This window comes from Anguilla rostrata, chromosome 15 (assembly GCF_018555375.3).
Source record: "Anguilla rostrata isolate EN2019 chromosome 15, ASM1855537v3, whole genome shotgun sequence".
NCBI classification, from domain to species: Eukaryota; Metazoa; Chordata; class Actinopteri; order Anguilliformes; family Anguillidae; genus Anguilla; species Anguilla rostrata.
This window is the reverse complement of record NC_057947.1, coordinates 17,663,404-17,803,875: the sequence shown is the minus strand read 5'-3', so window position 1 is coordinate 17,803,875 and position 140,472 is coordinate 17,663,404. Positions and strand designations below refer to the sequence as shown.

General features: G+C 41.2%; 18 protein-coding genes across 32 annotated transcripts in view; 9 read left to right on the top strand and 9 right to left on the bottom strand.

Moving 5' to 3' along the window:
- Window positions 1–28,044, top strand: part of LOC135241391 (B-cell CLL/lymphoma 9 protein-like) — a 58,645-nt gene extending 30,601 nt beyond the window's left edge. For 5 of the 11 annotated variants that reach the window (XM_064311722.1, XM_064311719.1, XM_064311724.1 and 2 more), the window contains 10 exons: window positions 4,273–4,460; window positions 11,232–11,312; window positions 15,072–15,322; window positions 15,600–15,988; window positions 17,094–17,201; window positions 17,670–17,838; window positions 20,909–21,008; window positions 21,885–23,979; window positions 25,792–26,067; window positions 26,525–28,044. In XM_064311722.1, the coding sequence (XP_064167792.1) occupies window positions 15,102–15,322; window positions 15,600–15,988; window positions 17,094–17,201; window positions 17,670–17,838; window positions 20,909–21,008; window positions 21,885–23,979; window positions 25,792–26,067; window positions 26,525–27,531 (4,365 nt within the window). In that variant the 5' untranslated portion in view covers window positions 4,273–4,460; window positions 11,232–11,312; window positions 15,072–15,101 and the 3' untranslated portion in view covers window positions 27,532–28,044. The other 6 variants (XM_064311720.1, XM_064311721.1, XM_064311728.1 and 3 more) reach the window with 6 other exon arrangements.
- Window positions 28,045–31,378: 3,334 nt separating this feature from the next.
- gja5a (gap junction protein, alpha 5a) lies at window positions 31,379–43,062 on the bottom strand. Of its 2 annotated transcripts, none has more exons than XM_064311730.1 (2): window positions 42,732–43,062; window positions 31,379–34,706 (listed from the first exon to the last, which is right to left on the bottom strand). In XM_064311730.1, exon 2 carries the CDS (start codon window positions 34,673–34,675, stop codon window positions 33,584–33,586), a length of 1,092 nt encoding a protein of 363 aa, XP_064167800.1. In that variant the 5' UTR covers window positions 34,676–34,706; window positions 42,732–43,062; the 3' UTR covers window positions 31,379–33,583. The 2 variants fall into 2 exon arrangements, with proteins under 2 accessions (XP_064167800.1, XP_064167799.1); XM_064311729.1 differs by lacking the exon at window positions 42,732–43,062 and adding an exon at window positions 37,864–38,022.
- A 15,905-nt stretch (window positions 43,063–58,967) lies between these two features.
- Window positions 58,968–63,169, top strand: LOC135241047 (gap junction alpha-8 protein-like). The gene has a single exon (XM_064311156.1). It carries the CDS (start codon window positions 59,022–59,024, stop codon window positions 60,189–60,191), a length of 1,170 nt encoding a protein of 389 aa, XP_064167226.1. The 5' UTR covers window positions 58,968–59,021; the 3' UTR covers window positions 60,192–63,169.
- Window positions 63,170–66,361: 3,192 nt separating this feature from the next.
- On the bottom strand, window positions 66,362–69,105 carry LOC135241048 (axonemal dynein light intermediate polypeptide 1-like). Its single transcript, XM_064311157.1, has 6 exons — window positions 69,047–69,105; window positions 68,129–68,293; window positions 67,862–68,031; window positions 67,528–67,706; window positions 67,042–67,206; window positions 66,362–66,802 (listed from the first exon to the last, which is right to left on the bottom strand). Exons 1-6 carry the CDS (start codon window positions 69,103–69,105, stop codon window positions 66,770–66,772), a joined length of 771 nt encoding a protein of 256 aa, XP_064167227.1. The 3' UTR covers window positions 66,362–66,769.
- A 999-nt stretch (window positions 69,106–70,104) lies between these two features.
- Window positions 70,105–76,550, bottom strand: LOC135240790 (MOB-like protein phocein). 3 transcript variants are annotated; one of them, XM_064310714.1, is made up of 9 exons: window positions 76,392–76,550; window positions 75,279–75,434; window positions 72,635–72,697; window positions 72,343–72,443; window positions 71,959–71,995; window positions 71,704–71,796; window positions 71,537–71,616; window positions 71,231–71,342; window positions 70,105–70,697 (listed from the first exon to the last, which is right to left on the bottom strand). In XM_064310714.1, the coding sequence occupies exons 1-9, from the start codon at window positions 76,392–76,394 to the stop codon at window positions 70,566–70,568; spliced, it is 777 nt and encodes a 258-aa protein (XP_064166784.1). In that variant the 5' UTR covers window positions 76,395–76,550; the 3' UTR covers window positions 70,105–70,565. The 3 variants fall into 3 exon arrangements, with proteins under 3 accessions (XP_064166784.1, XP_064166782.1, XP_064166783.1); XM_064310712.1 differs by lacking the exons at window positions 75,279–75,434; window positions 76,392–76,550 and adding an exon at window positions 73,578–73,736; XM_064310713.1 differs by lacking the exons at window positions 70,105–70,697; window positions 71,231–71,342; window positions 71,537–71,616; ... (2 more) ...; window positions 72,343–72,443; window positions 72,635–72,697 and adding exons at window positions 74,596–74,772; window positions 75,095–75,184.
- A 1,971-nt stretch (window positions 76,551–78,521) lies between these two features.
- LOC135240942 (gamma-crystallin M2-like) lies at window positions 78,522–80,583 on the top strand. The gene is made up of 3 exons (XM_064311015.1): window positions 78,522–78,675; window positions 79,261–79,503; window positions 80,232–80,583. Exons 1-3 carry the CDS (start codon window positions 78,667–78,669, stop codon window positions 80,505–80,507), a joined length of 528 nt encoding a protein of 175 aa, XP_064167085.1. The 5' UTR covers window positions 78,522–78,666; the 3' UTR covers window positions 80,508–80,583.
- A 2,636-nt stretch (window positions 80,584–83,219) lies between these two features.
- LOC135240943 (gamma-crystallin M2-like) lies at window positions 83,220–84,421 on the top strand. The gene is made up of 3 exons (XM_064311016.1): window positions 83,220–83,313; window positions 83,682–83,924; window positions 84,074–84,421. The coding sequence occupies exons 1-3, from the start codon at window positions 83,305–83,307 to the stop codon at window positions 84,347–84,349; spliced, it is 528 nt and encodes a 175-aa protein (XP_064167086.1). The 5' UTR covers window positions 83,220–83,304; the 3' UTR covers window positions 84,350–84,421.
- A 3,128-nt stretch (window positions 84,422–87,549) lies between these two features.
- On the top strand, window positions 87,550–88,905 carry LOC135240411 (gamma-crystallin M2-like). Its single transcript, XM_064309831.1, has 3 exons — window positions 87,550–87,621; window positions 87,775–88,017; window positions 88,452–88,905. The coding sequence occupies exons 1-3, from the start codon at window positions 87,613–87,615 to the stop codon at window positions 88,722–88,724; spliced, it is 525 nt and encodes a 174-aa protein (XP_064165901.1). The 5' UTR covers window positions 87,550–87,612; the 3' UTR covers window positions 88,725–88,905.
- Window positions 88,906–93,786: 4,881 nt separating this feature from the next.
- LOC135240412 (gamma-crystallin M2-like) lies at window positions 93,787–95,159 on the top strand. Its single transcript, XM_064309832.1, has 3 exons — window positions 93,787–93,839; window positions 94,065–94,307; window positions 94,735–95,159. The coding sequence occupies exons 1-3, from the start codon at window positions 93,831–93,833 to the stop codon at window positions 95,005–95,007; spliced, it is 525 nt and encodes a 174-aa protein (XP_064165902.1). The 5' UTR covers window positions 93,787–93,830; the 3' UTR covers window positions 95,008–95,159.
- Window positions 95,160–100,361: 5,202 nt separating this feature from the next.
- LOC135241286 (gamma-crystallin M2-like) lies at window positions 100,362–102,487 on the top strand. The gene is made up of 3 exons (XM_064311543.1): window positions 100,362–100,370; window positions 100,587–100,829; window positions 102,159–102,487. The coding sequence occupies exons 1-3, from the start codon at window positions 100,362–100,364 to the stop codon at window positions 102,429–102,431; spliced, it is 525 nt and encodes a 174-aa protein (XP_064167613.1). The 3' UTR covers window positions 102,432–102,487.
- A 2,357-nt stretch (window positions 102,488–104,844) lies between these two features.
- On the top strand, window positions 104,845–106,288 carry LOC135240409 (gamma-crystallin M3-like). Its single transcript, XM_064309829.1, has 3 exons — window positions 104,845–104,951; window positions 105,492–105,731; window positions 105,978–106,288. Exons 1-3 carry the CDS (start codon window positions 104,943–104,945, stop codon window positions 106,251–106,253), a joined length of 525 nt encoding a protein of 174 aa, XP_064165899.1. The 5' UTR covers window positions 104,845–104,942; the 3' UTR covers window positions 106,254–106,288.
- A 2,421-nt stretch (window positions 106,289–108,709) lies between these two features.
- Window positions 108,710–109,591, bottom strand: LOC135240407 (gamma-crystallin M2-like). The gene is made up of 3 exons (XM_064309826.1): window positions 109,492–109,591; window positions 109,132–109,374; window positions 108,710–109,031 (listed from the first exon to the last, which is right to left on the bottom strand). Exons 1-3 carry the CDS (start codon window positions 109,498–109,500, stop codon window positions 108,756–108,758), a joined length of 528 nt encoding a protein of 175 aa, XP_064165896.1. The 5' UTR covers window positions 109,501–109,591; the 3' UTR covers window positions 108,710–108,755.
- A 708-nt stretch (window positions 109,592–110,299) lies between these two features.
- On the bottom strand, window positions 110,300–111,288 carry LOC135240406 (gamma-crystallin M3-like). Its single transcript, XM_064309825.1, has 3 exons — window positions 111,187–111,288; window positions 110,848–111,087; window positions 110,300–110,624 (listed from the first exon to the last, which is right to left on the bottom strand). The coding sequence occupies exons 1-3, from the start codon at window positions 111,199–111,201 to the stop codon at window positions 110,349–110,351; spliced, it is 531 nt and encodes a 176-aa protein (XP_064165895.1). The 5' UTR covers window positions 111,202–111,288; the 3' UTR covers window positions 110,300–110,348.
- Window positions 111,289–114,477: 3,189 nt separating this feature from the next.
- Window positions 114,478–115,616, bottom strand: LOC135240402 (gamma-crystallin M3-like). Of its 2 annotated transcripts, none has more exons than XM_064309822.1 (3): window positions 115,537–115,616; window positions 115,052–115,291; window positions 114,478–114,823 (listed from the first exon to the last, which is right to left on the bottom strand). In XM_064309822.1, the coding sequence occupies exons 1-3, from the start codon at window positions 115,549–115,551 to the stop codon at window positions 114,545–114,547; spliced, it is 534 nt and encodes a 177-aa protein (XP_064165892.1). In that variant the 5' UTR covers window positions 115,552–115,616; the 3' UTR covers window positions 114,478–114,544. The 2 variants fall into 2 exon arrangements, with proteins under 2 accessions (XP_064165892.1, XP_064165893.1); XM_064309823.1 differs by having other exon boundaries at window positions 114,478–114,820.
- Window positions 115,617–123,002: 7,386 nt separating this feature from the next.
- On the bottom strand, window positions 123,003–124,151 carry LOC135240408 (gamma-crystallin M3-like). Its single transcript, XM_064309828.1, has 3 exons — window positions 124,047–124,151; window positions 123,627–123,866; window positions 123,003–123,356 (listed from the first exon to the last, which is right to left on the bottom strand). Exons 1-3 carry the CDS (start codon window positions 124,053–124,055, stop codon window positions 123,081–123,083), a joined length of 525 nt encoding a protein of 174 aa, XP_064165898.1. The 5' UTR covers window positions 124,056–124,151; the 3' UTR covers window positions 123,003–123,080.
- A 3,417-nt stretch (window positions 124,152–127,568) lies between these two features.
- Window positions 127,569–128,838, bottom strand: LOC135240410 (gamma-crystallin M3-like). The gene is made up of 3 exons (XM_064309830.1): window positions 128,732–128,838; window positions 128,069–128,308; window positions 127,569–127,906 (listed from the first exon to the last, which is right to left on the bottom strand). The coding sequence occupies exons 1-3, from the start codon at window positions 128,738–128,740 to the stop codon at window positions 127,631–127,633; spliced, it is 525 nt and encodes a 174-aa protein (XP_064165900.1). The 5' UTR covers window positions 128,741–128,838; the 3' UTR covers window positions 127,569–127,630.
- A 4,189-nt stretch (window positions 128,839–133,027) lies between these two features.
- On the top strand, window positions 133,028–134,068 carry LOC135240405 (gamma-crystallin M3-like). Its single transcript, XM_064309824.1, has 3 exons — window positions 133,028–133,114; window positions 133,351–133,590; window positions 133,731–134,068. Exons 1-3 carry the CDS (start codon window positions 133,100–133,102, stop codon window positions 134,004–134,006), a joined length of 531 nt encoding a protein of 176 aa, XP_064165894.1. The 5' UTR covers window positions 133,028–133,099; the 3' UTR covers window positions 134,007–134,068.
- Window positions 134,069–135,807: 1,739 nt separating this feature from the next.
- LOC135240401 (gamma-crystallin M3-like) lies at window positions 135,808–137,650 on the bottom strand. The gene is made up of 3 exons (XM_064309821.1): window positions 137,515–137,650; window positions 136,698–136,937; window positions 135,808–136,144 (listed from the first exon to the last, which is right to left on the bottom strand). The coding sequence occupies exons 1-3, from the start codon at window positions 137,581–137,583 to the stop codon at window positions 135,869–135,871; spliced, it is 585 nt and encodes a 194-aa protein (XP_064165891.1). The 5' UTR covers window positions 137,584–137,650; the 3' UTR covers window positions 135,808–135,868.
- Between the last annotated feature and the right edge of the window lie 2,822 nt (window positions 137,651–140,472).

Sequence of the window (140,472 nt, the reverse complement as noted above, 5' to 3'; positions counted from 1 at the left end):
AACTCCGAGGCACATTGCATGATTCTTCCTTCATGAAAGCGCGATCGTTCCTCCCTCTTCACAACTACCTAGTACCTACCCCCTACTTACCCTAGCAGCGAAGTAGCTGCTGTACTTCGTTAAGGAACAAGGGAAAGCTTCTCTGACGGATATTTGAAGAATTCAGTGGTAGTCTACCCCGGTGTACTGATTTTCTGTTGTACCAAAAGCAGGGGAGAAAGGATATAGGGCACTGTTTTTTGAAAGTACTCTGTCCCGTGGAAATACTGCTGTCTTGGTTAATGTAAATGACATCAATGAAACTAGAAAAAAAGCACTGCTTTTCATGGACAGAGAACGTATGTGTCAAATTGGTAATTCGTTTCTACATTTAAATTAAGATGACTGAGAAACTGCACACAAATCACAGTAGGCCTATGTGAAATTAAGCATAGCACTGTCAATCCTTCACCAGGAGATACATGATATTAGCCTACCGTACCAAGCAAAAGTGGCATATGAGGTACGTGTTTACCTACAATTAAATGCTGGAGAATTGAACACAGGCTTTTAAAATGTACAGCTTGCAGACCTACACGATTTTGCCGTTGTGTTCTGCCACAGTGAATCGGCATCGCTTTCGTTCCCCAATTCTTTTGAGTTTTTGTCAATGCTGTTTAATCTTTGGCTGAGCTTACTGCTGAAACGCTCCCCTCCCCCCAAGCTTTGGCGAAACAGGAACAACTTCTCTGAAAGAACGGGAAAAAAAGTTGCACACGTTTGAAACGTCTTGGAGATTTTTTTGGCCGTTTGGTGTAGGCTAACCTATCCTGGTAAAGCGCAGAGATTTTATTGTGGATTGCCACTGGTGAAAATTATAGTAAATGATCCGTATCATACTGCCCTTCTTGTGTTTATTTTACTGCAGGTTTTATTATCCTCAAGATTATAATTGTGCGAAAGGTGTCGTTTGCGGAATAAGCACATCTTTCTAAAAAAAAGATAGGATGGAATTTGTGATGCTAAGATTGCTCATCTGCACCTAAGATCTTTTTGTGGCAATGGAAAATATTCCACGCGCAATGCGGAGTTTATTTATTTGGCACAAATGGGTAAGTTTTGTCTATAGAGTACATCCACTTTCTGCTATCCCTGACGCTTACTGGCCGGCAGTAAACACGCTTGGCCTTGCTGCCTGGGACGGCAGCCATTTATTCTTAAAATTACACTGTTTAGAATATTTCACGATGTGGCTATTTGAATCCGTACGCTGTACCAAAAAATCTTAGTCTTCAACATGATATCTAAAACAGATGTAAGTCTTTGAAGGGGAAATGTTGATTGCTTGAGCCATGTTTCCAGTGACTCCCGACTACCAAATGTTTGTAAGGATATGCAAGGGAAAGCCATTATCTTTGCGCATAAGGCAGCAGTTTTACATTCGTGTTTATAAATTAGGCTAATTCATTTATTTTTATTTATTTACTTTATCAGAATCAACATTTGCATTGAATGCTCCGTGTCTTTTGTTTCTTCCTTGTTTTTAAACATTGTTGTGTTTGTACACGTGAGTGGAAGCAATGCAACACACTTCTACTGAATCGGAAACTTTTGTTGAGGGGGATTGTTTTGTTTTGTTGTAGCTTTTCAGTTTCACTAACCATTGAATTGTTCTGGCAGTTTTTCTCTGAGCACCACAGTTATATGAAGCTGATGGAACAATTAATGGTCGTATTCTGTTACAGTATGTGCAACTTAAAGTTGGTGAAGTTCGATTTTGGCTAGTTATTAAAGCAAAGCAAGAATAAACAGCGAAGGCGAAAAGAGAATTGTAAAGGGTTAACATGTTGCAATACTGTTCGTCTTGAGTGCAAATAGGCTATAGTAGGACATTTGCTGTTTAAAAAAAAAAAAAAAAGTCATGTCGAGGTGAAGACGTCGTGGTCATAGAGTTTCACCGTTTAATTAATTTGATATACGAACGTATTGCCCACTGTAGCCATACACTATTGTTTGTTGTTTTAACCGTCTGCGTTGAACTTGTCTAACAAGGCATTTGGAAATGAGTTAATTTACAAAGCAAGTCTTTGAGTCTTCATGCATTTGCCTCAATTGTTTACTTTAGGGGAAAACCCGTCGAAGAAACAAAAACCAATATAATCATAGTTTAAGGTCAGTTTCTAAACGAGTAGCCTATATACTAACAGAAAGCCATTTTGTCACCCTTTTTTACTGAAAGTACAATTTCCTTTGGAAACGACTCCTGCAAATAATTGTTAAAATTTAAAAATCCCACATCCTTGTTCGATAACCACCTTAGCCAACCCTAAAAACGAATTAGATCTAATTATGTTGGGGAACCAGCATATCTTACAAATGTAGGCTCTATTTGGTGACTATTTGATTAGCTGTGTGATTAATCTTGACATTATGGTTTGAGAGGAGGGTGTTCTTTAGATGTTGAACCAGTAGCGACATTTGCAGGTAATGGTTAAACTTCTGCCACCCTGGTCTTGCAGATCCGTTCCTCTTTGAAACCAGGATCTCTGCTTGGAGCTCCTGCTGAGCTCTTCTGTATAATAGGAGGACCATGAAGCTGGAAACCAGAGCACGCTGGCTGTTTTCAGTCATCATTATTATGGATTTGAAGCAGTCTTTCAGAACCTGGAATTTAAACAAAAATAATTACCCCATTTTTCTCCCAGTTTGGAGTGCTCAATCATGTTTATCATCAGTTCCTTCTGCTACAATGCCCACTTGCTGGAAGAGCACAGAGTAGCATGTGCGCTAATCTGGAGCATGTGATGTAAGATGCTGCTTCTTACGGTACGACAGTTCGCAAGGCTTGCACAGACATAAGCTGTAGGAAGACACTCAGGCACAGCTGAACAGGTGGGCCTCTAGGTGCCTTGACTGACCAGCGGGCTCTGCTGAGATACTGCCATTCTGGTTGAGTTCAGCCCTCCCGTACCTGGGTAAGGCTCGTGCCAGCTGTCTGTCACCCTGTAGGGCTGCTTTCCACAGTCGACACTGATATGGTCCAGAGTTGGTGCCAGACCATGGAGCCTATCCATGCACGAGAACAGTGCCTTAATGAGCTGAGCCACCCAGCAACTCCACAACCTGGAAACTTGGCTGTGAAATGTACTATTGCATTTGGGTGTATGTATTGGACCTGTTGATCTCCTGGTGCATAATGAGGCGGTGGAAGGTTCAGATGGAAATGCAGTTATGGTCGCTCCAATTAGTATGACACAATTGTGGTCACTCCCTTCAGTCGTGCACAGTTATGGTTGCGCCCTTCAGTAATGCAGTAGTAATGTTGAATCCCTTCTGAAATACGGTTATAGCTACTGTAGACCTGTCTTCTAATGCATAGACTTGCTGATCTGCCAGAGTGGTCTTCTCCAATAAGTGTCACTGCATGATTCTGATTGCTGTCTGATCTGTATGACAGATTTTTTATTTATTAGATAAGTCTCTCAGCATAGAGGCTGCATTCAGCCAAATCAGACCTGAACCTGGGTCAAATGTCTGTCACTCGGTCTGTTTAAAAACATCTCACTGGCCTGTATTCGCAGCTCATCTGACTTTCTGCTTGTTGTAGAGGGGTTTATTGGTGTCTTTTAGGCCCCATTTACATTTATGTGGCATTTTATTAATTTCTTGACAAAACCAATGCTTATTGCTCTGGGTGATTATGATCTAAATGCAAGAAATTGGTTAACTAATTTGAATTACATGTCTAAGTTGTTTGGTTCAGGTATTGAATCTGAATTTGAACACTCTAGCGTGTGTTGTTTTCTCTCATTAGATTTACTGACAGTAACATCCCAGAATAATGAATGGCCATGTGTAACTGTGTACAGTTAACTTGTAGTTGGAACTGTGCATAATTGGCTGTAGTGTTAATGTGTAGTTGGAGCAGTGTGTAACTGGATGTAGAGTTAGTGTGTAATTGGAGTAGTGCGTAACTGGCTGCAGTGTTAGTGTGTAGTTGGAGCAGTACATAATTGGCTGTAGAGTTAGTGTGTAGTTGGAGCAGTGCGTAACTGGCTGTAGTGTTAGTGTGTAGGTTGTTTTTATTATTCTTTTTGCATAGTCAAACAATTTCATAAACTGTTGTTTGTGATTGAGCTGTATGTTTTAATTTGATTAAGTGAACTAAATAAAAATACACACTGAGCCTATGAGAAGATGCTATGAAGCTCTTCCTTCACTAGGCCTGGGATGGTTCTGCTGGTATTACATATTCTTCTGCCTTAATCCCCATGTATTACCCTCTCTCTCCAGGTTTGCAATTGGCTGGCGTGAACTGCTGCTGAGGACAAGCTGTGTGATTGGATACTCTGGACCAGAACACAGCCTTCCTTTGTCTGCTGGGGGGGTGAGAGGTCGTGAGGTTATAGCCCAGGGGGCCGGTGGGCTTGCTCTCCTGATGAGGTACAGCCTAGGTCTGTGAGACCTGGGGGCTGCTCAAGGTAAGGACTGACAGGCACATATGCACACGTATGCGAGTTTAGGCCCAATATGTGCAGTTAATCCTCTGTAACCACAATTTCTGCTTCATAAGTACTTGGATAACCAACCTTCAGTAAAGTTTCATGAAAAACATTTGTCTGTATGAAGCTGTATTCACCGCAGAGAGTATTCACCATTGTAGAATGGCTTATCGCAGGGGTCAGAACCCAGTCCCGAAGGGCTACCGTGTCTGTTGTTTTTTTAATTTATTTTTTTAAGAACTAGTGGTGAAAGTTTTTTTTATTGGCTAAGGAATTACTCGAAATGTTCACAATGTGCACTAGGTGTCAATTGGCTGCTCAATTGATTGAAAGGAAATTCATATAAAAAAATCAGGCCAGGGAGTTTGTTCCAGTGGCTGTTTTAACAGATTTCAGGCAAGACTGTGGAATTATGAGGCACCTGTTGTGTTGTGGCGATGTTCTGCCTCATGTTTAGCCAAGGATTATGTTCAGCCAAAATCTCTTCAGTAAATATCCAACACTATGAATGGGAAATGTGTAAAGCGTAAGAAAAATTACTTGTACAAAGAAAATGAGAGTGGGAGGTGACTGTTTATGTCCTGTATTTGATCCATGAAGGAAAGAGGACACTGAAGGGGCATAATTCATGTTGATGCAGAGCTGAGAGTTTTATTTTTACTCTGTGAAGTTAAAATGTTTTACTCTGCCTCAGATTTCAGTTTATTTAACCTCATGTTCAAATTGTGGTCCACTATTCAGAAATCCCACAAAAGGTAGCAAAGTCTAAGGGCGGCTGGCTGTGTTGTTTCGATGGAGCTGAAGCATATAGACACACATTTATAAGTGGTTTTGTGCCGTGACATTGCAGCTAATGTGGAGTTAGTGGTGTTTGAATTAGGACAGTCATCCTAGCCTGGATTTAGATTTTGGGTGTTACTGGGAAACATCTGAGATTCTGCAAGCGTACTACATCCCAAACATTAGTTTGAGTCATTGTCATGACAGTGGGAGCTCTTTATACAGTAGTTGTCACCTTCGATGCAACACGTTGTCAACTGAAAGAAGGTGATTGAATTATGAAAAGGAAGGTGGAATACAGACCAGCTAATGAGACAGAATTATTGTAATATTGGTACCAAATAGGTCACCAAGTCACGTGCTGGACCTGAAGAAGGCATTCGTAGAAATGATTCATTTGTTTGGTAACTTTATTTGTCTTTAATGCTTTCGTGATTGTGAGTATCTATGGAATGCATCAGTTGCATGAAAGTGCCGGCCTTCAAGTTTATTTGACTTGGGTTTCATAAAGAACATCATTATTATAGTATTAAATTAAATAGTTTTTTTACTAGGAAATTCATTGTAATCGTGCAGCTGTTTTCAGTGTGTATGCATGTGCATCTAATTTAGTTTTTAAGGGAATTGAACATGATTAAACATGATTTGTAAAGTGCAGTTGTGTCAACTCCTGTATGAGTGGGTGAAGAAGAGATGGTCTGTAACCTTTGCAAAGGGTTTAGAGGTTGATTTTTCATCAATGAGCTGCAGAGATGAAATGTTGTTCTTAATTGGTTAACCCTTTTTAAATAGAATGGAAATTGATTATTAGTTTATGAAATACAACATGTCTTACTCTTGTGATAAACAACCTGATAAGTCCAAAAACATATTGGTACCTTAAAATAGTGTTTGTCAATTTGTGCTTGTGGAATGTGTATTTCAGTGTGTGTCCGTGTGTGCTTGCATGTGCAGTATGTGTTGTGTGAGCATAGCCTTAAAGTACAAATGTGCTCTCTGTTTGTGGTGTGCACTGTGTGTGTGCATTTGTGTCAGAAAACTGGGCAGAAGGACAGGTGGTGTTTGATGCACCCACCCCTTCCTCTGCATTTATATGTAATGTGGAGCACAACCTGAGCAGATGGAGAGAGGGGTGGAGCCTGGGCAGAGAGAATGATTTGGGACCAAGGCAGGCAGACTGAGTAGTAAGGCAGGACCATGACAGGCAGGTTGACCAAAGGGGTGGATTCAGGGCAGACGGACAGGAAGAGAGGGGAGGAGCTCATAGCGTTTTATCACTAGCCATATTCCGCTGTGGACCATTCAGCATGGCAGTTTACATTTTCATTGAATTCCTGAAGGTGTGCTTGATGCTGCTTTTATTCCTGCTTCAGAGGTCCACTGCTACACTCTGACGCTCTTACATGCCATCTGTTACTGCAGCGAGTACTGCTTTCAAGATATCAGGGTTAGTATGTATGTATGGCACTTGTTCAAGCTGGCCTTGAAACCGATGGATATGATAATTGTGTCTCTGCATCATTTTATGAACATACTCCATGTCCTTGTCTCATCATTGTAGCTCACAAGGTCATATAGCTATTTAAGTTAACATATTTTATTTACTATCCCTATACTGAGGGACTGTGGTCAGTGCTGCTCAGAGAACCTTGTTGGTAGACTCATCATCTTCCGGAGTATATATAAACCAAAGTAATGTCGGTGTGTATGCAATAGCGAAACAAACAACTATTATATTTTCTCTGGATAATTGCCAAGTAAACAATGGACATAGCATCAATGGTTCTCTTAGTTGGCATGTTTTTTGGATTTTGTTCGCTGGACCTTCGCCATGATAAGGATTCTGTGATGCATGCCATCTGTGGATTTCCAATATGCATAGAATCTCAGGACCCCCCCCCCCCCCCAAGCCTGTCTTCTGGTTGAGGTCACTGTTTTGACCATGAGTGGCAAACGGTTGTTTTCTGGTAAATATCAGCTCATTGATTGACTAGCTTGCCATGTGGTAATGATGTATAGCTTGTCATGTGGTAATGATGTATTATCTCAAAAGTTGCTTACTGTAGTTTTCCACTGTATTTTAATGTAGATGAAAGAGAAAAGTGCTGAGTTGAAACCCGTTGGGTGGTGGAGTCGTCTCGGGAGTGCCTATTTCATCATTCTCGCAGAATCTGTATGCATACCTCAGCTGCATAGTCTCAGACCTCATTAAAGATTGGCTTTGGAGTTCATATTTTCACACGATTGCCAGTCAAGTTAAAGGAATGAGTCTTATCGGTATCCCCTTGCCCGCTGAATGGGCTCTGACAGCAGGCTGGAGTGAACCTTGTGGTAGGAAAAGTGATGGCAACATGAACGAACCCAAGACAGTTTCCAGACTTTTCCAGTTTTGGGTTTGTATTTCTCCTTTTCTGTTCCATGGATTCTGATGGTACTGAAGTCCCATTTGTTCAAAGTTTGAATTGATGCCAGTCAGAAATGACTGCCTGAAGTGACATACTGCTAGACCTCAGGAGTCGCGGAGGCTTTTGTTGAATATAGGCAGTTATTGGCTCCGACTCCATAGTAAAGGTCGTAGGCGTATGCAGTGTGCTTCATAAATCTACAGCCTGACCGACGAAACTGCCTTCTGATTCTGGAATATCTTGCGTCAATAAATTATTTTGTTTGAGTCATTGTGGTCATCGCTGGTCACTGGATGTCAGCGGGTCTTTGCCTTCTTTGGTCTTTGGGTTTTGTACCTGTCTCTTATCCAGGGACTTTGAGATGAAATTAAAAATTATTTAAATGTCAAAATTAATTTAAATGTAAATAGTTTGAAAATTGAACTTGTTGATCTCTCTGAACTTACGTATGTCTAACTCACAGAAGCTTTTTTTTGTTAGATGATGGTTAGGGTTAGGCCTGCTTTACTCCGTAGATATCAGTCTTATTTGAATTTAGACAGAGATTCAAATTTTCTCCTGCCCCGAGTGGCCAAATGACTCTTGCATGCCTCAGGTTTTAGTGAAATTTTCCTTTTTGTAGTAGAAATCCACTCAACACTCAAGTAACAAGGACTCAAGAGCCAGGCCTAATTGTGTAACAAGCTGTGAAAGAGTGCAGGTGTACACTTGCTATTTTCATACAGTACATCCTGGAGGACAGGACTGTAGAGAGAAGAGGGCAGTAATGACCGGTTTTAAATGGCTCTGTGTTATTGACCCAGTTCCCCTTGCAGTGGTACGATGTGGCCTGATTGTGCGACGCACAGATGAGAGCTGTGTGCCTCTGTCACAGTAGCTGTGCCCCAGAGTAATGAAGCTTTTCACTCAGACTAATTCTACATTGACCGTCTTCAGATGGAGGTTGTTAAAATGCAGGTAACTGCAGCATGAAGTGACGAGGGGTCTCCTTCAGAGGGTTACTTGCCTTGGGGAAACCTGTGGATACATTAAGACCATTTATCCTCCATTCCACTCTGCAAGGTGGCAGAAAGTGGCCATTTGGCCGTGTTGGGGGCAGTGTTTGCTGCAGGCCTGCTGTAGAGAACCCCACTAGCAGTTTTCCGGAATGGCCTCAGCCGTTAAGGTGGGTGGAATTGAGTGCTCGGTTAGTACGTCTGATTGGAGCGCGTACCAAGTAAAATGGCAGTTTCTGCAAATTGTTGTGACAGAACATGTTGATTAATTGAGTAGATTTTCCTGTGCGTGAAGTGTGCTCATGCATAGGCAAATGCCTGTGTGGCTCAGCTCAGGGTTTTGGTGTATGTTTGCTCTACCAGGTTGAGGCAGTAATGTGTTCAGTCTGATTTCACAATCATTAAACATTTGTGCAGAAAAATTAAATGCTTCTTCCTGTCGTGTACAGCAGTAGGTGAACATGTGTAGTGTGTTCTCTTACCTGTAATGAAGAGTTTTTCTGTATTTAGAAAATGTGTGACCATGTACCTCATATAGAAATAGAGATTTAGCCGTATGTTCAGGCTCTCACCTGTCCCTGCCTGATCGCCACTCCTCATCTGGGCCCAGTTACTGTCCCTCTCTTTTTGTCTGTTTTTTAGCCATTTTTCCTCCTCCTTCTCCTTCGAATGGGCCCTGGCTACATGTTTCTGAGGTGCTGAAACCCAGTGGCAGAGTAATGCGACTTCCTGCTTGTACCAGATTCTGCGTGTTTGAGGGCCACGGCCATGCCAAATGTGAACGTGTGCAGTGAGGGCGAGGGATGGGGGGGTTGGGCCTCGGGTTATTAATTGTGTGGTGAGTGAAGTACTCGCCTCGTTGACGTTTTGAGTTGTGTTTGAAGGTGCAGTTAATTGGTAAGTGTAGTTTGGACTGTAGCTGTGACTGCAGAATGACCAGGCTTAACACCACCCAGCTGATGGTCGATCAGGTCAGATGAGTGACAGGTTCCTTTTCTGTACGAGGGGAAACCTGACTTGCAGGAATATGCAGTGTTCACTTAAACAGAGTTGTCCAGGCTGCAGTTAAACCACAGGCAGATTAGTTCAGTGGAAACCAAATTACTGTAGCAACAGGGAAAATGCAACAGTGGTCCAGCAGAGCAGACCTGTTTCCATAGGAATAGAGGTTTGGGACTGGTTGTGATCTGCTGTAACACAGAGCGAACCGGTCCAGGTCCAGCTGACTCCAGCTCCAGTCTCTCTGTTTGGGGCTGGGATCCCTGGAGTCGGCAAGCGGCAGAGAAATGGATCCTAATACAGATGTGATATTATTCAGATGATCCACTGGAAAGAGAGAAAAACAGTAGGGAAGGAAGAGAAGAGCCCGTCAGAGGTGGGGAGCTATAAGATGGAGAAATTCTTTTCTTATTTGTAACTATTTTGAGCCAAAGCTGAAGTGCGTAAACCCCAGTTTACGTCTGGACCAGCTGTGGTGAAGAAGAAGCCTAAATCCAGAATGAAAATGCTTATCGTGGCACACTTCCACGTGGCACACTTATGCTTCAGGCCAGACCTATGGCTCAAAACACTAACTGCCACGTGGTTAAATAAAATATCACTTTGGAGAATGAGTGTGCAAGTTTTCATTCTGTATTTATTGATGTGGAATTTTCTCACAACGTGCACTACGACCTTCTCAAGAATGTATGTATTTCCTCACAGTGGGGAATCACTGAGCAACCACACCACTGACATCAGGTGACAAAATGAAATATAGCAGCATTACAATTGAGGGCTCTATGCAAAATAAACTCCCAACACACACTGGTAACTAGATGTGAAGTGCTGTAGATTGAGAGATGACCCACAATTCACATGATCTTCTGGGCAGTAATAGGTGTTCAAGTCTGACCGTAGACAAGTAGATCATCTCCCCAGGTGAAAGGTGAGTCTATGCTGAGTATTTAGGAAGGGGAGCCTTCCCTCCCCTCAGAGCAGCATGTCTGGTTGTGTGTATCAGTCCCAGCATGCTTTCTGACAGTGCCACTATGTACAGTGGCTGTGCTGACCCCATGTCACTGAGGTTAGGGCTGTATGGAGCACTAAGCGCTAACACTGAGTTTAGGGCTGTTTGGAGCGCTAAGTGCCAACTGAATTCGGTGAATGTGTAAAATTCAGATTTTGAAACGTCCTGCGTTGCAATTAGTGGGCTAGCACGACCACGAAGCAGGAACCCCAAATGCCCCCAGACCAGCCATAGTAGAGCCAGTAGGTCCTCAGAAATGTGAAAATGTCCTTCATTGCACAAAAATGTATATTTTTAAAAGCACACTATTACTAAGGGGAGAGCTAGTCAAAAATACAAATGTCAAGTTTTTGGATTTGCATAAAATATGTACATGGAATATGCAGCATTGCAACCTGTGTCCCATGCAAATTGTTCCTGAATCTCTTCCTCTAGGAGATACTGCAGGCTGGCCTTACTGCCAGCTGCAGATTTCTACTGGCATAAGGGGTGGTGACTGATGTGGGCTGGAGTAAGAGGAGATGTGAGTCTGTTTGTGATGTGTTTCTCTGTTCCCCGCCAGGTTTCGGAGTTTCATTCGTCCGTCCCGTTACAGTGCAGAGACAGGGATGGCGACAGCTATATCGTGACACAGAGGGACATGGTAAGTGCTGAAAGGAACTGGCTGCAAATAGTCCCATGTCAGCCCATTGTGAGAGTAACTTTGAGTCCTGTGGAGTGTTTCAGTATATTTCTCAGACCCCTTTGGTATGAATATAGCCTAAGTCTCAACCCCTGGAGTCCCAACCACGAACCTGCCCAGGCTTCTGTGTTCACTTCAGAAATACAGCAGCAACAGCTTAAAAAACCAGGCCTTCTGTTGGTGAGAGCAGTAAACAATGGGGATGGTTTTTGACAATGCAGAACAGTTGAAACATTCAGGGTAAATATTTGAAATGACTGACATTCAGGAGGAGAAGGAGCTCATGTTAAAGTATGTTGAAAGTATTCAGTAGGAATCGTTAGGGGAAAAAGCAAGGGCCCAACATCAGAGATTATTTTCATGATTTTGTGTTCCTGCATGCTCATGCGATGTTTACAATATGGTGCGGTCCTAAGCTGTGGGACCATTGGTTTTCACATTTGTTTGCATTTATTTTGTAAGACAGAAATATGAATTGTGATCATTTGAGAATGGCCTAGAATAGGTGGAGTTCCAGTGTCGGAGAGTGGGAGGTGGTGGTGGCTGGTCCTAAGTAGTTCTGAGTTTAAAGGGGGCTGGAGAATTGTCCGTAAGGTAGCGGAGGTTTCTGGGTAAGATAGAGCCAGTGACTAGAGAATTGTGGGTAAGGCATAAACATTTAGAATGAACAATACAAGTGGCTTTGTTTGCTTGCATTTTTTGCATTAATTTTTTTTGTTATTTCAGCAAGATAAATACATATTTAGGGCTGACTGAATTATATTGATGGAGAAACAAAAATTATTTTTGGTCCAGAGATGAAGTACACTATGAAGTAAATGATCATAAAACAACAAACAACTTTAGGGGTGTGATATTGATTATGAAGTTAATAAAAACCTGTCCATTTTATATGGAGTTTTCTGTGCTGTACTTGAGTGAGGTCATTTTGAGGTGTGCCTGAGTAATGTAAACATATATATTTTTAAATATTTCATATTACTGACTCATAAGGATAGCTGCTGGGAATGTGTCCTTGTGGTAGGGGCGGCTATAGTGTGCACGAGTGGCTCAGGTCTCCTGTTATGGCCTTACAGTAAAACTAAACTCTGTATAGAGTAGCACTTTCTTCCCTCCTCCCTTCTATCGCTAACATTTGCCTGGTCCGACAGGTTTACAGGTGAAATATGACTATAAATAAATCTGCTGTTTGTACTCAATATTTGCCATTGCATTGGAGCTGGTGTTTGAGTACCTTTTAGAGTGTCGCCTGTCACCTGTACTGTGAAGATCTGTGATGCTTTTTCTGTAGGTGCAGCATCTCTTGTTGGGTGGTGAGTTCAGTTGCGCATCTTTGTTTTAATTCTGTGGGATTTGTCTGTGTGTTTGTGAGGGTGTGAGAATTCGTAACACTTCATCCGCATGGGGCTTTGCCCTGTCGAACGATCTTAGAATACAGGGAAGATTATCTTTTCTTTACTGTATATTCAAAAGGCATTTAGTTTGGACTTCTTGCCAATGCTCTTGTCTGGATGTAGGGTTAGCATTAGCATATTGGTCTGTGCTGTATGTAGTATTAGCCTGAGGGTGGTGGTCTGTGTTGGGGGCTAGCATTAGGATAATGTGGTCGGGGTTAGCTTTAATACAGGCTCATTTTCAAATGGGAACCCCACCCTCGGCTAGTTTCTGATTACTTTCAGAACTGTAGGATCATTCTTTGGCACTTGTGTTCGCTCACGGTTTGGGCAGTGACTGTCAATTGCTGTCAATGTAGCCACTTAGCTTGGTTCTCACAAAAGCTATTCATAAGTTTGATTTACCAAATGGTGGCCCATGGTTTGCTGTTTGAAATCTAATTTGCAATGAAATTGGTCAAAAGTGGATTTGGTAATCTGTCCTTTGTTATCAGTCACAGAAGATCAAGTGAAGTGTTTGAATGCAAAAGGACAATACGACAGTCATTGCAAAGATATTGATTGGAAAATTGGAGCAGTACCACATCATGGACCGTTGTGGCAAATGAGCAACAATTTGAGCTCTTTTATTTTTTTACACAGTGGTCTAATATTTAGAATAACCGTTTCAGTTTTCTGAACTTACTGCTTTTGTAATAGGCCTAAACCTTAAATCAATGTTGCTGCAATTTTACTGAAACATTATCCATGTCATATTTCCTTTAGTGAACATACCAGCTATTTTCTTGCATGAAGTTGTGGCTGTTTTCAGGTATAGATTGTGTTGTTGGGTTCCTGTGTATGAAATGGCATTGTATGATACCTCTATTTCTACAATCTGCATGACATTTTGGCTTAATAAATGTTACATTAGTGCAGCTCAGCCCCCAATTGATTTGTTTTCTCAGTGGCAATGTTCTAAGTCAGACTACTGGTGTACCTGCTCTGAATTTACTGCCCCCCAATTGTGATTCATCGTATTACATTGTTGACAAGCAATCAGCTTTGCTTCTCCCTGCAGTTCAGGAGTTTGTGCTTCAAACACATTGTCACAGGGTTTATATCCATTAGAACGTAGAAAAGTCTGGTCAGTGAGGCTGGTGTTAGAGGCTTATGCTCTGTGCTTGGGGTTAGTTGTGTATAGTGTGTGTGTGTCTGTGTGTGAGAGACAGGTTGTTACACTGACTCATTCCCTGGCATCCACATTCAGACACAGCTGCCATTACCATGGTAACTATCCTTATGCGTTGTTGTCAGCGAGGCTGGATGGTGAGATAAAATGTCAAATTTCTTTATCTCTCACTCTCTCGCATCCTGGATGAAGGTCATATCACAGCTAAAACTTATTAGTGGCTTGTTCAGGGGTAATTAATTTTAAATGAATAGTACCTGTTCACACTCTTTCTCACTCCTCTATACCTGTTGAGAAGCTCAAACAGAGCATTGTCTTAATTTATGAGCTTAAGCAGTTTCATTTTTCTGGATCTTATTCTGGCTACATCCATGCCAGGCGTTGTGCCTATGGGGAAATGCGGTTGCTAGGTAGTTTGCTACTAATTTATAGCTAGCTAGCTAGCAGCCTGTTTGCGTCTTGCTGTAGTAACCTAATTAGCTACTGATCAAGCTTTTAAAAAAATATTTTTGCCAAAATATTTAGTTTGTAGCACAATGGCTTTGAGATACTATCACTTCCTACAGCTGATTTTTCTCTCTGACAATTCCCATCTGGAAAATACTGCTTTTCTGAACACCGTAGTCCCCTTCACGGTCGCTTGACTTTTTCATGTTATCCTGATCACATCCCTGATACATACATTTTGTCCTATTTTATAAAGGGCCTATTTACATTACCTAGCCAAGCTGCGTGCTGTGTTCAATTCAAACAATTCTGTGCTGTTCTTTTACCACAAAAGGAAGTAGCTAAACCATTCAAGTACACCACTTTATTTGGAGCAAAATAATCAACAGCTGTTTCACAAACATTCTGGAATGAACTTTTTATGTCATACCCTGCGATCAGCCAGTCAGACAGTTTGATTGTCCTTGAGTCTTGGCCGGTGTCAAGAAATTCACTTGCGATCCATTCTCTGTCGTGTGCTAGTTAGCTGGACAGCTAAAGTGCTTTGCTAGTTCACAAACACCCCAGTTAGTTTGAGATGACGTAGCACACTCACGATCAATGAAGTACAATCCAAGCCAATGACCTAGCAAACTGTCCCATGTACTGAGACTGCTGTGTGTGTCATGGTTTATTTGCGTTGGGTGAAGATTGTCCTTGTGTTTGCAGTGTGCCCGCGGGCTGTGAGCTCTGGGGAGAATGCTGGAGGTGCAGGAGGAGAGAGCAGCAGTGGCAGCACACTTCACCAGGAAAGAGCGCACGAAGAGTGAGGACGCGCCGGCCGACCGGAGCTCCCGCACCAGGGCCCCGCCCACAGCCCCGCCCAGCCACCTGACTCCACCCTCTGCCTCCTTGGGATCTCCCTCAATGCATTCCAGCAATCCCAAAGTGAGAAACTCACCGTCGGAAAACTCTCAGAGGTTAGTCTTTTACTGCCGGACATAATGCAGCCAATCAAACCCTGCATTTCAAAGTGTGAGACAAAAAAAAATGTGATGCCAAGCATGTTGGTTGTGAAGACCTCTGTACTTTTGTGTGTGTCAGTGTAAAGGTGCATGTGTGATTTTTGTATTCATACTTGTGTTTGGTAACTTCTGCTGTTGACAGGAGGATTTTGAGTGTACATGGGCTATGTTCATTTTTAGGGTCTTTCAATAAAGTGCCTTCTCATATTATTTTCTCTTTCCACTCTGACAGCAGCCCAAAATCCAAGCAGGAGGCTATGGTGCGGTCACCCCCTGTGATGTCCCCTTCCAGTGCTGCCCAGATGGACTCTAAACTGCCCAATCAGGGGAAGCAAGGGGGCTCTGGTAGCCAATCACAGCCTTCGCCTTGCGACTCCAAGACGCTGAGTGGTAGCCATGCCCCCAAAGGACCTCAAGCCACAGCAGGCAACCTGGCTCTAAAAAATGGGCAAGGCCTTAATTCAGCCAGTGGGGCTAAAGGCCTGAATTCAGCAACTGGGACTAAAGGCCTTAATTCAGGCAGTGGTGCTAAAGGCAAAGTCAAGAGAGAAAGGAGTACTTCTGTGGAATCCTTTGAGCCAAGGGACACAGGGACGCCTTGCAATGAGCCTGACCAGAAAGGTGAGTCACCATTCCAGAGAGTACATGCTGTAGGCCTCTGTCTACAAGCCTTCGGACTCACACTGACATTTTCATACATGCCAACCCAAACTGGCATAGCGATTATTGCAAAGGAATACAATTGCAAAGGAATGCGCGAGTGTTCCACAGCGCTAGCTTTGTGCGGAGCTCCAGAGCCATTGCTGTTTGTCACAGGGCCACATTGTCATAAGGAACTCACAGTCTTTCAGTTGGTGATTGCTGGTGTTGGTGATTACGGTTGTGGCACTAAGGTATAGTCATTTTGTGCACCGGAGGACATTATCCCATAAATTCATTTGATTGAACAAAAATTGATTCAGCTTGGTAGTGGAAGAGCCAATCATGCAGTCATTTGATGAAAATGTTTGCTCTCAGCAGAGCACAGTGCAAGTTATAGAGGATTGACGGTTAAAAGGGTGGTTGCACTCTGGGCCTGTTTGTTCCAGTGCCGGCTGTGAGTGTATTTTCTCTTGTAACTAAGGAGATGCTCAGAGGCAGCCTCCATGCATCCATATGGGGATTGCCATTGAGTTTCCAGGGAAACAGTGAAACACTACTTCTGTGCTTCCCAACCTTTTTCCTTCTGCGGCACACTCCAAATTTTACAGAATGCCATGGCACACCACTCTCAAGAACATAAAAAATAAGCACCCTGCAGCCCCCTACCCCTCGACATGCATGCTCAAACTGTGCATAAGACAGTTGGAAAGTTAAACGTTTAAACCTCCCTCTAAGGTTTTCCAAATGCTGAGAGATAAGGCCAGACAGTGAGCTGTTTGGGTGTGTACTTGACATGGGAAGTATTTTTTGAGTGTCGCCTGTCAGAGGAAACCTTGTAATTTGTCAGTAATTTGTCAGAGTTTTCTTTTAGTCTGAAATGAAATACTGAATAAAATACTCCTCGGCCATAAATGTGAAAAATCTGTGGGTGAAGCGCAGAGCTACTACATATATAGGAAGCAAAATGCAAAGATTGCACCCTGGTGTCACCCTGGTGTCGCTAATAGGCACCTGCTAACGAACGGGCCCTGCTGTTCATGGATGGGCCCCGGCTCTGTGTGACCCTTGTGTCTTTCTCTCCCAGACTCCTCCAGAGTGAAGCGGATGTGTGTTGCCGAGCGACGGCAGCCCTACAGCGGGGCGGACTGGTGCTCAGGAGGCGAGAGTGAGGAGGATGACCCGCATTTTTTCAGTAAGTGGGGAGGACACTGCTGGACACTACTGATGCCTTTTAGTTTCAGCTTCATTAGGTTTTTATTTAATTGACTGCTTTCTTGTTGGTTTTGGGTTATTTGTGGAAACTGGGAAGATTCCCCCCCCCCCCACCCCCCATAAAATATGCACAAATGTCAAACTCCAGTTAGATTGAAGTAGTAGCTGTTAGTTAAAGTGTATAACAGCCCTGGGGTACACTGCAGCAATGCTCTGGGGTATAGCAGTGCTCTCAGCGTTACTATTTTGTCTGAAAAATGAAAAATACTTCAACTGCTCCCTTTTCTGCTTGTATTGTCTATATTTTATCTGTATATTTAACAAAGCCTTCTGTGTGATATGTAATACAGTGGTGATCTGATTGTAGCATATGTGATGTAATTGTGCTATCTTTCTCCTCTCGTTGACTGTAACACTGTGTAATTGTACTTTTCCTCTCCTCGCTCAGACTGTAACTCCACCGATGTGAAGCCCCAGGGTTCTGGCTCTCTTCCTCCTTCCAGTGCTGGAATCAGCCGGTCTTCCACACCGTCCCACAATGCCGTTTCTGAACCCGCCACTAATCAGAGGCCTCCCTCAAAAATTGTTTACGTCTTCACCACAGAGATGGCCAACAAGTAGGGATGCTGATTATTCCTTTCTGTCTGTGTTCATGCCTGCTTGTTCCAGTGGTGGAGGAAGTGAATATGTTCTAGATTAGAATGAGTAGGAGTCACCAAGCTTGACCCTGGAGGCCACAGGGCCTGCTGGGTTTTTTCTTCCCATCATTCACCGCCAATCTGCTTAGAATCAAGAAACCAGCAGAATTGATTTAACTGTGTGATTATATTCTTTAATTGGTCCTGTGGACCAAGTTTTGGGATCTCGCTCTTAGTTTTTTTTTTTAAAAAAAAAAAAAAAAAAAAGGAGTTATAATTTTGTATCTTTAAAAAAATGTTTTTGCATGTTTCTTCCTGTATGCTATATGAGCTTTGAAAGTTTCTTATTCGTACTGTTGGAAGGTGGAAGCTTTTTACTGTGCATGTCATACACAGGATAGGTCTATGTCATACACTGTAGGAACACATCATTCATAATATCCATCCTTTTTGGACAGATCCATTTTTTTCACTTTTACTCTCTGAGTTTGGTGGTTTGGCTTATTGTCCCTAGGAATGCAAACAGCAGTTTTTTGCCAGGTATATATGGACTTATTTAAGTATTAATTTACAACATATGTTCAGTACAAGACCTTGAACAGCCCCAGGTAATTATTTAATCACAGTTAAAGAGAAAGGCCTGTTAAATGCTCATTCTTTTTTGAAGGGCCCTTTGAACATGGAAGATGTGTTAAAAGGAAACAAAATGCTTGACCTGCTGAGGTCTAGCATTTCAAATACACACATTTGAAACATATTTTTCCTGTTCGCCTTCTTTAACATCACAATTCATTGGCAAGTGCTTAGTGGATATTTAACTGAAATGTAAAGGAAATGTTTTTCCCCACCTTTGAAACTGCTTACAGATGTGAATTTAGTTTCAAGTTACGTTTCCTGGGGGGCGGAGTTTGGGAGGGGTGGGGGGTGGGTCACCCCAACCAAACCCTCATTCCAGCAGGACCCAATATCTTGAGGGATGCGTATGTCCAGCCCATGAGGCATAGTCTCTGCTAATTGGGTGGGAGTATGCTGCAGTACCTTGCCCTTTCTCCTCCTGCCCAGTTGGTGGCTTGCATTTGGGTGCGCAAGAGAGAACTGTCTGGTTTGTGATTCGGAGTGGCTGGGGCAACAGGCATTTCGACAGAGATAATTTGACGTGGACTCGTGGTGTGACGTTTAAGTGATTTTGTATTTCCAGCTGCTCTGTGTGCGTAATGGGAGTGAGCCCCCTGCTTTCTGAAAGCACTCGGGGACATTAATCCATCAGCCCGCTGATTGTTCTGGCAGGTTGGCAGGTGCAGCAGTTGAGCTCCTCTCTCCTGTTGGCCTGCTTTTATATCACAATAAACAGGCTCATTGCCATGGAGCAGTACCCAGTAAACTGCTCTCTGATTGGCAGTCTGACACGTCATCCGCACATCTTCTCCACACTACGTCTCCACCAAGATCACACAGTGTTCTTCCCGTTTCCTTGAGGGAATTTTCCCTTGGCACCGTCACCCTTGGCTTGTTCATGTTCATGGGGGCTGGGGCCCGTGCCTGAAGCATCTTTAAAGTGGTTTGAGGCACTGCTATTTGTTAAAATCTATACCGATATAGCCTAACTGAATTAAATTTAATTCAATTGCCTTTTAAATGGTAGATAAACTGCACAAATGTGATGTAATATTGAACAACTTACTTTCCTTTAAATTAATATTTCTTAGAATTATATATTTAGCTTTGTTCATGAGGTATATTTCTCATAGTTCTATATCAGTTGTACTGTTCTAAATACTTAACTGTCATGTTTAGTACAGTTGGTTTCGAAGAAGCCCGGTCAGTCAATTGCTCAGTCAACAGAATTATTGCAGTTAAGTTATTTGTTATTAAAAGTTGAAGTTGTAAAGATTATGGTTTCCCTTTTATAATTCAAAGTTGGTGTTATGTGCTTGAGTTGGGTAAATCTGACAAAGGTCCTGCTTTCAGTTTATTGGAGCGATAAATTAATCTCAAGTTACATCAAGACTGGTATCAAACCTGATCAAGTCTAACATGGCTTAACATTCATGAACATGGGCTTTCCTGAAACATCTTAAAATGAAAGATCTTGGCTCATTAATGTTTAGCAGTGCAGTAAGTGTATAAATGCCCCAAACAGAATGTGAAAACCAATGCTGAACACACAAAATTTAGAAAACTGCTTAATATCTGCCCGTATCTAGAAGAATTGTGACTTTTAGAATTTTATCTGCTAAAATGTTAAGCTGAGGTGTGAGGTAATATGCAAGGAAAGATTTTTAGCAACACATGCATCATATTTGCAAGAGCAATTTAAAGTGCTAAACTAGGGCAAAATTATTGTTGAAGCAATAATTCATCCAGATTTTCATAAAATGTGAAGAAGGGAGAGATGACAAAGAATACATTTTCAATTTGTATTATATTTTTTGTAATAAAAGCCAAGAAGTGGTGCAATATTTGACTTTTAATACATTATTCTGCTTGATGCTGTTTGTTTTGAGATGGATTTACATGTGCCCTTCCTGTGCTGAAAAAACATAAAATCAAACAACGTGGTACATAAAGTTTCACAACCTACTCTGGAGCAGATTAAGTCAAACTGACAGCTAAAATGTGGAGCAGCTGTTTGTGAGCTGTACATGAATCTACGTGGTGGCCAAGGATTTCTTCCAGTGTGCATGCAGCACTACCTTCATACTGTGAAGCTAGCCGTACCAAGCCAGGTCTGTGCTGGCATTAATGATACTGTAAATGATAAAAATGTAACTTGCGTTCAGTGCAGTGAGTGCATAATGCAGCTCTCCTCACTAGTCAACATCAAAGTGAGATGCCGCAAGGAATGCATTAAAACCTGTGCTTGGTTGTTTATGTGCAGCATTTAGCATCTAAGAGCTTCACGCCAACCCTGCCTCTGCGTTACCGTGGTTTTTGTCTGGGTGCAGGGCGAGCAGTGGTCTTTTTTTAAACTGTAAGGTCTGCCATTTACCCTGTAGTACAATCTCCTGCTTACTGTCATGCCAGTGTCTGATTGGTCATGTCTCCCCAGGGCAGCAGACGCGGTCCTCACTGGCCATGCCGACACCATCATCGCCTTCCATATGAAGAACATCTCCCACAGCAAGGCGGACAAACACCACCTCCCACTGGTGAGGCCGGCCTCGCTCCGAACCACACACACGTGCATGCAGAAACATGCACGTACCCAGATGCATGCACAAACACATAGTGATGTACACACAAACAACTAAACATGTGCATGCAAAAACTCATATAGGCAGACAAAAGCTCAGGCACATATGTGTATACGCACATGCATAGATAGACATAGGTAGCATGTGCACACATAAACACACATGTAGACAGATGCACGCATGCACAGTTGCATCTGCGCACATAAATGCACTTGGGAAAAGGCACAGAAACTCACATGCACACCCGCATAGACGGGCACATGTGCTCTCACATACTTACACACCACACGTACACAAAAACACACCGACACAGAGAAGCCAAGATGCATGTTTTATGTTGCCTATCTTGCCAGATGCTGTGTGATCAATGATCAGCATTTTTTTTTTTTGTAAAGCCGAGTCCATAAACATGTACTTGCGTGCCTTTATTAAATGATTGCTGTTTAACACAGCGCTCTAGGCTAACACTCCCACCATGCAGTTTTTTTTATTAATGGACCCCAAAATTAATGAGGACAATTAATGTACTCTACAGTCAAACCCACCAGATGCTGAGCACAGTGAATGCTGTAAGCAGCAGTTCTGTGTTAATTTCATTATGTAGTCCACTATTTGAGTTACTTTAAAAAGTTGCTCTGTACATTCCTATTTTGTGCTGATTTCTGTATTTGTTTAGCAAATAACCAGTTTTCTTTTTTCCTGTTTTAATTGTGTATAATACCTGTACAAATGTTATATTGCCTGTCACTTGTGATATGACGTTTTTACTCGTGTGTCCTGGTTGAGCTGCTAAGATGAATGCCCCTCTCTTCTGTTTCTTTGGCAAATCAGGTCGGACCACTGCGAGATGAACCAAAGCCGCTGCAGCAGGCAGCCACGCCCCCTCAGCAGAACCACCTGCTGGGCCCCAAAGCCCTGCCCCTTGGGCCCGCCCAACCTCAGCCTCCCTCTCAGGGGGCCAAGCTGGCCCTGGCACAGGACGGCCCCACCTCTGACAGCCCCCGGAACACCCCGCCCGAGGACACGCCCAGCGTGCCGGGACCCCATCCTGGCTTCCCCTCCCTGGAGGGTGGCTTGCCCAAGGGGGCAGACCCCAGGATGACTGCGCAGCACCACCAGCAGCTGGCCAATGAGATCATCTCCAGCATGGGGGACAACTCAGAGGGGCTGTCCCAGGAGCAGCTGGAGCACCGGGAGCGCTCCCTGCAGACGCTGCGGGACATCCAGCGCATGCTCTTCCCTGACGACAAGGACGCAGCCCCACCCCTGGCCCCACCCCCCAACCCTGGCATGATGGAGGGCCCCAAGAAGCCTGACCAGGGGCCCCTGCAGGCCATGATGGCCCAGTCCCAGAGCCTGGGCAAGCCGGGCCCCGGCTCCCGGCCAGAAGGGCCCCCCTTCGGCCCCCCTGGCCCCAGGGACATGCCCTTCTCCCCGGACGAGCTGGGGTCCCTGCCGCCTGGGCCGGGGGTGGAGCCCGGAGATCACATGAGCCCTGAGCAAATAGCCTGGCTGAAGCTGCAGCAGGAGTTCTACGAGGAGAAGAAGAGGAAGCAGGAGCAGCTTCAGCACCGGCCCCTGCCTGACATGATGCTGCACCAGCACGGGCCCCGGGGCCTCATGCGTGGCCCCCCTCCCCCTTACCAAATGAACCCTGGCGAGGTCTGGGGCCCTGGGGGACCCGAACCCTTTCCCGAGCAGATGAACATGGGCCCCCGGGGCATGCACCCTCCTCATCACATGCAGAGGATGCCAGGGTTCCCCATGATGAACCCCGACATGGACGCAGGCCCCAACCCCATGTCCCGGCCAGGCTTGCCCTGGCCAGATGACATGCCCAAGATGGGTGACGGGCGGGGTTTTCCCCCAGGGCAGGTATTTGGAGGCCCTGGGGGGCGGGGGGAAAGGTTCCTGAATCCGCAGGCTGTGCAGGAAGCCATGTTCCAGCAGGGAATGGGCGAGAAACAGCCTATGGGCATCCCTCCTGGCATGGCCATGGAGATGAACAGGATGATGGGAAACCAAAGAGGTGTGGACCCGCGCATGGTGGCGGGGGATGGCCCCATCAGCCCCTCCCGCATGGAGCTTGTGAAGGGGCTGGTGCGGGACTTGGGGCCCGAGTTTGTCATGGGCCCTGGGAACATGAAGGACATGCACCTTGGCATCAACGTGGGGCCCGGCCAGCCCATGATGGGCAGCAAGCTGCGGGAACGGCCCATGAGTCCCGAGGAGATGATAAAGATGAGGCAGGGAGGGGGGCCCCTGCCTGCAAACATGGGACCCCAGCAGAAGATGCTGCAGGGGCCCCCATTCCCTGACCAGCCCCAGCCAGGGGACTTCAACATGGGGCCAAACAGACAGTTCCAGGGCATTCTGCATGGGCCCCTGGGGCCAGGGAACATGAGGGGCCCCCGGGGCGAGCAGCCCTTCGGTCCCGAGCAAAGAACTAACATGGGGGGCAGTGGCCGGCTGAGCCACCTGCAGCCTCTGCCTCCCAACCAGCCCCCAGGCAACCCCGGCCTCAGTGCGGGGCCCCCCCCGGCCCAGCGCGGCCCGGGGCGCAAGCCCTCGGACCTGAGCGGGCAGGCTGGTCCTGTGAACCCGCTCAAGTCCCCCTCGCTGCGCCAGTCACCCATGCTGGGGTCCCCTGGAAACCTCAAGTCCCCTCAGACACCGTCCCAGCTGGCAGGCATGCTCACCGGGCCCCCTGTCCCCCCCGCTCCTCCGGCCGCCTCCATCAAGTCGCCACCCATGATGGGCTCAGCCGGCGCCTCCCCCGTCCACCTGAAATCTCCCTCTCTCCCTGCCCCTTCCCCTGGCTGGTCCTCTTCTCCCAAACCGCCCATGCAGAGCCCTGGCATCCCTCAGAACAGCAAGCCCCCCCACAGCATGACCTCGCCCAACATGATGGCCAACATGGAGCAAGGTACCAGCCGTCATCCACCCAGCCTGTCCCCCATGGTTACATGGTTAACTTAATTACCTTATCTTTCCTCAGAGTCTAAGCTAATCTTTAACATGCTTGTCATTGACTAATCACTTGAAAATCTCAAGGTGGGGTTAGCTCATCACAGATTCGCCAACAGTTTGAGGTATGTGGGTGTTTTGAGCTTTTCCTGGATGAAAAAGGGTTCTATTAACCAGAGGAACAGGGTGGATGCTTTTGAGGAGCTACGTTACCAGCTCACCTGGATATTTTATACTTTATATTGAATGTAAGCACAGAGCTTCCTTATGCCATGGTGGATCAGTTTGTAGCTAATTCAGTCCGTTTTCATTCAGGACTTTTATTTAAAATACTGGGAATTGTGTCAATATTAGTATTTCAGATGGAGGTGCTGTTGGAAGAGAAAATGTAACAAACACACTAACAAAGAGAAACTATTTGATAAATGTATGGATGTTGGATGGTGCAGACACACATTAGCAGTGCCCCCATTTGTATGCTATCACAGCGCAGTCTGAGCTCCCTCCTCGTTCCCTTTTTTCTCATTTATTGATTGTTTTTCATGCACATTTTTCCATCCTTGAGAGATGGTACATCAAGCTATTCTTTATCCATATAAATGTGTCCATACAAATCTTTTCTGGTTGGGTTCGGCTCTGATTTTGCTGTAGTAGGGCAATGGCGCCTCCATGTGATTATATAGTCATTTCATCATCTAAAGGCAACCCCACGAAATACATGTGTATAAGGAATATGGATGAAGACTGTCATACTGAATACTCCTGCAGCTGTATGCTTCCATGCAGTGCCCTTTATAAACATGATCAAAACATTTTTTCCCCAAACTGTCACAGATATTCACACTCAGTTTCAGTACTTCAGTACCAAGGTTTGTGGATATTACGGAGGATTTTTGAGCATTCCTCCAGAAAGAAAAAGATTCTCCTGCCCTCTTCAATTCAAACCACAAATATTTCTTTAGTTTTGGGTTTGGAGATTGCGATGGCCTTTGCAAAAGCAATTTTGTGGCTAGCTAACAGTATGTGGTTGCTTTTGAGGTATGCTAGGGGTCATTGTGTTTTTGAATGATTTGCAGTTTGAGCTTCCTGACAGGAAACCAGGTTTTTGGCAAAAAAGTCTTGGTACTTGCTGGAGTTCATGATTCCATTGACTTAAACAAGAGGCCCTGAACAGATAGAACATTGGAAAAACTCCACCGTAATTCATTGTAGGTATGATGCTCTTTGCAAATGAAGTTCGTGGCTCCTGTTTACAATGGCACCGCTAGAGTGCATGGCTAAAAAGCTACATTTTGGTTTCCTCTGACCGTAATTCCTGGTACAAATCTACGTTCTGTGAGGTTGACTTTGAAAGAGCTACAGATTTATAAGAAAAAAGCAATGTACATGAGCCAGAAGTTGCAGGCTGTTAGAGCAGCGGAACTTTTAACTACCAGGTTTGTATCTTCAGTAATGTTTACTCTTTCCTTGAAGGCCAGAAAACTTTCCAGTGGATTGTGTAGCACTTCCTGATTTTCAGTCATTTAAGCTGTAGATTTACTAAGCAGACAAGAAACTCTACACTGTTTAGTCCCTCGGCTCTAATAGGGCTTCATGGAAGGCTGTAGTGTTCCTGTTTGTTATGCTAGACCTGTTCGATAAAATGTTGAGGTTCTAGTAATTATATTTGAAGATGCCTCATTATCCACTGGGCTCTCCAGGTTTCTGAATGTGTGAAGTTCCAGTAAATTGGATGCCTCAGTTGAGTAAACTTTCTCCTCCCTCTCTCCAGGTGGTAATGGGCCTCCTCCAGCTCCCCCTTCTAACTCCTCTAGCCAGCCTGGCTCCATCAATCTTCCAGGAAGTCTTCCATCTGGCAGCCCATACAACCTCCCACCTGAGCCCACGCTATCCCAGAACCCCCTCTCCATCATGATGTCCCGTATGTCCAAGTTTGCCATGCCCAGCTCCACGCCCCTCTACCATGATGCCATCAAGACTGTAGCCAGTTCTGACGATGACTCTCCACCCGCTCGCTCCCCGAACCTTCCAAATAACAGCATGCCTGGTAGGAAGGGCGCATGTGCAAACACACATACACACGCACACAGACTTCCCCATAAATAATTGCATGCCTGGTGCGAATACGAACACTCAAACTTATGTACATTTATACTATGAAGCAAACGCACACAGATGTGAACAAGGTGTGCGGATTCCTTAGCCAATCAGTGACTTAAATGAAACATCAAGAACACCTCAAAAACAAGCAGACACTGCGGCCCTGTTTGACACCAGTGCTTTAGAACTACATACCAGCTCACTACAAATTTACTTTATATTAAACAGAATATTTGCATTCTAAGTGCACTGCAACATGATTATTTGGTATTTTGGCATCTCTCTCTGTGGAACAAAAGCTTGCTGTTTTTGCTAATGGTAGCAGGACTGAAATTAAAAAGCTCCCTGGTGTTCCTTCCTGGGTGTGCTCTATAAATTTTCCTGTCTTTTTCTGCCCCCTGCAGGTATGGGAGGGAATCACCACCCTGGACACCCCCGCATGACAGGGCCGAACCCAGCCCTCAGCCCCATGGGCATGAACAGCATGGGACAGCCTCTGTCCCACGCCATGCCCGTCCAGCTGCCCTCGCCCAACCCCATGGGGTCCCCCATGATGCCCCACGGCATGATGATACCCCCTGGTTCCCAGGACCCCGGAATGGCCGGCCACCAGATGATGCCCCAGGGGCGCATGGGGTTCCCCCAGAGGCAGCAGGGCTTCCCTCATGGGCAATCGCCCCCCCAGCAGGTCCCCTTCCCCCACAATGGCCCAGGGCCCCAAGGGGGGTTCCCCCATGGCATGGGGTACCCCGGGGAGGGGGTTCCGATGGGCCGGCTGGGCAGCGGAGAGCCGGGCGGGCCTGAACCGTTCAGCAACATGCCCGCTGTGTTCAGCGACAGCGACCTGCACGAGGTGATCCGGCCCGGAGCCTCGGGCATTCCCGAGTTCGACCTGTCCCGCATCATCCCGTCCGAAAAGCCCAGCCAGACCCTGTCCTACTTCCCCCGGGGAGAAGCCTCTGGAGGCAAGCCCCCGCATCCCTCTGGGCCCCCGGGCTTCCTCCAGATGCAGGGCATGATGGGAGAGGGCAACCCCAGGATGGGGCTCCCCATGCCGGGCCCCGGGCACATGGGCCCCCAGGACATGCCCATGGGTAACCAGGGGCCACACGGCATGCGACCGCAGGGCTTCATGCCCCAGGGCATGATGGGACCTCAGCACCGGATGTTGTCGCCGGGGCAACACGGCATGATGGGCGGGCCCGGGATGATGCAGAGCAAGGAGAGGGGCCCGCTGTACAGCCACCCGGGGCCCCTGGGCTCGCCCAACATGATGATGTCGCTGCACGGGATGGGCGGCCCCCAGCAGACTATGATGATGCCGCCCCAGATGAGGCCCCGTGGTTTGGCGGGGGATGTGGGCATGGGCTTCAACCCTGGATCCGCAAACCCAGGGAACCTGATGTTCTGAGCTGCTAAACAAAATGAGACAGAAATGCAAAATTACAAAGTACACAAAGACGAGCATTAAGTGGAAAGTACAGAAATACTGGGAGGAATATTAGACTCTCCGAAACGCCCTGTGTGCACTGCAACCTGGGTCTGACCCACAGTCTGGATGTATACAGAACAAATAAGGTTCTTTTTCAGAACATCTTTGGGTTATTTCATTTCAGAAACTCCAGAAGGAATGGGATAAATCTACATAATTTGTTCAGAACTAGAATATTTTTGATCAATTTTCTTCATACTCTGGAGCTGACTTTAAAAAACATGAATATTGAAATAAAGGATTGCTTCAAGGGGCACAGTCCCCAGGTCTTTTCATTTTCTTTATTTTTTAAAGAAAGGATTAATCAAAAGGCAGAAATCTTGAAAAAAATGAAATGGCAGTCTTCATTTTGTCACAATTTGCACCATTTCTGATGTATGTTTGCATCTCGATCTGTTCCCTCCAGAAATAAAAACTCTTTGTATTTGTGTACTTTGTGTAATTGTAATGTAAAAGGGATTTTAGCAGTGGCTGTTCTTTTGGTTTTCCATCTTCATTTTGGAGTGAGGGGAGGAGTGTGTTTACTATGGATGAGCTCCATTTTGTTTTTTTTTCTTCCTTTGTTGCTCCAGTGTGTAACACACCAAACTATGACCTCATACAGATAATAGTATTATCAAAAAAGCACAAAAATTGATTAACTAAAGGAAGAAATGTGTCTTTGCTCTTGTATTCTAGAGAAAAACACTATGGATCCATTAAATGGCAGTGGGATTCTGGTACACACCATTGTGTGTTCACTGGCTTGGTTGTTTAATTTTCTTTTGAGGGGACGAGGGCTTACAGGGTGTCGGTCAGTTTTCCATATCTATTAGACAGCCAGCTGTGTTTCCAGGTTCAAAAATGTTTGGTTTGTTTGGACAACAAATATTACTATTTGTCTTTTATTATTTTCAGATTTTACTGTGTATCATACTCAAGTCTGCTCCCCAGGTGTGCAACGCGACCAAACGTGGTCTGGATTTCGAGGTCAAATCTCAAATCTTTTTATAAAAAGCAAAAAGGTGACAAAAAAACTAAAAACAAAGGAGAATAATGGTTGTTTTGTTATCTCCCTCCCCCTCCTGTGTAAACTTGTCATGTGTAACTCCATTGACTTTGGTACAGAACCACTTCCCAGGGCTGTGCTGTTGGAAGGCAAATAAAATATATTGTTTGGTATAAAGCGCCCGTGCACCAATGTTCTTCCTTCCTGTGCACCAGCCACTGTGCCCTGGCACTACTGCACACCTGGCACTGTTGTACACCTGGCACTACTGCAAACCTGGCTCTGTGGTACCCCTGCCACTACTGCACACCTGGTACTGTGGTACACCTGGCACTACTGCACACCTGGCACTGTTGTACACCTGGCACTATTGTACACCTGGCTCTGTGATGCATCTGGCACTACTGCACAGCTGGCACTACTGCATGCTTGACTCTCCTGCCTTACCTGGGGGAACTGTATGTTGTTGGAAAAATCAGTAATCAGCTTGTAATCAGTAATCCCCTAGTAGGTATTTCTCTTTTAGTATGTCTGATATACTGATAGTGATTAATCAATGTTCCTGGTCTTCCTTCTCCCATTGAATATTCCCCTAAGCCCTTAGCATGCATTTTCCTTTAGCAAGCCCCAGACCAGAGGAATGTGCACAAAAATGGGTTCTCTCCACAAATTCAAAATCTATGCTTTTCTGTTGGGTAATCTCTGTGGGGCTGATAGTTCACTAATAATTAAATTGTATCATCTGGGTAGGCTGGAAATGTATCATCGAATTCCGGCCTTAGTTGGGTAGCGATAGAATAGAAATTAATTTAGAAATAAAGCAATGCCTCCCCCTTGTGGAGACACCAGCAATCCCAAAGTTGCAGTGATTTGCAATTCAAGAGGAATCATTAACTTTGTCCTCAATATGTAGGAACTTTAAATATTCCAAAGTAGCAGTAAAGCATAATACTGTGTATGTGTAGTGTCTTGGCCAGAGAATAGGACACTTTGGGAAGATTATGTATGAGGAAGGAGTGGCATTTTCTGTTCTCCGGTCCGGTGGCTGTCCCCAACCGCTTCCAATGTTTGCCAGTAGGGGGGAAAGAGGAGTTTCAGGGGCCTTGTAGGTTTGGTGTTGTTTTCATGGTCATTGGTTGGCATTAATGTATTTGTTTTCAGCGGAATGTGATTGTTTCACATGAAATTGGCGACCTTTAAAATAACACCCCTTGATGCTGAGTGTAGTGAACTGCCTAAGAAGAGAGGTTTTGGAACCAGAGAGCCAGCAATCCCACAGTTTTCCATTTCATTGCTCTGTTGTATTTACAAGGAAAGGCTACAGTCAATAAATCACAAAGTCAATCAATCAAAAAGTAAGCAATTCTGAAGCTGGAACCAAATAAGACATATTTTAGATTTCCCATTCTCTGTATATTTGGGTTTACTCCAGAGTAAGTTCCCTTTATGCCATAGCAGTAAATTAGGAATTACATTAATACTAAAAATTGAGTATTTGTATTATACACTGTATATAAATTAGGTTAACAGAATGTACTGAAGAAAATCTAAAAATTAGTGCTTTAGTTCTATTAACCTAATTTATTTACAGTGTATAATACAAATAATTCATTTGTAGTGTTAATGTAACCTCTATTCCACTGCTTATATGTAGGGAACTAAGCACACAGTTTGTTGAACACAGTTTGTTAAATCTGTTTTTAGATGTGTTTACAGTTCTTCCATCAAACTGTGTGATTGGTTCCCTACAGATAAGAGCTGGACGGGTTGATTCATATCACAGCCCCAGCCACATTATATTGTTGGCTTCATTAAATCAGTAAAACCCCAGAAATATTTAGTAGCCTTCTTTCTAATGTTAAAAAAATAAAAATAAAATGCGCGTTACTTGGCTATGATTTTTCACTTTAAGGAGTGAGGCAGGCCCTACTGTCATTCTTACCTGCCCCTTAGACCCCCATTCTCCCTCAGGTCTGAACATGCCATTGCTGTTTAGTTATGAGATCAACTCACACACTGTTCCGATATAAAAATAAAAAGCCAGGGATCAAAATCTGATGGAGGAGAAGAAAATCTAAAGGATTTTAAACAATTATATTCACAGTGAATTTTCTGCTGACATACTGGCAAGGTAAAATAACACCAAAACCATTCCCACCTAGTGCCTGGAGCTTTTCTGCCTTTCCCAAGCACAGCCTATGCTCTCACGAGAACTTGCTCATAAGGCTTTAATTCAGATGACATTTTTTTTCCAGTGGTGACCAAGATTCCTTGCATTCCTTTTACAGTACACCGATCATATATTTCAAATCTATTGTGTTTCATTACTTCTACAGTCTAATTTTAGTTTTGTTTATGATGTATGTTTCCTTCTTTTCCCAGTGTATATTTAATTTATTTTATAATATATGTTTCATTATTTCTTTATTCAGTTTCATGTTTATACCTGCTTAACTTCAGCCCTAACCAAGCCCAGCTCTGCTTGGCTTCAGTCACCAGGCAGTTAGCAGGAACCTGGCTGCTGGAATGCCTCACACTTCTGATTGTTTAGGGTGCTTCTACTATCACACACATGCACACACTCACACATTTTAAGGATATTTCTACGATACTGCAATTACTTTTATATCTTAAATATGCACTATAATGAACAAGGTGGAACGTTTTCCAGTAAAGGAATTTAAGATTTATTTAACTGAACCTTGAGCAATAGTACTGTCAAATGATAAGAAGGGGTAGGAGGTATATCAGAAATATGAATAACTCAAGGAGCCGTACTTCACTGTGCAGAAATTGACAGATCTTTATTGCGGTAAGCATTGTGGTTTTTCCTTTTTAGCTTTAAGCCATGACAGATTGTTTATATAGTAACAGATATCTGCATAAACCGATCTGCAACAATGCCTTTCTCTGTAATCAGTTTATAAAACTGATACAAAAACTAACAAACAATTTAAAAACATCCACACATTTGTGCAATGTAATATTAAAATTGAGCAGATTCATGTAAAAATAAAAAAAACAACCTAGTGTCAATTAGAAAAGAAAAGATTTGGAAGATTTTAAAGAGAAATGTTATCAACATGTGGCAATGGATGATACAACCTGTGCCATATGAAAATCCAAATGTGCTTGCAGCTGTAGTGCAAAGTGATTTATATACTATTGTCTGCATAGCCCCCTAACCCTTCGAACTTAAAATAATTTATCAATGTATCCTTATGAGGGAAAAGTTTAGTAGAACAAATGCATTTAGAGCATTTGGATACAGTCACCTAGCACACAGTCATATGTCTTTTCAAGTTGGAGGCAGGATATGATACTATACTTGTTTAATGAGCAATCAAACATCCATATTGAACAGTTAAACAGTTTGGCTGCATTCTTCTTGCTTTTGGCTGACAATCATATGCTTATAAAAACATTGAAACAATAGATATGTACTTTAATTGTTTTACAAAAAACTGCCTAAGGCTTGGTACTATTTTGTATAATTTACTGTCGGCTAAACCAACAGAATTCAATTGTACTTTACTTCCTATGTGCTGACTGACTTATTCTTTCTTCATTATTCACACACACGCACACACAGACACATGCACACGCACACACATACAATTTTGGTCAGAAGGTTTGCAACAACCATACTGGTCAGGAATTGCACGTGGAAGTCGGTAAGTCTCATTTCAGATTTAGTGCTGTTTATGAGAGAAGCTACAGTGGAATAACAGTGCTTTAGTTCTGGCTCTGAAGGAATGACTCATTTTGTGTTTCTCATGACTTCAGTTCAGAAAACCCTCAAGTATCTTGTGATTTAAAAACAGAACAACTGGGGATGAATGACGTTGTGCTATTGCAGTTAATAGCTGTGCTTTGAGATATATTTATATAAGATATATTTTTGTTTGTGTGATATGAACCTCAACACAATAACAGCTGCAGGGGCTCTTTTCTAGGACGGGGCTATTGGAGATGCGTTGCCATTTAACCCCTGGGTGCCCTTTTCACATTGTTTTCCATGCTTTGCTTCTGACAGCTCGTGGTGACAGGCTTAGACAAATCAGTGTGTCCCAGGCAGCCCAACTTTCCGGCCAGACCGCAAGTCTTATTCATAGCATTGCCATTCATAGTGTCATAGGACGTGGTCTTCTGACATGCCACAGCCTCCAGCAAAGTGGCTTAACACTGGGTGGAGATACGTAACGGTTACAGTCACTGATACCAGGGTGTCAAACACTTGTTACATTGGATGAGTGAGGGGGATAAATATAGAGCTGTTCAGCAGCTGGTTTGTGCCTGTTGAGGGATGTGATGTGTTGTTCTTACAATGTGAAAATAAATGTAAGTTAGGAGAAACTATCCCAAACAACTTAAACCCCTAGGTCTCAGTGGTAAAAGATCAGCATTTGTCCTCCAGCTCAAAGATTTTAGTGCTAAGAAAAGAACCAACTTGAAAGACAATCTGGCATTTCAAGGCTCTAAGGTAATATAATATAATGCAGTGCCATGACGTGATACAAACAATTGGTTCACTCTCACATCAAACAAGTAATTTTCACACAGTTTTAAACTAATATTCTCAGTCTCTTTTTTTGTGTAGACATCTGAAAGTGTACAACAGCACAGCCTGTTTCACAGTGTCCCCATTCTCAGCACACAGTGAGCACCTGCTCAAGGGGTATCAGAACTAAAGTGCACTCCGACACAGGGCAAGAGAACCTCAGTCAACACCTTGTAGGGCCTTGAATCACAGCCTCTCTCGCTCTCTCTCTCTTGCTCTCTGTGTCTAGCTGGGTTTTCTTTATTCTATCCCAGCCAGATTCTCATTTCCTTTTTCTCTATCTCTCTCCCCTTTCCACTCCCCTCCCCTCTCTCTCCCCCTCACTCCCTCTATATTGCCCCCCTCCATCTTTCTTTACCTCCCTTCCTCCATACCTCCCGCCCTCTCTCTTTTTTCTCTTTTCCCTAAACCAGGTTCTGGGCCTACACGGCCAGGTCGTCGGGCCGCACACGGCTGCTGGAGCCGCTGGTCTTGCTGAGCCGGCGCTTGTCTTTGAGGAATGTGGCGTGGAGCAGCGGAGCTGGAGTCTCTGCCCCCTCCACAGAGCTCATCTCCAGGAAGTCCTCCCCCTCCAGGTTGCCGTGGCTGTGGCGGCGTTCGGTCGCCAGGTTGGCAGAGTTCTGCTGGTGGGCCATCCTGTTGTTGAAGGGGTGGCAGTTGGGGTGGGTGTGAGCGGGTGGCGGTGCCAGGCACTGACTGAAGTCAGGGGGCGGAGTGCAGGAGGTGTGGGGTGGCGCACTGGTCTCTGGGGAAACTTGCACCACCATAGAGGGTGTGCTGTCCAGGGCGTGGGAGGCAGCATAGGCCCTCAGGCACTTTTTGGACTGTTTCCAGGCCAGGTGGTAGAGTTCCACTACGCTCAGGAAGAGCGACACTCCCGCCACTGCCAGCATGAAGACGATGAAGACGTTCTTCTCAGTGGGGCGGGACATGTAGCAGTTGACCCGGTTTGGACAGGGCCAGGCCTCGCAGAGGTAGAGAGAGTTGAGGAAGATCCCGTAAATCATGTACTGCACCACGATGAAGGTCACCTCCATGACGGTGCGGATCAGGATGCTGAGCACGTACGTCTTCAGCAGCGCCCCCTTCAGGCGAATCTTTCCCCAGGGCTCGGCCTTCCCAGCCTCCCTCTCTTCCAGGTAGCCCTTCTCCTCAGCTCCGCCCCCTTCCCCACCCTGCTCCTGCTCCCTCTGGCGCCGTTTGTCCTCCATGCGGACCGTGTGCATGGCGTGGCCCATGTAGATGAGGGAGGGGGTGGAGACGAACACGATCTGCAGGACCCAGTAGCGGATGTGGGCGATGGGGAAGGCCTTGTCGTAGCACACGTTGACGCAGCCAGGCTGCTTGGTGTCACACATGAAGTCCGACTGCTCATCGCCCCAGGAGGACTCCGCCGCCGTGCCCAGGACCAGGATGCGGAAGATGAAGAGGACGGTCAGCCAGACCTTGCCCACCGAAGTCGAGTGCTCCTGCACCTCTTCAAGGAAGTTTCCCAGGAGACTCCAATCACCCATCACTGCTCACGCCTTCCTCTGAAGAACAAGCCTGCGGAAAGAGAGAAGGAACCAGGGCAACAAGAGGTTTGGTAACCCTTTATATTAATATCATATTCATTTATTATGAATTATTGACATGTATAAATGTTACTACCTGCTTCGCACTGCCAATTATTAGTCTCAGTATTAAAGACATTCATTCACCCACACCTTTATGGTTAGAAAATATAAAGGAAAAGCTCAAAAATAAAATTGCAAATGAAGTGAAACTTGGATGTAGAGCATAAGTGGTCCTGTTACTCTCCACTTCAGTACTCCATGAAATAAGTATCACGGAAATAATTATGCTGATTTTAAATGACCAGTGCGCACTGCCCTGCTCTTCAGAATTGATTTCATAAAGGAAGTAAAGTAAATTTGAGATTATTCTGCATATTTAATCAATTTTAGGTTTCATCAGCCATTAACACATGGGTCCAATGAAATACAGATAACTGGAAAGTACCAAACTTCCAAAAAGACGGAACAGAGCACGTCATCAAATACTAATGGACGGATATGGGCACTGAGCTGTTTGCGGAGCCTATCCTGAAGTCACTTATAAAGGTGAGATCATGTAAAACTTTGGGCTCTAACTTATCTGCAGCTTACAGTAAAAACAATATAATTATAGTCACATTGCGCTGTAGTGAAAAGCCTGCCTACGGCCTTCGGAGTGTCTGTAGTGTAGGGCCTGCTTGTGTCTGGGGAGCAGTGGCTGGCATGTGAAGCAGGGTATAAATAGCCTCTTGTCTCTGTGAAGATCACGCAGCCTGGGCTCTGTGGCCTGAGATCGCAACGTTTCCCACACTGCCCCTCTCTTTTCTCACAGCGCTGCGGAGGGGTCAGCTTTCAGAGAGCGCTTAAAGTAAATATATGAAGAGACAAATACATCATGGCATTGATCTTTGCATTTCTTGGCTAGAATATATGTGGCAGAGCAGGCCATGTTAGGATTCCTGTTTATTCTATGAGTTAAGCCCCTGTAATTACCAACTATTTTAAAAGCATCTGTTAGCTGGGCAATTGGTAAAAAGCTAAGAGCTCATATTGATGTTAAATATAACTATGTGATTAGACTGTTCCTGCATAGAATTGCCCTGCTTTTCCCTTTCTCTGTCTGCTCTGGACTTTGAAATGCTACTCAAAACAAGTTGGTTTGATATTTTGGCGAGAATTATTTTAAAAAATCCATTATTCAGACTGCTTGGTGAGAAAGAAAAGGAGAAACATAAACTTGACATGTTTGTCAATCTGACAGAAGGGCACACGTGTACCCTTCTTATTGTTATTCTTCAGTTTTCATTGGTTATATCTCCAAGTTTGGAGAAAAGCACAAAAAATCAGCTGATTTACTGAAAGGGTGCATTTGCTCAGTTTGGTACATCGACATGGAAGTCCAAACATCTAATATGGCACTGAGGCATTATCCTGGTGGACAGATTCAAAGACACAGAATATCCCATTGAAGTTAAAGTCAATCATTAGGATATATAGGTAGATGTTCTGTGCCACCAAGATACTTTTTTTGTCAAGTTTTTACTGTATGCAACAACATGACTGTTATGAGCCATCAAGTTCCAACATTTGCACCAAACTATCGTAAAACCTTTTTGGAAACACCTCTATTAGAAAGTAAATATTGTCTAATTTCCTATGATGTAGACAACATAAACCTTTCTATTACCGCGTCACTCGAATTGATAGGTAATACAGGAAGTGTTTTAAGTATTTCAGTTTTAGTTTCTTAGTATTTACCTTTTTACCAGGAGTAATTACCCAACTATGTGTTATTCATACCATTTATCTACCTGGTAAATACTTAGTACTTGGGGTACTGTAAAAGGAAGTGTTACCAAATATTTTCCTGGAGTTCATGATTAAATTTTGGTCTGATCTGATCATAATACCAAGCTCAAATTAATTTGATTTGAAGTAGGTTTTATGGTCAAAGAAGACCAAACTTTTTTTTTGGCCAAATGCACCAGAAGGTTGGGGGGAAGGATGCTTATGTTCAAAAGGACGTCATACTTACAGTGAAATATTGGTAGTGAATCTTTGACATAATGGAGCACAATTTGTAATGACTAAAAAGGAACTTTTGTGCCACAAATTAAATGGTTAGCTGTATGGTTAGCAAATGGAACTCTGCAATTCTTCTTGGAACAACGTACTGTCTGTAGTAGTAGAATTAGACCATTTCAAAAGAACTATAAAAATAACATTGTTATTGGAGTTGTGAGTATTTATCTTCATATAATTAATTGGCCTTCTTAACTTAAGACAGAAAACAAGAAACAGAGGGCAGGTTCAATGTCATCTTTGTCGTCAAACCATTTTAGTGCGTCCGTAATGACTAACTATTTACGCAAGTTCCCCTCTCTTGCATTTGACTACATACAGAGTTCCAAAGAACAAGAGGAGAGACGCCAAACCACTGAAGTTGAGATTAAACTCCCATCCACAGAAGCAATTAAGTATTAATACACTCCATAACATTTACTAGCATATTAAATCTTCTGATGTCTTGTAATAGTAATGGCTATTTTTAAAAAATGGTCTAGGAGAGTCCTCACTTCAGGTAGCTTTTGTTAGCCTTCCATTTAAAGTGTATTAACAACAGCACTCTAGCAGAAATTTTCTCTCTTTCCGGATCTAAGTTAGATTATATTTTAATATCCTGCTCATTTGTTTTACATGGAATGAAGTGTGTTCCTGTCATAAACGCGGGATTGTACATAGAAATGTCCAATGTGTACTTCAGATGTGGTGAGTGGTTTGCAGAAATTTGTTACGACAATCAATGATTTTTTTTTATTTTACTTTGAATGTCTTTTCTTTTAAACATTTACAGCACTTGTTAACACAATATATTGTCATAATAACACAATACTATGCACTGTGTAAACATTACAGGTAAAAAGGCTCAATGAAAAAAAAAAAAAATTGTAACTATTATACAAAAGGTTCAGCTCAGTATTGCCCATACCTGCTTAAATGAATCAGAAAAATAAACCACAATGTATCCCACACTCAAAGCAAGGCATCTCCCTGATTAGTATCCTTATTTCTGCTGGGTAGCACTGAGGCCAACAGGAACAGGAGTCCCCGATTCCTGACAGTAAAGCTGAAAAAGTGTATTTAGTGAAGTTGTTTGTCGTTCTTACCGGCCATGCCCAAGGATGCCTGGTCTGTCTGTGAGTCTAATCCATAGGCTGAGATATTCCCCCTGTGCCCTCCACCCCTCACAGAGATGTGCCCTTCACTGCACACAGAGAGGATGGAAACTCTGCCCGGCTGCAGGCACTGTGCTCTTTTTCCACACGGGACAGCATGTTTGCTGCGTGTGGAGGCGGGGGGCGGGGGGCAGAGGGAGGGACAGGGGCATGGTGGGAAATGCCAAAATTAAACCATGTAAGGGTAATATAAAAATATTCAGTTGTTTAATATTTCTTCCTTCATTCTTGCATTTGGTTTAAACGCGTGATCATACTGCATGTGGGCAGTATGAGGAAAAAACCCTATATACACACTGCCTTATGAGGTTATTCAAGTACATGATAAAGGCTGTATATAATAAACAATACAATAAATGTACTGTATTGTATGCTCGAACTACTGCACTGTACAGTGAACTAAGTTCATCTCAATATTAAGCAACTGAAAGTGGCCTCCCTTGGCTCCCTGTTTCACTGGAGTATGAAAATGAGGTAACACAATATAAAATCCGTGTCATCATGAACATGGAAAAAGGAAAATAATTCTGAAGCAACAAGACACATTGTTGTTTACCTTCAAAAATCTGTTCCAAATGGGAGTGAAAGGCCAAAGGTCACACACTACATTCAGTCGGATATGAGATACAAATATGCGCCAGACAAAGGCACTTCCTCACCAGTCAACAGAGGAAGCCACCTATTGATAGCCCTGACAGAACTTAGGCAAACAGCTTTCTAAGCCCTGAGTTTCTACCCATTTGTCCATGAATCAAATCCTTTGAGACACCACCCAGTATTTTGGTCTTTCAGTGACCAATCCCAGGTTATGTTTGCAGCTCTGGTAAATCTGATGAAAGTTACAGCTGGTCGGGACCCTTGATGTAATTTTAGTCCAGAAAACAAAGCTGCCTGCCAGTTGTGGGAACGGAGTGTTAGTTTTACAGGGGAGGGGAGGAATGGAAATATAATTTGTTTCCTGGCTTTTGGGTCACAGTCTTGTTTTTCTTTTCCTTCTTTTTCCCAAGGAAGCAATCTCAAACAATATGATTTCCTTGTGACAAGGCACTTAAAAGGAAATCACTCATGAGGTACTTTTGACCGATATGCAAAAAATGAAAGATAGAAACTGCTCAATGAACCTCAGCCTTCTGTACCCGTCTGAACCTGTTCCGGCCCCTGCACCACCACCTATACCTATCCCTGTACTCGCACCTCTACCTATACCTGTCCCTGACCTTGCACCTCAGCTATACCTGTCCCTGTTCTCGCACCTCTACCTATACCTGTATAAGCTCTGTTACTGCTGTGCTCGGAGGAAACTCTGTCCCAACCCACTGCTTTTTTGCTTGCCTTGAGAGAGAGAACAATGTTGAACAACATTAATGATGTCAGCTGAGGCTATTCAATGGCATCATCCCAATGTCATCTCAGACTATGAGGGACCCTGTCTCTGCCTAACTTTCCTTCCAGTCCAGTGTGCACTTAATAAGCAAGAAAGACAATTTGGGACCATTGGTTCCCAAAATATTGAGCCCACATTCTATTTATTGAGTGGATATATTTTCTTGAGTGTTGTATTTTAAATATAGCAAATTTAAGATATTGGCATATAGCATAGCTACACAATTACTGCCACAAGTTATGTAAGTAGATCTGTATGTGAAATGTGAAGTTTTATTTGTTAACTGATTATGACAACAATAACAGCATTGCGTGTTTTTGGTATTCTGTGCAGATATGGACCATTCTGCCTTTCAATGTAATGTAATGTAATGTAATGTCCTCCAACAATAGGGGGCAGGGGTGCTATACACATTGCCATCCATCCAGCCTTAGCTCAACCAAAACTGAATGTGCCAAGACCTGCTAAATGCTAAAGAGACCTGAAACTGCGAATCGCCCATTTCACGAGACACATCGGTTTACACTAAAGGACAGCGGGAGATAACATGCTTACTCTTCGCTCGTAGTGGAAAGTTTAATAATTTTGCCTGCCCAAAGCTACACCTATGTACTATATACATATGCATATGTTATAAACATGTGAAAGAGCTGGTCGTGCTCGGATGCCAGCAGGTTTACACTGAATCTGCCAACTGCACCCTGTTGACAAGCCTGCTGCTGTGTGGGTGCAGCTCCACAGCCTGATTATTGAGTAAAATATGTTCAGATTATTTATGACATGTAACTAGAAAAGAGTGAGGCCTATATATTCAACAGACTCCCTGGTGAAAGTAAATTACATTTATTCTTTCTTGTACATCAACAAGATTATTATTTGTAATTTAGCTGCCACTAAAAATAGTTTTTTTCGCAGTGTTTCTCAGACCTTTTAACAGGTCTGATATAGGATTCATTCTGTCATACAGAATCATTGCTAGAGCACATGGCATTAACTGGTGTTGCATACGTGGGAGATAGTTTGGCTGGCATAGCTGCTCTCTCCCGATCTAGGGCAAGGCTGCTTTTGCTCAGATTAGGAGTACCGCACCATATGAGGCTCTGCCAGCCACTCCACTCTCCCAAGCTCCTCCACGCTCGCAGAACCTCGTACCATCCCTCTCCAGCATAAATATTTACACAGCCACCTCATTCGTCTTGAGCATTTTGCCCCAATGATGTTCCGGACGGACTCTGTCCCTATTTACAGTAACCAAGAGCTACCGGTCAAACTTGTCAGAACCTGGAAGTCGGGTTGGGCCCTTGTTGCGATAAAGCAGATGACCATGGCCCTGTTGTCGTGGGCATCGGGTTATATGACCCCGGTGATAAGAACCACCTGCTTCCTGATAAAAATGCCATCTGGGGCATGAAAGCTGCATGCTGGTGGTTTGCTAAGTATTGTGTTCACTTTATTAAAGGGAAATAGAGTAGTGAGGCATTGCCCAAAAATAACCATAGAGATGCGGGAACAACAGACACTGCGTAATGCTCGGGCATTTCTAAAATACCTGAAATTATATGGGACAGCAACTGTTAGGACTGAGATGCCTCCACGATGGCTGTTTAAGCAGTGAACTATTTCAAAGGGCATGATCCGGGCTAATGCAGGCTCTGGAGAGAGGAAGAGGGACTAGGCCTGAATGCATGCATAGTGCATTTGTGGAGATTAGTAGCGTTCTAAAAGTACCGTGTCCAGCAGCTGTGGGTATTAGCCATATAAAGCTAGCACCCACAGATACTGAAAGCTCTCTTATACCTGCACTAAGGAAGCAATTGAACACACTTAACTAATCAGAAACACCTGTGATGCCATTTGACCCAAACATTATGATACTCTGAAATGGGGAGTCTATTTATAAAAAGTGCTGTAATTTCTACATGGTGAAACCAAAGTAAAATTGCCCTTAAATAAAAGCTGTGAATGTGCACTTTAACCACATGTGACTTGTTTAATTACTAATCTAAAAGTATGGAGTACAGCACCAAATCAATATGTCTTTGTCCCAAACATTATGGTGCTCACTGTATATCATTCTAGAAATTGACTGAGACAATGAGACTTGGCTGACTAGATACTAAAGTGCATGGTACATGGATGGATAATACAAATGGCTGTACTTGTCATTTCTTGTTTGGAAGACTTTTTGTATTACAGGCAACATTTGTAGCCAAATGGCCTGCTCGGGTCTTAAGTTATGAACTGGAATCTTCATTCATTGGCCCTTTTCATGAGAAAACGAGATTCATGAGATTGATGTTGATTGGCTACAGGTAGAATGAATTGTATTCATGTTCAACCCCTTTTCCTGAGTAACCCTGATATTTCGAAAAATAATTCCTACAAGCAGAATTTTTCAAGCTGCATTTTTAAATACTGAATTGGAAAAATCAAAACAGAATTTTTTGGTAGCCTGGTTTTTTTAAGATTTGAATTTTGGAAAGCTATATTTGTGAGATGTGAAAGCAAAACTATAAAATGTTTAACTCAAATGCAAATGTGTTTAATTTGCAGTAAAAACAATCAAATGTATTAATTTCGCAGTATAAAAATCAAATCAGTTGTATTAAAATCTTACTTAAATTTAAATCTTTGTTTAACCTTTTTTTCTTCCATACATACAATTATAATTACCTGAGTATATCAGATTACGTACCTCCCTCAGAGATTAAGCACAATGACCCTGTATTGGAACAGTTCCTTAACCTCTGCCCTTAACTACATAAAAATGGGTTTATTTATTTTCATCAATGATTATAACTGATTGCTTTTCATATTTATGCGTTTTTATATGTTTAGTTTTATGTTGTGTCTTTTTGAATATTTCAAAAAATTAATTTATTAAGTTTATCATTATTTTCTTCCTGTTTAGTCATGTTACTTGAGTGCTATCAGTAGTTGCCAGGTCTATCCAATGTATAGAAGACATACATGATATATTCATTTGAACTAATAATGAAATAAAATATTGACACTTACATTGTTTGACCTAATTTAGTAGGAAAACTGTAAAAGTACATTTCTGGCTGGTATATTTGCAAAATATGCAGATGCATAAACTAGACATCCTGCAATCCTTTAGGGGTAGTGGTGCCACAAACAATATCATCTCCACACACACCTGTTTATTACAATTTATCTATTGACATGTAGGAATACTGAATGGTTACTGTTTCACAGACTGTTTTAGCCTGAAATCCAAATAGAGAAGAGTCACCGATTCCACTGAGGATACGAAAACAGGGGAGTACCTGCTACAGTCACTGATCTCCACAGTTCTCTCCCAGCAGGAGCCCCCAAAAACATACCTGCCCTCAACATGCCCCAAAACCCCCTCCCCACCCCAGCCCTACCCCCCAAATAGAGAGGAAAATACCTGTCAGGCTGGAGCTGAGATGAGGCTCACACTGCAGCAGGGGGTCCTGTCTCAGGAACAAGGTTTAATGTGCCCACAAACTTCCAAGGAAAGACGAGAAAGTCCTTGAGTGGTGGAACGCAATGACGCTGGATAAGTGTATGCGTTGGTGTGTGTGTGTGTGTGTGTCTGTGTGTGTGTGTGTGTGCGTGTGTGTGTGTTTGGAGGGGGTGGTTGCTGATGTAAGCATAAGCTGCTGTTGTACACTGTTCTCAGTGTTTGGTGGTTGAGGGTATAAATGTGATCTTTGGCTGGGGACAGTGTGAGCCTTAGGGCACTCCTGCAACATTTCCTTCTCCCCATCCTCCTATTCCTTCCTCTCTCTTTCTCTCTCTCTCTCACTGTATACCTCACTTCTCCATCACGGTCAACCCCGTTAGCCTCCCTGAACTCTATTTTCGTTAGAAGAATACCTCTACACAAGAAGAGGAAGTCAGATTGTATTAGAAAACAATGGGGATTCTACTTCAGCTGCACGTTTGCAGCACTTTTAAAAAAGTTTTTCACATTTTATTAATTTTTAAAATTTTGTGTCAGTGGCCAGACCTACCTAAATGCATGTTCCTGCATTAAGCACTCACCTGGACAAATCAACACACTCATTACCTTTTGCAGTTGTCCATCTCTATTTCCCAACTCTCCCAACTTTCCCAACATCTTTTCTGAAAGTCTGACAGTAGCATAAATCAGGCAACAAATCACAAATAGTCCTAACTGACCAGAAACTAGGACTATGCATTTGTCAACTTAACATTAACAGTGGTGTGCCAGAAATGCAATAAAGGCTAGTGTTCAAGAGTACCTGTTTGGATCATCTCTCATCTGGTCTGCTCGTCTGGCTCCACTGAGGTATTAGCAAGTAAAGGTGGAATAGCAGTGGGCACACCAAAGCTCTGGGTGTGCCTGTAGTTGTCCATCTCTCTGTGTTGGGGTCTGCTTTTATTTAGCTGGTCCTGGGAGCCAGGAGATAAATGACATGCTTATATAATGGAAATCTTTTATGCTGTCTCCCCCTTGCTGCTGGCTCTGTTGTGTTCACAAAGGCATGCATTCATACAATGCTAATTTGGTGTTGAGGGGAACTGGAGTCATATGCGAGCCCTCACCCTTTACAGTTCCCTCCTAAACCCAGAGTAGAAAAAAAAACATTCCCTGAGACCAGAACATCATCTCACAAGCTGCTGTTACTTCTGTTTCAGTCACATCAATCTGGCTCTCGCTGAATTTTCCATGGAAAATGCTCATTTTGTTTTGATTTTGATTATGGCATCAAGATGAAGGGGCATTCATTGTTCCTTACACACCTTCATGTACATGTTGTTTTAGCAGGCAGCCATCGCTCTCATAAGTTCATGTTTATAATACAGCAATTACTGTATTTTTCAAAGCAACATACATGCTTCTGGCAAACCACTGATTATTGCAGTATTCCCAATACCAAAATACAAGTCATTTTAAATAATAGAACTGCTCCCTTGCGTATGTCGGAGTCTGTCTTCCTGCTCCCCTGTTGGGGTGGCATAGTGCCAGTGATATTAACCAGAATGAATTGGAACAAACAGCAAGAAGGAGGACCTGGCTAAAATGTATCCACTGCTGCTCCTAAATCCTTTCCCACAAGTACGATCTGTGCACTGTATGTTATATAGCCATAAAACACATCTATGTATCATACAGAAGAGATCATCTAATTCCTGGCATTCTTAAGGCTTTTTTTAGGTACACCCAATGCTTATTTGTCCTTGTTCCCATGAAGAGTAGAGGAGTCTGATTGTGCTATAGCTGCTTTTTTGGGGTTTGCAGAAAGCTTGTGCTACTATGGGGAGGTTATACATACTACTACTTTCATATGAACATTGCAGCAGCCTATAGAGACTGGTCCAAATTGGTGAGTGAGGCCTAAGAATCATCTTTCACTAGGTGGATTTCCTTGATTCCCCCTGGGAATTTCCTTAGAATGCAATGATTCAAAATATGTGGAATGCTCTGATCCTAATGCCCACAGTCACAAGCTAAGTTCCAACTTCCATTTCAGGAGATGATTTGCAGTCCTGGCATGAACGGTGCAGATCCTGTTGAAGATGGTCCACTGTTCCCTGTCATGGTTGAAACCTGGAGGCACTACTGAAGGATCTTGCACATGGCCCCTGTTGGCAAAAGCCATGAGATCCCAGAGATTGTGCCATATCCACATTTGGATCAAATTTTGTTTCATTAAGAGTGTCTGTAGAGACCCAGAAGGGTTTGCATGATTTTAATTGCAAATTGGGCAGATTTTCTGGGACTTTCCTTAGAATCCTCACATTCTGTTATATGTTAGGGGATGTGATACTGGACAGTATTGGGAGCCACTGTAGGAGAGTGTAATTTAGTGTACCACCAATTATCTGCACTGATGAGTTCAAGATGGTATCAAGGTATTTGGTGTGGTGACTTTCAGCCCACACAGGGGAGCAGTACTCAGTTGAATACATAAGTGCAATGCTAGCATTCCAAAGGGTGCATGCACTGGAGCTCCAGCTGGTTCCAACTAGTTTCCGGATGATATTCCCTCTGGACTTGATCCTTTCACCAACCGTTTTCAAGAGCTCACAATATGGAAGACTGTGGTCTAAGGTAACCCCAAGGTACTTGGGATACTTTTCATTCTTGACTAGTTTGCCACACAAAGTCATGTGGGCCTCATTGCTAGCTAGACAGTTGCTGAGATGAAAGGCAATGATGGTCTTAGTTGGGTTTGGGCACAGGCCCAAGTATGTGAACTGTTCCTCCATCACACATGTAAGTCTTAAGATAAGTTGCTCATCAAGGTTATCTGCTTGAGTGTCTTGTGTAAGATCATGTACATAGGCAAATTTCCTTGAGATGGTGCAAGGCATGTTGCTCACAGATCTTAAAGGGAATCAGTGCCAGAAGAGGAAGTCCTGAGTGACTCCATCATTCAAAGTCCTTACCATCCTTGTTTTATCACCAAGTGAAACCTTGTACCTACGGTTTGTGAGGATTGCTGAGTGTACACATAGAGTGGCTCTGCACTTGAATATCTTGGCAGCTGTAAGGAGATCGTGTCCCCACACAGTGTCATAAGCTGAAGAGAGATGAGTGAGTGCAACACCAGTCTTAAGGGTGCATTGATACCCTGTCTCAATAAATGTAATTATTGAACTACATCAATTTCAATATTGATCCTACCAGATCTAAAGCCGGCTTGTTCCTTGGGAAGGAACAGCGCAACCGGTGGGTGCCCAAACAAATTTTAGGACGTACAAATGAGTGAAATGGGTTAATAGCTAGCTGGGTCAGCAGCAGGTTCCCTTGGCTTGAGGATGGCAAACACTTTTGCCTCACTTCGAACTAAAGGTATGACACCAGTTGCATAGACTGTGGTGAAGAGGGAAACCAACCTTTTATGGCCTTTTATGGGGTTCCATGTTCTTCAGAAATTCAGGGTAGATGCCATCAACACCTGCGGCTTTCCTTGCTTTGGTGGTGGAAAGGTTAGTGAAGCAGCCTGGAAACAATGGCATTTATTGAAATTGGAGATGGTTGGTATATAGATGGTGAAACAGTACCAAGACGTCTCAGGAGATTCCAAGCCTTTCTAGAGGAATTGTGTGAAATTTAGTTCTTCCACAGGTTCTTGTCAGTGTTGTTGTTCTGCCATGTCTAAAGAATTGATTATACCATGAACCAGGCTTTGCCTGAATTGTGTGCTGTGTGTTCCTAAGATGCTGTCATATGTTCCTAAGATACTGTAATATACACCTGAGATCTGGTAGGCTGTAATCTATTATTATTATTAGCAGTTTGGACTGGCGGAGGACATGTGAGATTTTGACTTTAGCACTCAGCTCCTAACACCTTCACTATCTCCTCTCTCTGGCCTCATCCTGCAAATCTAAATGCCTTCCCTTTATATAGCCCTGTTCCCAGTGCAGGCAACTCTGCATTTTTATGCCACAAAACAACCTGTTAATGGCTGATTATACTTTTATTTCAATTTCTTAGGAAATGTGGTGAAAATGAGCACATCAATGAAACCTTGGAATACACAAGCTCCTGCGCGGTTAATGAGCACCTCCAGAATCACAGGTAAAATACTCTCTCATGTGAAGGAAGTGTTATATTTAGGCCTACAAGTTGACAAAAAATACACTTGCAATTATGAAATTAAATTTTTTGAGACAGATTAAATACATTTGAAACAAATAAATTCATGAAACATGACAGAATGATGCATGGTGTCGGTGGCCAGGTCCATCTTGTGAAATCATCACGATAGGCTCAGCAGATTGGATTTTATTTATAGTGATTCAGCAACCGTGAGTACATTTCAACACTCCTACCTGATTTATCTTCTAATATATGTAAAACGCACAGAAGAACAAATTCATTCCTTGGTATTTTTAAATATATTTTCATATTGGGGTCACATTGATTTCAGATGATAATAGCTTTATACAAACGTCTTGGTGTCTGATTTAAAATAAGATTAAGGCTGAGATTATTGCCAATATAATGGGCTGATGCAACATGCATGTGCCAGAGCGTTGAAACAGTAGATGCCTGCTGACGTTGTAGATAAAGTGAAAATGTCATGTCCAGAAATCTGATAATATGTCATACATAAGAAATAATTTTATACAAAACTATTAAACTAAACTGTATTATATAATAAACTATTTTTCAAACATTACATATTGTTCTGTTAAATATATTAATGATAGTATTATAATAATAAGAAATTATAATAATAGTAATAATATTATTATTGTTATTATTATTGTTATTGCTGCTGTTGTTATGCCCTAGAAATGATTTCTAGTGCTTTGTAATGAAAAATTTGAGCCATGAAATATAATTTCAAAAATGTATTATTTTTTTTGCAGATGTTGACGCTTCAGTGAGCAAAAAGTATGTATCCAGTAAGTTCCTACTCCACCCCTACTGAAAACAAGCCTTTTATGAAAATAAATAAAATAAAATAATAAAAATAAAATAAAATAAAATAAAATAAAAAATAATAATAATAAATCTGAGGAAATTCATGGGTTCCTGCAGCATTTTCCTTCAGCCAAATCTGAAACATGAGCTTCACTAACTTAACTTAACTTAGAATGCAAGATTGGAATAAAACAAACAAAGGAAGAGGTGTTTCTAAATCAGGTGTATCTAATCATGTGTGCACTGTATGCATCAGACAATCAGAAACAACATGTTGGGTTCAGAGCACACTGGTAATATTTATATAATATTTATATTTAACATTTATATTTTAAAAATATGTATCTTTGTTATGAAATACGAATGATTTCAGGATTTTTAAAAAAAGGCCAGACACACTGTTTTAATATACATATGGTTTAGTGGTTTAGTAGCCAAGTGTGTTTTGCCTTCAAAGGACCAAACTCAAAAGCACTCATTTTATCTATTTCTTCACTAACTTAGATTTTATATAATAAGTTAGTAGCTGTTCAGCTTTTTGCCCAGAAAGCTAAGCTAGTAATTTTTAAATTCAAGTGTTGACTGGTTCCAAATCTTATCTTTTGCTGTGTTGGTCCACACAAAAGGTGTCACACATTCCTTTGTCTTGTTCAGCTGTCTATTTCCTTTCTGTCAAAAACAAAAAGACAAACAGACAGATTTTGAATTTATACCTTCATGATTCATAACATTGTATGTGATTGCTTGTTGTTTCAAGCCTCTGTTTTGTTCTGTTAAAGTTCTGTTTTCCCATTCAAGGGATAATTCTTTTCTACATTTGAGACACAATGCTGATCCAGCTTTAAAAATGCAACTGTAACTGAAGCACTACTGGAACTCAAAAAAGCCGCACATATGGCAGGGAAGCACAGAGGCATAAAGATACCCATCAGAGGAAAAGCACAACAAATGCCTGTATGTCCCTTTAACCAGGAAAATACAAACATATACATAAATCAATCCCCATTTATATCATATTATATTTCATATATTGTGTCTGAAAATAAATGTCCTCATAATCAAAGCATAAATACACACAGCAATACACACAGTGGGTTAGAGTACTTACTGACTCGAGTTCTTTCACTGTATTATATCCACTGACTGATTATCAGAAAGAAAATAACTTTTAAACAAATAAAAAGCAACTGTGTACTTTTTTTTGTATGTGATTCATACAGAAACCTAAATTTTTATACATGATGAAGGCAGAACGTTATTGTCTGGAGTATCTGAAATTAACCTCTCATCCCTCCAGAAACTTTGCTTACTCAATGCTTACTGTATATTGAAAAGGATTTGGGGGAGTGATAGATCTGAACACTGCCGAAACCCTTACAACCCTACTTCACACTAGATTAAAATTCTCAGAGAGCGTGTGAGTGTGCATGTGCGTGAGCGTGTGTGTGTGTCTGTGAGTGTGTGCGGGCACTTGCAAGTGTTCGAGTGATGAGAATGCACTGAAGTCAATTAGCATCAACCTCGACTTTAACTGGCAATTAAATGCAGTGTCTGTGTGTGTGTCCATGATTGTGTGCGGGTGTGTGTGTGTCCGCTTCTGCATACGCATGCATGTGTTTGGGTGTGACTGTACATGCGCGTGCGTCTGTGTGTGTGGGCAATGTGAGAATAGCCATTGTAGCAGTTTCCGCAGATAACATTGTGTTGTGGCTGCAAGCAGAAGGACCCTGTGATGTGATATGTTTGGAATCATGTTTCAGACGGAGTGGTCATGCTCTCGTACCCCTTTGCGAGAGTTCACCCCTCCCCTTCCCACTCCTTTCCTTCTGTCTCTGCCTGTCTCGGTCGCTGCCCACCTCCCCTCAGCACCAGCCAAACGCTTTTCCTTTTCTCTATTGTGTTTCCATGGGACCCACGACTCCTTCACCCCATGTACAAAAAAGGAGGAAGTCCTATTTCCCTTTCCTGTCCGAATGGAGTGAACAATCGATCTCTTAGGTCCCTCGCTCCACAGAGTGTGTGAGTGGCCTGCTTGTATCCTCACTTCCTGGAATTAGGCTGACACCAGCGCTCACACACACTGGCAGGCCTTAAATGGACTTCAACGTGTCTGACTGTGCTTGGCTCAGTTTGTGTGCTCTGCTTGGCCTTGGGTCTGCGCTAAAGCCTTATGTCTGAACTAAAGCCTTGGGTCTGCACTAAAGCCTTGGGTCTGCACTAAAGCCTTATGTCTGAACTAAAGCCTTGGGTCTGCACTAAAGCCTTGGGTCTGCACTAAAGCCTTATGTCTGAACTAAAGCCTTGGGTCTGCACTAAAGCCTTGGGTCTGCACTAAAGCCTTATGTCTGAACTAAAGCCTTGGGTCTGCACTAAAGCCTTATGTCTGAACTAAAGCCTTGGGTCTGCACTAAAGCCTTATGTCTGAACTAAAGCCTTGGGTCTGCACTAAAGCCTTGGGTCTGCACTAAAGCCTTATGTCTGAACTAAAGCCTTGGGTCTGCACTAAAGCCTTGGGTCTGCACTAAAGCCTTATGTCTGAACTAAAGCCTTGGGTCTGCACTAAAGCCTTGGGTCTGCACTAAAGCCTTATGTCTGAACTAAAGCCTTATGTCTGCACTAAAGCCTTGGGTCTGCACTAAAGCCTTGGGTCTGCACTAAAGCCTTATGTCTGCACTAAAGCCTTGGGTCTGCACTAAAGCCTTATGTCTGAACTAAAGCCTTGGGTCTGCACTAAAGCCTTGGGTCTGCACTAAAGCCTTATGTCTGAACTAAAGCCTTGGGTCTGAACTAAAGCCTTGGGTCTGCACTAAAGCCTTGGGTCTGCACTAAAGCTTTGGGTCTGAACTAAAGCCTTGGGTCTGCACTAAAGCCTTGGGTCTGCACTAAAGCCTTGGGTCTGAACTAAAGCCTTGGGTCTGCACTAAAGCTTTGGGTCTGAACTAAAGCCTTGGGTCTGTGCTCTGAAGCCACGGATCTGCACTAAAATTGTGGGTCAGGCGCTACAGCTATGGGTTGGTTTAATCTGGTACACTAAATACCATTGCCCTTAGCAGAGTCATCAGTAATATCCTGCTGAATTTAAACAACGATGATGTAGGAGAAGTGTTTCATGGGATTTAAAGCAGCAGGAAACGCACACCCACTTAGTACTGAACATGAGAGTAAGCGCTCATTGTTAAGAACACAATATAGCAACATCATCATCATTTCATGTTTTAGTTCTTTGCTTCAGGAAAATCAAACAAATGTGCTGACTAATCCTGTCATTTTCTTATGATTACATTTATTTCTATGGGAATAATTTGACATTCACATGAACCCGTTTTATCTGATGCAAAGAATTTTCCATAATCTTTAGATCATACAGTCTGCCTGGAATGAGACTTGGCAAAATATTGAAATAACAGGAATTAAATATAATTTTAATGCTTAAGGTGCCAGAATACTGCAGTCTTAAAACAGGAACCACCTTCTGCAAATAAACAGGGCCTGGTCTGGGCATTGTGGCTGATCTTGGGAAGGGAAACTTAAAACACAAATGCAGGTAGTGAGGCCAAACACTCCAACAATCCAAATAAATAACTCAAATATTATGCAGGTCACAAGACTGTAGGGAGGAGAGCAGTCTCATTAGCTTAATCATTATCTTAGTAAACAATCCAGATTCCAGTTTTTCATCCAAAGTCCTACTGGCCACCAAGAGGGCACTGTGGTAATATTATATTATTAATGGTATGATAAAAGTTACGGTGAATGTTGTGTCTGAATTTTATTAATTAGGAAATGTAACTGATTGATAAAATATATTTTAAATAGAGAATGCTATAACTCAGTTAAATGTTGCTTGTTTAGGTTCTATGAAAAATACTGGTGAACGTTTAGTTCACCAGTTTTTAAATCAATAATTTGTTTGCAGATTTTTAGGTAATTTTATTGCAAGTTATTTTTAAAGTGTACGGACAGTGTATACTTTGTCTATATGAGTAACTATTTTAAAGTAACTGTTTTATATGTGTAATAACAATTGTTATACTTGATATATATTAACCCCTTAAAACCCATGGTGTTTTGTAAAAATTAACCCCATCCTAAATTATTTACAGTACAGATATGGGTCAAAGCTTGAAAAAGAATATGGAAAACATTTTGTGGTGAGCAATGTATTCTATGGCCACAGTGTATTCTTTGTTAAGCATGACAAAAATAAATTTTGTATCACAAAATCCCCAAAAAGTGTAACAAATGTAGAAATCTCATTTGTAGTTTATAAATAATATGGTAATTGTAATTATGTTATAATCATTCAAAATTAATTTTGCATTTCATACACAATATGTTAAATGAGCTTACATTTTCTGGATGAAATTCAAAACACATTTTTTGGAATTGCAAAGCATATTTTTATTTTTATATTGTGTATGAACACTTTGTGTATGAAATGCAAGACACATTTAACATTTTGTCCATGAAATGCAAAGCACATTTTTATTTTCATGCACAAAATGCAGTGAGTTGTTTCTTTATTTTGTGGCATGAAAATATTTTGTGGCATAAAATGCATTTTGTCCATGAACTTTAATGTTAATGTTGGCAGCTCATGGAGAATAGGATATTCATGATATTTGTGAATATTTTGTAAGTTAAATAGTCTTGAAGCACAAACTTAGCTAGATGACCTTTATTACAGGTTGTGTTTAAACCTAATGTTGAAAATTGAATATATCATTTAATCTCCCTAACATGATGGAGAGAATAATAAATTAATCAAAATGGGTTGAGCCCAATGATCAGTTCAAATGAAAATTTTAGACCCTGTTGGTTTTCAGCTCACCAACCGCCCCTGCTAAAAATGTTTTGTGACATAGTCTTTATTTAAAAGTGTTTGCAAGATTTGGAGCGCATCATTTGACTATCGATTCAGGAGTTAACAAATGGGTTAAGACAGCGTAATGGCAGAGTGCATTATAATCGTTAGCCAGCTGGCTACCCAACTAGTTGCATTAGTAGGGAAAAAATGGGCTTCAAGAAAATTAACTGATTCTGCTTTTAATGATGTCAAAATGTGATAATCCTGTTCAGCAGTAATGTACACAGAAGTGATCTTGCAGACCCAGGTCTTGGGTGAACAGTGAAGACACGGTACTTACCCCTGACTATAGTGTGTTGTGAATGGGTCAAATGTGCGTTGAACCTGTGTTCAATATATTGTGTCAACCCTGTGTTTTTTTTGTGTGAAAGGGATATTATTGTGTTAGAGAAATACCAGTCCCTGCCTACAGGGGCAGTACTGAGTTCATCAGATCCCCACACGGTAATTGTGACTCATAATTAGTCGAAGTCATCACGTTTGGAAGCTAGCCAGCTTATCAACCGTCACACAATCACACTTTGAAGGCATTTTTCTCAAAAACATTCTTTGGTGGCACTCAATTTAAAATGGGATATAACTCACTTGATATTAGTACACACACACACACACGCACTGCAAACTCCTGCACCTATCAAACTTGCTTCAACAACAGAATGTGTGAAGATGTGATTCTCTCACAGTCCCTCTACTGTCTCCCTCTCCTTCAAGCATTTTCAAAATAACCAGAGTGAAGTGGTCTTGTGGTTTTAAAGATTAACTGCATTCATCCAACTCTGCATCATGAGACTATGAAACCCCGAGGCTGATCAGCGATGACATTAGCCCATAGAGTATGGCCCAGATTCATGCCCTCAGAGTCATACAGTATGAGATGTTCATGTGCAGCCTATTGCTGCATAATGGGACATTATGGACACGTGCTGGGTATTACTTTCCTTTTCTGCTTCTGCAGTATTTTACTGATATATAGTGCAACCTCATACTCCTCTGCATCAAATACTTGTTTCCCCCTTTCTCCCCCCTCAGTCCACACAAATGGAAGTGGACTGAATTCAGCAAATCCTTCTTATTGTAACTGGTATCTCTGGTATGCACAGAGAACAGAGTGTAGAGAAAACCCCACCATCCATCAAAAGAGTGATGCTGAAATGGAGATTAATCGGGATTAGTCAAACCAGGACGAAATGGAGGAAATGAGTGTGACATAATATGGGGAGTTGTCAGTGAGCCTTACAGCTAATAATAACCAAGGGCAGTACTTTGACATAAACTAATTAAATTACTGACATTAACTCAAAGCTCACATAAGATGTAAATTTTTTGCCTGGGTAAATGAGGGAGAAAATAAAGTATTTAATGCATCAACTTCACAGCTTTAAGTGTTATTGGTAATTTCACTGTAGTCCTTACTGTAAATTTTGCAATGAAGCAATATGCAGAATTTAAGATTTCTAACATGTCTAATGATATGGATTATCTCTGTGTATGCCGACTATGCTTGTATTAGACAAACTCAAATGTAGTCTCTTGAATTTTCCCCGAAATCTTTTTCTTACGGTACTTTGATTTGCACAAGCAGGGGTGCTATGTGGCTAAAAAACACAGCACGGTGTAGGAGGCGTAGATCGGGTCTTAGTCAGCAGCTGAGACCTGGCTCTGATATCAGCCGGTCCCACCCTCTCCTGCAATAAAGCAACTTTAGAGAAAGACAGACCCAGACTCTGCACCCCCCCCCCCACCCCCCACCCCTCACCACGGGAGCACACCAGGTCACTCTTCGTTCCCCGTCCTTTTCCTTGAGTTTCTCCGTTCTCGCATCGTATGTTCGCATTTTGTTTCTTTTTGGGGTTGTCAGCCAAACGAGGGCGAAGGGCAGGAAGCGTGCGGTGGGGAGCGCAGGCAGGCAGATCGGCGCAAGATAACTTTGTTCTGGGGATGGCGCTCTGATTAGCGGCGGGTCACGGCTGCTTCATTGGCACAATCTGGCCTCACGCGTCAGCGCCCCGGCTCAAAGGGCCCGCGCGCTCCGTCATGACATCATGTCTTTGTGCCAAATCCCAGCGCCATTCAGGGCCGCGCTCGCGGCTTAGCCCCACGCCTGCTACATCAACAAGCCGAGCTGTGACCGGGCGGCGCCACCGCTGCCCTGCTGCCCTGCTGCAAGGGGCAAGCTTTACACACCGTTTCCTTTCTTTGCTCTGTTTTTCTCTGTTGACATTTTAGAGCCCGTAACATGACTGGTTTTTTTTTAAAAAAGGACATTGATCACTTCTTTTTTTTTTTGGTAGTTTTAATTCTGTGACTGTCAACCTTTGTGTTGTATGAAAATACGGACCAGACTTCTCACAATGTTCCATATGAATTCATGCAGAGCGTTATGCAGCGTTGTTCTTTGTGGATGCAGCCTCGTTTATTTGGCCTTGTAATTACTGTCCACTTGTTCTGATGGGTTTTCAAAGCTTTGCGTAAGAAGGGGCCCTTGAAGCACTGGCGGCAACACGCTGGGTCTGGGTGCCCTAGGCACACCCATTTTTTGAATCGGAGGCTCCACCCGGGTCCGCAGTCCCTCTCCCCCCGCAGTCCATGATCTCAATCTCCAGTTCTGGTCCACTTACAAATTTCTCCAGTGCATCCATGATTGTAACTCTGGTGCTGCTACTGTCTAGAAGTAAGTCTTAGCAACACAGTATTGTATTGTGAAGGACTTTGTAGTGACTATGTGATAAAAGCATATGGCTGCAGATGAAAGTACCATTCAGCAGGGATACAGTGATTATGGGATCTGAGGTGTGCATTACTGACTGATAGAAATCTATTCCCACACTTCAGTACAAATGCGTACATTACCTTTAATCACCCAGGTCCCCAAACAGTCTCATGTCCACAGCACGACCAGTGGCAGGCCAGTGTTTGTGATGTCATCTGAAAAGTTTACAGAGATTGGTTGAAACAGAATTCCAGAGGACAGAGAGCCGAATCAGCAGAGTGGAGCTGGTGGAATGCAGGTTAGGACTTTGAGGGCACGCCCCTTCAAGGATTAAATGTTCAGTGCATGGTCAAAGGGCTTCACCTTTCAATATTTGATCTTCAGCCACAGAACACGACATCCTCACTGCGTAATATGTACTGAACAAAGGACAATGCTCTAACAACAGGCTCCATTAAAATACATACAGTTGAAGGTTTCCAGATTGCTCATCCTGTTAAGGCACTGCTCTAGTGCATGGCTAGGCCCTGCAGTATGTAGACCATGCTAGTCCTGACTGCGGCTGGTAGCTCTGTAGAGTGATGCACATTTGGTACTAGCATTGCCCAGGGATGAGAAGATTTCAGTCGGCAGAGATGCCTGCATCTCATTGCACACCAGTGTGAAGTAATAGCACAGGTTGCAAAGTGAAAGTGCTTGTACCAGTGGAACTGGGTTGTATAAAATTTAGTAACCATATAGTAAATCTTCAGTTCATTTAACATAAAAAATTGATACCCATTGATTTCAATCCTTGGAGTATGGTAAAGCAACAGTTTAAACAATTGTCACAACCGAGGTCCTGTTTCCCCACAGTCATCAGTGGCACTGTGGCATTATTCACAAAAAGGTTTAAGCAGAACCGCACCCCCCCAGCTCTTCACCCTCATCCTGCAGTAAGGACCTTCCCCTCGCAGTCTGAAACACCAGGTCACACTGACCGTGCCCTTATCAGAGCAGTGCTGTGCGATCAGTGTGAAGCCATTCACTGCCACTGCAGCTCGGTAGTCTCTTCCCAGTCTTGCTTAGATAATTATATTTAGACTACTCTTATCAATTTCAGACACCCAGCACAACCATTCTGCAGATCTATGTCCTCGGTTCATGCAGATTAGTACAGTTGTCAATTGTAAAATAAGTTGACTTTTACTGGACAAAGGATTGTTTTGAAACAGAGATTTTACATTTCACATCTGTAATTAAATGGAGTGCATGTGCAACAGTGTCACTCAAACATATAACAATCATCCATGAATAACCATTTCATCGAACTGGAAGAACATTTGATCAATGTTCTTGTTGTCACCAACTTTTCTAACATATTCATCAGATTTGACATTTTCTTTTTGATATAACAAAAAAGTTATCTAAGGAGCAATTGAGTAATACTATAAATTGCTTCCTCAGAATGGTGTTTTCTTTCTATTGTCAACTGATTCTTGTGTTTACACTCAGACATGATTACAAATAACTTGATTCAGAACAGGGTTTTACGAAACGCTCATTCACCAGTTTCTGGCTCTGAAGTAATCGGATACAAGCTTGTATATTTGGGGTGCTGTTGTTTTTTGACTTCATGATAACCATGTAGAGAAGCCAGTCCTTGTCCTGATTTCTTCAGCATGTTTGGTTGGGACACACTGAGCAATCCAGACAGTTTTCCAGTGTTGTTTTAGGCGAAACTAGACACTGAACCCTCAAATTCAGAGGAGGTAGAGCTAAAAGTGGTGTCTGTGTCCCCTTTCAGGGCTTAGTGGGGTTTTCAGGTTTTGAGTGAGCATGTCCTTTCTATTCTTTCTTCCTACCCCTGACCCAGGGCCACAGGGCTAAGGGTGGAGCTTGTGGAAGTTATAATACCATACGGTTACACCTTTAGTGTCTGCAGATGATGAGTTACCCTGCTAGAATAGTTGAAAAAAAAGTGGTATTTAATTACAATTGCAATTATAATTCAATTATAATCAAGGCAAAATAAAAAATAGAAAACACAAACCAAAAAAGTAAACGTGAAAAAGCATTAGGTAAGATTTTACAATAAGGTCACATGAATTTGCATTAACTAAATTACTACTACTAAATAACTACTGAAAAGTTAATCTGTACATATTTGTTAATGGATTTGTGCATCCTTAATTTATGCTAACAGCAACATTAATTAATGCCATTTCACACGCACGCACACACCTTTATGACATCTGGCTACAGCAAGGACCACAATGGAAATAAGCCCTGTGACTTCTTTGTGTTATCCTTGATGCTCTTTTAATTGTGCATGTACATTTGTGTTTGCAACCACGTGATTGTCCTTTTAAAGTGAAATAAATAATCGTCAAATAAATAAACTAAACTAAAACTAAATATTGGGATTTAAAAAAAAACGTTCATGTATTAGTTCATGGTTAACTGATTATTAATTTATCCTATGTTTTGATAATGTATAAATAATCGTAATAATTGTATTAGTTAATGCATTTGTTAGCTATTAACTAGTTTTCATGCTTAATGTATTTGTACATCATTAATTCATGTTAAAAAACTACCTTAGTTAATGCCAATTCATGTGACCTTATTTTAAAGTGTTATGAAGCATTATAACAACTATCATTTTTAAACCTGTGTTACTGAAGACATTTCTTGAAACTAGACATTTCCTATTTGCACCTGAGGCAATAATCATTTAATGCATTTTGCAACTTTCAGAATTGTCCTTTTATGATACTTATAAAACATCTAATCTAACCGGTAGTTTTTATTTTATCAATGACAATAAAAATAATTTCCTAATAATCTATTACCAATCCAATGATTTTATTCTCAAAAGTAGATGCAGAGACTCCTTTTCCCCATGTAAAAAAAATTAATTAACTTGAAGTAAGCATACCTAGGTGAGTTTACAGAGTAGGTTTGGGTGTTAGCCTCAGCGGCAGGGTCCTATACGTCCTCCATTTGTGTGTGTTGATCCTATTGTCTCCTGCGTCACCACACGTCGCCCTCTGAATAAAGGCCGTCTGGCTCCCAGCTTAAATATTGCAGCAAACTAAAAACCAACCATCAGACCAGATTCATTCACATCTGCTCAGTGGTGCGACAAGGACAGGGCTTTAGGTGGGAAAGAGAGAGAAAAAAGTTCACTTTCCCCCGCAGGGTGCCGAGAGAAGTGGACGTAACCGCACTGGAGCTGGCACTGTGGCAAGTTGCCCTATGATGGCATTGAACTAATATTGCTTTTTCAGATGGATGCTCTAACCCTGGATGCTTTCAAACTGTTTGTTCCTGTTGTTTGTTGCTAAATTATATTTTAAATTGCTGCTGGAGCCAGTTTTGCGTGTGGTTTTCCGGCGGTAATGTTGCTTTTGTGTAAAAACAGAGTTGGAGAGGCGAACAGCCGCAGGGGTGGTTGTCTTTTCCCATTTTCAATGAATGACAGACTCCCAGGCCACATTTGTTTAAAGCTAAGCAAAACTTTGTCACCTTGTGTGCACAAACTACAGTGGTTGCTATTTTATTTGTTGTAATCTGTTTCATTTTCACCTGTGACAGAATGCTATATTTTTTCAAGTAAAACCAATTTGATCTATTCCATGTAGGGACTTCTGGGTTTTCATTTATGGACTATTTTTTAGTTGCATGATTTTTAACATCTCCTTACCCCCCACCCTTTTCTCCTGATCTGCAGCAATAACCGTGGACCATGGGTGACTGGAGCTTCTTGGGGAACATTTTAGAGGAAGTAAACGAACACTCGACGGTGATAGGGAGGGTGTGGCTGACTGTGCTCTTCATTTTTAGGATTTTAATCCTGGGCACGGCCGCTGAGTTTGTTTGGGGGGACGAGCAGTCGGATTATGTTTGCAACACCCAGCAGCCGGGTTGCGAGAACGTCTGCTACGACGAGGCTTTCCCCATCTCCCACATCAGGCTGTGGGTGCTCCAGATCATCTTCGTCTCCACGCCCTCGCTGGTGTATGTGGGCCACGCCGTGCACCACGTGCACATGGAGGAGAAGCGCAAGGAAAGGGAGGAGGCGGAGATGAACCGCCAGCAGGAGATGAATGAGGAGCGGCTGCCTCTGGCGCCCGACCAGGGCAGTGTCAGGACCACCAAAGAGACCAGCACCAAGGGCAGCAAGAAGTTCCGCCTGGAGGGCACCCTGCTGAGGACCTACATCTGCCACATCATCTTCAAAACCCTGTTCGAGGTGGGCTTTGTGGTGGGGCAGTACTTCCTCTACGGCTTCCGCATCCTGCCCCTGTACCAATGCAGCCGCTGGCCCTGCCCCAACACCGTCGACTGCTTCGTCTCGCGTCCCACTGAGAAGACTGTCTTCATCATCTTCATGCTGGCGGTGGCCTGTGTCTCCCTCTTCCTCAACTTTGTGGAGATCAGCCACCTGGGCCTGAAGAAGATTCACTTTGTTTTCCGCAAGACCCCCCAGCAGCAAGCAGAGGGGGGGCTTGTCCCAGAGAAAAGCCTGGCCTCCATGGCCGTCTCTTCCATCCAGAAGGCCAAGGGCTACAAACTGCTGGAAGAGGACAAGCCCGCGTCCCACTTCTTCCCCCTGACAGAGGTGGGAATGGAGGCTGGCAGACTCCCCACATCATTTGAGACATTGGAGGAGAAGCTGGAGGAGGCAGGACCCCCGGAAAATATATCTAAGGTATATGATGAGACCTTGCCCTCCTACGTTCAGACCACTGAGGCAGAGGAGGGGGTGCTACAGGAGGAGGAGGAAGAGGAGGATGAAGAGGAACCTCTTGCTGAAGCTGAAGGGGAGGCCACTGAGACAATAGAAGACACCAGACCGCTGAGCAGTTTGAGCAGAGCCAGCAGCAGGGCCAGGTCAGATGATTTGACAGTATGAGCCTGAAACAGTGCAAGGGAAATGCCAATAGTCTCCCCAGAAAGAGCAGAGACTAAGAACTTTCAACAAGAAATTAAACAAATTAAATGAGATATGCCAAAATGGCAATGCAAGTGTAAGAAAACCGTTCTTATATACCTAGTATTTTTGGTTATTTTCTTATTAAGTGAATTCAAAAGGTTTGAAAACAAAAGGAACAATCAACACAAGGTTAGTGAATGTTTCGGTGAAAATGCAGTAAAATGTTTTTTTTAAGGCAAATTTTTTAAGTGCTATTTTTAAAAGTCCCATCCTTCAGATGTGTAGCTACTCTCTATCAGAGATAACATGGTGTTTACATTTTTGGGTTTAGATCCAAAGTGACTTGTTTAACACTTTGTTTTACAAATAGGAGCCTATTATAAAAAGATCAGGGTAACAGTAATGGGTATATGTTACCAATATACTCACCTCACTCTTCATTTATTTATAACGAATTAACCAAATTTAAGTTACCTAGTGTATAACCAATATGAAATATAAAAAATGAACTTGAAAAAAGACAATGTGTTAATGAGCCAACCATTTCCTATGTGCCATTATATATATAAAAAATATTTTATAGATGACTGTTTGAATTATAGAAAGCACCACCAGCCATATCCTTTCTTTTCTCCCTGTACAAACAGCCAGCATGTTGATAAAGATCAAGCCCAATCAGCAAAAGTATTGTTGAACAAGAGACAAAAAAAAGCATTACGGAAAACTGGAATCCTTGAAAATGATGCAAAGAAAACTTTGTATAATACTTTTTTACTCGATATGCTAATTATCAAAGTTTTAAAAATTGCGGCCTATATATTGAAACAATAGTTTTAAAAAAATGCCATGTCCAGACAATATTTCAGTCTCTAATGCATGAATTTTAAGGGATTGCACAGACATTTAGCATTAAATTAAAGAGGAACAAAATAGACCTGCAAGCAGAAAGACATACATTGTATAAAAAGTTTTACTATTTGTTATTTTTATTGTTATTTATTCATTTTTTGCCAACCTTTACCCACCCTGGCTCTCAAACGTTACAGATGTAAACAAGGCAATTTATCATGAACAGATTAATGCATAGGCTAATAAAAACACAATTGCTGTAAATAGACATGATAGCTAAAAGTAAACAAGACAATGTAATATAAATTCATCTTGTGTAATAATGTGCTATTTAAAACTTTAAAATACACTGTATAGAACTTTTTCCCCCTTTTTTATCCTATTAGATGTTCTTTGGAAGTTATCGTGGACTGTACAAATTAATTGATCAGAACTGAAATGTTGCTCCTGTTGAGCTATTGCATTGTGCACAGCTAGTCGCTAACAGTACATGTAAAGGTCCAGCCCCCCCAGAAATGTCCCGTTTGTTATGGGAAATTTAACTTCTTTATTTAAGAGCCTCAAGAAAATGTTTTTTCTTTCGGATGAAACATACTAAGTCAAGGTTTTTTATCATAATATATTATAATATTTATACAATTATACATTATTTTATTATGTGTGCAGGGGAAAACAATACCATATGCTGTATTAGTTTTTCCTTGCTTTTTCTCTCAAAATGTTTTTCATTTCTGTCGGCGCTTACTTTTTCATATCATGTTACTCATGTTGTTTTTTTTATTTCCAAAAAGGAAAAACCAAAATGTAGATGATGAGGAAAAATACCTGTTTGAGATTTCAGTGTTCGATTTGTATTTATTCAAACTGTGTCACAATGTATACAAAATTAATTTGTGGAAAAACCACCTCTACCCTTCCTCTCGTGATGTTAAAATGTTTGTCTTATGCCTCCCATTGTCTTTCTTGATAATGTATCAAAGAAAGTATAGATGTTTAAAGAAAATTGGGGTTACAAAATTCTCATATGCATATCTTCAAATCATGTAAAAAGCCAAAGCTCAAAAAAGAATACTAAACGTAGATGGAGCTAATCGTGAGATTCATTACACCAAAGTGCTTCTGTACATATATGTATTATTCTGTCCATTCCTGAGCATTTAAATAATGTTCCATAAATGGGGACCAGAAGATTGTATATTTCAGATTGTGTAATCGCTGAACATATATATTTGTATCTGAACCACTTTTTCTCAGATTCGTTTTTATACATCAATATGCAATACACAGGGCAACCAAAGTTTGAAAAGGGGTGCATTATAGCATCATTAAGAAAGTCGCCATAATAGCCAAAACCAGCTTCTTCGTACCCACAATGAGGAGCTTCAGCCTTCTGAGGTCTAATATGCCTTCTCTCTGAGAGCCAGATGAATGGAAATGAAATGTTATACTTTACAGCATAAATAAATAGTTAATGGAAGACAGCATTTCAAAATGTATGAACAGACAAAGCAAAAACACCCATTTCAAGCCTAGCCCATCACACCTGGTATTTGTTCTGGAATTGTCCTATGTCATTCAGTTTTCTTTCCTTTTCTTCTGCCTAGCATTTTCTAATCAGAGCAGTTTCACTCTAAAGAAACCTTTTTACTAACTTGTAGTCTCTTTTGCTCATAGTTGTGTGCAAGCATTATTTGAAAAATGTGAATGCTGCCAATAAAAGGTCAAGTGTGGTCAAGGACTGATGCATCCCTGTCTTTTTTACATGACACATAAACACTCACATAGACTGTACACTAAATCTGGGCCCTGAGCTATTAGCTTTTTCTGTCGCCAGTACTCCCAGAACTCCAGTGTGAAGAGATATGATGGACACTGACCTTGCAAGGCATCCACCCTGTAGGACTGGGCCCCAAGAATACTCCTCTTGGGAAATGTGTATCTCACTCACTCTCCAGGCTCTGTCGAAAAAAACGGATCTCTCTCTCTCTCTTCCCCTCTCTGTCAGTCCTAATTGCTTTGATTTGTAACATATTACAGTATTTGTCATTCAACTATGACACAACTTGATGAAAAAATTCATCATAAAATTAAAACATGCATCGAAGAATGTGTATGGTATTAGCAATTACCAGTATGTATTTTGAAGATATTGTAATTCATATCACTGTGCATTACTGTATAGTTGAAGAAGTTATCAATGTATATTTATCAATTGCCTGCATTAATACTTGGCCAAACTGGAGGTCTTTACTGCCATCAGGTGGTTTCAAGGGTAAGATGTTTTTTATGTCACTGGGCATATGCTCTGTTATTTTACCCAGACGATAAATTACATGGCCTTCAATACCCTCTATCGGACAAATCTCTGTTAGCATTCACTCTGGTTCTCTGTTCATGTCTATTTTACACAGTGAGGATCTGGTCCTGTAACTCAAATCTGGCAATTTACCCTTCTGTTGTACCCTTGTGGAAGGTATTTCATCTGAATTGCTTCAGTAAAAATGTCAAACTGTTTAAATGGTTTGTATAAAAATATGTACTCTGTGTAAGTCACTCTGCATAAATGCTCTCTGTAAGCCTGCTAAATTCTGAAATGTAATGTCAACTAAATATGCTGGCTCCTTCCAGAATTTGAACTTACAACCTTTGGTTATTGTTTCCTCCAACCACAACACTGCATCACACTACACAATGTTTTGAGGTATTATTTGTTCACATACAACCCAAGTTAACTCAAAAAGGTTTATTCAACATAACAAAAGCCCAATTCCTCTCATAGACGAATCGCACACTGTACATGAACACGGTTTCTAACATCTGAATACCAAATTATTGAAATCAAACTGATGGCAGGTTTCAACAAAACTTTTATCAATGTTCCACATACTGTATTCTAAGCAAGCCAAATTCTATATTTGTTCAAGTAATTTGACCACGTGTTTCTTCATATTCACACTGCATGGGGTTTCTTTAAATGTTCTGCCACCTCAAATACATAAATCAGTCAAAGTGTGCCAGATTCCCTGACATATGGAAATAGTTCCAGAAATGTTTATTTGGTACTTCATATTACAACCTTAGTGGTCACACAACATAAAACAAGGTACTGAAATATACAGCTCATATGAATGCATTCTTCATATACAGTAATTACTGTACACTTTTAAAATTACACATGCTTTCATGTTCAAATTGAAATTGTACTCTGTATGAAACTTTAAATAAAAAATTATTATTGGCACAGTATTTGTGCATTGAAGATTACAGTTCTTGCCTGATTATGTGTACAGTGAAATATGTTTTGATTGTGTTTTTATGTTTATCGAGCAGCCATTGTGAACAAAATGAACAATAACATTTTTGAAGACATTTATGTTTATTTCCTTGGAAAACCAAAAAATGCGTAAGACCTTATGTCCAAACCATGGGAAGATTTTTAAACATGTCATTATTTATTTTAGACAGACAGGAAATTGTGTTTATTGAACCACCATGGTGAAAAGTGTTTTGAGATATTTACAAAAAGTACATGTATTTAGTCCAAAATGTGATGGGAAAAAAAATCTAAATATGTAATTTTTTCATTCAGACACATTGGAAATCATGTATATGCAATAAACATGGTGAATTACATTAATACAAATGTGTTTGAGGACAATGATGAAAAGCTGGTGTCAGTGGAAAATCAGCAAAATAAATTCAAAATGTCCAAAATAAATAAATAAATAAATAAATAAATTCACAATATGAAATTATTTATTCAGAAAAATAGGAAATAATTTTTATTTGAAACCCATGGTAAACAAAATGAATAATAACATTTTTGGAGATATTTATGAAGAATGGTTTATTTCTGTATAAAATGAATAAAATACATTAAGACATAGGACAGAACATTTCTAAATATGTTGTTTTTTATTTAGACAGATGGTATATCATGTTTATTCAAAATCCACAGAGATAAAAATGAATAATAATGTTTCTAAAGACATTTATGAAGAAATGTTCATTGCTGTGGAAAATCAGGAAAACACATGAGACTAGGCTTATAGGAAACACAGGGATAAAAATGTCTTTTTGAAGACATTTATGATTAAATTCTGTGGTCAGTGAAAAATCAGCCAAACAACTGAAACCATATGCTTGTGTCCAAAATATCAAATACAATTTTTAAAACAACAATTTGCTTTTTTTTTCTCCAGTCAGATGGGAAATCATGTTTAATTAAATTTGGGCAGTCATAGTTGGGCAGTGTCCTCTATTGGTCTATCCATTCTTATGTGAATCAACCAAATCCAAAATGGCCACCATTTCTAGATGCAGTAACTAAAATATAATTGTAAATACTCACAATGAGGCGTTTAATAAAAGTAGCAGGTTTCAAATGCCTACGTAAAAACTTGTGGTGGGAACTGAACCCCAAGAGAGTTGACCCTCAACCTGTTTCCATTTACAATTCTTGATTATCAATCAATCAATTAACTGAATAACAGATATCATTAAATACAGTGATGTGTCAATGTGCTAACATTTCTGGAGTATTTATCCCTCTAGAGGTTGGAGTACTGGAAAATGGGGGTTCAACGCATTACCTTTAAACTGAACAGTACCCTTAACCTAGTGTTTCCCTTTTTTTTCTTCTTTTCTTTACTTTTTTTTTTCTTTCCCTGACCAAAAAATCAATTTGCTGAATCAGTCCTTTAGGAAAATGGTCTTTACAACCCCAAACACAACATGTTTTTGCCATGTTTTATTGACTGGGTAATGTAAACTGAGGAGGGTACAGAGAATCAGGGCTGTGGATAAGTATCTGGAAGTGTTTAACACTTGAAGTGTTTAAAATGTTTTACCCACAGGACTGTAGATCTCCAGGAACATGGTTGGGTAGCCCTGCTCAAAGAGGAAATTACTTTTAAGTTTTTAAAAAAAAATTTTAATTAAATAACAGAAAATCTAACCACACACATAGGAGTCAGGAGATAAGGCCTGTCAACATTTGCATTTTAAACTTTTTTGCTGTAGTGCCATCAAGTGGCCAATCAATACCAAAATTGCTCAATCGCCGTTTGGAGTAACCCTCTATCCATGTGAACCAACCATTCGGTGTTGCCAAAACTGTGAAAATTTATAGAATAATAATAAAACCAAGAAACGCAATAGGTTTAGGATTATGGCAATGGATTATAGGTAGTATGGGGTTATGGTTATGATTTTAAGCATTAGGGGTTAGTTTAGGGATAAATATCCCTATCAAGTTGCCCTCAGTAAAGCCATGTACATGCCCAGTCAGACAGGAATTTAACATACACAGCTGAGCAAGTTATGGAATTATGGCAGGCTTTATTTTTGCTTTTATACAATGAGCACTGGAACAATTTCATATTTCTGTTTTTTCATGGGTTTCAACATGGAATGCCCTATACCAAGCCAAACCAGCCAATTAATATTTTCAAAGTTCTTAAAGAAAGTCAGTTACAGGTACAGTTCAAAGTTTACATTTTTCCATTTCATGTTACACACACAAATATTTTTGAAACATATTAATTATTTTAAAAAATCATTAAGGGATTGTCTATACTTTAGAGCTCTTATGAATGTCTCTGTATGATTCATTTGTTTTTCTTCTATTTGTCTTTCAGTATCAGAAGTCCTTTAAAGTGGCAACTTCCTTAACAGAGTGGTTTCTCACGTGAAGCATGTGGTTCTGGTCACTTCTTCTGTGTGATGCCAGCTAGCTGGAACTGAAATGATGAAAAAGAAAAGCAGACACAGTAACTCAAGAGGTGCACTCTGGTATTAAAGAGGTTTTGAGAGGTTATGAATCTAAAGGTCACTGTACCTCTGTACTTGATTAATACACATATGGGTTGATCCTCATAAACAAGGCATATGTGGAATATGTGGAATATGCACTTGAAACTGTGTGAATGTTTATTGAAGCTCTGGGGTAGCTATAGTTGTCTAGTGTGGAGAGGCACACCTTGAGCTGCTGGTTGGTGCGTTTCAGGAACTCAATCTCTTCTGCATGCTTCCTGTCCTCTGCTTCCCGTCGCTCCATCTCTCTTATCTTTATGGCCTCACATTTTGCCCATGTGTCCTTTACCTGCTGCTCCAGGTCCCTCTTATCTTTCTCCAGGGTTTGTCTCTATGCAGGGAGGAGCAGTAGCAATTAGGTGAGTTTCTGTCCCCTTATTAGTCTGAGGAAGGGGTGGGGCCAGGCCTTACTTTCCCTATTGGTCTATGGAAGAGGGCAGGGTGAGTCATCTATTTCCCCTATTGGTCTGAGGAAGAAGAGGTGCTAGCCCTCTGTTTTCCTGTTGGTACGCAGAAGGGGAAAGGATGGGTTTTTGTTTGCCAATTAATCTGAGGAAGAGTAGCTTCACTTGCCTCCTAATGGTTTGAGAAAGGGAAGAAGCCAACCCTCTGTTCTCCTATTGGTCTTTGGAAGGCCAATCTGTATCCGTACCTTTCTCTCCAATTCAGCTTTGCCTATTTCAGACTGCAGCACTTTCCTGATCCCAAAGCCCACACTGCTCTCGTACAAAGTCTGGTAGGCAGCCATGCACATACGGATCTCATTCCGAACCCGCAGCAGCAGCAGCCCCCTCTCTGTGCAGCTGATGGTTTCCTGTCTGATCAGCTCATCTGTGGGAGGAAGGGAAAGGGAAGACTTGGCTATTGCACCGTGCGCTGAGAAACAACAGAAACCAGGGAAAATGCATGGTTGGACATACCAAGCATCTAGCAGGCAATTTCACATGAGCGTGGTGTGGTTCAACAATTGGTTTAGTGCATCTTACCAAAGCATTGTGTGTAGAGCTCCCTACGGATAGGGCAGATACCAGTCTCTCGAGCCTGCCTTTGCTGCAGCTTCAGATCCAGCAGCTCCTGCAGTTTAATGACGTCTATGCGTGTGCCTGGTGTGCTCGACACAGACTGCACCCACAGCTTGCTACCCTCTGACCACACTCTACAGCATAGACACCATATAAAAAGTGGGAGTTAGCAATAGGTCTCAGTGAAGAGAGGAAATGTAGTGATGCTGCTTGTTTATAGCGGGGTCTTACCTCGGTGGGAGAATGGCATGGAGGATATCCTCAGTTTTCTCCCTATTTATTTCCAAAGCAAGGGACTTCGGCTTGGAGGGAGTGAGGGCTGGGGAGCTTCCAGCTGGCTGATGGGAGGTTGCCATCACAGGAGGAGCATGAACCAGAGAAGAAATTACATAATTACTACAGGCATAAGAAAAGTGTTCTTTGCTTGTCTGTGTATCAGAACATTTTTAAATATCATTATGATAGGAGGTACACTCATGTAAAGCCTGCCATACGATGCAATTTTCTGTATTGTGTTTCCGGTTGTCCCATATTCACAATGATATTAATATTTCTGCCAAAAACAGTTAATCCCCATGCTTGCTTTATCCTGAAAATTTGACCAACACTGTTGTGAAAACTGGTATTTTTCCTCTGCCCAGTCCGCCATACCCTCCTCTCAAGCAACAACCTCAGCAGAATTTTCTTTTTTTCCCTATTTGTGTTTGAAACTTTCATAGTTTTGCTGGCTACTTAGCTAAAGCATACAAGGTTGGTTACAGCTTTTGTGATGTTCGCTCCCATTTGAATATGAAGAAATATGCTGAATTTAACTAAACAAAAATTGTTAACGTTCGTTACACTAGCAATATGATTGAAATATGATTGATGATTGAACACAAGCAATATGATTATTAGGAAAATATGTTAGTATGCAGCAACATTCTTTACGTAGCTAAATGTAACTATTACTACTATCCATAGGCTACAATTAATTTATTACAAGTTACTTTTCGCGCTGTTGAATGGATAACGTTATTAAATCACATTTTTAGGAGTATTTTAGGAACGTTATCCATTCAACAGCGCTAAAAGTTTGCTAAACGTCCAGATAACCAGCATTCTTTGCCACTAAACCTTACAAGAACTAAGTAGCCTACCTGAGGTGACTTCTTGCTCACCAAGACTGGGTTGTCATATTGCAGCAGTGAATCGGCTGTTGGAATCATTATTTCAATTTCATAAACGAAAAAATAGTTCAGACATGCACTTAATCGTATTTATCATGGCAGATATTTATTGTGGCACATTTTTACAGCGGCAAGAAAGTTAAATTGCCTTATCTGCTTTGAGCAAGACCTTTTGTGGCGTTTCACCGACATCACAGAAGAACAATAGTGTCAAGTTCCTATAGGTGGTGTTCGTATGCATCCAGTGTTCGATTTGCAAGGCGCGTTTGGATCATAGCGAAAACGATACCAAATATTGTCATCAACTTGAAGCGACGCGAAAGTGCACCGAAAGGGACCACAACGCCAAAACCAACGGTACTATTTCAACTAACAAACCACGAGTTACTTCTATGAGCTATATTTTACTGTTATGGTATTTGCTTGACTATTTCATGAAATACCTTATGCGCACTAACTTGTTTTAATTACCGTTTATTTTACTTTATAATTGAATCTTGCTTTCACAAGGCCTTTTCAGTATTATTTTCAAAATCTTGTTTACCATTGTTTTTTAAACATTCATTTTAAATAACTTTCTGCTGTAAAACTGTATGGAATATGCTTTATACAAATGAAGTTTTGTAATACTCAGGTTATTGAGGGAAATTACCTTTTTCTTCCCAGGATCCTTTATATTAATTTACATCCCTGTTGTGTGCGACCAGTGCAACCCTACACCACAATGTGTAGATAAGTATCCATCAAGGAATTGTGCCCATTCCAGGTTACAAATTGATCAGTGATTCTTCCACCCCATCCAAAAGTTTTAATTAAATGCAGTCACTGTATATATCTAGTTTAGACATTTATCAGACGTTTATAACCAGGGAGACTTAGAAAGCTTACATTCTTTAAAAAAAATTATTTTAAAAAACATATAATGCATTATAGTTTGCTACTGAAGCGTTGTAGTTAATATAGATACTTTTTTAAATGGGGACATACATTAACCATCAGCAGATGGATTAAAGAAGGGAAAGAATAAGCAAGAGACAGTTCTGGGTAATATATTCAATTTTATTAACTGATAACGAAAATAACCTTTAGATTTAAAAAATTGTAATTTGAAAAAAAAAGGTATAGTGGCCAGCCCACAGCTGGGAGCAGCAGGGAGAATCTCGCTGCCACGCACACACACGCACGCACGCGCACACACACACATTAAATAATTTTATATAAGAGGGGCAGAGAGACTAAGCAGAACACAGAGCTGACTAGACCAGGCCACATATTTTGGGGTTGGGGTATGTACAAGGAGGATGGGGTGAATCAGTGTATGTACAGGGGTGGGGGGGAGGCATATACATGGGGCAGTACAGGGCATTGTGGGGCATGTGCAGTGGCGAGATGGGTCACAGTGGGATATGTACAGGGGCAGGACAGGATGGGGTCTGTACACTGGCGGGGCTTGGCAGAAGATGCACAAGGGGCAGTGTTGACATGCTGCAGCCTGCTGCTCAGGCCTCACTCTCCCCAACAGCGGGAGCGTTCTGCTCCTCCTCCAGGATGGGCACAATCAGGTTATCCTTGGACATCAGGCTGTACTTCATCACAAAGCGCGTGAACCGGAAACACAGGAATGTCTCATTCTAGAAAGGAGGAAGGAGAAGAAGAGGGAGAGGGAGGGTGCGCGTAAGATGTGCTTTAGACCCACTGGAGTAGTTATTCTTCTATGTTCTAATGTACATAGTCACATTCTACTGTCGTTGCTGCAGAACGTTATCAGTTAAACCTGCTGTTAGCGAACCAGAAATAACTGCCTTCACTTTCATAGCCCGAATCACGCTAATATCTGGCATTGGACATATTGGAGGCTAGCACAGGTTTTTCTTGAGATTTTTTTTGTCCGTATTTTCCAGTAGATGTAGATCAAGATCAAGATCAAATTGCCTTTGTACAGACTGCAGTGTACTGCCTTTATTCTACTTAATTCCAATAACTTTCTGTTGTTGGAATGTTAATAATGAATATTATCATTATGACACAATCACATCAGTGTTTAATGACCAGAGTAAAGTGATAATAAAATTCTGTCTCTACCTTTGTTTTGTACCAATGATGACTGTACAATATGCAAAACACAGTTCTATGAGAAATCGTGCATCACATCCCTGTTACTTACCTCGTACTTGTCAAATATCTGGCGGTGGTGGAAGTAGGCGTGGGAGAATATCCTGTAGACGCGACGACACACTGAGCCCAGCTTAGCTACAGAGGACTCCTTAATGCTCACCCTGCAGGGACACACACATCCAGCCAACATGGTGGATACTCTTACAACCGTACGTCAATCACCGTGTGGAATCAGGTAAGTGTGGATTGTGTAGCTGCGTGTGTGTGAACCGGCGCTAGGCTATAACTGGCACATTTTGGTAAGAGTGTGCCCCCTGCTGAAGGTCTGGGTTGGACAGGCATGTGGAAAGCTCACCGGCTGGGGAAATATTTGTTGCTGTTGAGCAGGCAAGCAGCTCCATCCAGAGTGTGTCGGGTGTAATCGATGGCTGGGCACTGCAGACACAGACAGGCACACATACGTGAAGCAACATTCACTCTACAGCAAAGCAGAGAGCATGCTGGGACACATTTCACACTCACCTCTTTTGGGGTCTTGTGGGCAGCGCACAGGAATATCCACTGCTCTGTGGCAGTCATCTGAGTGCATGTATCTGGGTGGCATTCACTCTGCAGGTACACAGACACAGAAACACACATCTCACCAGGGTGTCCGGCACAGAGGATTCCAAGGTGACTGCCTTGATCATTTTTCGCGCCACCTTGGCAAATCTCAATATTTTTGACTCAATGTTTTCCGATGCTAAAAAACCCCATTGCGGACCACGGTACCTGCAGTTTGACAGCCAGCCCATTCAATTCCAGACAGAACTGCCTGTAGGGGAGAAAACATATAAAAGACAAACAAAATACGTATGAGGACGTGAGGACGTGTGATGTTTATTATTTAAGTGCTGTGGAAGGCAATTCTGAGTATGCATACCAGTCTGTCTTGGTTGTATGAGAGCCGTGTAGTGCAAGGGTTGCATATGCAAGTGCTGGCAGCGTTGGGTGTGTAAACACAGTGTAAGCATAGCATGGGACAGTGTTGGGCAAGTAAGGTTCGTGTAAGTGTGGTGTAGAATAGTGGTGATGGTGTATGTGCTGTATACACTTGACATAGAATAGTACTGGGCATGCAAGCACTGTATAAATGTGCTGTAGGACAGGGTATCCAGGCACCTGAGGTGTTCATATTTCCACACGCCCTCGTCCTGGCCCTCGGGAGGCTCCAGAATCTTGTCGATGTTGGAGCAGTCTGAGCGGATGTTCTGCTGGATGTACTGGGGAGAGAAAAACAGTACCTGTGGACACGGTTCTATGAACCATCGCCTCATAACTACATTGCCAATTTGGATTTTCCACGATGGTTAAAAACTAAAGATGATACACAAAGCAATTTACACACGCAATTGACATAATAGAAATTTACACAAATAAATGTTGCTGAAATCACCACTTGCGGCAGACCTACCTGCTGCACAGCGAGTGTGCTGTCCATCTCCTCAAATGACTCATCAGGCCAGTTGTAGAAGTCCTGCAGGCAGAGGCGTGTGCACACTGAAGCTTAAAACAAACTCAACTTTCCAGCTTTGGTCTACATCAGGCTGGATGGCTCCAAATCACCACAATGCAAACTTGGAAATGTTGGGTCAATCTAAAACTTACACTAAAGTTCAAATGATATTTTCCTAAAAGTAAACTTTAGCTTTAAAGGAGGTAGTTATAGGGTGAGAATGACCCCAAAAAGGCACTTTAACAGCGGGTTTGACCCTGTGACCCAAATCTCAATAATACTTCCTCCATAGAACATTTCTTTGTGGAAAATACAATTTGAGATGTCAAGAGAATTTTGATGCAAAATTCAACACCTGAGAATTGTTGCACAATTGAACTGCTTTCTGCAACGAGCCAGCATAAGCCAGCACAAGAGTCGCGGGGAGAACACAAAAACTTCAGATTACAACCTCAGATCTACGGTTCAGACCATAGACTGTATACAGACATTAGCCAACTAGCTAAGTGACGTTAACGTAGAGATGTATGTCTTACTGCACGAATTGCGGGCAACTAGCAGGCTAATGTTGATTCATAAATAAATCCCTGCCCAGGGTTCCTCCGTAGTACACCCCGTCTTTTTTTGCATTCAAAAACGGACGATTTACATCGAAAGTGGTTCAAAATAAGAGTAGCAGCAAAACTTAAGCGAGCACCTTTAAAAAGAGGACCCAGCGAACTATGCAAGAGACTAGACAGACGGCAATTAGGCCCAAACCTTCCTGTACAACACTGGAATGCAGGTTCGCTTATCACTGAATCCCAGAAAGACCAGTATTAAAATATATGTACATGTCTCCATCGAATCTATTATGTAGTGCGTTTTTGTTCCGACTGAATTCCGAGACTGAATCGCCTACCTGTGCCTTAGTTCCCGGCCGATTTCTCCTCAGAACTGCAGTACCCTCCGCCATTACCATCTCGCCACGATCCCCGGATGTAACAACAAACGGCTGCAACGTGATTGCACGCCACAAGGGGAGGTATGGAGCAATCACTGTTGTTCACCAAACTGAGCTGAGCGCAAAACCCACCAGCCTCCCCAGTCAAATCGTCTACACCAGTGGTGTCAAACTCGTTGCCATGGAGGGCCGTGTGTATGCAGGTTTTCATTCCAGCCTCAGATCTTGATTATATAATTAGTTAAATTATTTGCTGAATTAGGGATGCAGGTTTGTGCAGAATGGTGACTCGACGTCTATGGTGACCCGCATTGTCTAAATAAAAATTTTCTTATATTCTGTGCTTCAATGCAGTTAAACGCATATGGCTGAATGAGTAATTGGACTCAGTGCAATGACCTTTAAACACAGTAGTACATGGTAGCATGTTCAAAATCCAAAAATAGATCTGCAATTGGTCTGTATTTATGACAAAATCATATGCCATAAATGAAAATATTGTATTATTAGCTAGAAGTGTAAACCAGACATTTTGGTACCTACATTTACCTTTTCAATATTCATAATTTGTAAAGTAAACATGTATTTTGTGTGAAGTAAAAATATTTCAGCGTTCCTTCTGTAATTAATATTTACAAGTTCACTTTTGATAATCAGAACACTAGATGGACTCACACTAGCATTTAATAAGTGACACTTACTCTACAGGTCATTCTTTTTATTTCACAGGGCCTTTAAAAACACTCACCCCCCCCCCCCCCCTTCTGTGGAAGAAAGCTTGAGAGAAATACCACATTTATTTGCTGTCTGGAAAGGCACCAGTGTGATAACTGCATAACTCAGCAAATCATGGTCAGCTGTAAACCATCATTACTAAACAAACCAAATAATTTAATAAATAATTTTTACATAAACATCATACTGATCAGCACAATCAAGTGCTGTTGACAAAATATCAAAGTTGGGAGGCGTCCAATTTGGATCCATTCCATTCACTTTATTACCGTAGCAAAAGTTATTATTTACAACCAAATTACACAGATAAAAACAGAACACAGACAATATTCTCCCCCAGGCACAGTGAGGTTCAGGAAACAGGACTTCACTCAACATATTTTCCAAGGATATCCTCATCACGGAACAGGAAGTAGTCCTGAAGGGCAAAACAAACAAAATACTAAATAAATATTAAGAATAAATATAAATATTGCAGAAAACACAATCAACACAAACATGTAGCCATGGTAAATCAATTCAAGACTCTTGACCACAGCTAAACTAATCTTTAAACCAATCTTTTAGGGAAGCAGACCAACCCCCATTCTTAAAAGGACACACTTCAAATAGGCTTCTGACACAGAGGTTACAAACTTCTCAGATTAATTAGGTCGCCATATATCAGCCTCACAGATAACCACCATTACCTAATTCCCATATCAAACAGTCTGCCACAGCTGGCATAGCTGGTACAGTACCTTGTCCTCTAGGATAACTTTGGTTCCTCCGTACTCTGGCAACAGGACCTTCTCCCCAACTTTCACACTGATGGGCTGCAGATCACCGCACTGAAAGGCAGTCAAACACAAGATTTAATCGCCAGTTACATCGTGTTTCTGCTCCAATCGGTGAGAGCTGTATCCTGGGGACAGTAGCTGTCACCTTATTGGTGGTTCCTGGGCCCACTGCCACCACAGTGGCCTGCAGCACCTTCCCCTGGGCCTTCTCTGGCAGCATGATTCCCCCTTTTGTCACGGTCTCCGCCGTCAGCCGCTGCACCAACACCCGGTCAAACAAGGGGAGGAACTTTCGGAATGCCTTGTGCAGGAAGGGAGATGTAAAGTGCAAAATTAACCAACTTAAACGGTTCATAAATTAAACATGAATCATGGAGTTACTTTGTATAATATACAAAGTTTATTTCTGATGTTATGATGCACTTCTAATGATATGACAACAAATGCACTATTTTGTAATTTGGTGCTAATATTATCTAACATTAAATCTAGGTGGGAACTTGGTATGAATCTAGCGAACCAACTTGTACAAATGTCATCTGGCCAAGGAGCAAAATAATAATATGAACATAGGCACTGAATTGGCTTCAATGTTGGGGGGGCAAAAAGAAAACATGTTGTGAGTCTGAAACAAATGATATTTTACAGTTCCATGGCTCCCTGTGGTGGCATAGATCACAGACAGCCTTATTTGATCATAAATGGGTGCACTTTATATATCATCTGCACAAGTGAGAAGCACTACTGAAACAGCTGAATGATCAATGGCATGAGAGATCATTTACTGCTACTGACAAAATGGTCTCACCTACACTTCAGCCTGTGGTACATACGCTCTATGCATGGAATCGTCAGTTACACCCGCTCTGACACGAAACACCCCCGTATATTACGAAAAATAAACTGGCCCAACTCATCTTCCGCGTCACAAGGGCAAATGCAAGAAAGTAGCAACAGCTAACAAACATGCAATAATACATCAGTCGTAGCTTCGCAATTAACATTAATTCGTTATTCTTGTCTATAAATGTTACGACATAAAATCGGGAGCCGGAGACGTTTTTGTTCTTGTGATTTTTCAACTAAATTTAAGCCAGATAACATCTGAGTTGACTGTAACCACGTTGTGCGACCGTGTTTCACTAGCAGATGACAATCAATGAGCTTAACGGCTATGTGTAAATAATCAAGCAATGCAAAACCATTTAGGGGATCACTAATTAATATGTCTGTATAAGAGTTTAAGTATCTGTCTTACCATCTCTCCGTGTCTCCGGGTTTATAGCTAATCAGCTATATATTCTACCCTCGCGTTCACGCCTAAGGTTCAGTCAGCGGCTGTACTGGACTGACACAGACAGTCATCAGAAGTATTCCACGTGAAGGAACTCAGCAGCACTGCGCTTGCGCCACCTCCCGTTGCACATACTGAACTCCACCACTTCAAATGCAAAATATTCCAAACTTTTATTTAAGCAAAATAAGGATAATATGACAGATACAGTTGTGACGAAAATACTTTTATTATTATTATTATTATTATTAGAAAAAAAATTAAAATAAATTGTACTGTTTCACTTATTTGGCTAAACTTTATCTGACCTACAAACATACAGTCCATTAATGGGGTAAACATATGGATGGATAGGTTTGTAAGATTTTATATTCATTTACTAGGCCTAAATATTAGTACTTTTTGTCAGTATCCATTTAATCACGTTGTTGTGAAAGGACTCCCAATAGTAGCCTACCCAGCTGCCAGCAGTATGCTGAGAGTTTAGGGCCAACCCTGTGGTCATGTAGCTGTCTGAGTCATGAATAGTGTTGGGTACCATAACCTGGTAGCACAATGGCGCCTGTTCTCATATGCAATACAGATTTTCAAGTATTTTTTATTTTTTTTGTTAAAGTATGATTCATTGACTGCCACTTACTTGAGATTGTGGATTGTGTCAAATCATGAAGGAGCATCAAAGAAAATCTACAATTTAAGGAACCAGACCTTTAAAACAATAAAGAGCAAATAAACTTTGCTTAGCTTAACTTGTTATTCACAGCAATATTTTTATAGGGCCTGTCCTGTCTAGGATGCACAGATTATATCAAACCCTGCATAGGTGCATTTGGGCTATATAATCAGAGAAATCCATCTGCTGAGGTCCCATCAGACACTCACACATTGGCCCACTAGGTGGCACTATGTACACGATATGGTGAGTTGATGCATTGACCCATTTTATTATTGTACTTCATTGTTTCCTGTGGTGATGGAGTTTGAATATCAACATTATTTGAGTTTTCCCACGGAAGGATTATTCAACATTATTTACAGTAATAAAAGTGTACCTTTAGATCTGAGAAAGAGTCCTGAGGGATGTATCTATCTGAGTGTTTGCTGCTATGAAGTCCCCCCGATTCCAGAAAGAATCACAGCCTGGGACCACTGTGGGCATGTTCTGCAGAGTGCACAATTAGCTGTAGTATCACCCAGAGAAGGAGGGTGAGGCAGCAGATTGTTTCAACAACGTCTCCTTCGGCCAATCAGACACCTGTGTACCACCTGAACAGCCCTCTGGTGCACAGCTGCATTCTGGGGCATTCAACTGGCTTCCCAGATTTCAAAAGTGTGCCACTCATCAAGACTGACAGAGGAGTGAAATATATATATATATATATATATATATATATATTACTAGGAAAAAGGAAAAAAAAAATCCCATCTCAGTGATTTATGATCTCGGTAGAGAAGCATGGAGAGTGAGATAGAAGACAGGAGTTGGGCCCTGCATGTTAACAAGAGGCAAGCAATGCCTTTGCTTATGGCTTCTGTGTGTTCTTTCATGGTTTTAGATTAATATTGAATATTTCTGTGTGCTTTTAATGTGTGCTGTGTGCTATCACCATGCCAACCTCCATGGACAATGCTCTGCTGACTACACTGCCATTGGCTTCACATTCAATGTATTTAGAAGAGACCTATCTAACATCAGATTCAAAATGCAATACAGTAGTGTATTCAGTAGGCAGATGAGAGTGGCAGTAGGTATAGAAATGATGGATACACATACTCAAAGCAAGGAAGAGTGAAAAAATGAAGTGCTAGAAGAAGTGGGTGGGACCATAATCCAGCCCCTGGCCCCTCCCCCAGTCTTATTGCCTTTACAGTGCCTCACAGCTGCTCATAAATGGATGGGCAGTGGCAGGGCCAGCTTTGTGATGACTTTAAACATTCCACACCATAAACATTAATCCCTTTATTGTGGATTAGTGGATAAAATGTCTTTTCGAGGGAGATGTATAAAGGGGAATGGGATCGAGCAATGTGCCTTGCTAGGCCTTTTTGCCCTGATGAATCAGGGCTTTTAAGTCTATGGGCTGGATCAGGACCTTGGCAGCACTGACTGGAACCCAAATCCTGCTCATTAAAATAACAAAACCTGTGATCCCGCCGCCTCTGATTGAGCTTTATAAAACTGGCCCTAGCCTTGTTCCCATGAGCATTACAGTGAAGACCCTCCGGACCTCTACACAACATGGGCAAGGTAAGACCTGCACAGCTGAGGCTGAGGAACAGGCAGGGGGGATGAAAGACTATCTGTGTGGAGAAAGACTGAGAGACCATAGGGGCTGTACTGTCTGTAAGCTGTGGACACTGCAGCAGCCCCTAGTCTCTGTTTAGTGAAGCTACTTCCATTTGGCCATTAAATGAAGAATTGAATTGCTTTAATGACTTTCATGCAGACTGCAGTGAACAACAGAGTTCCCATTTCTATTGCATTAATAATCTTTCAGGGCAGTCTATAATTTCTGAGGTAGTACAATATTTTGATAAATATTTCTATTAAAAGACAGGATAATGGAAAAAGTTGTACAGTATTTCAGTGCTTAATTTATGCATGTTAAAACATAAATTTGAAAATCAACATGAATGAAAATGTTTAAACTTTTCCTTAACAGTCTCTACCTCGCTCATGTATTCAACAGGTCATTAACAGTCGATAACTCTCCAAATACACTTAGTCAATGAATCACTACACAATGAAAATGTTAAACACTGAACGTTTTCCTGCATATTGCTGCCTCTCCAATTTCACTTTTGTGAAATATTCTGCTCCGCTGGCCTTCAGATCATCTTCTACGAGGACAAGAATTTCCAGGGGCGGTCCTATGAGTGTGACACTGACTGCCCCGACATGAACCCCCACTTCAGCCGCTGCAACTCCATCCGCGTGGACAGCGGCTGCTGGGTGCTGTACGAGCGCCCCAACTACTCAGGGTACCAGTACGTGCTTACCCGAGGAGAGTACCCCGAATATCAGCGCTGGATGGGCTACAATGACTCCATCCGCTCCTGCCGCACCTTCTCTTATGTGAGTAGTGCATGGGTTGGTCTGGTGCTCCCTTTATGATGTCATCACTGTAGGACCCATAAATGAAACAAGAGACCACCTGTGCCATGACTATCTGATTTGGTTTATTTGAGGGAGTGTAAGTATTTAGAAGGAGAAAATACAGTATATAAGTAGAGGACCAGACAGGTTCTTTAAACAATAATTTACTGGTTTTAAGTTGATGTGTCATTATTGCCAGTGTGGTTGAATGTACAGATCACCTGCTGCATTAGTTGTCCATGGTCACCGGTCACTTGATGTTACAGTGTGTTAGAAAATAATAGTGTGGAACTAGATAAACAACTTTAACAGACATAACAGAATCATTCTTTAAATCATCCTTTATGCGAACATCATTTAAGGCTGTTAAGACATACCAAAATTCTTCATCTTAAGGACAAAAGTTTAGCATGCCTAAGTTCAAGTATGTAACGTCACAGTAGAAAGATAGACATATGGATATATACTATTCTGTATTAATTTATAATCTATTAATTGACTGTATCAATACAGTATTACTGTATTATAATGGAAAATGGTTATATTCTGATAGTAGCACAATTGGACTGTTCACCCAGTTGTCCAGTTGTCATTAATGAAGGAGGCTGCTACCTGAAAGAAATTCAGGGCATACCTTTGTCAGCATTCCGAGTTCTCCTGGCCTCAGACCCCTGATGCCCCCTGCTGTCTGCACTGTGTCATTACAGACCAGCGGTGGGCCCTACCGCATGCGCATCTATGAAAGGCCGGACTTCCAGGGCCAGATGATGGAGTTCAATGAGGACTGTGAGTCGGTCCAGGACCGGTTTCGCAACCGTGACATCTACTCCTGCAATGTGATGGACGGCTACTGGACCTTCTACGAGCACCCCAGCTATAGGGGGCGCCAGTACTTCTTGAGGCCTGGCGAATACAGGAAGTTCAGCGACTGGGGCGCTACCTGCGCCACCACAGGCTCCTTCCGCAGGATCACCGATTTTTAACCCGCCCCCCCACCAGCCCCAGTACCTTTCTTCTTCCCCTATTTGCTGCCTCATCAATAAAAGGAGATTCTAAATACAGAGGTGTTCATGTTTTTCTTTTTGGACAGTGATCAGTGTCAGCTAGAGGGAACGTGTGGGTCTAAACCTCAAAGTGCCCCCTCAGCCAAGACAAGCCAAGCTACTGAAACCTAGAAGTAAGCTTAGACCAGTGTTCTCCAACCCTGGTCCTGGAGAGCTACAGGGTCTGTTGGTTTTCATAGTGACTCTGCACTTCATGAATAAATTTGATTCCACAGTTAACCCAACTCACCTGGTGTCTTGGGTCTCAACTGGGTGCTGATTATAAGATGAAAACAAAAACCAGCAGACCCTGTAGCTCTCCAGGACCAGGGTTGGAGACCACTGGCCTAGACTGCGCATGTCTGGCCTGTGAAAGCTGAACATTATATTCTCCACTAAAAAAAAGTTTCTTTACTTCTGTAATTAGAGATGGCTCACAAACAAGCTGACCCTTATGTCAGTGTTAATGTAATCATTTCACTAGTAGTGTGCAGGTGACACACAAGCATTGATCTTTAAGTCAGCAAGCCAGCTAATGGTAAGCAGCTAAGTGATAGAAGCATTCAGATTCAACTGGTTTGCAGCCTTAAAACAAACAAACCAAAAGCAAAAAATATGCAGAGCTAATTTGAGCTCATTTTGCTTTGTAGCGTAGTGAAGTTTTTGGTCAGGTTTAATCAGAACAAATTAAATTCAACAACCAATCAGAATTATGTAGTGCCCAACTTCATGAAATAACGTAGACACGTAATGTTGGGGTTGCGACAGGGTTCCAGTCAAGACGACTTTGGATGTGCACAGATCTCCCACTTGGGTCCGGCTGCAAGGGAGATATTGGAAGAGCAGTCTGTACTTGTTCCTCAAAACAGCCATCAGAGGGAAATAAACCAGTTTGGTTTATTTTGGGGATGGTGGCAGGCCAACTCAGGCAAGTCTCGGTGATCAAGAGAGGTGTGAGTTGGGACACGCAGTGAAGTCCGTCATGGAATACATTTTTTATTTTCACAGTCACTGACATCACAGAACCCCTCATGCGTTTCTTGGAACCTGGTTGATAGATTATTTTGGACACACAAGCATTTGATTGGCTCATGGTATTTGGAGCTGTCAATCAAACATTGATAGATAAAACATTGATTACTACTTTAATGTTTAAGCATGTTAAATCAGGCTCCCCATGTCCTCCCAAGAGGTGTTCCTGCCCCAAGCTGGCGCCTAATATATCAAGCAGTGAGTTTATTGCAGGGTCACAAGAGGAAGGGGACAAGCACTTAATTATACCTTGGTTGACCAGAAAAAGTTAACGGTGAACATGACTCAGTGGAGCGTCAGTCCTGTGGTGAGGAAGCCAGATGTTCCTGTGTATAGTTGCCTCATTACAGTGGGTAGAGTGACATTAATTAACGACTAGGTTTCATAATCATCTGCCTGCTCACTGGGTCAAGCTCCAGAATTTTGTTGATGATATAAAATAATTTGTCTTATAATAATTTTCAGAAAACCAATACAGGTCATTGCAGGTCCCATACAGGGCTATGACTTGACAATAGTGGCTATTTTTTCGTCATTGTAATACTGAATGACAAACTGAGGGGAGAGGGGGGAATGACTAATTTCATCCTCAGCACTCTGTACACGTTTCCAGGGAGCAATTCCATTCTGGTCCCATAGGTGGAGTAAATGTTAAGTAAAAAATAGGATCACGTGCAACACTATATTTATTTTTGCAAAGGCTCTTCATGGTACTTTAAGCTTTTAATGGCCTTCATACACATATAAAGGTCAATTCAGATTAAAATGTACGCCTACATAAATGTGTGGTTTACACACACTTCTGTATGCTAACATGTAGCCTAACTACACATTCTGCCAGTATTGCTGTAAAGTAACTAATATATTTTATATAATAATTTAATTAATATAACTATTTAATAACATATTTTAATTATATTTATTATATATAATTAAAATATTTAATCAAGTGTGCCAAAATTCTTCGAATACAATTGAAAGGCAGTATACAATAAATAATACCAGTAATAAGATATATTTTCAACTCAAAAATATGAGAAACCTGTATTCTTCCACTCTAATAAAACTGCTCAGAGAAAAAAGGGTTTATATAGCTGTAAAGTAACAGTCTCCAGAACTGAACCTGAACAAAGATTTGTATTATATTTCTAATAAATATTTTCTGTCTTCAGTATAAATATACCGTAGTTCCAACCACATCAGGTTGTTGAGACATGTCCATCGAAGAATATATTTGTACTCCTCATATTACATCAGGCTATGTGTTTGTGACCACGAAAAATATTTCAAATTTACATACTAATGCGACTGTCTTTTAGTTAATGGCATTTCTGTGGAAATGTGCCTGGGAACATTCTGCCTGGGTCAGAGTTGAGAGCAAACATGGCCGTGTGGCCTATGTGTGAAGCTGGAACTCCAGAGGTGAGCGTTATTTACCAGCCTGGTTACAGGGACAAGCACTCAGTGAGCATTTCAGGGGCTCACAATGCTGTGGTTTTTGCTGGAAACCATGGTGACAGAGCATGGGCCAGCAATGGTGGGCATTCTTTACCACTGAGGCCATAAGACACCTGTAAGGTTTGTGCTGACTCCAGTCCACACTGATTTGAATGACAAAACTGGCAGTCAGACCTTTCCCCTGTAGGATAGTATATAAGGAGGACCTGCCCTGTGTAAGTATAACAAGGGACTCAATACAGCAACCATGGGCAAGGTACCTGCTTCTAACACACACACACAGCTCAGACATACAAGCACACACATATTGCTGAAACATACCACTCGTCATTATACACATACTGCACTAACACACACATGTGCATGCTCACACACACATGCACACACACGCACACACACACAGCATATATACTGATATACTGCTTAGATACACCAACACACACTACTCAGACACACCACCACACCCAAAAACACACACATTCATGAACACACTTATGCACACACAAACACTCCCCACACAAAGACATGCCCCGCTTATACACAGCAACATGCCATTACATTCATTCAGCCGGTAAGCATGGGAGTAAACGTTCCAATGAATAAACCACAGCTGTTTCTACTCAGATCATCTTCTACGAGGACAGGAACTTCGGTGGCCGCTTCCATGAGTGCATGAGCGACTGCTCTGACCTGCACTCCTACTTCAACCGCTGCCACTCCATCCGGGTGGAGAGCGGCTGCTTCATGATCTACGAGCGCCCCAACTACATGGGCCACCAGTACTTCCTGAGGAGGGGAGAGTACTCTGACTACCAGCAAATGATGGGAATGACCGACTGCGTCAGGTCCTGCCGCATGGTCCCTATGGTAAGAGTCTACTCATTTTCCTGACAGCACACTGAAATACATGTACACTATGCCTCTAAGAAGCACCATAAGTAAATTACCTGCATTTCCCACCTATCAATGGCTGGCTAAGGTATCAGATCAAAATGGTTTCTGCTCCCCCTACACAGTATCAAGGGTCCTTCCGGATGAGGATGTACGAGCGCCCTGACATGGGAGGCCAGATGATGGATCTGATGGACGACTGCCCCAACTTCATGGACCGCTTCCACATGTCCGACATCCATTCCTGTAATGTGATGGAAGGCCACTGGCTGTTCTATGACCAGCCCCACTACAGAGGCCGGATGTACTACATGAGGCCTGGAGAGTACCGGAGGTACAGTGACTGGGGCGGGATGAGCTCCAAGATCGGGTCCATCAGACGCATCATGGACCACTACTAAAGGGACCTTCCTTGTGCAATGCTTGCTATTTACCTTTTTTCACACACTGAATAAAATGGGATCTGTCCTGAAGTGTTTTTGGTTTTGTTCTCTGTGTGATTGGAGGGGCTCTATCAGTGAGGGAAAGGGGGAGCTGAGACAAGGGCACACTACAACCCAAATTACACAACATCTAACACAGGCACATTTCAGGCCAAAACTACTCAGCATCTCACACTGACACATGAAAACCCAAGCAACACATCATCTCACACTGACACATGAAAACCCAAACAACACAGCATCTCACACTGACACACGAAAACCCAGCATCTCACACTGACACACGAAAACCCAAACAGCACAGCAACTCACACAGGCACACTACAACCCAAACAACACAGCAACTCACACAGGCACACTACAGGCCAAAACTACTCAGCATCTCATACACATTTCATGCTACACACACGCTACAGCAAAAAATAGTACATGAAGTATTTAGTTATACTTTTCCTGATATATTTTAGAGAGGGTGGGAATCAATCAGAAGATAAAAATAATAATAAAACAGGAAATGAAACAAAATCAATCAAACAAATAGGCTGAATGTCCAAAGATAAGCTGAATTGAAACCAAATATGTGCTCAGAAAAGCCATAAATCCAAAGGAAGAAAAATATCGGATCACTTTGTTATTGCAGAATAACAAATATTTGGAGGGTTCACATACATGTCCTTTTGGATATTATAAATTATATGCACCTCCTCCATATTTCACAGATGAGGTCATATGCTTTGCCTGTTCCTTATTTTCTCCATGCTTTTGGCTTTCCATCGCTTTAGTAAAGATTTATTTTGGTCACATCTGTCCATGAATGTTTCTGGCCCATCTCTGTATTTTTTTTTTTTTTTTGGCAAATTCTGATCTGGCCTTTCAAATCATGCTGCTGATGAGAGGTTTGTATCTTGCAGCGTAGCCTCTATAAGTCGGCTCTCAAAGTCTTCTGCATATGGTGGCTTGTGATATTTTGACCCATGCCCTGTACTCCTGAAGAAGACCTTTTTGGTTGAAACCTTGAATCATGAATAAACCACAAGGGAGCGTTTGCTCTTGCGTGGGCAGTCTTTATTCCTTCACGGTTTCAAACATATCCCTTTTTATTTTGACTGCATGAGCAACAGTTGCATTTTATTGCCATCTCCATCTACTGCAAAGGGGACACTTGGAACATTCTTTCACAAAAACAAAAAAGGCAAGGGGTTGGCAAACAAAACACACTGAAGCTATAGGCAGAGCAGTATAGAGGAGTATAATTAATAAAATGCAAACTCTGCTTGCTATTTTAAAATACTCCCTTAAACAAATGCATTGGCTCTCTTAGTTACCTGTATTACAACATCTACACAGACGGTCATCTAGGGAAAGTTTTCACACTCTAGAAAAGGATTCATATTAAGGACATTTAATCAGTGTACCAATAATTGCTTCCTGCTGGTTGATTAAGTTAGTAAGATGAATTACTGACTTGATGTCATGTTAGAAGGCTACAGTAAGGTTTGCCACCATTTATAGAGGAATCAAAGACAATAGTATTATATAAAAGCACATAGCTTTTTATTGTTAGATTTAGTCACAGTCCTTGTGCTAAGTTTCACAGTTTGTGGCAGATCATGTTGCAATCTCAGCAGTAGCATTACAAATAAAGTACAAGAGCAATAAGCCAGAAGGATCCCAAAATAGTAACACCAAACAGTGACACAGCCCAGAGTTATAAAACAAAAAACCTATGAACAACAGCAGGCCACTTAAAACATTCATACATGATAAAAACAACCTTTACATACTCACAGTACAAATATTCCCAGGCATTTCACCATAAATTCCCATAAGCATTTGACACACAACACAACAACCAATTGACATTACATATTAAAATTTTTATATCACATACCACAGTTCACACTCCCTGTCATACATGTAGGTGACCCAGCAGACTATCACTCCCAAAAGCTCTCCCATAATTTGAGTCACACAGACGATGACATCACTATACAGTGTTTATTGAAAGGTAACACTTTACATTTTAAATCAGCATGTTTAAGAAAGTGAGCCTATCTCAAGACAGTCCCACATCATCTGTGACAATCCTATTCTGAGAGCAAACCAGTTAAATCCGCTGCCTTCTTCAAAACAAGAAAACAAAATGACAAATGTTTAGCGTGGCCCAATACTGAAGATGCTTGTGCTCAGGTTACGGGCACACTCCCCTCTATCAATGGTCCTAAGGACGTATTGCATTGTAGCTCTACCCCACATCCACTTCTCTTGCGGATTAGATTGACACAATTAAAAAACCATTAACAACTAAAACAGCAGAATTGCATCTATAGACCAAAACTTGTGATTGCTGATAAGCGTAAACATTTTAAATAAATTTAGTATTAATAAAATATCAGGATTAGAATTGCACTGGATGGTGATGATGAAGATTATCCCTTCATCAATCCATCGATCATCCATCCATCCTTCCATTATCTAACCCGCTTATTCCTGGTCAGGGTTGCAGGGTGATGAGGATTATGATTGACAATTTAAATACATAAACCATGATATGGGAGAAGTTCCCATAGCCAACGACAGTATGACAAAACATTGCATCACACGAGGCTAGCGATAACCAACAAATAGCTCAGGGCTATTTGCTTTTATGCAAGTACCACTTTCCTCTTATATATATGTTGTCTTTTAACATTATAATTTTTTCTGTTAAAAAAAACAGATAGACTGGCACATTAGTCAAACTTAAAATAAAATAGAAAAAAGTTTAACTGAATTTTCTTTGAAATTAATTGATGCAGAGGATTGTTAGATGTTCTCCCACAAACATGGCAGAGAGCCAAAAAGTAAAACACAGCAGAAACATCCACTCCAGAACAAGTAGAACCAATGGCTGGGAATCTTGCACTTGTGAGTCTGCATGAAAAAAAGTGCAAGCCTGACAAAAGGCTTTGTGTTAGCAGTGGGACAACAAAGCTTCTCCATCAACTGAGAGCCCAGAACATTTCTCTTTCTCCTATTTTGGGAACTTTAGAGATAATTATCTCTTTTAGGATTACACACAAGGGTAAAGAATTCCAGTGGAATTTGAATATGAATGAGGCGGGACAAGCACTGCAGAGTCTGCACTTCCCATCCACTATATATACCACAGGCAGAGTTCTCAAACAATTGTGCAAAGGCAAGACAGTCAGAGTGAACCAGCTAAAACCAAACAGGCCAAAATGGGAAAGGTAAGAAACATCACTAAAATCTACAGAGACTTTTTTGTCTTTGACCAGTATTTCTAAATATCAGAAATAATAATTTAATTTTTTAAAAAGTAAACATTGTTGCGTTACCTGTTTTTTTAATTGATCAATGTGAACCTTCCTTCATTACTGCAGATCATTTTCTACGAGGACAGGAACTTTGGAGGTCGCCACTATGAGTGTATGAGCGACTGTACCGACCTCAGCTCATACTTCAGCCGCTGCAACTCCTGCAGGGTGGAGAGTGGCTGCTTCATGCTGTATGAGCGTCCCAACTACATGGGCCACCAGTACTTCCTGAGTCGTGGGGAGTACCCGGACTACCACCGCTGGATGGGCATGTCTGACAGTATCCGCTCCTGCCGCATGATCCCCATGGTAAGTGTCTGAAACTGTGGCCTGGTTGTGGGTCTTCCTCCTTCCTCCTATAGTAAACTTTGGGTAGCCTCTTTCACAGTGAGATGGAAGTCTGATTATATGACCCAAGAGTAGTGGTCCCTGTGGCCAAATGTGGTCAGCCTTGGTCATGTCAGCATGTACCTGATTTGGAAGGAGATCAGAATTATATCTATCCTCTTTATCATGGGCAGAAGGCTGAGAACCACAACGTGTGTGAACTCAATTCCTCTTCAGCTGTCCAATATAAAACACATAACTTAAGGCCCAAAATCATCTGTAATCATCTGTAATCATCTGACTTAATTTATTATTCTATTTACTTGACACACCAGTCTTGATGATGACAATGTAAAACATTTATTGACTAATTCCTGACTGTTGACTAATGATAGACTAATTATTTTCTAAAATAGATGAGGGGGTCCCACAGAATGCGCATGTATGAAAGGATGGAGTTTGGGGGCCAGATGATGGAGCTGATGGACGACTGCACCAACTTCATGGACCGCTTCCACATGTCCGACATCCAGTCCTGTAATGTGATGGAAGGCCACTGGCTGTTCTATGACCAGCCCCACTACAGAGGTCGGATGTACTACATGAGGCCCGGAGAGTACCGGAGGTACAGTGACTGGGGCGGCATGAGTTCCAGGATCGGGTCCATCAGGCGCATCATGGATTACTGAATGCAACTCCTTTGCTCTCCTCACTCAGGGAATTCTCAAGACTTGCCTTTCAGTTGACTTGAATTTAAATCACACTACAAGCCCATTTCTCTGAAATTTTATGTGAAACACGTTGACCAGTTATGTGGAAACATGTTGACCAGGTAGAATATTGCAATAAACAAGATGTGGGTAAAAAAAACTTTGTATTTGTTGACCTTATTCATTCAACCAATACAGGATATAGACTACATGGCCAAAAGTATGTGGACATCTGATATCCAGCATCTCATATAAAATAATGGGCATTAATATGGAGTTGCTCCATCGTTGCTGCTTTAACAACCACCACTCTACTGGGAAGGCTTTATAATAGAAGTTGGAGCATTGCTGCAGGGATTTGCTTCCATTCAGGCAGAAGAGCATTAGTGTGGTTAGGCACTGATTGGGCGATTAGGCCTGGCTTGCAGTTGGCTTTCCAATTGATCCCAAAAGTATGTGATGGGGATGAGCATAGGGCTCTGTGCATGCCAATCAAGTTCTTCCATACCATCCTTGATGTAACAAATGAGTTATAGATTTTCCTGAGTCCGAGGTGGGATTTGCGGGAACAAATGCTAATGTTTTACGTTCATAGAAAAGCACTTGCAGCTTAATGTCAATGCCATAGACAGTCACATATACATTTGCTATGGGCTATAGGATATTCTGCCAATTAATAACATCACATAACATGTCTCGTCTATTTACTGTAGTTAGGCGAATGATTTAATCAAATCAATTCCATGTTTTGCACAACATGATTAGGCTATGTAGGTTCAATCTCCCACAACAGTGCAGTGTAAATGGGGCATAGCCCAGCGAAACTTAGACTAACATTAGATCAATGTAGCTCTAGAAGCATAGCTGACATTAGTGTGTGCTTCTTGGGCTACTTTTTTCAAACCTTCTTATTGCAACCACTATTCAGTAACTAACAGAATATAATCTTTTCCAGCATTTTCTGAATGGAAGATCGAATGATACCTTAGATGTAGCTAAGGAGCAATACTGCTACATATTACAAACTTAACCCAATTAACCCTAATCATTTTTAATTTCCAGTTTGATGTTTTTCCTATTTACATATAAAATATGACTGATAAACTATTTTTCGTAGATAAATACAACTAAAAATTGTACCACCCTAATCTATCTGTCATTGTTTAAATAATTCTTCCAAGCAGATGCTGTCTGCTGACGCCATTTTCTTTCTTTGTACATAGCAACAGTTGCTAAGGAGGGCAGAACTTGTGGATATTTTGATAACGACCAATTGGCAAACAAATAAAATAATTTAATTTTCTCTTTTTAAAAAATAAAATACAACTTGTTTCCTGTGTTGTTTATTTTGTAAAACATTTTGTTAATCTTTATCAAGGGGGGGCAAAAATTTCAGAGCCAACTCTATGAGCGTCAATCACTTTTTATTGTAGGATATCTTGTTTTAATTACTGCCATTGAGAGACAGACAATTTAATTTGATCTGGCAGTCTTGCTCATTGTTCACATTGTGATTAAATGGCTGCTCTCTGTTTGACATGACCTAAGAATGTGGTCCTTCTCCCTTCTCCCCTCCACAAACATCAATGGAAGCATCCTTGGAGCAACAGTTGTTACAGATTGTAGTCCTAAAACCCGGAAGTTTGCATTTTGGACCCATGTGTTCCCTTGGCAGATGACCAATGTTTTTGTCCACAGGAATTTTGTTTTCTGCCAAAAATAAGGTCTGTGGTGAACATAAGAGAGTTTCATGTTTTGTTCTACAAGATAAATTACACCCATTAATACCTCAACAATACCTACATTGAACCTACAACAACGGTCGCATTTTGTCAACCGCCATCCAAGTATCCATACTAGCCCACCTATACACGACTACCATTTTAGTTTCAATGTAGCAACTTGTTAGCAACTTACTTTTTTAAAGCACATGATGGCTTTGGAATTTATGGCTGAGATATTAACGAATGTAATTTATCTCATAGAACAAAACGTGAAACTGTCTTAGGCTTACATTAACCACAGATCTTCGTTTCTGCAGAAAACAAAATCCTGATGGGATTTCTGAGTTGGCCCACAAAAAGACATCATCACTGTAACACTCTATTACAAACCTGGGGTATCCTGGAATCTTCTCTCCTTGAAAGGTTTATTATCTTCTGAAGAAACACAGAACCCCAAAACTATTGGGGGTCAGGGGTCCAGCATGGCCATAGAATACAACAAGGATCATGGCAGAAACCAACATGGTACAATTTTATTACAGGTAAAATGTTTTGCCTGAAGTTGGCAATTACTATTGGCTGGATTTAACCAATATTTGTCTACAACTATCACCTCTGTTGTTAGAAGGAGGAGTAAACTTCCATTTCTGGAGGACTATTCAATAGTTGAGCTAGACCTCCTAACATGCTCATGTTTGGTCTTGTTAGAAAGAGGATAAAATCATGAATCTGATGATAAAAATATCATACTGCTTAGCCCTATTTCCAATAACATAATTCAACTTTAATAAGTAAATTTGTCAGCTTTTCGATAAGCCAGTTCTTGTCTACACTTTTCGTAGCTTAACATTAGCCAGTTAAAATTTGCAGGGTAAAATTTGAAAGTAGACATTGGGCATGGACCTTCTGTTGGCATCTGGGGAATCTGAACCTTGCATCTTGATGTTTGGTATGCACTGGGTCTGACATTCTGGGTCTTACAAGCCCATCTGAAATTTTTACATTTTTAACCCTGCCTTTCTGGCATATTCTGCTGTCTTGTGGTTTTTAAACTTTGATCTTGGCTTTTTAGGACTATTTTTGTAGAAACAAGCTGTGGTTTGGTATTTTCTTTCATTCATTTCTTTTGTGACCGTAACCTGTGCATGTATGTAACATTCCTTATTCTTAAAGGCGGTGACCCATCAACTGGAAAGGATCCCATTGAAACTGCCAAAGAAGAGAACAAAACTCTTTGCATTTATGGCTTCCCAAGCCCCAACTGCAACCACACAGTTACCTACATCAGAGGAGATACCACGCTATCTAAGTCTAGCATGCAATAGTGAGGAGTCTCATCCTCTCCAGTACTAGAAAGAAAACCTGAAACTATCCCTTTACTTGGCCAAACTTGCATCCCAATACCTAGCCACCCCTGCCTCATCTGTACCTATAGAACTCATTTTCAATCTCACAGGCAAGATATTTTGGCCTGCAATCTTAGTGATGTGAAATTTGAAAAGTAATGATGATTTGAAGCAATGAAAATATTATAATATAAGAATAAAGAAATATGACTTTATTAATAAAATATTAATCATTATTGTGTTAACGTTTGCAGCATCATGTATCACTGCATAGCCAAACTAGACAAAACATGATCTCATTTGATAGTTTCAATTGAAATAGTTCAAGTTACATACATCAAATACCACCTAAATGTACCTTCAACATTTTATGGTATTCAGTACTGATAATGCATAACACTACTGATATGTGGCAAGAAAAAAGAAAAAAAACAGGAACATGACTGAATTTCACTGAATTAAATTCAACTTAATGAAATTCCAATATAAGTCCAATTCTGTTGGAATTTATGATGCGGGGACTTGGTATAGAAAGTGCTGCACTGGTAAAGGTATCATCCAATATGGATGTATCTGACTCCTACATACAATAATATAATGCACTATATCTGAATGCTCAATAATAGAAAAATGAGAAATCAATTTCTATACCAATATAATTGCTCAGAGAAAATAACAATGAACAATTAATACGTCTTTTTCCTAAGAGTATAGGTGTCAGAATTATTCACATCCCTGTTTTCAGCACTTTGAGCATTCTTCATGCCTCCCACACATTATAATAGTTTCAAACAGCAAAAGTTAGGTACACTCTCAAATTTAATGGCAGTCTTCTAAAACACTGGTCTTTCAGCACCACAATCAAGTACAAAATGTAATGATATTTCTCGAGTATTGGAAACTTTATTAGATTGGTGAATATATTGGGAGGCATCTTTGACCATTCATCCATACAGAAACATCCAAGATCTTTCTGACTCTTTGGTCTGTGCTTGTGGACTGCCATGTTTGATTAAAACCACCACTGTTTCATTGAGTTCAAATCTGATGAATGAGATGTCGTTCCATTTGATCCATTTGCTGTGAAACAGTGTCATAACATTAAAGACCTACCACCAAATTTTACCGTTTTCTGATGCCAAAATCACCAATAATGTGCATGGGCAAAAATGTTTTGATTTAATCTGACTTAAAAGCTCACTTCACACCTGATGAAAAACATTATGAATTAAATAATTAGTATAGCTTATTCATTGTATAGTTTCTTTTATACAGGTTTCTTTGCTCTTCTTTATAAAGGGCATGAATAATTTTAGTGATTAATGTGTTTGATAACATGATTGGCCTAATCACAGTAATTTAAGCCAAATATTGGCTTGGATACTTTTTTGGGCTTTGACACTTGCATTCATATACCAACATTTTTAAAAATGGCAGGTAGGATTAGGACAGGGGTAATCAAATTCCATCAGCAACTTAAATGATTCTGTTTAAGTGCAAACACAAACCAGAATCCAGGCCTCCAGGAGTCTGACAACCCTGATTTAAGGAGGCTTGAGTCAACAAAGTCTAACGGAAGACAAAACAGTTTACATAAACAAACGTTCTACATGATGATAGAGAAAGTTCTCACCCGGCCCTGGCGGAGAGCTATAAAGTAGAAAGCAAGACAAAAGCCCTTTTGCATAGGGTAAGCCTGCATAGTCATCTTTTAGTCTTGAGTCTTTGTTGTGAAAATAATGCCTGTCTTTGTGCTGCAGAAAAATCTGTAAAAATATCTTTGGGCCAGTCATCCTAAGAGACAAAGACTACCAAATTGTTCTCTTTCCGCCCTTTTTTAGGATTTTTTAACACATAATTGTCTCTTTTGGGTAAAATGATGACACAGTGGCAAAAGGTTCTGTGGTTTTAGAACATGAATGACATTTGCATACTCTGCACACTGCTTCTCCTATAAATACTGCAGGTGGTGTCCTCAACCAGCACTGCAAAGGTATCACCACAACCAGAGCAAAATGGGAAAGGTAAGCCTACACTTTCACAGGCCTGCTCTCTGTTCTGCACTCAGTCTTAAGGAGCCACCCAGCAAATGTATTGGAGATATATGCTTCCTCAAATAGGTATTAGCGTATACCATTTTGCTCCTCTGAGTATGGCATTTGGTGCTAGCATTAGCTTGTTGCATACACTGTGCAGTTTGTTGGTTTGTGTGTGATTGAGGCAACTTCTTCTGTTGGTTTGGGGTGCAGATCATCTTCTACGAGGAAAGGAACTTTGGAGGTCGCCACTACGAGTGCATGAATGACTGTACTGACCTCAGCTCCTACTTCAGCCGCTGCAACTCCTGCAGAGTGTCGAGCGGCTGCTTCATGCTGTATGAGCACTCCAACTACATGGGCCACCAGTACTTCCTGAGCCGTGGGGAATACCCCGACTACCACCGCTGGATGGGCATGTCTGACAGTATCCGCTCCTGCCGCATGATCCCCATGGTAAGTGTCTGAAACTGTGGCCTGGCTGTGGGTCTGTGAAGAGGCTGGAGCAGAAGTCTTCCTCCTTCATCCTATAGTACACCTTGGGTAGCCTCTTTCACAGCGAGTAACTTACCCATGGTAAGTTTTTGCCCCCACACAGGAGGCAAAATAATACATGACAGAGATTCCTGGTCCTTTCCTGGAACCAAATTGCTTCTAAACTGCCAGCTTCACAATGCTTTCCTATCCACTTTGTCCAACTTTAGAATTTTAAACGATAATTATCTTAGATCAGGATTATCTACTGAAAACAAGATCATTTTGATCTGGAAGTAGCTTTGTCTAGTTTAACTGCATTTAACTTAGTTTTTATTTAAAATGCTAATATTAACATTCTGGTGTGGTATAGCAGGTGATAATATCAATCTAATCCTTTTACAAATAGATGAGGGGGTCCCACAGAATGCGATTCTATGAAAGGATGGAGTTTGGAGGCCAGATGATGGAGCTGATGGACGACTGCCCCAACTTCATGGACCGCTTCCACATGTCCGACATCCAGTCCTGTAATGTGATGGAAGGCCACTGGCTGTTCTATGACCAGCCCCACTACAGAGGCCGGATGTACTACATGAGGCCTGGAGAGTACCGGAGGTACGGTGACTGGGGCGGGATGAGCTCCAGGATCGGGTCCGTCAGGCGCATCATGGATTACTGAATGCCTTTCTTCTCCTCTCTGTCTTTTCAAAGCCTAACCGAATCTGGGAAATCATTGAGCTTACCTTTTGAATGATTGCAGCCTATAAAAATTCATTTGTGTTGCAATACAAAGGTTTGAAATAAATTTAATGAATTGGAGAAAAGCACAAACTTTGTACCTGATCATTTTTACCCTCCTCCTCATGTTTCTGAATTTCACAGCTCTGCATACCTTGCTGCAGCATGCAACAGTGTAAAATATAACACAATTTTGTAATAAGTCAGAAACATAAACATGGACATCTCTAATACTAATAGTGTACACACTTTGAATAAATAGTCAGCCATCCCATTACTCATCCTTTTACTGCAGGTGTACAAACCTTTTATCCTGAAGTAGACAGTCCTTCCATATGAGTCCATTCGGGTATGGTTAAATGAGGATGTTTTTTTGGGATAGTTCAGAATCCCAAAATGGTTACCAGCTAAAACCAGCATATTGCTGATTTTTAGGATTTCTGCATCTATAATTTTAGATAAACACGTATGTTTTCAATATATTATATCAACAATTCACCATTGTTAGTGCATTTCTAAAAATTACTTTAAAAAAAAAAAAAATCTGAGTTTTTAGGAAGCTTTGAATAAATTCTGAATTTTGGGAACTGTGTTGGGACTTGGTAATGTCATTTGGTTTCTTGGTTGTTAGTTACGTGATACACCTGGCTTGTTTGGGGAAAACTTTTAGGTGCTTTTGATCTCTGCAGAATTTTGGTTCCACACTTAATGGCCACAAATATTGCTTCCTTCCACTCTGCAATTTATGAAAATGGTTGCATTTAAATAAAAATATACTCTGAAACACATCATTTGCATTAACAGAGGGAAGATGGCACATTTGCAACAAAGTATGTTCAATTACTGAATTCACTCATTGCTGAAAAAGTATGACTATCAAGGCATCTGTGTACCTGCAATCAGTGTGGCATTGCATGCTGGGAAGTGTGATTATTTTAGAGTTATGTGCATTTCTGTTGGCTGCTATAAACTCCTTGCCCTCATCAGGTCAGAGTTTCATCTTGCATGTTAGGACAGATAAATTGGTATTTGTAAAGGCAGCTGAGGCCAGGCCCATTTTTCTGTATACACTCCTTGTTTTCTGGCATCAAGAACAATATAATGGTGCCCAGAAATATTCTCCTTTACCAACACACAGACCTGTTTAAATCCAGGGACTGCCAGGCCTTATGTGTTGAGGTCTGCATGTTAATGATGGTTTGGATGGCCATTGGTTTTCTGTGATAATCTGCTGATGCCACAGAGATTGCAGGGTGGGCTAGTGTACAGTAGCCTTTTCTGTCAATTGTGATGAACTTGTGGGAAAAAAACACAGAACAATTACTGATTACACACCAAACTGCAGCCATATATATGCTCGACTGTAATAGCAGACAAGGAGTGATTTGAATGACAATACTTTATGCTGTGCCATCAAACATCTGCTTCCATTTTTATAAAAGGAGCTGGAGAGAGAGGGAATGAGAGCGGCGATACTTCACAAGTTAACATGCCCATGACAGGGGAAAAGGTAAAGGACAAGTGCTCTAGCATTCTATACATCATTTACTGAAACATAATTCCCCTACACAAAAAAATAAGAAGTGTTTTAATCTCGAACAGTCTTGTCACATCTATACCTCCACCATAGGGCATCTGTATTACTGGTTATTATTCTATGGAATGTTTTTTTTCTTCCTTTGAGCAACTTGAAAAAAAACTGGACACTGTAAACAAAGCATGGTCCATTTTTGTAGATAGTCTACGAAGACAGTGTTGAATGTTGGCACCATGAGTGCATGAGTGACTGCGCAGACCTGCACTTATACTTTAACCACTGCAACACCATTGGGTGGAAAGCGGCCGTTTGATGGCCTCTGACTGCTCCAACTACATCAGAAACTATTACGTTCTGAAGAGGGGAGAACACACAGACAATCAGCAACCGATCGGCATCAGGCACCCTCCTCCCCATGGTAAACTGTGGGATTATTTGAGGATTTTGGCATGTGACCATGACTGAACACTTACTGGCCAGTGGGGGATATACATGCACTTGCATGAAGGAATTTTGTTCTGTAATCTGTAATAATATGCTCATTTTTGACATGCATTTCAGGGAACCTAGTAAGTTTTCCCAGCCCACAATAAATTAATCATTTATAAAGTTCAAATCATATTCTGGTACTGACAGTGACTTTTTCAGTTTTTTGTAGTTTCTCAGCCTCTGTGTGCAACAGTGGGACCCCTAACCTAACATGAAAAATATTGCTGCAATTGCAAATGAAATGTTTTTAATAATGCCAATATTTTGGAAATTTTAACAACCTTTAAATGAATACATCTAACCAAAAGTACCAAAAGTACATCACAATAGGGAAACAATGAAACATTTACTGATTACTGTTACAAATTGGTGTAGGAGCATTCCAGATTGACTGCACTTTTGATATAGAGATCAGAGGCAACAAATTGTTCACCCCTTATTTTGAATGGCTTGGTTATTCAATCTCCTACAGCACTATGGTTTATTGAGGCTCTGTGAGCAGCCTGACGTGGGAGGCCAGAAGATGGAGTAGATGGTTGACTGCCTCAACACCATGGGCTGCATCCACATGTCCGACATCCACTCCTGTAACCTGATGGAAGGCCACTGGCTGTTCTATGACCAGTCCCACGACAGGGCCAGAATGTACGACATGATTTCTGTTCTCCAATAAAATGTGTCTAAGTAATATGACCCCTCTCAATTTATGTTTTTCTTTCAATAGTAGAATTTCAAGATGAATATTGTGAACCAGATAGAGGAATATGTTCCACATCAGTTTCTGGCATTCATTCATGAAAAACAATCATGTCCCACATTACTGGTAACATTAAGTGTGAATCTAATTCCATTCAATTTACTGTATATAAAAATGTGAAATGTATTAAGAGCATGACTTACTCATTTTAGTGGTCTGTGCATTACTTTATACAATTAGCACACTGTGTAACAGTATGAAACAGCACAACAGCATGATGAAGAAATGTATTTATGTAAAAATATGAGCAAAATATTTTCCAACTCATTCAGGCTTCAGATTTAGATTTCATCAAATCAAAAAATTTTCTAGATTTTTACAGTTAATTCATTAATTATGCTTTGTGAAATACCTCCATGATATTTTTAAAATGAAAATAGAGTGACACTGTTTATTCTTTTTGTTTGCCTCTTGGCCTGTAAAAACAAACCTGTTGAGTTTCCCAGGCAAAGCTCCCCAGTCAGGATCACTCCAGTGCTCAGTGACTGAATGTGACAGTACTATGACAGGAAAACCAGTTCACAGGAATGCTGACGTGGAAACACATTGAACCAAGTGAACAATAGCCAACCCATCACCGACTCACTGACACCTAGAGAGAGAGAGAGAGCGAGAGACAGAGAGAGAGAGAGAGAGGGGGAGGGATGGATGGGTTTCTTCGGCCTACCAGAGTACCACATCCTGAAAATGGTGTTTTTTCATTGATTTTTAAAATAATTATATGAAATATGGTTTGTTCACAAAAATGTTATGAAAATGACCAACCTGCACCCAGGAAACTAACTACATAAATTCAGTTACACGATGCGTAGGCTACTCAATGTGATTATAAAAATAGAAAGAAGGGAGCCTGCACTCAAAAAAAAAAAAAGATATCATATGTATCTTGGCAACACAGTTCATTTTCAGACCTTTACTGTGGACATTGAAGACAAACGTGCTTCGGCTTCAGCCATCCTCGGTATCTTAATGTTCTCTGCTGAACAGTTTCAGCTCTCGTCATTCTATTCTGTTCACAAAAAGAAATGTGCTGGAGAGAAACAATATTATAAAACACCCTTACCTACTGTAACACAGAATTACTATTCAGAACAGACACAGTGAGTAATTAGACAACTTATTGGGTCTAAGAGACCAGCTGCTCTTGGGCCTTGAGGATGACCCTCTGCTTCAGAACTACAGGCCACAACATTGGGGAACCTTTACTGACCTACAGCAGGAGGCCCCACCATCGGACATGGAACATGGCCATGAACGGTCCTCAGTGCTGCTGTTGTGGTGTTTAATGTTTCAACCAATGACCACATGCAAGCACTGAAGAGGACGATCATGGAGAATGTTAAGGACCAAGAAAGGCATGTAACTCAGGAGCACAAGCAACTCTTCAGAGAGCCTGGAAAGGCAGACCTTTCTAAGTAAGTGCTTCTGCTTCTACCAGCTCCTGGAAGAAGGGGGCTCTACTTCTCAAACACATGGGATGATAATGGTAGATCCATTTGTCCAATGATCTCAGGGTCACCTCAATATTTATTGGCAAGTGTACATATGGCATAAAAGGCACAGGGATGTTTTTGATTATGTGATGCAAATCAGTTGACCGCCTGGTTGCCTGGTTATATTTTTGTGTGTCTGTGTGTGTGTGTGTGTGGGTGTGCGTATGTATTGGGTACATGGCGTAGTTGGCTAGATTTAACATTTTAGAGATACTGGGTAACCTTGGGCCAAGACAATCACTTGTCATCTTCCACCAAAAATCCATCTCTTCAGAGAACATCTGGACTAAGCAATCACTACATCTGCACTTAAAATTAAAAGCTCCTTAACTCTTACTTACCCTACCCTGATGGCACCTACTCTTTAAAAACATGATGCAATCTATTGTGATTTTTCTTGTCAATCTGAAGTGCATTCTGAATGAAAAATGCTGCATTGCTATTGGGAGGGGCATTTTTGTGTTGTTCCTGAATTTAACATCTGTTCCATCTGAAGCTCTTCAGTGTCCCAATAGTCGGTGCTGTTTAAAGCTGTGGAATCTGCCAGGCTCTGTTTGATTGGAAAATTATATCTCCTCTGTCTGTCTCCCATCTACTGTATGTACAGTGCTATAGTGGGACAGGACAGGCTTTCTTTACAGCTTGGCTAATTTGCATAAGTGGGTTGAACATTCAGATGAGCCGAGAGAATGGACTGTAACCCTTTCCGTTGCACAACATATTTAATGAAAAAGAGAGGTTCCATACTGTTCTGGGTCTATTGTGCTGAAGATGTGTGTATACCATACTAGTCTTTTCCTTTGTCTATGGATGTCAAAACACCAAACCTGTAATTATATACACTTTTTTCAAATACAGATCTGTATATTTCTGAACCAATATTGTCCGCTGCAACAAAAACACCAACATGTGTCCCTGCCCTGACTTATAACTGAGTAGCATTTAAATAACAATGCTCTGTTTGTCGAGAGCTTGTATAAAAAGCTCTGAAAACATGTGGAACCTCTCCAACAGAGACCATGGGGAAGGTAGGACTTGTTTCCCTGCAATGATATTGCTCAATAATATCTAACTGTGACTTTGTACGCACACCCACACATACACACACAATCTTACATTGGGCATGCACGCACACATGCGTGCATGTGCACCAACATACTGTAGACGCACAGATTTACTTACATTTCTTTCTGTTTTGCTCACTGTTCTGGAACTCAAAAAGTGGCATCTGTATTTTCCTCCAGATCATTTTTTACGAGGACAGGAACTTCCAGGGTCGAAGCTATGAGTGCAGCAATGATTGCACCGACCTGCACTCCTACTTCAACCGGTGCAACTCCATCCGGGTGGAGAGCGGCTGCTTCATGATCTATGAGCGCCCCAACTACATGGGCCACCAGTACTTCATGCGGAGGGGGGAATATCCAGATTATCAGCGTTGGATGGGGTTCAGCAGCTGTATCAGGTCCTGTAGGATGATTCCAATGGTAAGAGGCCAGTTTTTTATTTCCATTATAGACAGATATATAGAGGGATATATTATGCAATAGACTGCTGAGTATTGAGCAACCATGCTGTCAGCCTCTTGGTCATAACATTAAAACAAAATGTCAAAAAAATGCATTCACAATCTGAAAAAAAGTAATTTGTAAACATTTTAGTATTACATATTAATGAAAAATAGATGGCTGGATAGATATTTTTGCTATAGTCTCAGTAAGATATTTTGTCCAAAACATGTACAGGTGATTTAACCAACTAACTATTTAAGTGATCCACCATTTGCACTTTTGTGCATATTCAGAATTATACAAATATTTTATGATACATTATAATATTTTATACTTTTTTCTCCTTATTGCAGCATAATGAGTTAAGTCTAAAACAATAAAATGTGAAAAACAAAAGCATTCAAAGCCAAATAATCCCTCAAAAACCAGAAGTGAAAACAAAAAATAATTTTCTAGATAATAATCAATACAAATCATGAAAAATGATTTAAGTTAAGCTGGACTGATAACTTGGCAATGAACAATTATCTTCAAAATGTTTTCCCCACCACACACAAACACACGCACACACACATGCATGCATGTACATTCATAAACACCAAACACACATACACACACACAGACACGCACACACACAAATTTAGGACCATGCCAAAAAAAATGACAGAAAATGGTACTGCCTTGCTTCTCCTGTTTCGTAAGACTATGATCCCATTATGTGCAAGATATATTTCAGCAGACCTTTTTCCACCATTTGACACAGTGGTGGAAAGTCCAGGGGACAGAAAGTAAAAGTCCTGCATAAACTCAGCTAGCTTATTTTACTAATTAGATATATCTCCTGGCTGAATAATTGTGCCGATTAGCAAATCTAGGTGATTAGAACAAAATACTGGGGAGGATTTTACTTTCTGAGCAATTGATTTTCCACCTCTGATTTGACAATACCATTTTGAACAGTATATGCAACTGAGGCGAACCCTATGTTTATCCACCACAGTGTTCAGCAATATTTCTGCTATTTACCATTATTTGTTGAAATGTGCACCTATGGCTTGATCCTACCTGTTAAGAATGGAATTAGTATGGAGAGGTCAAGATATTAATTCTCCTTAATGTGGTCTGTCTATGGTATTGATACTGTGCAGGCAGTGTAGTTGGCAAGGTTGAGATGTACGGGTGTAGCTGTTTTCAAGAAAAATATATTTTAAATTTAATTGGGTTAAATGCATTTATTACAAATGTATGCATGTTAAATCATGTATTTATAGTATAGTCATGTTGCATTTGTTTCTGTCCCAACAGTACAGAGGGTCATACCGGCTGAGGATTTATGAAAAGGCAGACTTCAGTGGCCACATGATGGAGTTTATGGACGACTGTCCCTGTGTGTCGGATCGTTTCCACCATCGCCACGTCTACTCCTGTAATGTGATGAATGGCTTCTGGATCTTCTACGAATACCCCAACTACAGGGGCCGGCAGTATTTCCTTAGGCCCGGGGAGTACAGGAGATATCGCGAATGGTGCGCTACGTGCGCCATAGTGGGTTCCTTCAGACGAGTGACCGATTTTTAGTGATTCTAGATGCATGTGCTGTAAATAAACTGTCATTAAAGATCTTTGACTTTTTACCCCCTTGTGTGTAGGTTTTTAAAGAAAAAAACCAAACATATACAATACATATTTAGGATGTTCTGTTTACCACATACAGTAGAACCTAGAGACACCAATGCATTGTGAATGCGGGTAGTTTAGGGCTATGAAATTATTAGAGCTTGCAAAGTGACATCAAAATCCACCAATTTTAAGAATGTGAACCTTTGACTGATTGACATCATAATTTACATCACTGTAGCCTTATTTTTAACAAGCTACTCTCATACTTTTCTCTCAGGTTCATAACTTGATAATAAAACCATAATACGTTTATAATAAAACCAGTGACAATTCTGGCCCTTCTTCATACCACAATGCTCACTGTCTCATTTTGTATTTGTAGCAATAGTGCTCAGACATGATCCATGCTGAACTGATTGTTGGAGAGTGACTCATTTATGTTAATTGCTTATACTTTTGCATCAGTGATAATAAGAAGCTTGAGAAGCCATAACTGCGTGTGCTACTTCCAGTTTCATGATCAGTTCTAGGGCTCATGTCTCTGGGGTTGTCCTGTACAGAATGCTATGGTATATGGTAGACATATGGACACCCCAATTATAACTTCATATCAAAGTTTAATTTTAACTTTGATCTTCAAACTGCTTTGGAAACAGTTTAGCCAGTATGCAGCATATTACAGAGCATCACAACAGATCAATTTATTTGAGTAGAAAGAGACTGTAATGATGCATAACAGACAAATGATGGATAAAAGCACATTAATTATCTAAATGCAGCCTTAGACATATGTGACAGTGCTTTTCATTTAAATGTGCTAATGACATGAAGCATATTAAGAACATTGTGGAACATTCTGTGTAAATCAACGTCACAGTAAAGGACTGTAGTGTAGAACATACTGCCCTAACATGCTCTGATCTTATCATTTCTTCTTGGAAATTGTGAGGAGGAATTTTCTGAAAGAAAGAGTTTAAATGCAAGAATCGTTGATCAATGTTTTCCTAATGTATTGATCTTAAGGGCCATCTACAATTCAGATTGTTTTTTAAATGGAATAACAAAAACGGAATAATCTCCTAACACTGTCTGTGCAATATGTCTTAAAAACTATACCCAATGGACATCCCGCTGGAAAATGTTTTGGGAATGCATACCCTATCCTTCCAGAAATGTTCTGAGAATCAAAAATAGTTAGCAGGGTGGTCATACACAACCATGTTTCTTTCTTTCAGAATGATTTGTTTACGTGAAGGGTCATGAGAGCTCTCATAAGTATATTATATATAAGCTATATTTAAAATGTTACAGGGAATGAACAGAATGCATAATCTTCTGTATTTAACAGTTCCAAACATTTTCAGAGAACCTTACAAACTTAATCACGTAGCATGCATCATTTAGCACTCTTTGGACCTGGATATGACCCTACTGACACAACAGGAATAGATCTGTCTGGCTATCCTCACAGCATAGTCTGCTGCAGTTATGATCACTGTCCCGTTATGTTCTGGAGCCCTGAGCATTAACCATGTCAAAAAATACTGATATCTCTCAGAGTCTTTTTGCTTTATGATTTCCAGATGAATTGCAACCTAACTTGCACAGCTTTTAAGAAACAGTTTACTACAATTAGACAGATGTGATTTTCAATCAATATTCTTGCGTTATTTGTACATACAGGCAGACATTTTATGGATGGGAAAGCAAGCCATGTAATCCTGTTTAATATTAAATACAGCTTTTCCATCATTCCTATGTAACATGGAGTACATTCTTAACTCAAGAACATAGTTTCTAGAGAAAAAAAAAAACTGCACAGCTTAGCTATAGCCTTGTAGTGAGAGTGATATACAGGGTGGTATTAAGAAAACAGTAGATATACTGTACCAATTTGATAAATTACATGTTCTGTTCCTCTCCCTTCATTTTGCATGCACATTGATGGTGGTGCCACTTATTTGTTTGAAACGTTGCATATCTCAAGCGATGTTTGTTTACCATATAAAATTCACTTTTGTAAGTCGCTTTGGCTAAAAGTGCCTTCCAAATGACTAAAATATGATTTGCAATTGTATGAAAGAGGACATGCTATAATTGTTATAGCACCTTCTCATTTTTATTTCTATTTCTTTTTAGGTGTTTTTTTTTTTTTTTGGTGAGAATCCAGACTTGTTTTGGAACCCTTTATGTGTATGGTAATTATTCAGCCAGGGGAACATTCTCATTTTAACAGCAAACAAAGCATATGCTTATGTTGTACCAGACAATGCAAGCGACTACTGCCAGAAATGTATGGATGTCAACTATTGTTCTTTTTTGTCCGCATTCAGCGAAAGTCATACCGCTTAGTCATCAGCTTCTTCTATTTGAATAACAACGCATCATGCCCCCATGTTTACTGTATAAAAACAACCAGCAAACAGAGGATTGGTAGTGCCAACTGAAGAGCTGTAAACCTCCTCCAAAATGGGCAAGGTAAGGATAGCTCTGTAGTGCTGTCTATGGTCTTTCTGAATACATTAAATGATTATCATATATATATATATATATGATAATCATTTAACACAAAACGATAAATAAAACCTGTTAAAAACATTAACTGTATATTGCATAATATATGCTGCATGTGCTGTTTTTTCTGCCGTTTTAAATTTTCAGAATTTGTGGACTGACAATTTGTGGTGTCTGTAAAAGTAGCTTGTAGCTGGAAGGTAGTTTGTTTGGTGACTTGAACAGAGAATACATGTCTGTACATGTATAATAGATGAGAACATGTCTTTGTAATAAAGTCTATTTATTTAGATACAGTTTGTCATTTTCCAAAAGGTCGAGTACTTTGCAAAACCTGCCAAACACTAGAATTTATTCTTGTTGCTTTTGTTTTTCACTAAAGGGAAATACTCAGTCATACGGCAACTAAGCCTAAAACTTTGATTGAAACTTTTCGTAGTGCTGTTAACGAATTGGTTTTTGGACACCCTTTAAGGCCATAACATTCAATAAATTTGTTTGCAGATCATCTTCTATGAGGACAGGAACTTCGGCGGTCGCTCCTATGAGTGCATGAGCGACTGCCCCGAGATCAGCTCCTACCTGAGCCGCTGCAACTCCTGCAGGGTGGACAGCGGCTGCTTCATGGTCTACGACCGTGCCAACTACATGGGGAACCAGTACTTCCTGAGGAGGGGAGAGTACTCTGACTACTCCCGCATGGGCATGTTCGAGTCCATCCGCTCCTGCCGAATGATCCCCATGGTGAGTTCTGTTCTATCACGGCCAAGAACTAGCAGCCCATGCGGCCCGTGTTTAGAGAATGTATATTAGGCTAAACCTATGCATTTGTAAATTCCTGCAAGTATGGTTGCGCAAGCACCTTCATAAACCTGACATTGCAGTGCTACTTAAAATGGACTGATTGCATGCTTCTGCCAAGTTTCTCCTGTTTTATTAGCTTCTGTATGTCTGTTTTTTGAATTTTCTGTTTTATTTGCTCACCAACAGCACAGAGGAAACTTCAGGATGAGGATCTACGAGAGGGAGAACTTCGGAGGTCAGATGATGGAGCTGATGGATGACTGTGACTCCATCATGGACCGTTACCGCATGTCCGACTGCCAGTCCTGCAACGTGATGGACGGCCACTGGCTGATGTACGAGCAGCCCCACTACAGAGGCAGGATGATGTACATGAGGCCTGGGGAGTACAGGAGCTTCAGAGATATGGGATACAGCAACATGAGATTCATGTCCATGAGGCGCATCATGGATTCCTGTTAGATGATGAAAAGACTTAAATAAATGTTTCAACAGCACATTTGAATTCTAGTTCCTTTATTTTCTGGTTTTATCATAAAAAAATGACAGTTCCACTAAAATGGAAAACAACATTTAAGACAATTTCATAAGCACACAAAGAATCAGAATAATCTATGAATGTAATCATACTTCTGTGTGCACACCAGTGTTTCCCATACAATTAATTTATTTGGGCGGCCCGCCCTAATAGATTTCCCCCAACCCAAAAAGATTTTTTTTGGTATTTAGCTGCTTATTTCTATAGCAACACATTATATATTTCCATAGGTAATACATTATACTTGAGTATTTGTTATTTTTTCTTTTAAATTCCAAATTGACATACAGCCGACCCTTTTTTGGCTGCGTGAGCTGGCCCTGCCCCCCTCCCTCTCATAGCTGGTGTATGTACAACAGAGCAGGGAGGATCAGTGCCTGAAAGCAAACATAAATAGAAGGACAGTCGTACGACTGTATCTATGCCATGTAACAAAATTTTACATTTTTCGAAATTTATAAAAATTAGCTGTTGTTATGCATTGTTTCTACAAAAGAACTTGTCCTCTGCCCTAACCAAGACTGCAAAGTCATCAACATTATTTTGATTAATGTTAGCTAGCTAGCATTTGGCAAGCATCAGCGTTTACCCTGCTAACATTAGGTTAGATAGCTAGAGTTAGTTAATGAAAATGGGGATTGCTAGAGTTAGCTAGAGTTAACTTTTAACTCCTGACAGAGATGAGTAGCTTATACAAAACTTAATCTTTCAAAAAATACAAGACAAGAGGAGGAGGAGGGATTAACTGCACCATACGTAGATAGGTTACCATAACATTACTGTTACAGTAACAGTTAGGGTTACTTGCTTTAATTGAAATTGATGAAAATCATTGTGTTAATAAATGAAGGCATTTTGGATATCAGGAACCAATGACTTTAAACCCCTTAACTCATGTTTAGAATGTTTATGTGATTATATTATCCTCCAAACCATTCTGTTAGCATTAATGTTTGTCTGTAACTGAGACCATTACTACAAAAATTGTTTTATTTTGGATTTCTTTTACATTCTGTTAATTCTCGGTATCACCGATACAACTTGACGCAAACAGTGCCAAACAGATTTCATTTTTATATGGAGACACGGCCACACACACACACAAAAAAAAAAAAAATAATAATAATTTCCCTAACACAAAATATGAAGAAATAAATAAAGAGCCGAAAACAAAATGTGTATTTGTCTGCGCAGCAAAATTTTATAACATCTTAATAGTTACAATACAATTTATTAAACAGTACAAACAGCCCCCCCTGAACGCATACATGGAGTCAACCACCACAAATAAATTATCAACCTGTGTGGACGGCCCCCCCAGGTCTGGAATCAGAGTTTCCACTTTGTTGAACAGTTTCAGAGAGTATTTCCTTTTTTTTTCTTCTTTTTTTGCCATTTTTCTCCCATTTTCTCCCCAATTTAGTCGTTATACCAATTTCCCGTGTGGACCAGCCACAGTCCTGGTCGATGCACTATCCTCTGTTGGTCTGGGGAGGGTGTAGACTGGAGGGACAGGATTGGCTGGTTTTCCGCATTAACACTTTACAACCCTTTGCCATCAGTCCATCTGCTTGTTAAATTCAGCTCCATTCATGGTATGGCAGAGAATGTCAGTATTCGAAGTGATTCAGTGAATTATTATTTTTAAAAACGAAGCAATGTGCCTCAATAATAATATAGAAAATTATTTTCTGGTCATTTAAGAGCAAGCAGTTTCAGTTTTATACACCTACATTGCTTTTGTGTGTGTGTGTGTGTGTGTGTTCCCTGCGTGGTGTTCCTGATAAACTGTAGCCTCATAGTTATGTGCCTGACTAATTTCTTACTCTGATGTGGTATACATCACCATCTGCAGGCCAATACATTATTTGTGTACTCATTCTGTGACCAATTAGCTGTAACTGCTATTAGGTTATGACTTGAAACAAAATAATGGAATGTTTTCCAAGAATATGTTGGCTGCTCACACATCACTAATATTTGATGTCAAATTAGCATGTAATGCACTCAAATAAAACTACAGAACAAACCTACAGTGTATAGTTGGTAATAGTTTATTTTTTGGGGTAAAGAATTCAAATTTTACTGCTGGACCAACTCATATAATATGCATCTTTTCTGGAAACCTGAGTACTAATTTATCATATTTTGATTCTATGAGATGTCATGTTGGCTTTTGAAATAGAATCTTTAGAACAATATATATATATTTTAAAAAACATCATGTGGTAGAGATGGTATTGATCTCTGTAACACATATTGAAATACTTTGATATGTATTGCATAAACCAAAAAATATATAAGAGGTCTCTTATAATGTAAAATATAATAACACCTTGAACAGTAGAACTTATTTCTACAATAAAAAATACAAGGGCGGTTGACTGGATGACTGTTTTATTTGGCTCCACACATTTTTTGTGTGTCTAATTGGGATATGTGATGCGTCTGATGGACCCAATCCTGGGGTTCATGCCGCCCCAGTCGCTGTACCTCCGGTACTCTCCGGGCCTCAGCAGGTACTGGCGCCCCCTGTAGTTGGGGTGCTCATAGAACAGCCAGTGGCCTTCCATGACATTGCAAGAGTGGATGTCGTTGTAGTGGAAGCGGTCGTAGAGGGAGGGGCAGTCATCAGTGAACTCCATCATCTGACCCCCGAAGTCTGCACGCTCATAGATCCTCATTTTGTAAGATCCTTGGTGCTGGAGAAAGTGAAAGCAAGACAACATTAATATTAGTATTAATATTAATCCAAGTTATGGCAAGCCACAATGAGGTAATAATTCTGTGGCGGCTGCTTACTTGGGGGATCATGCGGCAGGATCGGACGCAGTCGTTGAAGCCCATCCATCGCTGGTAGTCTGGATATTCACCCCTCCTGAGGAAGTACTGGTACCCTAAGTAGTTGGGGCGCTCGTAGACCATCCAGCAGCCGCTGTCCACCTGGATGGAGTTGCAGCGGCTGAAGTGGGAGTGGAGGTCAGCGCAGTCACTGCTGCACTCGTAGGACCGGCCCTGGAAGTTTCTGTCCTCGTAAAAGATTATCTGAAAACAAGGTTCAGTTGTTCACAGTTCCACCCTGTGCAGGTATGACTTCAACAGTCAGAACAGTCACACTTCAATCCATACACACGGCCTGAACTGACAGAAAAACAATCTTACCTTTCCCATTGTGTTTGCCTAACTTTGGTCGCACTAAAACAGCAACAGGATTGTGCCAGAGCCTTTTATACACGCAGAAAAACAGGCGCATTGTTTTTTAAATCATTCAACTTTGCAGGTCAGCTTTTTAGAAAAGAATACACTGCTGCTGAAAACAAAAGATATTTGTATCCTTGTCACAAAGGCTACTAATAATGTTGTTTGTTGACTCTGTATCTGTGCAGTTTTTTTTTCAGTGTTTGCATTCCTGTGGCCATTGAATGGCTAGCCCTGCTTTTTCTAGAGCCGTTTTGTTAAAATCAGTGCTGAGTCCATGTTATATTCTAGTCCATACTACATTGTCCTGAAATTATAGTGATCTCAGGTGGCCAGCAGGTCGTCTACATAGATCAATTACTAGATGTTAAAAGTTTTCTCTAATTATTTGTTTAGGATTTCTGTGAAGGTTCTCAAAAAGTCCCAGATTATGACATATATGCTCAACAAAAGCCTAAATGATAATGCATTCGCATACTGTCACAAGATAGCATTTTGTTGTTTGAGAACTTTACTGTTATTATAAAATCCTATTCAATTGAAATAGTATGTTTAGTTAAATCTCAGTTTCCTTCCAGTCCTTTCTTTAAAATATAAAAGTGTAAAATTCCTACAAGTAGGCTGGATGTTCTGTTCAGCCAGTTGTACAACAGAGAGACACTATCCACATACATGGGTTAAGACCTATCTTCTCAATTGTACTCCATGGAATTGCTGGGGAATGGAAGTCATTTCCCAATTTCATGACAATAAATTTGGTCTGACAACAGTGTTTTAAAATTGAACTTTATTAAAACTTGACTCTAATCGTGGTCAACAAACTAACAGGAATCCATGATGCGCCTCATGGACATGAATCTCATGTTGCTGTATCCCATATCTCTGAAGCTCCTGTACTCCCCAGGCCTCATGTACATCATCCTGCCTCTGTAGTGGGGCTGCTCGTACATCAGCCAGTGGCCGTCCATCACACTGCAGGACTGGCAGTCAGACATGCGGTAACGGTCCATGATGGAGTCACAGTCATCCATCATCTCCATCATCTGACCTCCAAAGTTCTCCCTCTCGTAGATCCTCATCCTAAAGGATCCTCTGTGCTGTTGACAAATGGTTTATTGCAACCTTTATCCATCAGAAAATTCAGAGGACACAACAAATTGCATATGTGAAATACATTTAATTGTCCCTAAAATGTAATACTGAAGGAATTAAACTTGATATAAAAAGATGTAGTCATATATTCATGTCTGGACATTAGCATTAGCTGCTAATTGCCTCCAATTATACAGGATATAAAGTCTAATCACAAGCTGTTCTCACCATGGGGATCATGCGGCAGGACCTGAAGCAGTCGCTCATGCCCATACGGGAGTAGTCAGAGTACTCTCCCCTCCTCACAAAGTACTGGTTCCCCATGTAGTTGGAGCGGTCGTAGACCATGAAGCAGCCGCTCTCCACCCTGCAGGAGTGACAGCGGCTCAGGTAGGAGGTGAGCTCAGCGCAGTCGCTCATACACTCATAGGACCGTCCGCCAAAGTTCCTGTCCTCGTAGAAGATGATCTGGAAGGAAATTATAGTAGAATTTTGAAGGACTGAAGAAATTTTGACCATATTTTTTTTTTTTGTTTTTAGACATGTTTAAGTGAAGGATCCAATTACCTTGCCCATGGTCATGGTGAGTTATTCGTCCCCAGAATTGCACATGTGACAGTGAATTTCTGCCACTTTTATACATGACTTGACGTCTAAAGAATCTGTGGTCACATTGTGTGAAACCCTGACAGGGCAACATGTCACAGAGGGCCAGTGTTAACCAGGATTCAGAGAGTACTCTAAAGGGTTATTATCTGCCACAGAGAGCATTTGTGAGGTGAGGCCCATGTCTATATTGTTCTTGAATAACACAGAAAGAGAGAATTCTTTGCTTGAAAGCAAATGGAACAAAAAAGCACCTCACAGTGTGTTAGCAGATTATGTGAAACATTCTTAGTTCTAAAAAAAGATTGATTTTCAAATGCATGAGAAAAACATAGTCTCAGCAGCCATATAATAAGCTTGTGTCAATACACCCTGATGCATATGATACAGAACACTTCTCCAACAGGGAATGTACACTTTTTATTTGTAAATTTAAAAATTAATTTAAATATAATATATAATGTTACATTTGCAAAACCATTAATATGGTTTTAACTGGCCTCGTAAATGGTTTAGTCAACATGCATTTTAAGAATCAATAGTACTACAGATAAACACAGTTGGAATTGGTTGTAAAGTACAATATATCCTCCTGGGAACAGTAGCTCTCTCCAGTACATGGCTAATAAGGCCGACAAGTCTGGCAAAAAGTTTTGCATTGCTGCTGATGTGAACACCAAGTATTAATTAAAGTCTTTATTTATTATTAATTAATTATTATTATTACATTGTTAAATTGTTTGGAAACTTTGCAGAATTTAAAAGTTTAATATTGCATAATTTGTAGCAATTTTAAAAATAAAATTGCTTTCATACACTGCTCAAATAATGTATACACTGCTAGTATTACATTCTCAGGACACTATTGCCAAGCAAAAATGGCAATGGTTATTAAATCTATAGCTAGTATAGTCTCAATATAGATTTTTCTAATATGCTCACAAAAAGTCACTATTTTCTGTCAGTACTGCAGTGATGCAGTGTTAATACACAAGGTCTAGTTGGATCATTTTAAATCTCTAAATCCCAAAGATAATGAATAAATTTAACTTCTCATAGCCTTGGACATCTGCTTCTACTAATGTTGTGTCACCCTGTTGTAAAATCTTTAGCCAAATAGGCCCTGACTTTAAAAAATGTCTTTGGTGCCCTTTACATATGTAGAAAAAGGCAGGCATTTTTTTGTGATCAAATTCTAATTGCCATGTGCAATTAATTCTTCTCTTCTTCATTCTTCTCTTCTAAAACAAGTTGGATAACAGCAGCTGACAGGTTTGTGTTCTATGCAATCACTCCAAGATTGATCTTATATCGTATTTAGCCTAGTATTGCTCTTTGAATTAAGTTCTGGCTCACATGGACCAAAGTCATCCAAGTTTCTGATATGGCTATTGAAACCCTTTCACACAAACAGAGAATATCTTTCAGCCTCCTGTTACTCAGATGCTTCATGTGCTTGTAACACCTGTGAGACTCAGCAGGGACTTCTGTGATATCTTAAAAGTAGTGATGGGGCTGTAAGGTTTAAACATTATTATTATTATTATTATTATTATTATTATTATTATCTGGGAACAATTTTGCTCAGATTGTTGTATCTTTGGTATTAAAGAACAGTAGAGCTGCTGGAATTCATTTATTACATTAACGCACACATTTATCCAGAGCAAATTACAAAAGTGCATTGAACTTTGGTGTGAACGTAGAAGAAAAGATCAGTGTGATTTGGCTTCGTTACTTATCCTGTAAATTAACTTTGGCCTATAGAGAGAGCTGGATTACACTAATAGACACCAGTAAGGCAACAAGTTTGATTTTTGAAGATATTAAGCTGAGGTCAAGATGGCTTTGGCTGTGATGTCACATGGCCAGAAAAAATAGCCATCTTTACAAATTGAGATTCTGCTGTTTATATTTCTCATATAATATTGATATATTTCATACCACATCATCTCTAAAATATTGAGTTACTTTAAGTGGAAATGTTCTGGTTTTAATTATCCTGCTTGATTTGTTTGCCACATTTTTGTGTTGCACTGGATGGCAATGTAGTAAACTTTTTACTGAATTGGTTACTAAACTGTGCTTGAAACCTTAATTTTCAAGCTCGTTCCCAGCTCTGCCACTACTGTTGTGCCCCTGAGCAAGGTATTTAACCTGAATTTATAACTATAAAATGATAGATGTAATATAAGGGCCTCTTTATAAGAACCTCTCCTAAATGCTGAAGTATCATTTATTGTTTCTAAGTACATGTGTACAAATATTTGAATTGATTAATAATACTCATTTTAGTCATTAGCCCGTAAACAGCATTATATTATCCCCAGTTTGTCAGAATGCATTTTGTGATCAAGGATGGGCAGCATTCAATGACATGCATTTGACATGAGTAAATCAAATGCTTTTGTGTATTTTCCCATTTGTATGCTATGAGCTTGGAAAATACATGATGCAAATTTTATCATGATACTTCAGAAAAAGGCATTTAGGTATTTTTACTGTATGCAGAATACATCCCGATCTCCCTCCAAACAAATAATTCTTACAGTGGCATAGCCAGGAATGCAGTATTCTTGTGAGCTTCAAAAGCATGGACCAGTGTACTGGGCATATGATATTCTATTTTAATCTGTGATTTGGTTTTAAATTGTATTATTATTATTATTATTATTAGCCTTCTCCATCTTTGCTGATAATTTTGAATCAATGTTTAACTAAATGAAATTAAATGTTTGTGACTTCCATCACTAATAATATAAATTTAGTTCCAGACCCACCCAAAAAATACTTTGGTTATCTTGGACTATCCTCCACAGTCTGTATTTTTAAATGATTATTTTCGGCAAGGTCTTGAAAATCATTGTGAGTGAATGGGAACCGGAAAACAGGGAGGAACGATGCTGTCGTTAACGGTCAACAGGGACATTTGATGTTGCTAGTATTCGTGCTATGCAGATACAATGGGGTAAGCTCCACAAAATTACTTGTTTTTGACCAAAATGAAATATCCCTTTAAAAAGGATTTTAAAAGGCTAAATCAACTATGGTTTAAGAGGGGAAAGAAGCCACATTGATTGTCCGATGGAAGCACATTTCTGTTTGGGTGTGGGGTTGCAAATGTTTGTTGTTTATCTCTGTACCTGTGATTGTATTCATAGTTTAGATTGATAAGGAAACAAATTATTTTGTAGGGTAAAAAATGTTCAAATATAAGTCTGATTTGGAAACCAAATAAATTGGAAAGGTGCGTCTTTTGTGGGAAATATTTTTATTAAAAATCAACTGTCTTTAAAACAGTAATAGTTACAGAATGACATTAACAGGAATCCATGATGCGCCTCATGGACATGAATCTCATGTTGCTGTATCCCATATCTCTGAAGCTTCTGTACTCTCCAGGCCTCATGTACATCATTCTGCCTCTGTAGTGGGGCTGCTCGTACATCAGCCAGTGGCCGTCCATCACATTGCAGGACTGACAGTCGGACATGTGGTAACGGTCCATGATGGAGTCACAGTCATCCATCATCTCCATCATCTGACCTCCAAAGTTATCCCTCTCGTAGATCCTCATCCTAAAGGAACCTCTGTGCTGCTGACAAATATTGTACAGTAAAGATTTTGACTCAAAATATAAAATGTTCTCCACATTTGTAAGTTGTGCTGGGCAAGAGTGTCTGCTAAGTGAATGCAATATTGTTGTATTTGCTTGTGGCAAATACATATAATTGCCACCAGAAGGGTACAGCTGCAAAATTAAAACTTCAATACAAAGTAACATTCATATGAGAACATTTCCAATCTAATACGAAGCTGTTCTCACCATGGGGATCATGCGGCAGGACCTGAAGCAGTCGCTCATGCCCATACGAGAGTAGTCGGAGTACTCTCCCCTCCTCACAAAGTACTGGTTCCCCATGTAGTTGGAGCGGTCGTACAACATGAAGCAGCCGCTCTCCACCCTGCAGGAGTGACAGCGGCTCAGGTAGGAGGTGAGCTCAGCGCAGTCGCTCATACATTCATAGGAGCGTCCGCCAAAGTTCCTCTCCTCGTAGAAGATAATCTAGAGACAAATTAATTTAATATAAAGACTGATAATAATGAAGCAATGACCATGGTGATCACTGAAGCTAACCAAGGTAAAGGCAGTTTTGTTCCAGACAGATTTCCTATCTATAGTTGTTTCATGTGCCCCAGGAAATGAAATGTTCATGGCTGTGAAGGTGCAGCTGTTTTTAACCACACATAGATCCAATGCTAAGAGTGTAACTCCAATTCTGTATCTCAAGAGGACTGCACTACGCTTACCTTGCCCATGGTCATAATGCTGGTTTCCCCCTCTGACTGAACACCACTGATGCACTGACACTGTTGCACCTTTACACTTTACTTTTATACCTGACCAAATCCAAAGTACATTGCGGCCCCATTGTGAAAATCCCTGACCCAGCAGCACAGCACAGAGGGCTTAACCACAGCCAGGTCTGTACAGGGTTATTATCTGTTACTTTGTGCTTTTGTTAGGTGCATACATGTATCCATAGTGTTTCCTTTACTTTGCAGAGAAATTTCTCCACCTGTGCATAACAAAGCCAACTGACAAAAAGGCCTTAGGCAGTTTTACTGATTTTTGCACTTGACATTATTGTCAGGCGACGTAATGATTAAGTGACATATGTTTCATTCCCCAAATCCAGCGGTTTTAACAGCCAACACCCTTGTTAAATGTCTGGCACTCTGAATACCAATCGCAAGTGCCTAACAGTTAAAACACCTCACTTATTCAACCTGTAAAATATATTTATTAGATTTACTCAAAGATATCAGTTATCAAATTAAATTGCTAAATTTGTTGATAGGCAGAGCAAATTGTTGGATCAAATATTATCAAAATGTGTAACCTGAAACCAGATTAAAATGAAGATTTTTAATAAGTTACAACAAATATTTTAATCTAAAGATAAGGTTCAACTACCTTTAAACAATTAAAAAAGGTTACATACATAAACTGTCACTCAAAAGATGAATGAAAGAAGATGCTAAACAAAGCTTGTTTGTCCCAAAGTAATCAAAGAGTGTGCCAAGGCCAAAATTTAAAAAACAAAAGACAGCAGAATATTCCAAAAGTCTAGAGGTGAAATGTAGAACTCCAGACCTTGATGCTGGACTCAGATACCCACTTTCAACTAACCGTTAAAAATGGACTTCACACCAAGTTTCTAAAAAAAGTTAATTCTTACTAAAGGAATGCTGCATATTTTATCCAGAAAGGGGGGAGTGGGATTGGCACAACCTCTGACATACACAAACACACACACACACACACATACACACACACAATAATTTATTGCTATACTTGTGAGGACTTCCCATTGACTACACTAATTCCGTAACCTCTAACCCTAACCCTAACCCCAACCACTTAATCCTAACCTTAACCTAATTGTAAACCTAACCCTAACCCTAAGTCCTAACCCTAAAACAGCCTCTTGAACTTGTGGGGACCAGCAAAAGGTCCCCACCTTGTGTAATTTTTCTTTCTATCCTTGTGGGGACATTTGGTTCTTACAAAGATAGCAATACATGTCCACACACACACACACACACACACAGAGACCCACACTCACACAGGGACACACACATTCACACCACAAATGGCAACCTCTCAGTTCCGGCTCTGTGTCTTATCTCCAGGCTATGCTGGCAGAGTGCAAAGTTTTCTATGGCTGAGAATGGGCAAATGGGCATATTGCATTTCTTAGTGTATCAAACATCCACAGAGCATTTGTCCTTTGTGGAATCTGTGATCTCTTATCAAAATATATAAACCTACATTGTTCATTGGCACAGATTTTACCTCTACTTGTTGTTAACATTACAATCAAATCTGTAATGGTGTGGGGGTGTTGGAGAACCAGAAGCGACGAATATAGGGGAACGAAAAGCTAACGCTACCGGAAGCGTTAGCCACAAAGTCCCGAAGGACAAAGGAAGGGGGGAACACCCGAAAGTAAAACACAAAACAAATAAGATCCTTGGGAGAGCAACTCCCGCACACAAAGGATCCTAAACAACAACAAAAAAACACGGAGTAAAAAACCACTCCGAAGGACCCCCTTGTCCAGCCGTAAAACTGGCTCGCGAAACCAAAAGCGACCCGTGAAAACCAGGGCGAAAAAAGAAAAGGACCAGTGGTACAGAGGCGAAGCTCTGGTACCAAACCCAAAACTGGTCTCAAAAGAAAAGACAACGGAGTAGCAAAACTTACTCAGCGAAAAGAAAACCCTGAGACGCAGCTCAGAAAAACACAAACAAAATACATTACCCGGGACAACGTCCCGATACCCACCGGCTCACACGAGCTCAAAATAAAAGTATAAATGCTCTTAAGGTGTCAGAATGCGCTCACTGCGCTAAGAGACTGACTCGCCTTAAGAGGACCCAGAACCAACCACAACACAGTTCAGTAAACCGTCCACCGAGCACCTATACCTCTACCGTACCGGCTTTGTGTTTAACAGGATTTTACACAGAAGCGCAGATGGCTGTTCTGTCTGTGCTTTTAAAGGCACCTCCCCAGGTGAAAATAATTGGGAAATCAGACACCTGGAACAAATTAAGAACTTCTCAAAAGCCAGGTGCCTTCTAGTGGCAGCACAAGGCCACTACACCCCAGAACCATGACAGGACCCCCCCTCTAAGGGGCGGCTCCAGACGAACCCTCAGCCCCGCGTCTGTGGAAGTCCCTTATTAGTTCTGGGTCCATAATGTCCCTAGTAGGGACCCAAGACCGCTCCTCCGGGCCATAGCCCTCCCAGTCAATAAGGTACTGTTTCCCCCTGCCTACCCGTCTCTCAGCCAAAATGCGCCGCACCGTATAAACCGGACCCCCCTCCAGGAACCGCGGGGGAGGTGGAGGATCCTCCACCGGAGCCAACGCACTAATAAGAACAGGCTTGAGACGGGAGACATGAAAGGTCGGATGCACTCTCATCGCCCGCGGGAGCTGCAACCGCACCGTGACGGGGTTGATTTTGCGGATGATCTTAAAAGGCCCTATATAGCGAGGAGCGAGCTTCCGGGACTCCACCCGCAGCGGCAGGTCCCGGGTGGATAACCACACCCGCTGACCCACGTGATAAGATGGTGCCGGACGACGACGCCTATCAGCCAGCCTCTTTTGATTGGCGCTGGCGCGTAACAGCGATGCCCGAACCCTCTTCCAGGTGGCCCGACAACGCCGGATAAAAGCTCCCGCAGCCGGCACGCCCATGTTATCTTCCAACTCCGGAAATAGCGGCGGTTGGTACCCCATCTGAGCTTCAAACGGAGAATATCCTGTGGAAGCGTTACGCAGGGTGTTGTGTGCGTATTCAGCCCACCCGAGGAACCGGCTCCATGTTGTTGGATTCGCTTCCGCCAAACACCGGAGAGTGTTCTCAAGAGTTTGATTTGTGCGTTCGGTTTGCCCGTTAGTCTCTGGGTGGAACCCAGACGAAAGGCTCACCGACGCACCCAGGAGAGCGCAGAATGCCCTCCAAAACCGCGCCACAAACTGCGGCCCCTGGTCCGACACGATGTCCAGCGGCAGACCATGTATCCTAAAAACATGATTAATTATAAGCCGCGCCGTCTCCGGTGCTGATGGCAGTTTTGGTAAGGCAATAAAATGGGCAGCCTTGGAAAAACGGTCTACCACAACTAAAATTACTGTGTGGCCCTCGGATGGTGGCAGTCCCGTAATAAAATCCAGAGCTATGTGACTCCATGGCCGTCTAGGAACGGGTAGTGGACGTAACAGCCCAGATGGTGCGAGATGGGGATTCTTATTACGGGCACAGACCGAGCAAGATAATACAAACTCTCGCACGTCCTTTTCCATACCTGGCCACCAGAATCGCCTGGCTAAAAACTCCTTAGTCCTGTGGACCTCGGGGTGACCCGTGAGCCGCGAATAGTGCCCCCATTTCAGCACCTGAGCCCGTACCTCAGTCGGGACAAAGAGACAGTCCAGCTCCCGACGAAGGCGCAGTCATATGGTCGGTGCGGCGGCAGTGTGGTGGCACTTTGCTTGCTGAACACTTCCGCTAATTCTCTGTAATCCTCCGGCACATTGGGAGGAAGGGGAACGGAAACCGCTCCTAACATTTGTGCCTCATCCTCACCACCGGAAGACTGGGATAAAAATTCCTCCTCCAAGTCGGAATTCAAACTACCATCCCACTCGTCTGCCGGAGGATTCCAGTCACAAACCGAGTCCCAAGCTAGACTCTCCTCTGGCTCCTCAGAGAACGCAGGAAATAATCCCGGACTGAAACCCGACCCAGTCTCCTTCTCGTCCAACTCAGACCCCATATCGGTTTCGTTGAGAGGAGAGGAGGAAGGAGAGCGCACCTGCGGACAGTGATCATCACACTGAGACCCCCACTGCGCAATAGGATTAATTTTGTTACCCCAATCAATATGGGGCTGGCGTTCCACCAGCCACGAATGTCCTAATACCAGTGGGTACGCGGGGGATTCCACTAAAAAGAATCGAATGCGCTCCACGTGCCCCCGGAATGGAATACGCATCGAAACAACTTCAGTCACTTGCCTCACCGTACCAGTGCCCAACGGGCGGCCGTCAAGTGCTATGAGGGATTGGGGATGGGACATGGAACGGACTGGCAAATTCAGGTTCTGAGCCCACCTGCGATCGACGAAATTATCGACCGCCCCAGAATCTAAAAAGGCTTCCGCCTGGACCACAGCCCCTCTCCAGGCCAGTTCCACAGATAAAAATGTGCGAAAGTCTGTAACTTTATTATGTCTCACTGGTGGCTTCCGCTCCACTAGTGAGACTGGTCTTTTACGGTCAACTTTGGGCAATTTTTAACCAGGTGCCCCGGCTGTTTGCAGAAGAAACACCGCCCTCTCCATGGCTTATCTCTCCTGGTCCGCCCAAGAGCCGAGCTGTCTATCTGCATCGGCTCCTCCCCCTTATGAGCAACCTGATTGAGCCCCGATTTTGCATCCCTGCCCGGAAGCGATGGAGCAAAAAAGGTCGCCCGGTCTCTTCTGTCCGCTTTCTCTCTCTCTCGTTCCCTTACCCGGTTGTCAATGCGGATCGCTGTAGAAATCAGTGACCCCAAACTAACCGGTGGTTCTAGAGTGGCCAAGGCGTCTCTTACAGGGTCGGATAGAGCGTTTATAAACAGGGTCATGAGCAGTTCCCCTGCCCACCCCGTCTCCCCTGCCAATGCCCGAAAATGGAAAACTCGGCCACACTTTGGCCTCCCTGTTTGATCCGAGTCAACCGGGTAGCCGCCTCCCTGCCCGAGATGTCATGGTCAAAGACCTGGGCCATCTCAAGCATCAGTAGCTGGGAATCGTTCATCACCGGCGCCTGTGCGCGAATTAAAGGGTCAGCCCACGCCAGAGCCGTCCCGGTAAGTAGAAATAAAATGAACGCCACCCGAGCATCCTCGGTAGTAAAACGGGAGGGTTGTGATTTTAAAAAAATTAGGCACTGAGACAGGAAGCCTCTGCACTTTCCTGCCTCCCCGCTGTAGCGCAACGGAAGCTGTAATTTAGGCTCCCTAGCATTTGGTAACCCTGGTTGGGGAAGTGTGGTGGATGACAATGCTTGTGCCACTGGTGACGGTACGGGCGCCGTCGGGGAGCGGGACTCGCTTGCCAACTGGCGAAAACTGTCTGCGAGCCCTATTAGTACTTCCTGTTGTCTGCTCAGCTGCTGCAACATCTCCTCCTGTCTACGGAAGATCAGTGCCTGCTGCTCCGCCGTAGCTGCCTGCTGTGCCTGGAGTAGCTGTAACCCCTGTCCATGATTAGAAATGGTTGCTTGCTGGGCGGCTACCGCCCTCTCCAGAGTATTAGCGTCCATTTCTACCACAATATCGGTCGCTGGTATCTCCATAAGGCTTCTGTGTACTGTAATGGTGTGGGGGTGTTGGAGAACCAGAAGCGACGAATATAGGGGAACGAAAAGCTAACGCTACTGGAAGCGTTAGCCACAAAGTCCCGAAGGACAAAGGAAGGGGGGAACACCCGAAAGTAAAACACAAAACAAATAAGATCCTTGGGAGAGCAACTCCCGCACACAAAAGATCCTAAACAACAACAAAAAAACACGTAAAAAACCACTCCGAAGGACCCCCTTGTCCAGCCGTAAAACTGGCTCGCGAAACCAAAAGCGACCCGTGAAAACCAGGGCGAAAAAAGAAAAGGACCAGTGGTACAGAGGCGAAGCTCTGGTACCAAACCCAAAACTGGTCTCAAAAGAAAAGACAACTGAGTAGCAAAACTTACTCAGCGAAAAGAAAACCCTGAGACGCAGCTCAGAAAAACACAAACAAAATACATTACCCGGGACAACGTCCCGATACCCACCGGCTCACACGAGCTCAAAATAAAAGTATAAATGCTCTTAAGGTGTCAGAATGCGCTCACTGCGCTAAGAGACTGACTCGCCTTAAGAGGACCCAGAACCAACCACAACACAGTTCAGTAAACCGTCCACCGAGCACCTATACCTCTACCGTACCGGCTTTGTGTTTAACAGGATTTTACACAGAAGCGCAGATGGCTGTTCTGTCAGTGCTTATAAAGGCACCTCCCCAGGTGAAAATAATTGGGAAATCAGACACCTGGAACAAATTAAGAACTTCTCAAAAGCCAGGTGCCTTCTAGTGGCAGCACAAGGCCACTACACCCCAGAACCATGACAAAATCCTTATAAACTATAGAATGCCCTGACATGTTACTAACTGAAGCACACATTTTGCCAGTTTCTTACATTTATTATTTAACATAAAATCACAGACTAGCTGCCAGTGCTGTACAGCAAAAAATGGTAGTGTAGATAAAAATCAGCTCAAGTCTCTCACAATAAAATTGTAAGCCTAACTGCAGTTGTATATGCATTGTCTGTAAAATACAATCTCAAACTCATCACATCTGTTACTCATTCAACAGCATACCCCTCAGTTAATTTGAAGCATACATTTAGACAACTGTTTAGATGCATGTTTAACTTGTTCAGCAAGTACAGTCACTGTTTTACAACAGAAGTCTGTGAGCTGGGCTGTTGTTGATGCTGGTGGTGGAACCATGTATGTGGCTGCAGTTCTCAGTGCCATTGTGCACATTCAGACTGAAGAGGTACAGTATGTAAGTGGAGTTTTATGGGAAAATGTTATGTACTGTCACATTTATTAATGTAAAATTGATCCAAAATCTCTTTTCAAATTTTTCTATGAATGCGGAACACGAGCAAGACCGGAACAAAAACAAAATATTTATAATGCATATTTAATGTTTAATGTTTTAATGTTTAAATGACCAATATTTTTGTGGCTGGTTTGTGACCATTATAGGTCTGTTTACATTTACTGTATGCAATAACCAATGGCAATTAGATGAATTAGATGAATGCTAGCTGCACCAGGATATAATAAACAAGTGACTAGACTTACAGGACCTGCTATTTGCTTTCATCAAATGGGTATCTCCTGTGTCATTATCAAATATAAATACATGTCTGAATATTGTTTACTAATATTTCACAGGGATCAAAAAATCTGGAATCATTGAGTGTGTGTGTCCTAAAAACATGTATGAGTGCATGAGGGAACAAGCATGTATGCATGTGTGTGTGTGAGAGAGGAAGAGAATGTATTATACTGTGTTATAAATGTTTTGTGTTTGGGTATTAATAAAAAAACAGTAATCATGCCGTTCATCTTCTGCAAACATCAGACGACTATTTTCAGTTAAAAGTTTAACAGTTTATTGAATATCTACAACTAATATCTACAGTATATTTTTGTCATTTGACTTTATGTATAACTTCAACAGGAATCCATGATGCGCCTCATGGACATGAATCTCATGTTGCTGTATCCCATATCTCTGAAGCTCCTGTACTCCCCAGGCCTCATGTACATCATCCTGCCTCTGTAGTGGGGCTGCTCGTACATCAGCCAGTGGCCGTCCATCACGTTACAGGACTGGCAGTCGGACATGCGGTAACGGTCCATGATGGAGTCACAGTCATCCATCAGCTCCATCATCTGACCTCCAAAGTTCTCCCTCTCGTAGATCCTCATCCTGAAGTTTCCTCTGTGCTGTTGGTCAATCAAAGCCACAACAGTGTCATTAAGACAAAATTCTGGAACTAAAATACAAACCAGAGCCTCCATCATGAGGCATAATAAGTGGAAAAAAGAAAAGTGTCATAAATTTGTATTCAAAATTTGTGTCAAAAAATTCAAGCTTAAGATGTGCTAGGCGGATTGCATTTACAAATGCATTAATGAGTTCAGCCTAATATTAAAATGCTCTAAACACTGGCCACATGGGCTGCTTGTTCTTGGCCGTGATAGAACAGAACTCACCATGGGGATCATTCGGCAGGAGCGGATGGACTCGAACATGCCCATGCGGGAGTAGTCAGAGTACTCTCCCCTCCTCAGGAAGTACTGGTTCCCCATGTAGTTGGGACGGTCGTAGACCATGAAGCAGCCGCTGTCCACCCTGCAGGAGTTGCAGCGGCTCAGGTAGGAGCTGATCTCGGGGCAGTCGCTCATGCACTCATAGGAGCGACCGCCGAAGTTCCTGTCCTCGTAGAAGATGATCTGAAAGAAAGTAATTTAAAAGTGTGACCTCTTCACACATACCTCAAACCAGGGATACTTTAGTATCCTTTCTCTTTTCAAATTAAATATTTATGGTACAAACTGTATCAGTATTTAGATATGCATTAGTGTTTTAGGCATTTGCTCCATGCTAATGTCCACAAGAGGCTCTGATCTTACCCTGCCCATGATGATAGTTGGTCTGATCTGTGAGATTGAACCTGGGAGCTGTGCTGCAGTCACACAGAACCTGTGCCCACTTTTATACCCAACTTACAACTCAAACCAGCTGTGGCACCATTGTGTGAAAGCACCTGACTCATCACTGCAATAGCTCAGCTTTCTGTTTGTCTGGGTAGGATAGTACAGTAAAGGGTTATTATTTTCCTCTTCTATACACTTTCTTTCGCATTCTGGAAGCATAGAAAATTCTCCCTACCCCAAAACCAATTCAGAACCAAACGTGCTTTGTATAGCATAAAAGAGCCTTGATCATTACATTCATGCCTCGGTGTAAAGTAAATGCAGACATACTTGCTAATTGTGAGCTCTGGATTCATTAGCAGATTTATTTATTTTATGAACTGTGTAGAGATTCAGCAACCTGCACTGTAATGTTTGACTTTTATGCAAGCTGAGCGCATGTCTTTAAAACATTACTCATTGATCATAGTCAATATTTTATTTGAAGTAGCATTCTTAGCAATAATTTTCATACAACGTGTACTTAAATCAAATGCAAATGTTCTGATTATAAATCTAAAATTGTGGAGTACAGTCAAATCATTATGGCACCATATATGTAGAGTATTGCTGTTAGTTTTGTGCCACAGCCACCTAGCCACCTCCTACATTCGCCACTGTATGGTCACCCATGCTTCATCATAGTTCATGATATGGGGAGCCTTATCTTTCGAGACAGACAGCAACTGGCATTATATTATATTAACTAGCTAGGGACAGCTTAGTTAGAACAAGCTATCTTCCGCAGTTATATGAAAAATAAACATGTTTATAATATGCAAAAAATGTAATATGTATTTTTCTTTAAAACTTCTAGCAAGGTGGCTGTACTAAGCTGCTAGCTAAGATACAAACAAAATTTGTGAACCAATATATTGTACCTAGTGAGCTAGCTAGCCAAGGACCTGGGAGAGTAGCTAGCATAATCGACTAGCTAGAACTTATTAATATTTCTCTTGTGAGTACATTAACATCTGTAACCCATGACCTGACGTTATGCCATCAAAAGTGATTTTTAAAATATTCTAGCTAGCTCTGTAAAACCCAAGTTTTCTTTAGAAAAGCAATAATTTATTTGTTCAGCTAACTTTACAGTTACTGAACTAAAATGGGCTTCCTTTGCCTTACTGGTGAAATCAAACTTTAGTATTTCAAAGACAAACATTGATGTTCTTGTATACTTTTGCAAGTGACACTGGATAAGTGTGTCTGCTAAGTAACGGTGATGTAATACAGTGTAATGTAGTTGGAGATGGTGTAACGCTGAGAAAATCCCCATTTCTGTCAGGACCACTGTCATCAAGTAGAACTTTATTGACAATAAAGGCAATACAGTTATGTTTGGCGGTATGGCTCTGTTCTGGAGCTCTCCCGCCAACCACGCAGCCCGCGTGGATAAGGCCGGGAGGCCAGCAGCCAAACCCCCCCTAGAGGGGTACACACAGAACAGATCCAGCAGCAAAGCAGTTTTTAACACATATGAATGGAGCAAATGCAATTTCTTAACACATAAGTATGGAGCAATACGACTTCTTAACACATAGGAATGGAGAATGCAAATTCTTGACGCATGGGGATGGAGCTGGGGTGGTGGAGGGGATTTACGAAGCAACGTGCAGCGCTTGCATGCAGGAGGAGCAGCCGAATGAGTAGAGGGAGGCTGTTTAAGTAGACCGCCCTGTTAGTGAATGTACTGTGATAGGCGAACATCACTCAGCTGAGCCATCAGCTGATTCGGCCGGAGCGCTTGACTCTCGTGACCTGCCAGAACTACGCGATGCTCCATGTTATTGAGATCACCTACTGTAAGCCTTGTAGCGAGCCATTTATATCTTTAGTCACACTTGAAACCAAACTTCTAACAATAAATCCAGGAGGTAATGCCCAGCCATAAGATTTTTACCATCTTCTGCCTAATAAACATTGTCATTATGTTGTATACCTGCCTCTGTCAGACATTCAGTTGGCTATTGACCATGTAAGGATTTCCCTCTCATGCATTTTCAGGGTTTCCCAACTGTATAACCAGGAGTGGTGTAGTCAGTTAGTGGCAGTCTGTGGTGCTATTACCTCCTGAAGGTTGCATAAGCATAATTATCATTAATTAACAGACAAATGTTTTATTTTTACATTTTTATAGAAAATTAATTTTATGTAAATAGCTGACTCTTTTTATAAGGCATATTTGACTGAATAAAAATGTTTCCAGTTTTATTGGGTAGATACATAGTTTATTGCACCATACAACGTGTCTGACCACGGCTGCAGTATATTTCAAAACTAGCCCAAAACCTGTTGCACATGGCTTAAATTTCTCACCCACAAATACAAATATTTTAATTCATTATAAATGTTTTGTTTCATAAATAAAATCTACTGAAAGTGCGAAGGTTTGTAAAAAAACAATTCATGTTCAAATTTACATCCCATATACCTGCTCAATATTTTTAGAAAATTGCAGGTGGGGTTGTGTACATGCATTGGAATTAGGAATTGCTTCAGAGTGGCGTGTCTGCACCAGTCACAAAAACTCCTTAGACTTTTTAAGGGTGGGAGAAACAAACCTATACAAAATTATAAACTAAACTTTTTTGCATTGTTCTATATTATCAGATACACCATTTTATCAAAAATTACTTTAGGGTGAGGTTTCTCTTTAATAAAGGTTTTCTGAAACATTGTAAGGCTTGTCAGAGTTTTGATGTTCTGAGCTTAAATGTTTTTTTATTTTTATTTGGCCCTCTATCTTCTACCAAAACAACTAGAATGTACATGCCATTGTCTTATCTTTCCACATCATTTGAATCATCAAATGGAGTCTGTGAAACAAAACGAGTGCCTCACAATAATTAAAATAACATCCAACAAACACTTAGGGGAATGGAATACACTGCAATATATGTGTTTACCTTTATAATAACTTGGATTAAATTTCATAGTCATTTTAATGTTTTGTGGCATGTTTTTCATATTTCAATACATGTTTTATGACTAGAAAATATATACATATAATACTGCTCTTGACATGTGGCAAAATGACTTATGAAGCTATTATGACATGGCCATAAAGATGCATGGTGACAAATGCCAATTTATTATCCATGCATCGAATATAAATAAAAAAATGCTATTGTAATCATGGAAATGGTAATAACCTCTGAAACTGGTTTGCACAAACTAAGAATGTAGAAAATGTAAAAGGCAAACCATGACTATGCACAACTTATACAAAACGATACAATATATATGTGCATATAGTTCTGAATGTGTCAAGCCAGTCATGAGTCCATGTGGTATATGTTGAGGGACTAATTAAAAACTTGCGAGGAGGACTAAACTATAATTAGTTACTAACATGGAAATGGATTGCTGTAGTGACGTGTGGCATAACTTCATGTAGGACATTTTGGTGTGAAATGCTTTGGACCAACTGGATAAAATAAATACAAAATCAGGAAGAACATTTAAAATATATTTTATTTCCTATATTTTCTATATTTCCAGTGCTGAGATCTGTGACTTTAACAGGAATCCATGATGCGCCTCATGGACATGAATCTCATGTTGCTGTATCCCATATCTCTGAAGCTCCTGTACTCCCCAGGCCTCATGTACATCATCCTGCCTCTGTAGTGGGGCTGCTCGTACATCAGCCAGTGGCCGTCCATCACGTTGCAGGACTGGCAGTCGGACATGCGGTAACGGTCCATGATGGAGTCACAGTCATCCATCAGCTCCATCATCTGACCTCCGAAGTTCTCCCTCTCATAGATCCTCATCCTGAAGTTCCCTCTGTGCTGTTTGTGGGGAATTTAAACATAAAAATTTACCAGACGTAGATAAGCAACAACATTTTAGGCAGAACTTAACTGTAGGAATTGATTTTTCTAATATTATACATGCTCTAAACACTGGCCGCATGGGCTGCTTGTTCTTGGCCGTGATAGAACAGAACTCACCATGGGGATCATTCGGCAGGAGCGGATGGATTCGAACATGCCCATGCGGGAGTAGTCAGAGTACTCTCCCCTCCTCAGGAAGTACTGGTTCCCCATGTAGTTGGGACGGTCGTAGACCATGAAGCAGCCGCTGTCCACCCTGCAGGAGTTGCAGCGGCTCAGGTAGGAGCTGATCTCGGGGCAGTCGCTCATGCACTCATAGGAGCGACCGCCGAAGTTCCTGTCCTCGTAGAAGATGATCTATAATACAGCAAAAGTTTAAAACAAAACTTATCAGTAAGAAAAAATATGCAAATACTGTAGTCAGCAACAGGATTAATTTGACCTCAATTCGAAATCAGAGCCAGTTGTATGACCGATGATTTTCTTAGTTGAGGAATTGCAGATGTTTTTAAAAAATTAAGTTTTAAGCTGTTTCTGTTGTTTAGCATACACAATTGACATACAAGCTAGCAAGCCACCATCTGTGGAGAGATAGGCTGCAGGTGGCATAGATGCAACTCTACCCGCTGGATGGGTATACAAAGTCAATGGAATCAATACAACACGTAATACAGCAAACAGCAGCTATTCAGATTTCATGGTGCGTTAGAGGCCTTCTTTTCCTGTCTTATCTGTGGGTGGACAAGCATGTTCAGTCTCTGCGCCCCCTATGCATCTTACTCTGCCCATGGTGTTAGCTGGTCCCCTCTCAAAGCTGCACTGGTGCCCGCACCCCACACAGGGCAGCTGCCAAATTTATACCCGTCCTGCCTCTGAAGTGCCTGTGCGCCCATTGTGCGAATCCCCTGACTCATCTGCCCATTCAGGCTGTGTGCGGCCTGCAGTTTGGCGCAGACTCTAAAGGGTTATTATTTGGTACTGAATGCGTTTGGAGGTATGGGCTTATTTCTATATTGTTCTCACTCATGCTGCAGAACAGAATATTCTCTCTGTTTCATAAAAGTAATTTAGACCCCCATGAGGCAGTGATTGGTCTTGTGCTTGTATGAGTGATGTGGTGGAACAGTCCAGGCCATTCAATTATGTGCTATACTGTGTAAATTAATGTAATTAAAACACAAATTTACACAAAAGTAGTGAACTTTTACTACTTTTTAAAAATTTGCTGTTGGCCTCACAGTGGTTTCCCAAACAGTTACATCCCACCTCAGTGATTGATCTTTGACAGATTGCATGGTGTAAGAAGTGTCCACATAGATATATACACCTAGCCACTTCTTAATGGTTGATTTGCTCAAAAGAATATTCAGTGTCTCTGACATTTTGTCCTCCTGTTCTTAAATGCATTGTTTTGGAAGTGATTTACTCTACATTGTTGGTTCATATACCAATAATAAATAATATATTGTGACGCAGGGATGGGGGACTGATCATGCAGTGAACAGACAGGACAAAAACATTAGAAATGTTTGGCTTATCACCTTTTATTACATCAAAACACCAACACAACAGATATTCTCAATAAAACAAAAAAGGAAAATCTGGCAACCAATTAACTCCAAGACAAAGGAAAAATAAAAACCACAAACAAAAACTGGCACCAACATACGACACTCTATACCACACCTCGCAGAGCTATCCCCCTTTAGGCCTGTCAGCCAGGCCTTTTATTAGGCCCAATGATTAGGTAATGGGCCTCAGATGTAGTGGTTACGATGCATCACAGCTTCCTTCATACCTGTGTGTGGGGCCAGTGCTGCCCCCTGGTGGACAGACAGCACTCCAACTCCCTTCCGGGCACCACAATATATAATCAGACTGACATCATTCTACCACCTCACCAGCTTCTGTCTGCACATAATAGTAACATTGTCATTCTGACTTGTTCATACAATTGCAAGGGTATTTTGTTGCTCAAATGAAACTGCAGGAGAAACAAAGTCACAGTTGTTCACTCTGAGCCTCAGAAGGCACAACATAATGTTATTGGCCAGTAAATATTAACCTATATGAACTAGCCTTCCTTACAAATACATGTGAATATATTATTTTACATTTTCTTGTTTGCCAGATAAGGCTAAACTGTTTATATTTGACCTTTTCACTTTGATGATGTTTACCAGATTCAGTAAGCCTGTGATCCCTGCAAAAATAAATAAATGAATAAATAAATAAATAAAAAAGCTGCATCAGTGAGAAGAAAAGAATACTTCAGGTGAAATGGAGTGGCTCATATTTCGTCATACCTCAGGGACATGATGAAGTGATGTGTTTAATCTGGAAGCAGGTGAACTTAGTACTTACAACAGGTGATATAAATTATTATTATTATTATTATTATTATTATTAATAATAATAATAATAATAATAATAATAATAATAATAATGACAGTGATAGTAGTATCCACCACATATGCATTCCATTCTAAATTATGTGATCTTAGATTACGAAGAGGTTAACGTTTTGATTTTGTGCTATTTAAGAAGGCATAGATTTAAAAAATGCCAAAACTAAAATATTATTTATCTCCTGTGTTTTGCATTTGGCCTTATCTCTTCACCAGCCAGCACTTCTTACATGTATCTTTTTTTTTTCTTCATTGCATATGCAGTGATATGAGCATGTTTTTGTTGCTGTTACATTGAAAAAGATGCATCAAGATTGACAAAATAGGAAGGAGGTTATTGTTTGATATGAATCATAACTGATTTAATAAACCATTTGCAGTTTCAGTGTACCGGTCGTGTGTACTTAGACATGCATGCCTTAATCTTTGAGACAAGCATATGCTACTGGCAGGATCAACCAGGTAACTGGCACCAAAATGTAGGGGATATGCCTCTATATCCTTACATATGGCACCAGAATGTAGTAATCAGTCTCATAAAATTACTTTAACCATATGTCACACGCCGATGTGGCACCGCTGGGAGGGAAATCATTCCAGGTGTGAAATGTTTGTTGCCACATGGAGAAAGAGAGAGTGCACCCACACCAACACAAAATTAAATAAACAAACACCTTCACCCTTCCCCCTCATGGGTTCCGGGCGAAAGCAATAAACTAACACAACAAACTAAAATAAATAAGACAATAGAAAGCAAATCTAAGCGATAGCTTTTCAGCTTTCCGCTCGTAGCTGGCAAACTTTTCAGATGCCAGCCACACTGCTTTTTAGCGTCTGTTTTCTTTCCCCTTGTCTTTGCCATGCTTTGACAAACACAAGTCAAAACTTGCTCTCTTGGTGTGTACTCTTGATCCCAGCCCCAAATCCCCAAATTGTAGAAAGGAACACACTTTTAAGCACCTGGACTGATTAATTAATGCAACCCAGGTGCGTGCGCTCTCTCCACCAGACGGTGCTGCCGAGACCAACCCGCTTCCCCTGAGGACAGAATGTGACACCATAATGTGTCACACAATGTGCACCCGCGACGTCTCATCTGGATGGTTATCTGAAGATGGTCCTTTTCAGCTTGGAAATGTCTGACTGCAGCTTAGAAAAGGCCCATTTTCACATGGGAGGAAGTACTTAGTCATCGTAATCAGCAGTGCCTAATTACTGTAAAGAGCAACTTTTGTTCTGATAAGTCTCCATTGCAATGGTAATAGCAAGCTAGGCATTCTACAAGTCTTGGAATTTAGATGAGTTCCACAATGTTGTAAGATATAGACCTATGTAAGCTCCACAGATTCTGGGAGCTCCAAGGACAAATGTCTAAGCAGCTGGGGTAAGAGTGCGAACAGAGAGAGCAAAGAGAGAGTCTCTCAGTTGTATTACCCTAGTGGGGAAAGGGAAGCTTTACAACTGTTCACTATGTGACAAGCATTTTAAACGCAGTGCACACAGATCATGTCATCAGACGCATTTCCCTGTTCTTAAAGTGAATGTCACTGCTTGTACAAGGGCTGTACAGACTGACCCAAGGGTACCAATAGTTTGCTTGTTAATTGTTAAAGTAAATTCAAGTCTTTTTTTCTCTGTGAAGTACATATTTTTAATGTATAATAAATAAAATGGATGGTTTTGGACATAGATTTCATAAGTACATTTTTCTTCTTGTGCGTCACTCCATCCAGTACAGGCTCCACAAATTGTTGGGCAGGGCAATAAAATTAGATACCTTTGAGGGCAAGGTCTGCGGATGCCCAACCAATACAGTTTTGTGTTTCCCAATCAACCAATCAGAAATTAGGTCACCTAGTTAAATAATTGTATTTGTTATATAATTGAACAGAGGGTTTTTATGATTGACTAAGCCTCCTGGGCAGAGAAAGGTGGGAAATATGATAGAAATATTAAACTTAAAAAAATGTATTATATTTGTGCAGTCCAAAAGTCATTAGAATAGACAGGGAAAGTTTAAGAAAGTATATCCTGGGAGAGAATTTCATTCCATTTGTCAGACTCAGTTCCAGCGCCGTCAGCTACTACTCCGCATTTCAGATAAGCATATCTTTGCTTAATTTGTTCCTGCTGTTGTTAGTTGGAGAACATAGTTGTGCAAGTTTAGGTCAGAATAATGTTCACTGCGTGAACTGAACTGTGTTATTGGCTATAAATAACTCTACGAAATGAGTATTGTGCCTTATTGAACCTCTGTTTTGTAGTTGTCCAATGACCATGATATGCACTTTTGTACATCGCTTTGGATAAATCTAAATAAATGTAATGTAAATGTAATGTGTATAGTAGAACAAAGAGATTTGGACCACCTGTGATATCTCCTTGGGTTTTATCGAGTTCAAGAAATTTATGTCAACTGTGCAACATCAGATTTAAGAGTAAATATTGTAAAATTTCAGGTGAGAGACTGCAACTGTGGCTTGTAGAAGCCAATAAAATTTAATTGCCATTGAATTTCATTTTTTTCTGCTCTGTACAGCAAACTGTAAAGTGGAACCATCACAAATGTATACAGCACATCACCACATAATAACCCTTTGCAGTCTGCTTTGACTAACAGTATAGGCTGATGACTAAGGGCTTTAACACAATGTGGTAACAGATTCTTTGGGTATTAGCCCAGGTATAAAAGAGACAGCGGTTGATAGTACCCACAGTTCAGCTTTGAGGTTGAATCACTATGACCATGGGCAGGGTAAGTGGGGCCCCTGTAATGCTACAGGCTTCAGTAATGGAATTACCAACATACCAGCAATGATTGTGAAATATGCACAACATTTTTGCCCTCAGTTATATGAGATTAATTTTTGTTAATTTTAAATTAACATATACTTTCTATTTTAAGTTTGAGTTATTTTAAGTACATTTTATCTTGATGTGAAACTTGCTTGATGTAGAATTTCACTTTAGAACTACTGTCTTTTTTAACAGATCATCTTCTACGAGGACAGGAACTTCCAAGGTCGTTCCTATGAGACCAGCAGTGACTGTGCTGAGCTCACCTCCTACTTGACCCGCTGTCACTCCTGCAGGGTGGAGAGCGGCTGCTTCATGGTCTACGACCGCTCCAACTACATGGGGAACCAGTACTTTGTGAGGAGGGGAGAGTACTCCGACTACTCCCGTATGGGCATGAGTGACTGCATCAGATCCTGCCGCATGATCCCCATGGTGAGGAATGTGAAATAGCATGTGCCGGTGGTATTATCACAGTCAACACAATGCAACCACAACAATATCTTCAATAAGAATGATCCACTTGGAATGTGTCTATTTTTAACTGTTTACACGTTTAAATTCCTAACCAACAGCACAGAGGAAACTTCAGGATGAGGATCTACGAGAGGGAGAACTTTGGAGGTCAGATGATGGAGCTGATGGATGACTGTGACTCCATCATGGACCGTTACCGCATGTCCGACTGCCAGTCCTGCAACGTGATGGACGGCCACTGGCTGATGTACGAGCAGCCCCACTACAAAGGCAGGATGATGTACATGAGGCCTGGGGAGTACAGGAGCTTCAGAGATATGGGATACAGCAACATGAGATTCATGTCCATGAGGCGCATCATGGATTCCTGTTAAAGACACAGATCTCAGCACTGGAAATATAGAAAATATAGGAAATAAAATGTATTTTAAATGTTCTACCTGATTTTGTATTTATTTAATCCAGTTGGTCCAAAGCATTTTCCACCAAAATGTCCTACATGAAGTTATGCCACACGTCACCACAGCCATCCATTTCCATGTTAGTAACTAATTATGGTCAAGTCCTCCTCACAAGTTTTTAATTAGTCCCTCAACACATACCAAATTGACTCATGACCTATTTGACACATTCAGAAGTATATGCACAAATATATTATATAGTTTATAAGCTGTGCATAGTCATGGTTTGCCTTTTACCTTTTCTACATTCTTAGTTTGTGCAATCCAGTTTCAGAGGCTATTGGCATTTCCATGATTACAATGGCATTTTAAAATTGTTATTATTATTTTTATGTCTGATGCATGGATAATAAATTGGCATTTGTTACCATGCATCTTTATGGCCATGTCAGGTGCTTCACAAGTCAGTCACAAGACATTTTGCCGCATGCCAAGAGCAGTATTATGTATAAAAAGTCATAGCATCCGTTGTCTAAAATTGCTTCACAATGTAAATAAATATTTTGCAGTCCGAGTAGTGTGTGCTCTAATGCATGACCTGATAAAATTATCAAGTTGAACATAATTGAAATAAAGAGGCATTTGTTTTAGTCTTTTTATATGTAAAAAGCTATTTAGCAACTAAACAATTTTTCAGTAATTACTAATTTTAGTAATGTTTAGTAAAGTCAGCAACAAAATTATCCATAGTTAAAGGCAAAAATATTTGGAATGAGAGAGGAATGAGGATTATTTTCCAGAGGCAAAAAAAAACTTGTCTCCAAAAGATTTCCTGATTAATTTTAGTTCATCTTATACGTCTTCCTCCTGGTTGTGATTATTGAATATATGAAGCCATGCATCTCAAACAGCTCACAGTTATAACTGCCATTGCATTTAAAACTCCATAGGTTGTGTGATTCTGCATTGTGAGCTGTTTTGAGATGTGCTGCTTCATTTATTTGATACGTACTGCCTTCAGGAAATTATATACCACAACAGCCTATTTTTTTTGCTAGATATTGAAAACATATTTACCTTAGTGATGCTATGGATGGGCACAGCAAAATGCAGGAAATCAAACAAATGCAGCTATATCGCTACAAATATTTACAAATAATATTCATGTCATGAATGTTAAAAAAATGTACATTTTACAGCAAGCAGATGGAGAGATCTTACAGAAGCCATAGCCACTTCTGGGGAATGGTGTGAGGGCCTTGAGCAGCTTGACATAGCGCTAGATTTTGTTGAGACTAGGGTTCGCTGACCATGGCCCTGGGGAGCTACATGCTGTCCTGGTTTTCATTGATACTAAGGAGGTATTTGGTGAAGTACAGCATATGATTGCATAATTAACTAATTTCACCTGATTTTATTTGCTCTGCATTTACAGATTTTTAAGGTGAAAACTAATACCAGCCAATCCTGTGGCTTTCCAGGATGAAGCACAATCTGTAAGAATTTCTATGAACGGTTCTTCATACACTACAATGGCATAAGTGACAAAAATCATATGCCAGTTTGTGGTTACCTACAAAAGCAATTATGAGTGTCTATGTTGTGTGCTTAAAGTCTATGTAGTGTGGGGTTGCTGTATATTACTTTTATGAAGGGCCATTTATAAAAACAAAATGTACCAAGATAGGTACCCTAATTAGCAATGCATTATACCTAAATATTACTTTAATAAAGATAGTCACACTTGAAAATGAATTGCGAGTCAGACACGTGCTAAAATTAGAAATTACTTTATTGATTGTTGTTCATTATCTCCTACAAATGAGGCATCGAATCTAGCATGGCTCCATGATGCGCCTCATGGACATGAATCTCATGTTGCTGTATCCCATATCTCTGAAGCTCCTGTACTCCCCAGGCCTCATGTACATCATCCTGCCTCTGTAGTGGGGCTGCTCGTACATCAGCCAGTGGCCGTCCATCACGTTGCAGGACTGGCAGTCGGACATGCGGTAACGGTCCATGATGGAGTCACAGTCATCCATCAGCTCCATCATCTGACCTCCAAAGTTCTCCCTCTCGTAGATCCTCATCCTGAAGTTTCCTCTGTGCTGTTGAGCGTAAATAATAAAAACAGTCAGCATTTTGCATATGCTCTACTGGTCATTGGGAATTCGATATTTCTTTCTAAAGAATAAGGGCAACTTTTAGAATGTAAATTACCTGATGGTGGGAAATAATTTTTAAATACAGTCAACTTAATTTGCATACTTATTTTTTTGCATTATTATTATTTTTTAAATTATTATTATTATTATAACTAACTAACTAACTTAATAGTTTTTAAATACAGCCAAATACAGCTGTGTTGGAAATGCTGCGTGAAATGTATAACTGCACAACGAATAACAATATAAGTCTTCGCATTGCAGAACAAAATGAGAAATTTTTCAATGTAGTCCCATGCCTGTACCATTGATTGGGCTTGGGATATTTAATGCTGACCCTATGAGGCTATAACTGTTTCAAATTCTGTGTAAAACACTCACTCACAATCTCAGAAAAGGAAGTTAAACTGGCACATGGTTTCTAAGTTCATGTTGCGCTTGTATAGTCTTATGGGGTCCAATAAATTCCTGTAAAACTTGCAAAAAAAAATCTCACCATGGGGATCATTCGACAGGAGCGGATGGACTCGAACATGCCCATGCGGGAGTAGTCAGAGTACTCTCCCCTCCTCAGGAAGTACTGGTTCCCCATGTAGTTGGGACGGTCGTAGACCATGAAGCAGCCGCTGTCCACCCTGCAGGAGTTGCAGCGGCTCAGGTAGGAGCTGATCTCGGGGCAGTCGCTCATGCACTCATAGGAGCGACCGCCGAAGTTCCTGTCCTCGTAGAAGATGATCTGGTGCAACAATAGTGATACGATTTGGTCATTTAGCAAATGCTTTTATCCAAAGTGACTTACATTGTCATCCATTTATATAGCTGGCTATTTTGACTGGAGAAACCAGGGTTAAGTACAACCACACTACTGCCTCCCCTACTTCCCCTGACAGAACAATTAAGTTTCTTAAACCCTATAAAGAGTGGAGAAACAACATGCTTTCGATCACTGACTCTTAATGAACCAATCCAAAAAAGTTTCTTTCCACACCATAATGCCTGGTTTACATTAGTGAGCATGTAATAGCTCCCACCCTTTTTTTGTTTACAGAACCAATCAGTGCAGGCCCACAAAAACTTCTGCTCTGAATGTCAAAGATGTTTGTTCCATTGAGCTGAAGATTCCTTTCAGTAACGAGTCAGTCTCACATTGTTATTACTCTCTGCTCTCACACACTGTAACTGTTTCTAACAGCCTACCAGCACCACAGAGTACAACTGTCCCCTAAAACAAGTCTGACACACTGAACTGTGCTCCTGTTTCCCAGTGTTGAGCTACACACATTACAGGCAAATTGTTTGATCCCGTACATTACCTTGCCCATGTTTGATGCGCTTGTGGGAGACTGTCCAATGAGCAGCCCGTCCCTGAACCTTTTATACATTATGCACCATGCAGTGTTTTTTGTTATTTAAATTCCTCAACCTGATGAATAAGCAGGATTGAATGCAGTAAATTTAAATCACTCCATCATGGCCCTGCAGAAGGCAGTTGGATTTGGCCACGTGCTGGCCCTTCTGTGCTGTGCCAATGCACACTTCCAATGACATTTTATTGTTTATCTGAAATAAATCTTATCTTGCAAACATTTTTTTTAAACTGGAAGAACAATATACTGCATTTGTTTACTTCTGTCTTCATCAGAATTGTGAGAAATTAAATCAGAATTCAGAAAAATAAAATCAGAATTACATGAAACTCGCAGTTACAAGAAGAAAATGTTACAATTGCAAGAAAAAGAATTCTCGGAAATAAAGTCAGAATTCCAAGAAATAAAGTCACAATTGTTAGAATAAAGTTACAATTTAGCAAATTTTTTTTTCTGTGGCAGAAAAGGGCTTTCACAGGATGTGCGCTAAAATAACAAGAAAATTGTTTATTTATTATCTTTGGACAAATTGCAGCATAAACCCCCAATGCCAATACCACCAAAAATGAGCATCCTGCATTGTTTTTTTCTAAGCTGTGCCTTGGAGACTCCAAAAGGTCACTTGGTAACTAAATATATTTATTATTTATTATGTGTCTTTTTAGGTGTAAATGGTATATACTGTATACTATATTCCTCCATGTCACCCTCCTCCTCCTCCCTCTCCCCCACCTCCCTTTGTCAAGGTAATGGGAGGTGGGACGCAATTGCGGACCGAGGGGATCTAAAAGTTAACCCCGAGGGGTAACCACAAAAATTGCCAAGCGATTGAAGGGGACAGGGGAAACACCAAATAAAGAGCTCTAAATAATCGTTCCCTCTACTTACTGTATCTTCTGTCGGTGGTCTCAGAAAACTAAAAACTATACACCACGCAGCATAGCTACCTAGAAAGTAAAAACCCAATAGGAAAACAGAGTGGAATAACCTACTAAAGAAAATGACGCAGCCAGACGGGTCGGTAAATGGAGTGCATTTATGTAGCGCTTTTATCCAAAGCGCTTTACAATTGATGCCTCTCATTCACCCACACACTCACACACCAACGGTGAAAGGCTGCCATGCAAGGTACCAATGGGCTCGTTGGGAGCAATTAGGGGTTAGGTGTCTTGCTCAGGGACACTTCACCACACTCAAGGCGGGGGATCGAACCAGCAACCCTCCGACTGCCAGACAACTGCTCTTACCTCCTTAGCTATGTCACCCCTATGTCAAAAATAGTAAACTAAAAAGACAAAGCCAAAATGTCCTCCACAGCGCTAAGAGAAAATCAGCTCGGAGAAGAAAATAAATGGTGGTCAAATCTCGCAGATAGGATCGATGCAGTAACTTCTGCGGATTCTTACACCCCTAGAGCATGACAGAGACCAATGTTCTCCCTGCATCTAACAGTGAGTCTGCGCTGAACCCTGGAAACCAGGGGCTAGATATAGGACTCCCACACCTGACCCTCATCAGGGACAATTAACTCAAGGCGGAAATGTGTGAGGTGCCACCACCTCACAATAGGACTCACACACCTGCCCCTCATCAGGGACAATTAACCCACAGAAACAAAAAAAAAAAAAAAAAAGAGAGGTGCTACCACCTAACACCCTCTCCTTGCACTCCCCTTGCCACCTCTGGCAGCAGCAGGTCTAAACGATTGTAGAAAATGGCCACATTAGCTATCCAGTTTACTAATCCATTAATTCAGGACATGTCAAACACATCCCACAATTTCACATGCCACATTTATTATTCTTAATTTGGCCTACTCCTTTTTTGTAAATGTACTAAATAATAATAAATATATTTTGAGAATGTACTTAGATGCTCGCTGATATAAAATGGGATAAAGTCAATTGAATATACCATCTGAAGTGGAGTCAAAGTTATTTTCAGTGGCTTCAGAAATATTCACTCAGACAAGTGATTTCTTCCAAGGCCTCCAAATGCAGAGTCTTCCATTTACATGTAGGCATTGTTTTTAGGCATAAATGCCAGCACATTTTCAGTGTGCCAACTGAAAAAGTTATGATTTGTTTATACAGGAGAAGCATTTGTTTCATTTACTGCAAGCCTAACAAACTATACATCATTAGAAACATAATTTTATTGGCTAAATGCTTCTCTATTGACATTATAATAGCTTGCCATTGGCTGGCTGTATACTAGGCAGAACTTCTATTGTCCATGTGAAGTCATTGCTTGTGCACGGAGGGTCCTATTGGCTATACGGACGAATTGCTTCGCCAGTACTCATTGGAGAAGCGTGTAGGTGGGCTCACCTTGTTTCAGATAGCTGAGATAATAACATTCCTATGTACTGTACACAACACTTTTGGCATGTATGCAATGGCAAAACTGGAAACAATGATAATTCCTTCAGAGAATTGCTAAGTAAACAATTGACAGCATGTATTTGGGGCAAAAATTGATGCATTTTGTTCACTGGATTCTTGCCATGTTTATCATAATTTGCATCATCTATGATTTTCCATAATACAAAAACAATTGCTCCTATGGGGTTTTTTCTCATCATGCTTGACATCGGTCAATCCACTTCACTGTTTCTTTAAGGCCAATAAATATGTCACACATAAAGGTAAACTCCTTCCTTCAAAGCAAGTTCAGCCAGCCAAAATTTAATTTAATTTTGCCTGCTGAGTCATGCAATTATTGCATTGAAGTAGGCCTAAACTTTATTCTAAGGGCAGGCAGTCTGTAGACACCTGATTGGGCCAAAGGAGTCACTTTTGTGTGAGGAAGTGTGGGAAAATCCACCAATCAGAAACCTTGCACCCAGAGTGATTCTTCAGCACGTAATGCAATGCCTGCAATCATTGACACAGTCAGGGTTAA

What these genes read in the sequence shown, in the direction of transcription:
- gja5a (XM_064311730.1), bottom strand. Translation starts at nt 34,675, where the DNA reads ATGGGTGATTGGAGTCTCCTGGGAAACTTCCTTGAAGAGGTGCAGGAG.
- LOC135241047 (XM_064311156.1), top strand. Translation starts at nt 59,022, where the DNA reads ATGGGTGACTGGAGCTTCTTGGGGAACATTTTAGAGGAAGTAAACGAA.
- LOC135241048 (XM_064311157.1), bottom strand. Translation starts at nt 69,105, where the DNA reads ATGATTCCAACAGCCGATTCACTGCTGCAATATGACAACCCAGTCTTG. An exon ending in CCAGTCTTGGTGAGCAAGAA is followed by an intron (nt 68,294 to 69,046) that starts GTCACCTCAGGT and finishes TTATGCCTGTAG; the next exon opens with TAATTATGTAATTTCTTCTC. An exon ending in GCACCAACCAGCAGCTCAAG is followed by an intron (nt 66,803 to 67,041) that starts GTGTGCCTCTCC and finishes TCATCATTTCAG; the next exon opens with TTCCAGCTAGCTGGCATCAC.
- LOC135240790 (XM_064310714.1), bottom strand. An exon ending in TGGAAATATGAACACCTCAG is followed by an intron (nt 71,996 to 72,342) that starts GTGCCTGGATAC and finishes TCTCCCCTACAG; the next exon opens with GCAGTTCTGTCTGGAATTGA. An exon ending in AACAAATATTTCCCCAGCCG is followed by an intron (nt 71,343 to 71,536) that starts GTGAGCTTTCCA and finishes GTGTCCCTGCAG; the next exon opens with GGTGAGCATTAAGGAGTCCT.
- LOC135240942 (XM_064311015.1), top strand. An exon ending in CCTGCCGCACCTTCTCTTAT is followed by an intron (nt 79,504 to 80,231) that starts GTGAGTAGTGCA and finishes GTGTCATTACAG; the next exon opens with ACCAGCGGTGGGCCCTACCG.
- LOC135240943 (XM_064311016.1), top strand. An exon ending in CCTGCCGCATGGTCCCTATG is followed by an intron (nt 83,925 to 84,073) that starts GTAAGAGTCTAC and finishes CCCCCTACACAG; the next exon opens with TATCAAGGGTCCTTCCGGAT.
- LOC135240411 (XM_064309831.1), top strand. An exon ending in CCTGCCGCATGATCCCCATG is followed by an intron (nt 88,018 to 88,451) that starts GTAAGTGTCTGA and finishes TTTCTAAAATAG; the next exon opens with ATGAGGGGGTCCCACAGAAT.
- LOC135240412 (XM_064309832.1), top strand. An exon ending in CCTGCCGCATGATCCCCATG is followed by an intron (nt 94,308 to 94,734) that starts GTAAGTGTCTGA and finishes TTTTACAAATAG; the next exon opens with ATGAGGGGGTCCCACAGAAT.
- LOC135241286 (XM_064311543.1), top strand. An exon ending in CCTGTAGGATGATTCCAATG is followed by an intron (nt 100,830 to 102,158) that starts GTAAGAGGCCAG and finishes CTGTCCCAACAG; the next exon opens with TACAGAGGGTCATACCGGCT.
- LOC135240409 (XM_064309829.1), top strand. An exon ending in CCTGCCGAATGATCCCCATG is followed by an intron (nt 105,732 to 105,977) that starts GTGAGTTCTGTT and finishes GCTCACCAACAG; the next exon opens with CACAGAGGAAACTTCAGGAT.
- LOC135240407 (XM_064309826.1), bottom strand. An exon ending in CCTGCCGCATGATCCCCCAA is followed by an intron (nt 109,032 to 109,131) that starts GTAAGCAGCCGC and finishes CACTTTCTCCAG; the next exon opens with CACCAAGGATCTTACAAAAT.
- LOC135240406 (XM_064309825.1), bottom strand. An exon ending in CCTGCCGCATGATCCCCATG is followed by an intron (nt 110,625 to 110,847) that starts GTGAGAACAGCT and finishes ATTTGTCAACAG; the next exon opens with CACAGAGGATCCTTTAGGAT.
- LOC135240402 (XM_064309822.1), bottom strand. An exon ending in CCTGCCGCATGATCCCCATG is followed by an intron (nt 114,824 to 115,051) that starts GTGAGAACAGCT and finishes AATATTTGTCAG; the next exon opens with CAGCACAGAGGTTCCTTTAG.
- LOC135240408 (XM_064309828.1), bottom strand. An exon ending in CCTGCCGAATGATCCCCATG is followed by an intron (nt 123,357 to 123,626) that starts GTGAGTTCTGTT and finishes ATTGACCAACAG; the next exon opens with CACAGAGGAAACTTCAGGAT.
- LOC135240410 (XM_064309830.1), bottom strand. An exon ending in CCTGCCGAATGATCCCCATG is followed by an intron (nt 127,907 to 128,068) that starts GTGAGTTCTGTT and finishes CCCCACAAACAG; the next exon opens with CACAGAGGGAACTTCAGGAT.
- LOC135240405 (XM_064309824.1), top strand. An exon ending in CCTGCCGCATGATCCCCATG is followed by an intron (nt 133,591 to 133,730) that starts GTGAGGAATGTG and finishes CCTAACCAACAG; the next exon opens with CACAGAGGAAACTTCAGGAT.
- LOC135240401 (XM_064309821.1), bottom strand. Translation starts at nt 137,583, where the DNA reads ATGTATAAAAGGTTCAGGGACGGGCTGCTCATTGGACAGTCTCCCACA. An exon ending in GCGCATCAAACATGGGCAAG is followed by an intron (nt 136,938 to 137,514) that starts GTAATGTACGGG and finishes TTGTTGCACCAG; the next exon opens with ATCATCTTCTACGAGGACAG. An exon ending in CCTGTCGAATGATCCCCATG is followed by an intron (nt 136,145 to 136,697) that starts GTGAGATTTTTT and finishes TACGCTCAACAG; the next exon opens with CACAGAGGAAACTTCAGGAT.